This window comes from Scomber japonicus, chromosome 11 (genome assembly GCF_027409825.1).
Source record: "Scomber japonicus isolate fScoJap1 chromosome 11, fScoJap1.pri, whole genome shotgun sequence".
NCBI classification, from domain to species: domain Eukaryota; kingdom Metazoa; phylum Chordata; class Actinopteri; order Scombriformes; family Scombridae; genus Scomber; species Scomber japonicus.
The window spans coordinates 17937231-18078292 of NC_070588.1; the positions used below are offsets into that span (position 1 = coordinate 17937231).

The following is a 141062-nucleotide window of genomic DNA, read 5'->3' on the forward strand; positions in this document are numbered from 1 at the left end:
TACTAAAGCAAATTCATTTTCTTCTTTTACCACAAGTTTTCATATATGTGTATGTGTGTGTTACTTATTTTTGGTCAGCACTTCTCTCTTCTCTGTGCCCCCATCCACCCCCACCCCAGATGTCACATCCCCTTCAATTCCAGTTCATTCTCTCTATTTCGGAGTGGAAATCATTTTTGGTAAGTTGCCCGAGTTGTCAGCATGCTGGCCTAATTGGACGTAACATGTACAAGGAAGGATGTAAACAAACCCAGAGACTGTAACGTAGGCATTTTTCTTCTCTGGGTTTTAACCACTTTACAGAAGACAAAGCGGTAAAATATGACTGCAATTTGAGTACAATGGAAAGAAAGCTACTAACATTAAATGTCAAGGGTTGTAATATGAATCTATAGATAGATAATTACTTTATTGATCCTGAGGGAAATTTAGGCATGGTATTATGACTCTAATGTACATAATGTAATAGGTTCAGTGCCGTGAATTAGTTTTGTAATTCATGGGTCATTTTGTATGAACTCAGATCTGATTGAGTCTCAGCTGGCAGTGGAAAAGATCTGCAACAACTGTGTTAGCATGTCATCAAAAAAGTAACTAGCTGTTTTGTAAATAGGCCACAGCTTGGACATTCCTCTGTTCACGCTGACGTAAACAAGGAGAGGAATGGTCACTCCTGCTGCTGGCAGTCTCTCCACTACAGTAGGGTGGCAGTAATGTTCCAAGGCACAGGCCAGTCACATGTAGAAACACTCAAGTGGTGTAGGCAAAGGCTCCTCCCCTTGGTAACTAGTGTAGGTACAAGACAGACTACACATCCATGCATGAGCACTGCAGCCTCGCCATAACAAGCCCTTCCTTTATGTGTTCAGCTTTTGTTGTAATAAAAAAAAAGAAAAGCCCACCTCATTCACTGTCTAACACACCCACATGAACACACCTACACCGCCTGAAAAAAAAAATACAGATGCTATACTGTGTCTGTGGCCTGTCTGAGCTCAGACTAGCTGAGTGACACCGCACAGAGGGTGCTACTCCATGCACATACTGCTCTCATATTGTCAGCCTTTTTTTTTTTTAGTGTTTGCTCATTTTTTGCGTGTTGCAATTATATTCGCACTACCCGCAGGTTGAAACACAAGGTGAAAGTGGCACCTCCTATAATTACATTGCGTAAATAGGGCCTTAGCTGCAGATCTGTCTTCTACCCTCACGAGGTCCCTGATCAGGATGCAGGGGACCCCAAGGAAAATGAAGAATATTCATTTCCCCTTTTGCTTTGTACAAGGACAAAATGTACAAGGGTGTTGATTTTTAGGTTTCACTTTCCTTATTGTTTTAGCCTTTATTAGGATATTGTTTCCCTTATTTTTTTGCAAATGTAGCGAAATGGATTAATGATTAATATTATTGCAGAGATCTTGCCCACCCTCCAAAATTATAGGATAATATCTTTAACAATTTTCCGTACGTGGGTGCCCGGACCCCCTGCTCTGCACAGCTCCAATAATCCATGTTTCTGAGTGGCTCATAAATGAATGAAAGGCAAACTGTGCGGATCAGTGACACTGTTTGAATCGACAAGCACAGCGACAAACGACTCGATTTTCCACACAGTAGCCCTTTTTCACCCCCCCCACCCCCCCCGTATATCCAGCCTGGAGGGACCCAAAGGCACGGCCCTTATTATGATTTGATGAAATAAACCCCTCTGCCTTCTTTAGCCCATCCCTTTGCTGAATGTGATCATCATGCCACTTTCATACCCTAATGCACTTTCCACGCTGGGGGAAACCAGGAAGGCTCCCACATGCACCTCCAAACATTTTTGGTTTTAGGGGAGATTTTATTTAGAGGCGGCGCTTGTTGGCTCCAGAGTAGTGTCGTAACGACACTTTTTTTCCCTCCCAGAGTCCCTGTTAAAAGAGTTTGACCAGGACCAGAGTTGGTGCTGGGGGGTTGCCTATAGCTTAGTATTTCATAGGGGGGTAATTGCTACGTTTTTTCCCCATCAGCTTTTCCTTTTTTATTTTTTTATTATTATTTTTATTTTTTTTCTACTTATCTGAATATCGCCACTCTCTCTCTTTCTCTCTCTCTCTGTCTCTCTCTCTCTCTCACTCACTCTCACACACACACACATACACACACACACTTTAGGACCTGATACCCCTTCGAGATTTTTTTTTCCTCATTCAGATCATGAACAAACTATATGTTGGGAATTTAAGTCCTTCGGTCACTGTCGAGGACTTGCAGCAGCTCTTTGGGGAGAGGAAGCTGCCAGTGGCCGAGCAGGTCCTGCTGAAATCCGGCTATGCTTTTGTGGACTTCCCCGACCAGAACTCGGCCATAAAGGCTATAGAGACTCTTTCTGGTAAGTGTGGATTTGATAAGTAACACGGGTGATGCTGCGGTGACAGGGGGAGAAAAATTCACAGCGACTCAAACTGCAAGATTTGGGGCTTTTTTTCCATTTAAATAAAAGCACAATAGATCAGGAGAGTCCGAAATGTGAAATATTAATCATTGCTTGTATTGTCTTTCTTTTTTGTTTGCTCGGGACAGTGATTGCGATCACATCCGTGTGCCATCAGAGTTTTTTAGATGAACGCTCAGTCATGCACGCTCCAACACAAAAAAATGGATAAATGATCGATCACAGGACACTCGGGGCTTTATGGTACCCGTTTAAGAAAACACGAGCCGTCGTAACGCATTTACGCACAATAACCTATATTTTTGGGAGATTCCGATACTGTGGGGCGCTACTTTGTAATCACCCGCTGGAATGTATGGGATGGTCTGATGGTTCGGGTAGGCATAATTATTTTTCACTTATTTTTTATCTTGATTTTATTGAAGAGAGCAGAGCGAAGCGACCGCGGAAAACTTGTCAGATCCATGTTCCTCTGGTGTCTGGGTATGTTTTTACGAGGTGTCTTGGAGGTGGGTCATGGGGGTCCGGAGGAAAGAGCTAATAAACAGGTAGCTGAGGGGGGACGAGGTGAGACGCTAATTCCGTGCTGCGCCAGGCAGGCCACTCGTAATAGTAACGAAAAGCCCCGTGTTCAAGCTTCGCCGAGGAGCGCTTCAAATTCAACCACCCGGCTGGCTCAACACGTAGAATTAAGAAACACCTACCTACAATAGAAAGAGTCATTCTTCTTTCAAACCCTTCTTTGATGTTGCATTCTTTACTGAGAGCAGGAAAAAAAAAATACCCCTCATTGCACTGTGAGGGTTGTGGGAGTGGAAAGCATGGCTGCCCATTTCCCCCACACACTATATAAGCTTATCATGCTTCATTTTGGCGCCGACTCTGTCTATTGTGACCCACAAAATGTCACATTTGTGGACGTTTTTAATCCAAACATGCCCTGTTTATTCACCGCCGTGCGCACAAACGCGCCCGCGTAGGCTACTTTTTCATGGGTTGGCTTGTTTGAATGGAGACGCACCTACTTGGTGAAGTGATTCAAAGTGTTGCTGTGGCCCTACCAGTCTGCAATGTTACTTTCATGACACAGCTAATGTTACACTATCAATTTTCGTCCCTACAGGTAAAGTTGAATTACACGGAAAGGTGATAGAGGTAGACTACTCTGTTCCCAAAAAACTAAGGTAGGCCTACAATCTGGCACACACACACACACACACATACATACACACACACACACACACACACACTCTCTCTCTCTCTCTCTCTCTCTCTCTCTCTCTCTCTCTCTCTCTCTCTCTCCCTCTCTCTCTCTCTCTCACGCACACATACACATTGTGTCATACGCCTATACTGTGCCCCATGGCAGACCTGTAGGCTTCCGCTGTGAAATATAGCAAGCACATTCCCCCTCTTTTCTCGACTTGTCTGTGTGATTTGAATGTATGTGTTGGCGGTGTGTTGTTGTCTGGCGCTGGAAATGTAATTTCATGGTGATTTGACAAAAGGGAGAAAAGCGACAAAGAAAACAGTTTAGTGCTCAACATCCGCAGAAAACACGGTGGCTGCTGCGATATCGCGTGATCTGCAGCGAGGCCTTTTCCTACAGTAAATCATGAACGCATACAGTGCACACATGCAACCATTGCATCTGAATTTGATCCCACATGTGAGCTTTGATCAAACTTGCTGCACATATATTCCATTCCTGCCCCCTCAAAGACAATATGTGGCCTTAAAAGTAGGTTTTGTTACTGACTGTAACACCGCAATGCGCGATGAGTTGCATACCAATCAGCTGAGCCTCTTCCACATGCATGTGTGTGTATGTATGTGACAAACAGGTTTTAGTGTGTTGTGCGAGGAAAGCGAGAGTTTGAAGGTTTTTGTGTGAGCTAATCTATAGATAAACCCTGAACTCCACCACCACGACAACACTGCCATGTTTTGTGCTTTTGTATCAACTCGTCCACGCAGTTTACAAACAACAGACAACCATGAGATTTTAATTGCTATTGGATAATAGGGTTAATTAAAAAAAAACAACAACAGCATTTCCATGTGCGTAATGCGCAATTAAACTGCTTCGTTTGTGGCATATGACGGAGCATACACTCTCCCTGCACATATAGATTCACCTTTTTTCAATATATTGCCCTCAGCTGTAAGGAAAGACTACATTGCGTGACAAAAAGGTAAATATTCAAGCCCCGTGTGAAGGAACACGTGACCCATACTTTATGCGCTTCCAGCATAGTCCTCCCCCTCTGCAGGCTACACTTTCCTGCACCACAGCTCTCGCTTTTTGTGACACACCGTAGAGAAAAATATGTAAGTTTAAAATATCGTGTGATCGAGCTGCTGTGTTATGCACTCGCTTTAAAGCTCGATTTGAGTGTGTTTCTCAAACTGCAGGGAGCAACATGGTTGTAACAGCCTGCGCCACTCCCCACAGTTAATGTGCACGTAGGCCATGGCAATGTTGGAGAGCCTTATAATGGCTGCCATGATGGCCCGGCATACTGCACGGCTATAGGCGGAATCAGATGGAGCAAATGTCCATACATGTGCCTGCATGCGTCCAATCGGCTGTGTGTGGAGCTGCTGGAGCTGCTGGAGCTGCTGAATGAGCTGAACAGGCCTTTGTAGCGTAATGTTCGCCATATCCGTGAGGTCGACGTGGGTGCAGCGTATGATACGTACAGGTGTTCATTATGAAACACACAGGCAGTGAAAAACTGGGAGATATCACATGTTGGGGTGTAACCTCCTGTTATTTGTTCAAATCGTTTCAAAGCGAGGATGCTTTTACACTTTTCAGAATTTATTGTAAAAATCTTGTAGAAGTGTTATTAGTCATTGTTCAGCCTGCGCTCGTCATCTACAGCAAAAATATCCACATTGTTTTAAAAGTGACTGTTTGAATTACGCATTTTTATCCTATATTCAAGGATGTTGTAATTTATATCGTCGTCATTTGAGATTTAGGATTAGTTGCGATATTTAGATTGATCTTTTTATGATACAATTTAATTCATTCACGTGAAATTTATATTTTAGTAATACAGATATGGAATTATAAAATTATATAATTCATTGCTTTATGTTATTTGTTTTCAATCTTGCATTTAAATAATAGTATAAATAATTCTAGGTGTTTTTATGGATTCTGTTTTAAATATACATAGTTTCTGCAGTGAAGTCACATTTAAACAGTGAGCCAATCATACGTTTTTGTTTGTCCTTCAAGAAGCTGTGTGTGAGTCTCATCTTCAGGCCTACTGGTATTTCTTGGTTTTGTGAGGCTGCTGCTTTGCTGTGTGTTTGTTTTTTAAGTGGTGTGTATTGTTGTGTTATGTCTTCAGTGTGCTAACAGGCGTACTGGGATTAATAATTAAATTATCTCTATTTTTAGGGGCAGAAAATAATGATTGATGATTCTGTCTTTGTAATAACATTTAGTTTGTCAATGAGATTATTCTGTAAAGGCCTTTTTAAAAATGCAATTTTGTATAACCTAGAAAAGGCAAAAGGTATGAATTGTTGTGATTCCGAATTTCTGTTTATCAATTAAATGTTGTGTCAGTTAAATTCATTTTATATGTTGAAATTACAAATTAGTTCAGAAGCGCCAGTTTGTGCCTGATTTTGATATAAGTAATTTTAGCAAAGTAAACTACCATTTAGATTTTATTTTTTAAAAAAAGCTTTAAAACTTTTTGTCTCTGTAAATGTAGAATAATTAGTTTGACATTATCATTCATATTTCAAATAGACTTTTATTTAATTATTAGGATTATAACACTTAACCAGTGTTATAATCATGAAAGGGACTTCATATTGATTTGTTCTGGATTACATTTCTGAGACAGCTGCTATTTCAAATGAATTGAATATTTTTTTATTTTAATGAGTAAAACTTAAAATCATATTTTTGACAGAGGTAATATGATTGTTATAAACATCTAAGCTTGTTATATAATTATAGATCTTAAATATAAACAGTTTAACCATACCACAGAAGTCATAAAACACTGTAGAAAATAATTAGATTCAAGTAGCATGATTATTATTAATTTATTTAATTATATGGTCTAAATTTGATTGGAAGAACACAATTTAGTTTGATCAGAAAATGAAGTTGGTTTGCTCAGTCAAATATCTTGAATGCATTTTTGCGTATTTTCTTCATGGTGGATTATTGCTGAAATGTCCTCCCTGTTAAGTGTCTTTATTAAGCAAAGCACGCGGTAAAGTCTTTGGTGGTGAAACACACGAGGAAACAGTGTGTGACTTGGTGTTAATTGATATCGGTGCTACATGAATGATATGCAGTGTTGCTTGACTGTGGAATAGGTGTGGAAGGTGTGGACAAAGAGCTTGAGCATGAGCTGTGATCAGTGAGTAATATTAAACATGTGGAGGCACCAGTGTTGTTGTGGGTTAAACACATTTAAAGCTGTCTTCTTGACTTGTATACATGTTTGTTTACTGGTTTGTGTTGTTGTTAGAACCAGACATTTCTCCTCTTACCTATCTCTCTATACCCTTGAGTTCACATGGAGTAAAAATGTGCTAAAATAAACAAGCGATAAACTTGTGATTGTAGACTTTGCTTGGTTGCATCACAATAAAAACAGGTTGAATTGTCTTAACAGTATAGGTTAATGTTGTTTGATGAAGCTAAATTGATTAGAAGAGCAATTTCTCACAAAATAATACAAACCAAGACATGGGTGTAAACATCTGCATTGCACCACAGTGCACATGCAGATGTGTGTTGGGTTGTCAGTGTGCGCTGAGTCAAAACAGTGAAATACGATAGCCATCAGTTGATCCACTCTGAATCCATTAATACTCCCCAGTTGATCCTGGGTGCAGGGGAAGCTCTCCAATTCAGGCTCCGGTGATAGCAGGAGGTGCTGCACTATTCCCCTCTGCAGCCTCATCTGCTGCACCTTCCCCTTGACTCCTAATGTCTCCCCTCACCTGTGTGTGAGGAGGGGTTAACTCAAAGTGATCTGCTCTGTGGAACGAAAGGAGCAGATACCAAAGGTGTCTTTTTAACTCACTGCTGGTTTGTTGCGGGGTTTTAAGAAGATAGTATTTATATTTGAGTCTCTGTTGTATAAAATAATGCTTGTGTGAAGAATAATCATCAACACCCACAGAAATAAGGACTCACTCCTCTTCATGTATTAGATAAAGGCTATGTGTTTTGAGTGTGTTGCAGCCGTTGCATTTAAATTCCAGCTCTGCTAAATTTGTTTATCAATTATTAACTTTTTTTTCACGAAAGCAAGAGTGGTGTATTTTTCTCCTGAAGTGATAACAGACCATCTACTGAAACAGAGTACATAGCTTAGGGGAACAGTGAGATTAGATGTGAGAGAATTGTAAATTCATTGTAAATCTATCAGACCCCTGAGATTACTGTTTAAGCTCCCTGAGAGTTTGAATCTCCCTTTTTAACAGTAACTTGAATGTACATCACAGCAATGACCACTCAGATTCATTTCTCAGCAAGCTGTCATTCACATTCCTCTCCAACCTGTTGCATGACTAATATGTTACAACAGCATTGCACTCATTACAACCACGAGTTAAATAATCAGTGAGATGACTCTCCAGCTAGGAGCAGCAGTGAGGAGGTGTGGAAGGTGTGGCCGGGATGAGGAGGATTGTTCTGACTGGACATCCCAAGCCTTGCATTTTTCTGCTATTAGTACGTCACCCAAACATACTGTAGATGAGAGAAGTAAAATGAGACTTCACTACTCGTCTATGGCTGGTTGGAGATGGTTTCACGTGAAGGGAAGTGACAGAATTGGAGCAGCAGTTGCTGATGTGCTTGGTCAGTGACAGATAGCAGTTTTGGCTGTGAGACACCATTCATCCAACGGGGTGCTAAGATAAAGGGCGTGCTTCTTCTGCCGATGTTTCTATTTGTGACCTCAGTGTTATACATAAGCACTCACTAGTTCTTAGTATTGAATGATGGGAGTAACGCAGTGGTAGAAGGAAAATAAACCTTCATTGATTAGAGGTGAGAGGCATAAAACCCTCTTGAAGGCAGCTTCTGTTACTAAATTTTATTTTTTTTAAAACATTTTGGACCTTCAGTGCTGATGGAGCGCATAAATTCAACTTTTGTTTGATTTCATTTTCTTACAGACCTGTTTACCAGGTGTGCTTTAGATAGCACTTGTTGTTTCTATAAAATCCTAATCCTCTACAGGATGTTGTTTTGAGCAGATGTTTGAAGACGGTGATTTGAGTTCAATGAATTGCTGGAATCCTGCAATTGAATATTTAATGAATTATAAATTGTAATTATTGGAAGCGCAGTTTGTACACTAAGTTTTTTTTTTCGGGAAGTAATTTGAAGATGTAGCAGCTGCTCTGTCTGTTGCTCAGTCTGTTTGGCTCTCGTGTGTGTGTGTGTGTGTGTGCAGCATGTATATGAGGGTGGGTGTTCATGCACATATATGTTCACACGCAGCTTGAGGAAGACACCGGAGAGACAGAGAGGCTCTGGTGAATCCCAGCTGAACAGGATGTAAAGTTTAGTGTTTCTCACTCTTGAGTGTGCCAGTGCTCTCAGTGGACACCCAAGGGTGTGGTCTCCATGGACGGGTGGGCAGCTGAGGCGCACAGCAGGTGGCAATTCTCACACAGGCAGGCAGACCCTGTCCTTGTTCCATATCAACACCATATAACCCCACCACCCCTGTGGAACTTGGGTGCTCTGACGGGTCTTGAACAGGTGAAATGAATATGGCGAAAACTCCCAACGAGCCAATCAGAGGTTGACACAGAGTGGGCCAGGAGCCGTAATGCTCGCACGCAGCCAATCAAGTGGGTTGGGTGGTAGGGATCGAGACACTGGCTTAGAGCGTCAAGCTGGGAATGCTGTTGGCCCAAAGTTTCACCCAGGTCAAATGGCCTTCTTAATCTCTTCTGCCGGACCTTTACCCCCCGCTCCCCGGATATCTGTCAGCCACCTTGCTAGGCCACAGCAACATTTGTTGCTCTCAAGAAGCAACACACATAGATTGTTTTTACACACCATTTCTCCCATTTGGGTGTTTTTTGAGTTTTCTTTGAAGCAGCAAATGCAGCAAAACAAAACTGAGCAGAACTGCTGCCATTGTGCTCGTGCAAATGTGTGTTTGTGTGTCCATGTGTGTTTACAGGTCGCGCTGCATTCAGTCCCAACTGTTCCAGGTTAGGTTCTCCATGTTGCCATGGGAACCAGTTTTGAGTGTTTTGCTTAGTAATAGGAGGAGAGCTCGATTGATGAAGGCTTTCAGAGTATGAACCTGAAGTCCTCCCGTGTACAGGACAACACAAAAAAAAAGTTTGACCATATGAGATTCACCCGACAAGTAATGATTATGTAGATTTTGATATCACTATCAGTCCTTTGCTGTCAGTGTAGGGTCCTGTATTTTCTTCTTGTTCCCAGGAGAGTGGAGGCTGCTTACTGGTTATAGCTGCAAGACTCAGACTGCAGTCCAGCTGTGTGTTGGTGGCTCCCGCTATGGGCGGTGCAGTGGTCAGAGTGCTGATTTTATTTGACAGTGAATACATATCCCAGCAAGGTGCCTCAGTAAAAATGCCAGTGTAAAGCTATCTCTTTACTGAAACGTTCAAGTGCCCATTTACTTTCCACAAGTGCAGCATGGAAAAGTGCTGAGTGGGCTGCCCATCTATGTCACAGCCTCAGCCCTTCTGTGACCTTTCTTATTCATAAACCCACTCGGAGCCATCATTTCCATCCTTTTCCATATGTATGCAACGGAAGCTGGGACCCCCCACCCCCCCAACCCAACCCCATCCGCCCACCCCCCCCTGTCAGAACAAGTCATCTACAGTTAGGTCTGCACACAGCTGAGCCTTTCGAACACAACCTGGAGCACAGTCTGACCATTGTGTTTCCTTCTGTTTCATACTGTCTCTGATGGTAGAAGAAGACACGGAGAGGACTTCCGCGTCAAAGATGTGTGTATCTGACACGCGTACTTATCCCTTTTTCCCCTCAGTGTGTTAGTCTGCTCCTGCGTGGGGAGAAATAAGCACTGCTGATAGAGGGCAGCATTTCCTCCCCCTGTTAGTGAGGCTCCCTGGCAGGCTGTGTGAGGCTGTCGGTGGCTTGAAGTGGGTTAACCCTTCTTTAAGCAGGCTGTGACCAGTCTGCACACAAAGAGGAGGAATTCTGGCTGCTGGCTTCAGACCTACCATAAATTTAAAAAAAAGTCTCACATCAACTATATATCCTACCTTTTTGCCCTTCTGCCTTATTACCTGATTTCTGTCCCCTTAATGAGTTGGTACCCTCTATGAGTGCAAGAGAGTCACGCTGACTTGTTGTATATGTGTACTCCTGCTCCTGACTCGTGGTTTGATGTTAAAACAAACTTTTTAAAGAAATATATCAGCCCACTATTAGCAGGAAGAATTTCTAGAGTTGCAGATAATTTGATAGACAGTTTAAATAATCTAAAGCAGGGATCTCAAACTCAAATCACCTGGGTTGTACTGGACAGGTTGTAGATTATATTTCTAGAGAACAGAGCTGTGTCGTTGCAGATGAGACAGAAAACAGCACATGCTCAAGGTTTAGAAGATGACATATTTGTGTGTTTGCAGTAAATCTGTATAATTAAGTATGTGTGCTGACAAGTTTAGATGTTGCTTGCTAAAGGTTAAATGTGTAAAAAAAAAAAAAAAAGGTGCTTTATTTTTGCAGCATTGCTTGAAAATTAGATCATAATATCAAAACAAAAGACTGTGAGAAAATAACATGAAGAATTAATTTGTGGGCTGGATGTAACAAGTTTTAAACCTTTTGGGAATCTTATGAAATCGTCTTGGGGTCTTGATCTGGCACCTGAACCTGTAGTTTGGGAATCCCAATTCTAGACTTAATTAGATGAGGAAATTGATACCACTCTCCAGATCTGTGAGTGGTACTGTATCAGTGTTCTGTGAGGAAAGTGAATTTACCAAACTATCACTATATTAAACAAATCAAACTATTCCTGTAATGTTCATTCTTCTTGATTTCCTATTAAATATCACGGTTTTCCCATTAAAAAGACAATCTTGGATTAAATGTCCACAGTCTTTGTATTAGTGTTTTACGGGACTGAGCTGTGGCTGCGCTTTCAACAGGCTTTATTTGGCAGTTGTGATATGCATAAGCCTGTTGTTTTAAGCAGCTGTACGTGATCCTGTCTATGATTTGCTGAGCACAGAGATGAGTCGGTTAATGTGGGCCAGGCAGGTGCTAGAGAGTAGGACGGCTCCATCTGCCTCTCTGCCAGATGACCCAGCACATGCCAGTACGCAGCCAGTCATAGTGTGAGAGACGGACAGAGCATGTATGTGAAAGAGAGCGATAGTGAGAAAGGAGAGGAATTGGAGTTTCCATATCTCAGCGCTCAGAAAGAAGAAACCTGATGGTTGTCCTTTTGATGAGCTGCACACCCAGGGCCACGAGCAGAATGTAAAATAGTTTGTAAATAGTTGTTTTCTTGCTGACCCTTTGCTAATATTTCCCCGGAGGAAAAGAATGTTTTATCCTGAAGTTTTTAATCTGTGTGTGTCTTGCTAAACAGTGTGTGCTCAAGGGTTCCCATGGGTGCAGTAGCTGCTGCAGCAGCACTGTTCTACTGTACACAAGGAGCACTATCTCAGCCCTGAGGTTTTCAAGCTATTATGTTCCCATTTTTAAATGCTGTCTTTTTATGAGTGTTTCAAAATGTGTTGTTAAGTTGCTAGGTTACCAGTGTGTATTTGATTTACTGGTGTGTGTTTGGCATGGAGTTCTCAATACTTCAGTATCAGTTTAGTGATTGCCAACACGCAGGTTTCTAAGTCAGCAATGCAGCAGGTTACGCATGCAAACAACATTATGACAACGATTGATGAATTGCTTGTCCCCTATCAGATGAAGTGAAGCGCATACTGACACAAATCTAATTAAAATTGAAAAGAGCACAATCTTGGGAAACCTAAAGGCCAAAACACAGGCATATTCAGCTCACAACGTTAGTAAATATTTGATGCGGAAGCAGTCATGCATTTGTCTTGTAGGAGGGTTGTGGTCTGTTGGCCTTTTTAGAATAGTGAAACCAAAACTGCAGATTTTTTTTTTCAACATTTACTGAACAACAATTCACTCATTCTGCGCTCATTCAGGTGACTTTCATTTTCATTTATGGTGAATTCCACAAGATGCAGCTGCGGTTCATCTCCTCACGCAAGGCAACGTCACACTCTCTCTCCACTGCAGCATTTGGTTTCTGTCTACCCTCCATCACCCTCCTCCTCCTCCTCCATCCCCTCCTCATCCTCCACATTCTGCTTCTCCCTCTCCTCTTCCCATGTGCATATTTTGTGTCAACATACAATGTCATGTGTACACTCAAAAAAGTGAACAAGACAGATTGTTTGCTTTATATTAATTTCTTATTTTCAGTTTACTTAAAATAAATGTTAAAGGGGACCTATTATGCTCATCTACAGCTCTATATTTTTTTTATTTTGGGACTCCACTAAAGTAGCTTTGCAATAACAGGAGACTTTTATTATAAAGAAGTTACAGGAAATGAAACATGTCCCTCACCAAATTAGCATAGCTTCATTAGTGGTGTTAAAAACCAGTCCACACAACATGATGAGATATTGACCAGCACACCTCCAACAGATAATCTACTTATTTTACTTTGCTGAGCGTGCAGCTTGACTTGAGCCATTGCCCAGTGTGACTGCCCCCAAAACAATAGAACAATGTCATAATGTTTGCAGATAGGAGCAGAGAAGAGATGAGAAGTCTGTCATAAACTGATGTCAGCTTGGGCTGAAACTAGAAAAAAATGTCGGAAAACGAACATTCAGAGCAGTCTGAAGTTGGTGCTTTTTGCTCACAGGGATTACTTTAGTCCGACGCTTTGATGTCCACATTTAATATGAAAATCCAACATGTAACATTATATGACTGAAAATTTGGAAAAGCATAATATGTCCCTTTTTAAGTCAAAATATGTGTTTTAATGAAGTCCATGTAATTGTGTCTCTTTAGTTGTGCAACATGTTAATGTGTTGTTAAATCACAAACAATTGAAGAAGAAGATCGAGATGCTTCGGACTGCACATGTGCAAAGCCACGCGTTAATTTTTGGCGGATACGTTCTGTTGGTCTTCATTTTCCAAGTTGAAAGAGGTAGGAGGACATTTATTGTCATCTATACATATTTTTTAATAGTAATTTCATACTGAGCATGTTTGTATTTTGTGTTTGTGATATAAGATGTTCTGTATTTTTAGTGTGCCTGTGTAGTTTTAGAGAGCAGGTGGGTTTTGGACATATTAGCTAGCTATGTTAGCCACATGATGCAGGTATGTATGCTTTTATTCCACTGAGCCACGCCAGCCTCTGCATGATCATACGTGTTGTGCTCTTGTATTTATGAACTTGAGTGAACCGCTACTAGCCCAAACTTGTGTACGCTATATGCTAACATAAATGGAAAAAGAGCGGTATGGCACAGAAAAGACATGGGTTATATGTAAATTGAATGCTACAAATTAAGACATTTAGTTTGCCTGTTTTTCCCTTTTTTGAATTGGGCAATTGAAGTGACCACAACAAATAAAGTCTACAGATGTTTATCCCATTGCTGATTTCCTTTGTAGTGAATTTATGATGTGTATTTATGAGATATACAATCTTGTGAGAGCACCTCTATTTTGGTCTCTTAGGACTGAGGGGAAGTTACAGTGATAACTAAACTTAGAAAGACCTTATGAGGTGAAACAATAGTGTTGTATGTTTTAGTAGGTACCAATAATATGATGTATGATTATATTTTCAGGTGGAACCATGGTGAATTTGTGAGGATTACTACTGCTCCTCTTGTGTCAAAGTTTCTTGCACAACGTGACCGACACTCTGCTCAGCATATCAAAGAGTTCAAGAAGAAAGGATGATCTGCAGAGAGGAAAATCAGCATCACTCACTGGTCCCAGTCTCACAGGTATGTGTTATGTAACATTATGTGATCATAAGTAGATGTTGATTAGTCTGTTCTGACTAGTAAACAATCAGAAACACATCTATGAATGTGGCCTAATGAGTATAAAATTATCATCTGATTTGTTGCTCACAAAGCCTGAACAGCAACGCCAGTGACTATTTTGAACAAACTGCTATTTTTTAAATTACAGTCACCTGACACTTTAAACACAGGTCGGGGACTGTAGCTATGTTGGGGGATCAGATGTAAAGATATTCAGAATGAGTAACAGAAAGTTTGCTTCAATGTACAGCATGACAATATTTCCCTGATCCACACTAAGACTTAAGGCCTCTGTTTTCAGGTTTATGCATTTATGAAAAGTTCAGTGTTTGCTTTTCAAAGAGAGATTAAAACAAGGAAGGACGATGCTTTAATGGCTCTTCCCTGATTAATGTAAGATAAGATAAGTTATTCCTTTATTAGTCCCACAATGGGGAAATGTGTGTGTGTGTGGACATCTATAAAATGATGCTACCTTTGTTTGACATGGTAACCATTAATGTGATGATTAGTTGGTCGCTGTGTACATGTCTATCTCTATTTACATTTCCCCTGTGTATAGAAATATGAAGTGTAGTTTGTGTGCCGTGTCTATACGTTTGTGCAGTCTTAAAGTGTTTATTTATTGTTTTTTTCTCTCTTTACAGTGAAACTGTTGAAAAGGACGGAGTGCATCCTCCAGGCACTTTGGATCTATCTGAATGAAAACCTGAGCATCATCTTCAAAGAATAACTGTTGGTCATTTTAATATTTTATTTTACACCTGTGTTAAACCAATTCTTGTAACTTTGTTATAATTTGCATGGAATCAGTTTGTGTAAACTCTTTTGGAAATCTAATTCACTCGATGAGCACTTCATTAGGAACACCTGTGCAATCTAATTCAATCCAATACAACTGCTCTGTCGTAAAATTTACATATACAAAGCTTACACAATTTCAATTTTTGTGGACATTGTCAGAAAGATGATAACTCTGCTTTATGCATATTACTGAAGTTGTAGTGGGTGATGGTGATGTAATGGAGTGCACTATATTGAAAAGTGTTCCAAATGTTAGGGTGATTATGCCATTAACTGAAATGAAAATGCTGCACAATTTTAATGTTTTCAACATGTTAAATCATGGCTAAAAGAGAAACATTTTGCTCACACCTAATACACTTCTATAAATAGATACACCTGTTTTTTTATGCATTTGTGTACATTAATAAATAATAAATATAAATTATATATCTAAAGTTTGATAGACTCCCTCAGCACTACTTCATCTTCTTTTTGAACACATAACACTGTTTGAAGAATCATGCTATTTTCACATTGAATCATTATGGGAAACCTCAAATATAAAAAATACTCAATCTGTTTGTGATATTTATTGTTTGGTTTTGTCCTTTTTTTTCTCCGATACTACAGCTCTTCACACAGTTTTGAGGCAAGGATTGCCACCATTCCTCCAATGTTGGAATAGTGAGGGTGCTGAAGGTTTGCATGACCTGGAAGCAATGCCTCTGCATGTGCACTCCTAATGGGTACAATTAAGACTGCATATTAAGTAATATGCACTGAACCTTAGTTATCCTCAGGAACTGTACATCTTCTTTGAAGTGCTTCAGAAGCTCTTCCTTCAGCTGGATGCTTTCAGGCTCAAAAAAGGTACAAACATGTATGAATGAGCCAATGGATACTGATTGTTCTGTTGAATTGGCAAACATATATTTTGGGCCAAATAAAAAATTGTGTTTGAAAATAGCAGAACAAGGAAAAAAGTATACTTCAAAAACATAACCAATGATTTGGTAAACTTATGTAAAACTACCACTGTAAGTGAAAAGTGGTAGTCTAGTGGTACTACTAAGTGACTAATGAAAGGATGTTGAATTGAGAGACAGTGCTGCACCCAAATTGTTGATGACTGAATGGATATTTTGTGGACTTCTTTACACCAAGCTGCACCAAAAACTCTAACAGAATGCTGCCATGGGAGTTGACATGTTTATTAAAATGTTTATATGGAAGTTGACAGTGACAAGTGTGTTGTCAGATGGTTAGACCACTATGCTGTTATAAAAAAAATGAAAACTGTAAGTGTGTTGTACTGTTTGACCATAATATTGTCAAATAAAGAGAGATTTTGTTGGATTTTTATGCTTCATTAAGGCAGTTTTCAAGTATTAGTATTGGACCATTCAGCACTGCAATGATTGCAACTGAATGTTTGCTTTATTATGTGTAGTGCTGCAACTACTGATTAATATCAATCAATCTGTCGGTTACTTTTTAATAATTAATTGATTTAATTGTTTGGACTTTTGGAAATGTGATTGACATTTGTGACTATTTTCTGTCATTTTATACTCTAGGTGCAGTGTCTTATATTGCCCTGACCAACAATTCACAACGTAGACATATTCAGTTTACGGTCATAGAGGAAACCAGAAAATATTCACATTTAAGAAACTGAAACTGGAAGCATTTTTTTCTTTTAAAATGACTCAAAACGATTGATTAATCAAAATAGTTTGCCATACATTTTCTGTCAATTTAGTAATTGATTAATTTACTATTAGTCGCAGCGCTAATTATATGCTTTACTCATATGGTGCCAAAAAGAGTTAATGTATTGTTTTTTGGGGGTCAAGTGTCAGCAATATGTAAACTGCATCCATTTTATGAATAAAGTAAATAACAAAAACATGTTGTGTGTACCAAATTCATTTGTATGGATCATGTTGACAAACTAGAATTATGTCAAACTAATTAGTAAAAATTAAATTGGATGAAAGCCTGATGTTTTAATTAAATATATGTATTTATTTATTAACCTTTATTTTACCTCGCAAGGCCATTGAGGAGGCATCATCATTTACAATGGTGTCTAACATAACAAAACAAACAATATGAAGTACAAGAAAACAAAAGAAAGAAATAAAAGAAAATATTAGGTAAAATAAAACAGTGAATTTTACTTCTACAAATGAGATACATGTTAAAGGCCTGTAAATATATTCTTTAAGTCAATATAGGACATATCTGTATTGACTGTGGATGTAGCTGTTGTAACCAAGTAAATTCCTGTATTGGATCAATAAAGCATCTATATATAACTTAACTGACTTCATTTGTGTAAGCTTAAATATCTCTTAGTCATCAGAAGTTATTTAATCTTCACAATCAGTATGTTACTCTAATACAAGTTCATTTTTGCTTTTAATTAACCTAATCCTATTTTAAGGAACCTGTTGACGAATGAATTTCATTAAAGTCAATGTTTCACTTTTTTTTGAGTGTACTACTTAGATTGCCTGCATTGTCTCTCGCTCCCTCCACAGTGTCACTGCTCCCTGGCACAGCGTGGCAGTGCAGGATGAAGCCGGCAGTGTGTTGAGCGTGAGCGGGTGTGACTAGCGTACAACTGTATGTTATGTACTGTAAGCTGAATGTGAGCCATCCTATCAGATAGTGTAACGGAGACAGGCAGTTTATTCTTAGTAGACTTGTGGTTACTGCTATTGGAATTCTTTGACAACAGTAGATGTCTGTGTGTGTGTGTCTGTGTGTATGTGTGTATGTTGCTGCCATTCCCCAAGCGGGAGGCAGCAGTTCATTGCAGAGATGGTTCTGTTTAAAGTGATGTGAGGAGTGACTCCAAGCAGCATGGTTTCCGGTCGTTTGACGTTGCGGGAGAATAAATTACAGAGATATAGAATGACGAGCTTCAAAGGCGAGTTTGTTGTCAGAGAGAGACGATGGTGTAGATGTGGAGCTGCTGTATAGATGATACATCAAATATGCTGCACTTGAAGAAAAAGGCTAATGTAACAGGACTGGTGTTTGGTCTTCCTCATGTTGAGTGTAATTGTTGCTCACTGTGACGGATGCAAGACCACGCTCTGCACAACTCAGGCGCTCTCGGAGTATTTAGAGTATTGCTGCTTTTTCTTCCCCCCTCATACACAGCACATTATCAAAGCTGGTATATCCCTGCTCTCTCAACACATGATTCACAAGCCAGGTCCACACACACACACATACACAGATGGGCTCTGATTTGATCAAACGTCCTTGTAAATAACAGAAATGCCACCAGACACAACACAGCTCTGATTTGCCCTTCTTGACACAGGCCATGTTTTGTAGGCTCTTAGTGTCTCTGTAAAACACAATCCACCAGTGCACAGTAGAAGTTAACCTTATCAACGATGCTGTCCAAATTTGACAAATGATCCTATTACACACACACACTCACACACACAGACACACAAACACACACAAACACACACACACACACACACACACACAGACACACACGATCGCAGGTTTTCAAGACAGTTGTTGTGGTTTTCTCTAAGAATGAGCGGCCAGGATTTCAGGTCAGCCCTCGCTCCTAATCGCCCTTCAACATAGACAGGGTATTTGTTAAAGAGGGGAACCAGCCTCATATGTTTTCTGCCAGGAATGATGAAAGCAGCCGGCCTGTAAATGCTTGCAGATTTGTTTTGGTGTTTCTGTGCGGAGGAGAGTCGTAAGCCTGAGCAGGGCTGGAAATAGTTGTTAAATTAGTGGACTGCACCCTTGAATATCCTGTCTGAAAAATCAGAGACCTTCTCTCATTGTTATTAATGTTTTGATACCGAAGCTCAGGTGTTTCTGCGTCTTTTCTCAAGGAAAACATTTACATTGAAAGAAGTTTTTTTTTTTTTTTTAACTGCTGTTTGTCCTTCAGCAGTTTTTTTTATTTTTTTTTTATAAAAACATATATTTGGGTAAAGTTTTCTTTGAAGATGTTGGTGATGATAGGTATTTCAGATTTCAACTCTGATGTGTTATTTTTAGCTATTTTGTCTGCTGTTGCTCTCACACACTGTAGCATTTTGCCAGTGAATCAAACCAGGAGGACAAACAATAAACAAACATAAACCGTTACGGAGGCTGCAGCTTTTGCGAGTTGAAGAATGGCTGCGACTTGGCAGAGAGTTCAGCACTACTGAGTGTCTTGTAGTCACATATATAAGAGACACCAACAACAAAACTCTCCCTCAGGCTTTTCCACAATCACCAATAATTCTCTCTCGCCTTCTCTGTCTCACTTTAAATGCTGCCCACACAACAGCCATTCCCACCAGCTCTCCTCCTCTGTGGAGCTCAGGCTCCTCACTTGAGATATTGATGTCAACTCAGGGTATTTACTCAAGTATTTATCGTATATTGATTAGGGCTGACACCCTTGTCAGCGCCTCCAATAATTTAATTACATTCCCACACACCATACAGGCGTCCTCCAAACTCCAGCTACTACACCACCTTTCTTCTTCTGCTGCCTCCAGTTCCCACCTCTCACAGAGACAAACTCTCTCTCTCTCTCACACACATACACACACACACACACGCGCGCACACACACACACACCTCCAAACCATCTTCAGTCCACTTCCTCTTCAAGCCCCCTGCCTCATTTCACAGAGTAGGATTTGGAGCCATTTTAGCTGCAGGATTAAAGTGTGACAGGGATAATGCCACTTGAGCCACTTGGGAGTCACATGACACAAGATGATCTAAGGTTTTGGGAGGAGCACTATAATGTAATTAATGTATTGGAGGCTCTTATCCATTTGACTCCACCCATCGAAGAGCCAGGCACCTATAACCCTTAAAAACTGCTCTTTTACAGATGATGGTGAGGAAAACAGTGATACTGTTTAGTTGCCCCCACCCCCTCACTTTTTCTTCCCTTCTATGCTCATGCTCGGCAAACAGTCAATTTAATTTATTTTCTCTATACTGAGAAGTGGCCATTGACGTAATTTAACCTTAAACCCATTTGGACTGTCCCCCCCAACCTGCACAAGTGCGTCCTATATAGATAATCCCACCGCCTTGTTAATCTCTTGACGGCTTATCGAAGTTACCGCACTTTGTTTACTTTACTACACTTCAGTCATGCTTTTAAAACTGCTGTTAGTCTGCAGTTCTTTTAATCTCTTTATCTGTTCTTACCTTTTACCTGAACTTTTTCCTCCACGTGCATCTTTTATTTTAAAAGGGGTTCATTCTTTGTGTCCAAATGCAATAAAAATGATATGAAGAATGATATCGTAATTAATTAATTATTAGGAAGTCAAATAAATAAATGCTGATGCTAAATTAATGTAATTTGTGATTGCCTTTTAACAGTCGTTCACAGCAATAATTCTTTAAATTGCACTTAATACCAATTTAGGGTCATATTTTTATGAATAATATATAATTAATTTGATCTGTAAAATGTCAGAAAATAGTGAGAAATTAGTTTTAAACTCCTAGAGATTGCTTTTTTGACCAACAGTAAAAATCCAAAGATATTCAATTTGTAAGGACATAAGATGAAGAAAAGCAGAACATTCATGTTTAAAAACCTTGCACCAACAATAAATACTTGCTCCATTTAAAGCCCCCCCCTTCACTCAAAAATGACTTTTTATTTCTTGTTACTTCAGATTGATATTTGAGCTTCACTGTGCAGCATGTGCAGAGTTTGACACTAAAGATTGTTTTCACTTTTAATTTCCTAAAATCTGAGTATGAACATGATTTTTGACATCATAAGTGAGTTTGGAGCCAATCATGGTCCAGTATGAAACACAAATGTGTTGTGGAAACTTGAAGCCTCCAGTGCTCAAACACTGAGAACTTAGCAGTGAAGGACGCTTGTTGTGTCCAGCAAACTGTATACATAGACTCTGGACTTGTCAGTGAAGCAGAAGGAGTAGTTGTGCTTTTAACATGTTTTAAATAGTTAATTAACTTTTGTTAAAAAACGTCATCTTTGAATACATATATTGGAACTTAAACAAGTAATGAATTTAATTTTTCTATTTTTCGTTTTCTTTCACCAAGTAACAGTGTTACTGAGGTTAAAATATTTTTTTTTAAAGACAGCATTATTTAAAAAACCAACATAAACTCTCACACAATAAATATAAATAACATCCATTTAGATTGCATGAACAGGTATGAATTTCTGAAACTATACTGAATAAAATAAAAACAACACATTTATAGTAAAGGAAAATGGACTGACCAAGAATGCTATTTTTCAGATCCTTTAAATCCTTGAAGTAATAATCATGATTGATAGTGAACATACAGCTTTAATTACACAACACGTGTCAGGTGTGTCTGTTTCAGGGTCTCGCAGGCAGGTGCGAGTTCCCGACCTTGTGTTTTAGAAACGCAGTGTGCGCTTCTCTGTTTCCGAAAGCTTTGTTCAGCAGGCACTTGGAGAGCATGGACTCCTCAGTGACAGCAGCTGTGACTGGCAGGGGTGTTTTGGAATTCACTGCTTATTGACCAGGCTTGTCCGTGTTTCTGTTTGTCAGAGGATGAATCTTCACTCACCTCCTGCTAGTTACTGTACATGTTTTCTCTCTGTGTTAGGAACTTCCCTGCAGACAGGGGGAGGAGAAAAGGAGGAGGGAGTGTGTGTGTGTATGTGTGTGAACAAGTAAGGCTCTCTCTCCAGAGGGAAGTGGAGGGAGTAGTGAGACGGGTAGAGAGAGACGACGAGAGACAGAATGTAGGCTAGTCCAGCAGCAGACAGACAGAGAGGAAAGCAGGCGGGCAAACAGTTTGAGGGCTTGCGTAATGTTGAGCGGTGTGCGCGTGGTATTGATCCAGGTTAACCCTGCCTGGACCTACACCTATGGCAGGCGGGCTCAGCCCTCCAGCCGCAGTATAATACCTTATGGTTGACAGATTAAAGGATGAGACCTAAGGGACAAGCTGCACAACTCAACATAAAGCAACAGAACGCAGACATGAGGAGCAGCTAACAGCGGATCCACACTGCACCGCCGCAGTATGAGCTGGTATCCACCTGTCAGTAGCCTTTAGCACAGAGGTGTGTGTTTGAGAGAACAGGAAATATATCAGTGTGTGCATGTAGCAAAGAGTAGGCACACTAGTCTCTATACATTAGTGTGTCCATTTGTGTTAGATGTGTGTGTGTGTGTGTGTGTGTGTGTATGTGAGTTGGTGGTGTGAGCCTGTCAGTGTCAGTGCTGACTGTGTGCTTTGTGACGGAGACTCAGAGGAGTTTGTGAAGTAGCAGTGTGCAGGAGCAGGCAGACGTTTGATGTGCGCAGGACAGAGCAGAGCAGCGCAGCACATGACTCTGCAAGTCCTCTTGAATCAACACTCTATTTAGTTATTTCAGTTTTATGCTTGTGGCTCAGTGTCAAACGAAACTGGTTTCAGCACCAGTAAATTAAATAGTAAATGCTGTTATTGCAAGCTGATTGATCGCATATGTTTTGCATGATTAGCAGAAATTGCCTTTGCACTTGTCTTGTGCATAGTATCCATCACAATAATCATGTCAAGTTATATATTCGGGTTCAGGTGTTGGGTAAATAATGATTAGCTGATTAAGTCCTTCTGTTTGACAGGTGTTGACAGGTGTATTTGTTAGAACTCATTGGTTAGGTCGTTGGCATAGATCTATTTAAGCAGGATGTGCATTTTTGGTTTGGAGTTAGTGTGTCTTTTCATTAAAAGGTCTTTCTGAGGCTTCACCAGACATTTCATTGAGGTTTCAGTGACACTTCCAACTCTTCCTCTGGTAAACAGTTATTCATTGTCACAGTAGTATTATCACAGTTTATGTCAGTGTTGGTCCCTTGAGAAGACAGAAACAGTTGTGACTTACGAGCTCTCTGCTGCAGAGAAATCGACTGTTCCCTGCTGCTGTAGTCTCCTGCTGTACTGGATGTAAGAAAGTTCAGGATAACATACTGTATGGTTAGATTAATGTGTGAATGCATCTTCAGGGCCACACTTGAGACAGTTTTTATCCATCTACTAAAGGAAGGAATCTCTATCTTTATGTATGTATGTCCTTCTCTTGTCTCTTGAACTGTTCATCTGATTGACGGCAAACATGGCAGGTGTATGGCTGGAGACCCAACGGTGTGCAGTGTTGAATATGGTGCAATTTGGACACGCAATACCTTTTTAATATTGAAATTTGAATAAACCAGCAATCAGTGAGTTTCTGTGCAGGGGTAGGGCAGAGCTACAGGGGTCTGCAGACTGACTCCTGCATGTCAGGGAGAGAGACCAGAGACGAGGCGTGACACGAATCAGAGAGAAGTGCTCTAAAGAAAGAAAAATAACCAGTGAATACAGCTTTTAATCAAGAATGGACACTGTGACCCCTATAGACAGGAAGCATAGTGTTAGCACCACATTCAATAGATCTGCAGTGATTGACTACATAGAAGGCGTTCAGATACATGATTGAGTGTAGGTCACCTGCATTTTTGAAGTGCTCAGAGCCCAGTACACAATGAGTGTATTTAACAGTTAAATGTGTAAAACAGAGAAGATTTTTTAATTTTAGATGTGTGTGGACTCCTTGCTTTCTCAAGTGTGAGATGGCCCTTATTTTTGGCTGAAATGAGAAAACAACATGTATTTATTATTGGGGTACTTATTATTTATATCATCTGTGTCTAATATAATTTTAGTTTCTTTTATGTTGTTGGTGTATAAACTCATCCGAACCTGACATCAACTGCATTCATTTTTCTGTTTTGAATGAGCGGCTGTAGGCCCAGCAGTCAGGCCGTTCTGAAAAGGCATGACTTGAGCACTAGTTTAAATAGAAATGCATTATGCCGGAGCAATAAGCAAAGAGAACATTTAAAATGCTCATTTCATTGGCTTAGGTGGCATGACGGGAGAATGTTTGTTTTGTGTCAGCTGGGCACCCCACGGCATTTCAGTGCTGAATTAATTTGTAGTGATTACACCTGTGAGCTGAAAATCCTTTTATATCGGCAATAGTATGCAAACAGCATTCCAAGAGCTCTGTACACATTTTATCTCTATGTCAGCAGAAACACGGTTTGTTTCCTTTTTTTTCATGGTTGTTATATTATCTGCATATCTTTGAGCTGACGTGTAGTAAAAAACCCCCCTCTTCAGATGCTTCAGTAGATACTTTCGATTAACATTGCACTTCTGTGAGCCATCCCTCACATATGAATGACTTGCTTGGTGTGACTCATTCAGATTTATTGAATCTTTTGTAATGTATCACATCATAAAACATCATTCCCTGGTAGAGGATATTAATGTACTTCTAATTTCCCTGCGTACCAATAGTCCTCATTAGTACACTTTACTCAACCTGTAATGAATGAATAAACAACAGGCAGCGTTTCCTTATTTACATCTCTGTATTATCCTGACTGACTGAGTGTTGACAGTGAAGAGCAAACAAACGTCAACAGGAAGGTTGTGGCTTGCATTCGAGCCGCCTGCGTGTGTCTACCTACCTGCCTACGTTTCAGTCTGTGCTTCCCTGCTTCGGTGCCACAGCGAAAACTAATGCGTGAAGAGAAACAGTCAGGCAGGTAAGCCTGCTGAATTCTGATGAGTTCTCACCCGCCGAGGGCTGGGAGAGAAAACAGAGGCAGGCACCTGAGCGCTGCATGCTGAGATGAGATGGTTAGCAGCAGTGTGGAGCAGCAGCTTTGTTCACTCTGCATTATCAGTGTGAAAAATATGTGGTTAGGGAACAACGGGGGGAAAAAAAGCAGATACAATGCCGGTTTTCTTACTTCGTATGATACATTTTTGATGAATGCTTAGAGGAATTAAATGATTATTTAATGAAACTGTGAAGGAGACTGCCACCATCACCTATTATTACATTGGAATCTCAGTTTGTTCATTTCTTCTTGTTTTTGGCTCAGAAGTATCCGATTCAGGTATTATTCTACATTTCTTTCTGCTTTTTCTTTGAGGCTTTGAGGATATTTTTTGACTCAAATCATTGTAATGATTAGGGAGATTATTAATTTATTTAGTTAATTAAAATGGATTCATTTGGATACAACTTTAATGTCACTAACAACTTTGCCGATCTTGGAACTTCAAATTAATGCTCACCCTCGTTTGGTGGTTTCTGCTTTATTTCTTTTGAGATAATAATAATTTTCATAATTGTTTCATAATCTCCCGTTGTGTCTGCAAGTAACATATGTGCAATATTATACCCCCAACAATATGATAAGGTGAAAATTGTTGAGGGTTGAATAAAAAACTGTTAGTGTGCATTATTTGAAGCAGATGTATTATAAAATCAATCAAGATATTGCTCTATTTTATGGGTCTGAATCATTTCTTAGATGTTCCCTGGAACGAACTGTAATTTGGATTAGATTAGATTTAACTTTATTGTCATTGCTTATAGTACAAGCACAATGAAATGCAGTTTTGCATCTAACCCGACTGGCAACAAGAAAATAAGTTATACACAGGTGAAAATAATATGAATATACAAGGAAATAACTTATATATATAGGTGGAACTAGAGTCATATCTTTGATATACACAGGAGAAGTTATAAAGCTATGTTCATATGGGACTAAGCAGGATTAATATACCAGTGTACCAGTCAAAAGTTTGCATACGCCTTCCCATTCACTTCAATGAGAAAGTGTGTCCAAACTTTTGACTGGTACTGTATATAAGAATTGGTTATTCAGTGCAAATGAGGTGAATGTTATATATTAAAGTAAAGAGAATAGATTATATATAGGTGGAGTTGTAAGTTACATATACGGTAGTTTAGTATATAAGTAGAGAAAAATTTAGAAAAAAGAAAAACTCATTTTAAACCCTAATAAATATTAATTTATTGTTCATTTATTTCTATTAATTTAATTCCACATATATGTTGAATTGTGTGCAGGCAACGTTTGCATTTTGCATGCAGACCTGCTGTGCACTGACAAAAAGCGTCTCTACATTGACAGTTATTTGGAGTGAATTGGTTGGATGTATACACACTTATCACTGTCTTGGTTTCCCTGCTAATTAGTACCCAATTAAATAATTATTTCCAGGAAGCATCTTGGAAATTATGCAGAAATTGCGGACATTCAAAATGAAGCATTACTCTAATCTGTATTTACAAATATAAACATGTTTTTTTTGGCTTATATGTGATTAACTATATGTCTGCAGTGCACTCAGACCAATAAACTATCATGTACTCAGACGTGTAAATGAAAAAAAAATGTATCAAAGCCTAAAAAGACTGTAGTATATATCCTAAACATGCATATAATACATGAGCTGGGGAGCTGCCTCAGGGCTTGTTTGTCCTTCCGGAGAATAAATAGCAGCAATAAACCTTTTTGGCTGAAGGACAGTAACAATGCAGAGACACTTCATTCATACAAATCCTGTTATCTCTGCTCCGCAACATTCAGAAGGGCCTTAGAGAAGCACTCAGGAGCACTACAAGCTCCGTCTTAATCCAGCAGCAAAGAGCTGGACACAGTAGGAAAAACTGCCAGAGTTTGAAAAGAGGACAAGAGCGGCGTCTTCCACACAGTCGGGTCTCCTCAATATTGTTGACTTGTTGCTTCCTCTGTTGAGATTTCAGAGCATTTAGGTGCTTAACAGCTTAAGGGTCAGGGCTAGAAATTGGGTTAATTCAGATTAGACGAGTCCACGGTTGGTGTGTAAGGACCACCAGACTGCTTCACCAACCCGCTCAAACTGACCCATATCCTCTGTTTCACGTCTACATTGTCACTGCTATTTGCAGCAGATGTTAAGGAATAAAAATGGTGCAGTCTATACTGATGCACATAGACACATGTTGCTTATTGGGAGATGATCACATTACACCACACTAGGCACTGACTCATTGGAGTACAACGCAGAGAAAAAAAAAGCTGAGACATTAGTGTTACAGAGAAATGATGTGACTGGATTTGCAATATGTGTATGTAATAGTGTGATTTATGACTGCAGGGGCTTTCATTTCCTATTTATCTGAATGGTATAGAATGTGTAGAAAACCGGACCATCTTTCATTTTGAAAGTCATCAATTACTATCTGTGCAATATGAAGTTTCTGGACCGCTGTGGTCTTCCGGGAGTCTATTGTCTCATCAAGCGTGGCCTTTAGTGAGAACAAAGTGTTTTGTCAGGCAGATGCAGAGAGATGGAATTGGTAAAATAGAACGATTAGAATGTTATTATAATGCACGTACTTTTCAATTTTAAGAATATAATCATCTCTTTAAGCGTAAAGCAGCAAATATGTGCTTATATTAGTGTGAAATAATGGAGAGGCAGTTTATAATCATAGACTTTTGCATGCAGAGTCAGTGTGAGAACAGGTTGACAGCTAAATGGACACAAGAGGAAGAGAAATGACAGTTAAATGGAGAAACAAAGCCTTTATTAGTCGGGTGAATTTTGCATAAATAGAAAATTAGGTGTGAGGTTTCTTGTAGAGGTGACTGTGTGTGTAAAGGTGTCTGTGGGCGCTTTGTGAGACAGCGTGCCCCGGACAAGCTGAAAGGCTATTTGGGATGTCTTTTTATTCATCCGCAGAGAGCCTCCCCGCTGGGCACAGAGTGCCGTGCCTTGTGAGCTGTCGCTGACAGAACGGGTGTCCGCACAGAGCAGGGAAGGAAAAGATAAACAAGGCTGTTAAAGGCCTCATTAGACAAAATCCTTGAGCAGAAAAGGAAATGTTTAATCATTCACTCTGTAAAAAAAAGAAAGAAGGAACACAAATGATTTCCTGCAAAGGGATGTCTGTACACTAAATTTATGATAAATGTAATAATCTCCTGATCATACTGAGTGTGTAAGAGAGTTTGTGGTGGAAACACAGAAAGAAAAATCATACAATTTATACTTTACAGGTCATGTTCATCTGTACGAGCTTTTTAATTAAACCTAATCAACTGCAGTCTGCCTTTGGTGTTCTTCAGTCCAATTTGATTCAAGTTGGTGTCAAATGCAGACAAATCTAAATTCATTCTATTTTCAAATGGCAAAGAGTTAACATCTAATTTTCCTAAGACCTCAGCTGCTCTAGGGGTTGAAATTGAAGTATTGAGTTATTATTGATCAGAACTTGTCATTCAAATCACACAGTGAAACACACATTAGTTTCTTTTTTAGGAATACATCCAGTTTCTCCATCCAGGCAGGGAAACCTTTATTGGACTACAACAGTCTGCTCTTTATGAATACACCTGAACAGAAGAGGGTGAATACTGTATACGTCTGTGCTTTTACATTTTATCACAGGCTGTGGCAATCTTGTACACCTCTGTACTCTGTATGCTGCTGCAAAGTGGCCATCTCTGTTTATCCACTGACTTCCGCATTTATTGGCTTTTATATACAGTACCAGTCAAAAGTTTGGACACACTTTCTCATTGAAGTGAATGGGAAGGTGTGTCCAAACTTTTGACTGGTACCATAAATCTCTCCTCTGGATGATTCTTTCTTATCTGTATACATACACATATAAAAACCAACATCAACATGATATTCTACAGATGTTAGGGTTAGGGTTAGAAGAGAGAAAGGTTTTAAGTACACTGCTGTTTCTTCCTGGAATAATGAAAGACTGAAAGACCTGAAACTGCCAGAGCTGATTACTGTGGGTGTGTGGATCACTGGGGAACTGAAGTCCGTTTTAAAGGACTGAAAAAATACTACTCTTTGGTCATTGTGATTGCTCCTAAATTTTCACTGAAATCATTTTAGGAAATTGTATCTGTTTATGCATCATAACTGGATTTTTGTCCTTGACCTTGAATATTAACTAGATACTGTGTTCACTCTTTTGTAGTGTGTGGCAGTTGTATTGGTCTGTTTGTATTGTTTGTGTTTATACTGCTCTCTTGGGCCAAGTCAATCTTAAAAAAGACATTATAATCTCAATAAGACTTTTACCCGATTAACTAAATGATATGCGTATATAACTGAAATAAAACAATTAAACTATCTCTTAAAAAAACAACTTTTCACTCCACTACAATTATTTTTATTGTATTATGAGATGCATTGTTAAACTATCCAGCAATATTTCAATTAGTAAAAATTAGCTCTACATTAACTACAGTGAAATGCTGCTTACATGTCAATGCATCAGTAATAATAATCTAGAAGAAAGCTGAAGCGATTAGTTGATTAGTTGATGTGATAATAAGCCTACATTTTTATTCATACAGTACTTTTAAAGACACTTTATATAAACAAACAATAGCAAAAGTAAGTGACACACAGTAAAATAGCATAAAAAGCACTGTTTTAAAAGTATCAGCTAATCATTAGTTAGGATTTAAAAAGGTGAGTTTTTTTAACTGGGATAATGAACAGCTTTTTGGGGGGTTTAGATGGTTGTTTGGATAAATAAACAAAATATCAAGTTGGGCTCTGGGAAATTGTTTTAGGTGCTTTTCACTATTTTCAGGAATAATATACTAAAAGATTGATCAAGTCAGGTAATTCGTTAATAATCATTAGTTGCAGCCCAAATCTAATTTTATATGATAATACATCACTGAATGGGGCCATCTTGAGCAGCAGTGAAGACACTTTTACTTTTGATACTTGAAACCACATTTTGCTGCTCATGATTACACACTTTTACTTAAGATTGTGAAAGCAGGACTTCTAGTTGCTTTGAATATTTTTATAGTGTGGCATTGCTGCTTTTAGCAACACATCTGCTGCTGCTACACATAAATTAAGGTCACTATCTGCTCATATGCGGTAGTTAGTAGTCATATGTCCATATTATTAGATCTCCCTCCAAAAAACACTAGAACAACGTCACAGTATTTTTATAAGTGCAGCTTACTGTACATTTTAGATTATGTTAAGTTCTGTGTTCATCTCATGTCTGTCATTTGTGGTGGAATTTTTCCCGACCATCCTAGCTGTTGACATTTTGCCTCCCTCTTGTGCTGACAGACACATGCTCTTTATTCTATCAGCTCTGTCCACATTCAACCCTGTGACTCATATGGTAAGGTGGACTTCAGTTTGAGCTCTGAAAATTAGACGAAAATTAAAAGATGTATCCATAATTTTGACGCAGAAGTTGCTAATTCTGTTGGGTCATGTGCACATCACGAGGACATAGATAGTTATCGCCCTGCATCGTCCGTAAAGTTCTCTAAACTCTCAGCGTGTAGTCAGCTCATCCTCAGACACACAAGTGTTCAAATGTCCATGTGTTAAATGGATGAAATCATTACAGAAAACAAAAGCTTTTAAAGAAAATTCTATGTTTTTAATGTATAATTCCTCCACAGATATATTTACGTTGGCGAGAGGTGAATAGCCTCTTTCTCACCCCTCTGTCCGCCCGCCCTCTCAGAGGTTAAAATTCCTTAGACTGCTCCGCATGCATGTGCGTATTAGTATGCACGCGTGTGCGCAGACACTGTTTTTCACCTCGTGCAGGTGGGTGCAGTAAATATTAGCTTTTCAAATGAACATGGCCACCCTCAGATATTTAAAGGCCGAAATTGAGAGGCTTTCTTTTTTCTCTTGGCAGGCCACTCCAAACCAGCAGCAGACAGTTTGGTTACATTCAACAAACATTAAGTAACCATTGACTTCAGTCTGTATCTTCTACTGTAGTTCATTTTGGACTTAGGGAAAGGAGGAGCTGAGAAAGGGCGACGGGTTCAGCTTGAATGCAAACAAACTGGAGAAATTAGAAGATGCTTGCTGCTTCACATAATTCCGCTGAGTTATTCACTGATTGTAAAGCAGCATGTGCCAATATCTGTACCTAGACCTGAACACTGTAGAGAGACAGTATCTGTTGCAGAGTGGCGTGTGTCATGGGTCTCTCCTTACCCTGGAGACAGACAGACAGACAGAAAGCAGTGATCATATGGTTACCCTGCAGCCACAGGCATGCTGGAAATGAGACCTTGAAGAACTGTTGGGAGGCACTGTCACTTTTTCCAAAAGATGTCCATCCAGGAAGCTTCCTCTGCATATTTCAGAATGACAGACAAGCAATTGGCCTTTAAAACCTGTGCAAAGCAACAGAGGAGAAAATAAAGAAAAAGGGAGTGGAGCAAGGGATCAATGGCGTAGTCGTATTGAGACAAATGTTCACACCAAACTCTGCTCTGTTCTCCAGAAATAGTCTAACATCACACCAAGGTTACAGTTGGCAAATCAATTAGCAAAAACACAATAGAGACCAGGGCCCTCAGAATTCATGTGCTATCCAAGCAGACGGCGCTGAATGAAAGGAGCTTTTAGTTTCCATATTCGGCAGCTCAGGGGTGCCAGCGTTTGGGGCTGTTTTTGAGGCTTTGAGCTGGCCTTAAATGCTTTTCAGCTATTGGTTGCCTTTGGATGGCAGGAGGTTGTTTACTACATTGAGAAAGGTGAGGTGTTTTAGTGGCACTGACTGATTTTTTATCAGTTTAGCCTTGTTTGGATACCGGTTGCCAAGAGAGATCTTTCATCAAGCCACTCACTTCAAACTGCTGTCAGTGACTGAAGGCTTTCCGGCCACCGTGTGGTAGGATGCACCAGCAGTTATCAATTTTCTGTGTTTTTGTGTCCACTGTTTGTTTGGAAACACTTGGCAGAGGATATATCAGACATTAAGTCACTAATATAGACATACAGAGTTAACATAGTTCAGATTTGAATACAGACATATTGTACTCTAAAAATAATGTGTTTGGGTGCATGAGGAGAGGAGAGGGCTGTCCCAAATTCCGTGTGACGCTGTGTTTCTCCTCTTGGTTTTTTTTTTTCCTCGAGCTCCACAATCAGAAAGAGTCATTCATTCATGTCCAGCTGCCAGCTCGGTCCTCTCGTCCTCCCCTCGCTGCTGACAGGAAAGTCTGACCTGCTGTCTTTTGCACCCAAATGTGTTCAGAGAGAAAGAAGCGAAACCTAGACGGTGCGTTTTTCTAAGCGTGTCCTCCTGAACTAAGGTCCACCTCTACGTATCGCTCATTACCTTTCCCCCTCCACTTGACTTTGTTTACCTCCGTCCTTCAGTCTCGCTCCTATAATGCCTCCTAATTGTGTGCCAGAATGCTTCTTAAATGGGCTTTTAGGATACGGATGTTCAGCAGTGTGGCTTTTTTCTTTGCCAGCCTCTCTGCTTTTTATATCAGCAGCTCTCATTGCGGAGCTGGACGCTCTCACGTTAATGTAGTTGTTAACAGCTTGTGGTCACTGGGCGGTTTGTGTGGCTTTGCTGTTTGAGCTGACACGCTCACTGGAGGCAGAGAGGCTGTGTGGAAGCTCTGGATCCCAAAAACGACCAGGCAGAGAGGGACACTGTCTCCTCTGACTGACTTATTTAGATTTGAATATCTTTGTTGTTACTCACAATTCAAATTCACCAGGGTGTAAGCAGCCAACATTTACCAACACTTTTTGTTTAAAAAGCGACAAAAAAATTATCGAAAATTTAAAAAACAGTGATAAATTGTCAAAGAATAAATGAAATGTCTCTTCTGTGCTCTTCTCTAAACTTTAAACTAAAAACATGACCTTTTATGTGAAAGGATGCCATTCTGCTCATCATGACTAAATTTAAAACAAGACCATTACCAACACCACCTGCGACTTAACTTCACTTTGACTATTTGTCCAATTTTTCCAAATCAAATTCATTTTTTCTCTAACATTTCTTATTTGTAAATGGTATTACTTCCTTCACAGTTAAGTCACTTCCTTTCTTTCAGGGACCCATCTCAAATAAAAATAACATCTTTGCTGTTTAAGGTTGTCAGTTGTGATGGATCATACACATGTATTTTCATTCTCTTGTGTCACATCCGCCGCTCATAGTAAGAATAGCACTTGTAGAAAGGTGCTATTGAAAGTCAGTTGCCGCCGTGTAATAAACGTCATCATCTGCACATCTTTCTATCTGTCACTTCTTTGATTTGTGATACTGTTGATTTAACTGCAGCTGTTGTAGAAAGTAATATTACATTGGCAGTTAAATTACAGACAATAAAGCTCCGACTGTGTTTCTGTCCTCTTTATCAAAAATGTCTTTGCCTCTCAGCTGCTAATACTGCAAATGTGTGTATTGTATATATGTACTATATACAGTATATATGTGAAGTTTGGCTTAGCTGTAAACACAACAGATGACTGTAACTCTTAAGTGTCTGTGAGTTTGTGGTTCAGGTCTGTTAAATCCACTCCGTCTGTGTCTCTCATCTCTGCAGGAGTCGGAAGATCCAGATCCGGAACATTCCCCCTCATCTACAGTGGGAGGTCAGTTGTTTGTGTGTCTGTATGTGTGTGTGTCTGTGTCTGTGTGTGTGTGTGTGTGTGGACACTGAATAGCATCAGGTAGTATATAAAACATTTTCCCGAAAATGAGTCACAAGCCTTTATACTGTGTTTCTCTCTAGGCTTCAGTGTTTGTGTTCATGTGTGTGCTCTTATATCTGCGTCAGTGTTTGTTACTTTGCGGATGACAATGTGAGTGTGCGTCAACATCTGTAGCCTTGTTGGGGTCCAAGTTGTTTTTCTCAGTGTGAGCGTCTCTGTCTTCATGCCTGTCGACTCTTTTGTTGCTTTCCACCGTATCAGTTGGTTTTGTCTACACGCTCCCAGAGATCTCACAATACTTCCCAGACCATTAAATGCATTTTGAATATCAACATTAATGGGCAAATCAGCTTCTCTGCTTGTTTGTCAGATAGAAAATGTGCTAGATTTTTTTTTTTAACATTTCAATGCAACCTGGCAACCTGAAGGTGGCTCATTTCACAGAAAAAGAGAAATGGTGAGATGTAGTGTGAGTAGCACAATTCAGAGAGCAGCAGCTTCAGTTCTCCATCTGTGTGTTTGCACACGATGCATTCAGGCACAGTTAAAAAGTGTAGGTCTTCCATTTTTTGGCAGTGCTCTGCTGTCGCCCTGAGGTGCAAACACAATGACAAACCTGACAACACAACAACAATTTCGAAACAATGTGTTTAGGTTGTGGTTTCTTAAATGTTGTGTTTTCTGTTTTGTTGTTGTGTTTTGCTCCACTGGGCCACGGTACTCAGAGCCAAGTGTACAATCATTCTAGTTAAGTGTGTAACATGGAAAGATACTTGGCCGGTAAGCCTTATTGATTAAAATAAAAGTGTATCTGTTCCATTATATGAATGGCATCCAGTAGACTTTCCATTTTTGTCATATATCAACATTTACAACTCTATTCGTTTTTCTCCGATATTCAACACACCTATTTCTGCTACTCCAGTGCAGCCCACAAGACCAATGACAGATGAGTAAATGGACTCAACACTGTTAATTATAGATTCATATTTGGAATATAACAGAAAACTGAAACTGGCAGGAAAACCTTGATCTCTAGTTTGTAGTATATTAAAGAACAGCATTCATTTGATGAATATATTGCTGAGTATAAGTGACCCGTTTTACTTATAAATGATAAATCATTTTATAACTAAAACTATGACATTTCATGAACTGTGATTACTAACATTACTGATGAAACAGCACAAGAAAACACATCATTTAAATATAGTGCTATTTATTGTCCTGAATCATACTTTATTCAAAATTATTCTCTGTTCTCTGTTCAGAGAAGTTCTCTGTTCACAGTCACACCTTGTTTCAGACTTGTCATTTACTAAATCGGGTTGCACCAATCGAACTTCAGGAATGTCTGCATTACAATCTCTGTTTGTATAAATTGGTTGCTAGGAAACATCTGTAGTGTTGTCAACCAATCCAGCTTCAAAACAACACTTTCCTGACAGTCCTTTGAAGATGCAAGTATGATTTTGTTTTCTTCATATAGGCCTATGTTATGCATACAAAGAGAACCATTTCAGAATGAGTTCTGATCATACTGATCATGCTTTGTTAATGTAATAATTGTTCATTATTATTAATTAGTGAGGTTTAGAAGTGTTTGTAATTTTTTCCACTTCAGACAGAGCAGGTGGGCTTTCCCTCTACCTTCCCTCTAGTTCTCCCTCTACCTCATGTCTTTATGCTTTATTTCTTACTCCATACTACATGGACAGACGTGATTGATCTGTTCATCTAACTCTCAAAAAGAAAGCAAAAGTGGTGTTTCATAGTATAACTATTAAACTATTAATGTTAAGCAATAAACACATTCAATCAGTAATAGGTAGCTGCACTTAACAGTTAAAACAATACTAATGTTACAGACTTGAGTCTAATTTAAGAGCTCATTAATCACATACTTTTAGGTCTATATAAATATATGTCATAACTCATTTGTTAAAATGGTGATTTATTTGTTTTGCCTCATGACTTCAGCCAGTGTGTAAGCTAAGTTATCGCACAAATCGCCAGGAAAGCGAACAAAACCAATTTTGCTATTATTAGGTTTTATTTATTTATTTATTTTTTTGTATGTTTTTATTCTTCCAATTGTTACTATTAAATGTTTGTTTTATGTAAAGCACATTGAGTTGCTGGGTATGAAATGTGTTATATAAATAAAGCTGCCTTGCCTTGCAGGGTATAAATGCTATTTTAATATGTGCTAGTTAGGCTAAGTGTCAAACATGATGCCAATATAATATAAATTACTAATAAGATTTTAAAAGCTTAAAAAGTCGTCATGCTTCACTCATGCATCTGTGCTAATGGTGAGCCATACTACTTATATTCTGAGATAGACGACTATCTGCTACAGCACTTGCTATTAATTTGAGCTCTTCCTGATTAAATATTTTTAGTATACAAAAGATTTACTAGCTAGTAGCAAACGTACGTACACCATCGTAACCGTTTATTTCTCCCCTCTACTTTGTTCAGTCTGTAATTACAAACAGCTGAGGGTGAAAACTGTTAACGTCAGCCTCCTAGTTGTAATTTAGAATCAAAGATATCGCAAATTACTGACAGCAACGATACCCCCCACTTAGCGAAAAGAGCTACAGAGGTGTCAACAAACGTGGCAGTCACGCTGCCATCGAAACAGCTTTGAGCATGACAATAGATTCCCATATTCACTTTAATTTGTTTTTTTAATTTCTCTTGTGTCTCTTTCTAAAGAAATGATAAAAATACATAATAAAAAGAGCTGATGTATGCTAGCAGTTGACATAGGCCTATAGTGTACCATCTTTGTATCACACCTGAACAAACTGGAGGCTTTTCTTGTTTTTGCCTTCTGCTGGCATTGTGTGAATGCGGCATCCACCAACACTCTCCTAATGTTGTCTTTCCAACTTTTAAGCTGTCATCTCACATCTTGTTAAGCCTGTAAGTGTCCTTTCAGCCATGTCTGAACTAGCCATGACCTCTAAACTGACTTCTTTTGTCCATCTGCAGACATTTAATCCGCTTAAGTCTTGTTTATTGAAACAGAAATATTTCATTTTTAAATTTCTCATTGTGTTGTTAAGGTTTTCTTCCAAGTCTATTTTAACATTATTTTGCAGTATTGCAAATGTGCCAGAGTGATTTTTAAATTACGTTTTTGTACTTTCGGAGCATAACCCTGAATTTCCAGTTTCACTTCTGCTCTCTTTTACACTTCCACTTGTTACATTGTGTGTTGAACAATGACCTACATAAGCAGCGCCAGACCTGTGTGTTTATGTGTTTGTGTGTCTGACCATGTGCTTGTGTGTTGCACTCTTTTGTCTAACTCTCTTTCATTTTTTCCTCAGGTTTTGGATGGCCTTCTAGCTCAGTATGGTACTGTAGAAAACGTGGAACAAGGTACAGAACTCTTCTCTTCTATGTTTAAGCAGCACATCTCATCATCTGGCTCTAACAGTTCAATGCACATGTGTCTTGTTTAGCAACACACAGACCTCCCAGTGAGTCAAGTCTCCCTGTGTGACTTGACTTCCTCGTTACCATCAACCCACACACCCATTATCTAAACATAACCCATCTCTGTATATAAATCACTTTTTATCATCTTGTCTGCGTGTGTGCATGTGCATGTCATAAGTTTGACCCGGGGAGCGGAGCGTTTGAATTACACGGAGCCTCTATAATAAGCACTGTGAATTGCCTCGGATCCCCCTTGGCCTCAGCGTATGGATTGAAGTGGGCAGACGTGGCAGATGTCCAGTAGTAATGTGTCTGTGTCTGTGTGTGTGTGTATTCATGCCTGTACGTGTTTGTGCGTTCGTCAGTTTTTGGGAAGTGCGTCGTGGTAATTGGGGAGGACACTGTAGGCGCCTGTGGCGAGGCTTTTGCAGTGTCTGATGGAGTGTGTGTTTATGATGTGTGTGTGTGTGTGTGCAGGGTAGTCAGCAGTAGATCCATCCGTAGGAACTCCTCCTTGTATCCACACACACACACACACACACACACACACACATGCATGAGTTGTAGACGCATACAGCACACACACTTACTCAAATTCTCATACACACAGTGGCATCAAACCAGCCAAGACCAACTTCCACCCACTGTAGTCATGACAGGTGCTAAAAGAGAAGCCATTCGCTGCCGTAAAACAGCCTACTTCATTTTTACTGTACCAGACGGCAGCGCAGCATTTCCTCTTTTTTATCATACAGCTCAGCTCACCGAACGTCACAGTTGCACAGTTTCAGTTTACAATCAAAGCCTCAAAAGATATGCCCCTCTTGGTGGATTTCTATGTCCCTGTCCAATTCCCTGTTTGCGTACCTTGTCTGCCTGTCACTTTTTCTGTGCCTCGTGTCCGTGCACTCTGGTTGCAGGGTGAGGTTTTGGAGGAGTCCCATGTTCTTGTGTGGCATGGTGAAGGCTGCCGGTGGCGGGGCAGGGCGGGGCGGGGCAGAGCTGGCTGTGAGCGCCGGGGCCAGGCACCGTGCCAGGCTCTGCCCCCTCTCCCTCTCTAAGCCAGCTGGGCGCTCTCACTGGTTTTAACCCTTCCAAACCTACTGTCTGCCACACACCAGCAGATTTGGAAGTTTTCTTTTTTTCACTGAGGCAGCGAGTCGCTCCGATGATGCGTCACATGAAAAAAAAAAGTCCACTCTCAAACTTTTATTTTTCACTATTTCTGTGATATTGGCAACATACCTCGTATCTCTTGGCTCATTTGTTTTGGTGATTGTGTGTTCATGTGTTTAACTTGCCAATAGCTGAGATGGAGTTTATTAACCTGCTTTTGTTTAACTATCTAAAGCATCGGCAGTAAATGTCTTTTCTGCTGGCTTTGGCATCAATCCTCACAATCAAAGAGAGAGGGCTTCCTTTTAGGCTCATTAGTTTGACATTTAGCGGTTACGCAAATAGAGATCCATCCCTGAGAAAGCAGAGATATGTTTGTCTCTACTGACAGAGGCCATGGTAGATCAGAAAGCGTTACATCAATAAGACATGCTTAATTTCTAAAACCATTTTTCTCTTACCATCACTGTTGAGCTCTCCACCTCCAGGTACTGAAAATTATAATCTCCAGATGATGAAAAGATTCTTTAGATTATATGTATTGAGCAAATGTGTATCACAAAAGTTAATTACAAACTTGAATATAGCTCATACAAAACAATCCCAAAGATGCATTTTGTATAATAGACAAAGAAAATATATTTTTATGCTTGTTCTTAAAGACAACAGAGACAAAAGTGTCAGTTCAGCTTCATTATTCAAGGGCCACTACTTATTTTTTGTGTGATTTGTCTGTCACTTTGGGGCTCAACTTTTTTCCTGCCTTTAATCGCTTTAATTGTTTTGTCCAAACTAAAATATCCTGTTTATTAAATTACAAGAAATGATTAATTGATCGTAAAAATAGATACCAATTTATTTAAATCAAATTCACCTCACAGTTCAATCTTTTAGCATGTAAATCACGTCATTCTTTACTCGCTGAGCAGCCCAGGACCACAAATCTTCCCAAGGTGTGTCTGTGTTGTGCATTGCATTGCACTTTTGCACAGATTACTTGCTTTGTTTAGCCTGTCATGTCAAACTTTAATCTGTTATTGTGCAAGTGGCAGAGAGGCTATTGTGTTAAGCAGCTCCTATCTGTAGAGGCAGCAGTGGGGTCTGGAGGGAAGCCAGTGCAGCGATGACTATAATGGTTTCACACAGACAAGTGGCTCTCTAGGTCACCAGGGGAACCTGGACGCGTGTCTAACTCATCTACAAAGACCTGCTGTGTGGATGTGTAAATGTGGTCACACCTTTGTTTACTGTATCTCACGTTTTTTGTCTTTCTCTGTCTCTCTTCTCTCCACAGTTAACACTGATACAGAAACAGCAGTGGTGAATGTTACGTACGCAACCAAGGAGGAAGCTAAAGAGTAAGAAGCACAAATAATAACTCTGAGCATCCAAGTCGCAAGAGTATCTCGGGGTACACATGCTTTTTACCAATGCATATGCACAGACAAGCATCTGCAACACAGTCAGCATTGGTCATATTGTCTATGTTCTTTGTGTGTACCTGGAGGATTAAAAAGTATATCCACTTAGGTCAGATCAAGGTCAAATCCTCTATGGCCGACACTGGAAAGTCTTTCTTGATTTTGCAGAACGTAAGCATAATTAAACATGGTGACACCCAAGGAGGATATGATATTGTAATGTTGCAATTGCAGCAGAGACAAGCAGCAGCAGCAACAAGTTTTATTAGAGTACGTTCACATTAAGCCAACTATGTTTAAAAAAATGTCTCCAGAATGGATCAATTTCAAACCACCAGCCTTTTGGAAAACAATGATGTAATCCTGCCCAGTTGCTGTCGTTGTGCGTCTGGCAGTAAACGCAAGAAGACAAGCTTTTGTCGTCTCTAGCTTTCTGTGACTCATTTGAAATAGTAATATATCCAATTATACAGTGCAGGTGTTGTTACCTGTGTATGTGGGAATGACTGACGGGTCAACTGGTTTTATTCTTGATCTGCAATCAAAACTACTCTGACACCAAAAACTAGTAAAATATGTAAATGGCAACAACTGAACAGTGAGTTCAGCCAGATTAAAAGAGAGTAAACAGAACGTCTGTCCCGCCAGATGTTGGCTATGATGTGCAGTTTAATTGTTTGGCAAATTAAGCACTTTTCTTTTTATTCAGATGGTTTTTTAACTTTGTTTTCACACATAAACATAGTTTGAAAAATTAGCAGGCTTATTATGGACAAAGTCTTAGTTCCTCTTTAAAACTTTCTGCCATTGTTGCTGTTTCTTAGTGTGTTGCTGACTTTGCTTCAAATTCTATTAAACATCCACTGTTTATGTGCTTAAATGTGTTCCATCATGTGTGTATGTGTCGTTACAAGCGAGCATATCAGAGACTTAAGAAGCTGTATGAACTTTAATTTCAAAACTAACACAGAACATGTTTGCGAGGACAGTATTTATTTCTTGTATTCATATATCTATTTATGTGACTTGTATTGACAGTCTCATCATTGTTATGCCACATGCCTCTTATTGCTCCTTCTCTCTCCTCCTCCTCCTCATCTTCTTTCTCTTCATCCTTTGTTCTTCTTCCTTTCTCTCTCCTCATCACCTTCTGCTCCTCTTCCTCCTCCACCTCTTGTTCAACCCCTTCCAGAGCCATTGAGAAGTTGACAGGACAACAGTTTGACGACTACTCCTTCAACGTGTCATATATCATGGACATGGATGCTGCTCCGCCCGTCCAGGCTCCTCGCACACGGCGTGGGGGTCGATCGTCCCGGGACCAGGGCCCCCCTCAGCCTGGGCCCTCAGGAGGCTTCGGCACTCCACGCCCCAGGCAACATGACTTCCCCTTGCGCATGCTCGTGCCTACTCAGTTTGTGGGAGCCATCATCGGCAAGGAGGGCCTCACCATCAAGAATGTCACCAAACAGACGCAGTCCAAGTAAGACACTCTGATAAAGACTTACATTAAATCTTTGTTCTTCTCTGTCTTTGTTCTTATTAAGTTCTCAGACAGCTCTGCTACAATTTTGTTAAAGCTTGAATTCATGAAAAAAATCCAATTGAACATGGGACTGAAGATAGCACTCACGAAAAGTTATGTTAGGAGTTAATGGCTGCTTCATAGAGTACAGGGTGACATTTACTGTTGCCTTATATTTTCCACTTTATCTTGATAGTTTGTTCTCTTTTTGATTTTCTCTTTCGGTCTCTACAGCGACTTCCTCTCAAATTAATTTGCCATGCAAGCAGACTTTTCTTATTGCTTGCCAGACTTGCAGACTTGTTTTAATTATGATATTATTACCCGTAACACTCTTAATAAATTCTAGGGCAAATAAGACTTGGTAAAGGGCTACCTGCCTTAAGTGTTTCTAGATCTAGCCACACTGATTCAAGGTCATCATTAATCCAATCGGCTATGTAATGAAGCTGTGCAGCCGGCTGATAAAACCTGACATTAGAAAATGATAAAGGAGTCTCTGCAAAATATTCATTTTGAGCAAGGCGACCCTCTCCAACATAGACAATGGTAGAGATACCCACCTATCTAAGTCGTCCTTAATGCGTTTTAGAAGAGGCTCAAAATTAGCCTTTAAAGGGAGATGAAGTAGGGTGACGCGGGTTGCCCAGAGGCATAACCTCAGATTTTGAAAAATGTATTTTGTACCATGAGAATTCACTAAATTGGCATATTACTTCCAACACAGCTGGTACAGTTGTCTTTGGATTAGTTATAAAAAGCAAAATATCATCAGCGTATAAGGCTATTTTTTGATCTTTTCCACCAGCAGAGATTCCAGTAATATCTGTGCTGTTCCTTATAACTTCCGTGAGGTGCTCTATAATGCGAACAACAGTGGGGACAATGGGAGCCCTTGCCTGGTCCCCCTGCCCAGGGAAAAATAAGAAGAGGTTTGTCCATTAATCCGAACAGCTACGAGTGGTCTGTTATATAATAGTTTAACCCAACTGCAAAACGTGTCTCCTAGCCCGAAACTGTTCAAGAACAGTAAATAGAAAAGGCCATTTGACTCTGTCTCAATATATTTGTTAACCTCTTCCTCTAGAACCTGATCACATTTCATTTTGTGCTTGCACCTTTCTGATCGTTCAAACTCTCCATTCAGACACGCCAAACCCTCATTTAAATACTGCTGTCTCCACCCTGTTGCACCTGTTTTCATGTACGCAGTTATTCTTAGTAGATCACCTGCAAAACGCACGCACAAGACACCACGGAATTTCGGTTGAACTCTTCCGTGTGCCAGAGTGTGCCTGTAGACGTCCGGATGACAGACTCCAGGCCTGCACCTTCTAGCTTCATTGTTGATTTTCATTGTGCTTCTCTCTCCTATCCTTCCTTTCTCTCCTCTCAACCCCAACCGGTCAAGGCAGATGGCTGCCCACTCTGAGTCTGGTTCTGCCTGAGGTTTCTTCCTGTTAAAAGGGAGTTTTTTCTTGCCACTTGTGCCAAGTGCTTGCTCATGTGGGAATGTTGGGTCTCTTTAAAATTAAAACCTGAAGAGTTCGGTTTAGAACCTGCTCTATGTGTAAAGTGCCTTGAGATAACTTTGTTGTGATTTGGCGCTATACAAATAAAGATTGATTGATTGATTGATTGATTGATTGATTGATCTCTGACAAAGCGTGGCTACCCAGGTGCTTGCATCACCGGAAGTCCCCCAAGCACACTTTTCTTAATTCTCCCCCTATCTCTGTTGTGTCTATCTGTCTCTCTTGCTCGCTCAGGGTGGACATTCATCGGAAGGAGAATGCAGGTGCAGCAGAAAAGCCCATCACCATCCACTCAACTCCAGAGGGCTGCTCCTCCGCCTGCCGCATGATCCTGGACATCATGCAGAAGGAGGCCAACGAGACCAAGACGTGAGTTGGCACTTTAACATACGCAAACGTTCATAAACATACACATAAACACACTTGAATGTGCTTATGCAGAGCATGTATACACTTCCGCAGGGAGATTAGCCATAATGTGTGCAGGCTGTAATCTCATCCTTTAACCTGCCTGCACACTTTTTAATCTCACTGTGCATTCTCTGGCTGGGACCACTAACACAGTAAACACAGTGCGCACGACACACTCACATAGGCAAACATGTGATCGCAGCTTAGCATTTAAGAAATGAGGCCAACGTGTCTAATTGGGCTTGACACTTTTAACAAGACACTGCAGCTTTTAAACTCTTTGAGCATCAACAGAGTCTGAGCATCAGTGCCCACCTTTCACACATAATGCTGGTGTTTGTCTTTGTTTATTATTTTAAATGTCAGGGGTGCTGCACTCCTTTACATTACTCCTGGCAATGGGTGCACACTGTCAGCATTGTTTGAGATATTTGTAGATATCAGATTAATTAAAAATGTACTTAAAGCTGGAGTGCACAACTTTTGTCTCCCCTGTCTGGCACTGTGAGTAATTACAAAAACGCTGTCGACACATGTTTACGTCATAAGCTCCGCCATTGCCTGCTCTGCAGCTACTGTTGCCAATACTATCCAGCTGCAGCCCCGGAGCAGACGCCCCTGACGTGACACAAGCCTCTGGCTTGACGGAAGTGCCCCTGGCATGACGGAAGTGACGTAGAATACCGGAAATTACGTTTTTTTTGCACGCAGGAATTTGAGGATAGCATTGAGTATTCAATGGATGCTACTCGCTACTCCAATATTCAATAATAAAAACAAGGTAAGCTTTGCTATAGCCTTTAAGTAGCCTATTTGTGTGAAATACATTCCGACCTCTGTTTATGGTTAAACGTTACCCAGTGTTGGCTAGCGAGTTTTCTAACGAGCTAACTATCATTCTGCCAATGTGATGCTAATGTTAGTTCACAGTAACAGGTGGTTGTTTATTTGATAAAAGACAAGAGAAGTTTGACGATATTAAACATAGATGTTTTCATATATAATGAAGTGTGTAGTAATTGAATATACTATTTGTTTATTGACTCTATTTTCTTCCTTTTGACAGTGAGTGGGACCTGTTTCAAGCCTCCAAAGAAATCTGAGCGCGGAAGCCACCAAAAGGCTTCAGGAATTTGAAAGAAAAATGAGAAAACATTTCTGAATCTATTGTAAATGTTTGTTGTTGTTGCTAAATGCTTACTGTACCTTTAGGATAGATATTCAATAAAGATGAGCAGTTCTGGTCTCAAATAGTTTTATTTTTCTTCTGCAGTTCAATGTGGAGTTTTGTGAGAAATGACACATACGACTGAGTGAGCGAGGGTTTTACAGTAGACCAAACAATTGGTTTTTTCGTTATTTATATCATTTCTTTTTTTTAATAGAAATTATATACATGGGCACGGCAGTCCTTTTGTGACTTTTTTCACTATAAATCTGGATTTTCATGAGAAATTAGACTTACATTTTCTGATTAGTCAATGTCTTGTGGGTAAATTTATTTAACACAAAATTCCTTCATTTGAGTATCTGATGTGCAGTTCCCTTGAGGATCCTCTGGATCTTTAAAAAGTAGGCTAAACCTGATATAATGAACACACTTTTTTGTTTTGTTTGTTTTATTTTTTTTAAAGATCCAAAGACAGGAATAGTTTATGCACAATTGCACATGGTATGTTACAGTATATAGTTAAAGGAATTGACGTTAGTTCTTAATGACTTGCCTGATTAAATAAGGGTAAAATAAATATAAATGGACAATTCATACACGCTATGTTAAGCAATTTTGTTTTACTAAAAAACAAAACAAAGTTGACTTGAAGGATAAAGTAAAGGTAAAACAAATGAGATGCTACTGTATGTTAAGCATTTTTAATTTGAAAAAAGAGGCCACTTCCGTCAAGCCAGAGGCTTGTGTCACGTCAGGGGCTTCTGCTCCGGGGCTGCAGCTGGATGCTACTCACTGTTGCGGCTATAGAATGGTGGACAAATTATTTTGAGCGTCACATAATCCACATGAAATTACTTGTTTCACTTACAGAATTTGATCCATTTGGTCTGTTAACATTTCTAGAAGTCTAGAAGAGCTGGACAATTAAATAATTGATCCACATTCAAGAAGTTTCTGGTGCACAAATGACCAGTGGACAGCGTGGGAAAATCATTCTTTATACTGTGAAATACAGAGAGAGTTATCTAGTGATGATGGTATTAATAAGCATTGTGTCAACTTGTTTGGCAAGTTTTGCACTTGCAGGTTTAAGTTTGGCTTATTTTGTGCCTTTGTGTGTATTCAAGAGCTTGTCATTGCGCCAGAGTGTTTCAGGCTGTTTGATTTGATGAAAACGTTGAGCATTGCTTCTAAATTAAACTTGCTGTGATCAAATCACACATCAATATCCTGACATCCAGAGGAATATAGGTCTTAAAACTTTACTGCCACATTATGCAACATTGTGTTGAAAAAACAAAACAAAAACGAATGTAAACCAGATGGGTTTTTTAAACTTTTATTTAAATCTTTATTTAAACAGGTAGTCTCATTGAGATATCTTATTCAAGAGAGACCTGGGAACAAGAAACATTCAGATGAATACATAATCAGCAAATCCAAACAACACAACTAAGGCCTGTAGACCGCAATCAACAAAGAGTTAATGAACAGTAACAAGAGTTATAAGAAACATCAGATAGTAAAGCTTTCACATCTCCAAAGGGGAAAGAAATACTCTAGTTTGAAGGCACTTTGCAGTTCATTCCATGAAAAAGGTGCAAAGCGCCTGAAACCAGGTCTGCCGGCCTAAGTGCATATATATGAGATATCCACTGGTTTAGTAGTAATTGGATTGTGTATCACAGTTACACGATGTAAATGAGAGACGACATGTTTGGAAGCTTCAGCGGTAGCTTTATAGATGAATATCGTGAGATGATGATTTCTTCTTGTCTGTGAGGTTGTCAGAGAGTTGTCTGGGAGTTTTCCAACCTGTCATAAGTGATAAACAGATTTTACTGCTGAAGTGATGATGAGGCAACATGACAACACAGATGATCTCCATAATAAAGCACAGACAGTAAAGTTGACTGCACAGTAGTTTTACCATTTAAAAAAGACAAATAGCCTTTAATTCCATACAAGAAGCCCTGTTTGAGTTTTAATATCTGAGTCAAATGTTGAATATGAATCTTGAATGACAGCCATGTAAATGTCCCTAATGTCATAATGCCAGTGTAGATATTATTGGTCTGTAGCTCTAAATGCCACCAGTAGTTACCTTTAAATTGTCTCAATATGGGGGCCACACCTACGGAAATGAACCTGTAGCATCTGCTCTCCCTGCACCCTGTAATTTCACCACGTCTAAGGAGCCCAACACCCAGTGAAACCCGAACCACTTGGGTTGGCCTCTCAACTCTCAACACTGTCATCTCCCCTTACTTGCCCTGTAGCTCACCCCAAACTAATTTCACCCCAGCTCAGATCCATACTCTTAAGATTATAACATGCTTTGACTTGCCACCTCTTCCCCTACACACACACACACACACACACACACACACACACACACACACACACACACACACACACACACACACACAGCCACCACCCACCCAAGTCTGCGACCCAGCCCAAAAACAACTTCAGCATCTGGTTTCCCTACACCACAACTGAAACTCACAGTCACACCCAACAATTGTCCCACAGAGCAGAAATATAGATTATATAGAAATGATATTCCTCCTTGAGTGGCCCTTGAGGAATGAGGCTGAACTGAAAAAAGCCTGCATACATTCAGTCATTATTAGAAACTTTCTTAACAAACAGATAGAACTGTGCATTTGCCAGAAGACAGTTTTTACATCTTTGCATTTGCAGCTGACTTGCTTCACTTGCAATTAGTGCAGAATTACATTTTTATATTTCCAGGAGACTTTCAAGGAAACTATTAGCAAATTATGAAGAATCAATGCATGTTTTCTTTTCTTTCTTTTTAAAAAAATCTAATCTGTTTCTTTTGATGAACAATTGAGGTGAACTTTTTCTTTTCTTTCTTTCTTTTTTTGCTCATAGGGATATTTCACCCTGTTTTCTGTTTCATGTTTTGAGCTGCTCTCTCATTTATTGTAAACCACTGTTACATGCTGTGTGGTGTTTGATCAGTTTATTTTTTAGAAACAACTTTTGAAAGTATTACCTATATCCAAAAGGATGACCCTTTCATCATTTTTATACTACTAAACGAAAAGTTTGTGTCTTAACATTGAGCCCTGTGCTCCCAACAGCACTTCATGCTGGGCAGCTATCCACATTCCTGTTCATCCCCATCACACCATAACATTCCTCACACCACATCAGTGACATCCAGCGGAGCTTATGCCCAATCATCTTACCTCACGAATGTGTGTGTGCGTGTGTGTGTGCAGGACGGAGGACATCCCTCTGAAAATCCTCGCTCACAACAGCCTGGTGGGCCGGCTGATTGGGAAGGAGGGCCGCAACTTGAAGAAGATCGAGGAGGAGACAGGGACCAAGATTACCATCTCCTCGTAAGTTGCCTCATGGTATTTGCATACACACCTACAGCACTCCACAGCTGTAGGTGGTTGCACTTGCACCTTCAGGACACACACATGCACAAAGCACTCATATGATGGTGGCATTGTGCAATAACAGCAACTTTACTTTGATTAACTATTTAACAAAGTTTGTACTAAATTTTTTTACCAGTGCTCAAATAACAGGCAATTATTGCAACTTCTTGGCGCCACACCTCTCTCTCTCCGTGCCCATTAGCTCTCACAGCGTGTGGTTTCACTTAACTGAGTTGTTAGAGAACAAATGTTAAGAGTTGATTACAGCTCCTTCACTCCAGAACATGATATTAGAAAGGTAGTGATTACACCCCATTTAACGGACGGTGCTCGCCAACCCTCGTTCATTTAGGGCTAATGAATTGCTCTGTCTCTGTGAGACGTAATGAGCTTGGAGAAAGAGAGAGTGGAGGAGAAAGAAGAAGAGGGAAGGAGATGGTCCTTCTGAGAAGATCCAAACAAACTGGTTCTGCTACAAAGGCCTAACGGTGTTTGTTTGAACTTGTAGCCAAAGTAGTTCATGGAGCGATCATGTACTGTATATGATTCATGTAAAGTTGGACTGAACTCTTTTCAACTGTTGAGGTTTAGATGACTGATGTACTCTTCGCTCAGTAGTTCTGTTTTCAGCTCACCTGCTCTCTAAAACTTCTGTAAAGGTGAGGGGTGGGAGGGAGGATAAAGGTTAGCATCAAAGTTTGTGAATTGAAAGAATTGTGTTTTGCAAAACCAACTGTGGTTAAATCCAGACAGCAAGATGTAATTTAGGTGCTGCATAAGATTTTAAGATCAAGCTTAATGTCTTGCAATGATTTTATATTCTATTCTTATTCTATTTTTTTATTCAAGTAAAAATAAGCAAGGATGGATGACTCCTTGTAAATGGTCATCACTGACCTTGAAATAGACACTCTTAATTCATCATGGTACTACTCAGTCTGTGAAATAAATTCTCTGGAGGAGAATTTGTCAAGTCTGAGGAAATAATCCTGATGATGTCATCTGGTTTATCTAAATTTGGTCTTTGGGACTTTTTTTCTTCCAGACAGCTACAAATTGGAGATGTGGAGTTAAAAAGATGTGGGCGTTTAGCAGGAAGGGAGGGTCTAATGACAGATGTTTTTGAGTTGCATTATGGGAAGTGTAGGATTGAGGCTTTTTGGAACTTGACTAATATTAAGGATCTTTAAAGTCTATCTCAGTCTCTGACTTTGACCACTGTCTCTCTTTTTGTGTGAGTTGTTAAACTTTATGGAAGTGTAACGCTAAATTACCAGAGTTCCCTGATAAGCAGCTGGTTTTTATGGTTTCCTTAACAAAGAATTTTACTGTTTTTTAACAGTTCTGATGTTGATGATTCAACCTGCAGTAACACTTGAGTGAGATAAGCACAAACACAGGAAATCCAATTAAAATCTGCTGCCCTTCTCAGAAAGTATGTGAGCAGAATATGAGTGTGCCTGTTTTGTTCTCTATTTGTATTTGCATAATGCACACTCTTATTTGTGTGTGTGTGTGTGTGTGTGTGTGTGTGTGTGTGTGTGTGATCTCCTTTGCAGGTTACAAGACTTAACCATTTACAACCCTGAGAGGACCATCACGGTGAAGGGCAGCTTGGAGGCGTGTTGTAAAGCCGAGGCGGAGATCATGAAGAAACTGAGGGAAGCCTACGAGAATGACATTGCTGCTATAAATGTAAGCCAAACTATCTGCAGGCCTTTTAAAGTCTCATCTGTGTGTGTGGTGGGTTATGATCTCAGGTTGACTCACATAGACCGACAGGTGAATAACAGAGAGAAGTGATGACACACAGGAGGATGATATGGCCTTCCCATTCACACTTATCACCACCAGTGTTAGTAATACCCATTGTTGTCTTACTGGATGGATAGCGGTAAACAATCACTGAATAGATCATCAGTGACTCGAGTGTGTGAGCGCTGCATGTTTGTGTACGTGTTTGTGTGTGTGTGTTCCTGTTCCACGGAGCCTCTGACTCATGCCCCCTGCCCCCCCACTGCGTGTCTGCTGTAACACACTGCGCTTCCCAGCATCCATCTGATATCTGTAGGCTGCTCCCTCGCCCAGCTCCTCTTTCACACTGCCCCTGATGACATCACCACTGCCGCAGCCAGAGAGGTCAACCTCAGAAGAGGAGAGATAGTGACGATATCACACACTGCACGCTCTCCGTTGCAGCGATACACTCAGATGAACGCTGGTGGACTGACTTGTGGAGAGATTCAGTTTCACAATTGTTTCTCAAACTACAACCACTTATTCTGTTTTAATTGCATTCATGGCGCCAATCTTCTTCTAATTTTGACAATCCAAATATTGGCTTGGAAATGATCATCAAGAGTTATCTCACAGCATGCTTTCAAACTGTGCTGGCTGGTGTGAGCGGCCCTGGCACCTGTTGGGGCCGAGTATCTACACAGTAAGCGGTGAGGGCCATCTAGCGTGACACTGTGGACATTACACAAAACTTACAAAAGTAACAAGGAAGTGAAAGGAGACGGCGTGTTGTACTACGGCCATGAAACCAGAATAACTGACTGAAATATGTTTATCATGCTATTACAGTACAAACATAAACATATATGTAATGTGGTTAGATGTATAGCAGTAAAGGATCTACCCACCTAATAAGGACTGCAACCTACATTCATTATCTGTGGATTATTTTCTTGATAAATTGATCAATAATTCAGTCTAGAAAATATCAGAAAAAGGTGAAAAATGCCTGATCAAAAATTTCCAGACTCCATTGACGTATTCAAATGAGTTTTGTTTACATTCAGCAGGACAAGTTAATTTCTCTTCTTGATGTAAGAGGAAGAAAAAACAAAAACAAGATTTAGGTTTGTTTCTGTGACAGTGACAGATTATAACTATGGTAGTTTATGATTTATTGGTGTTATCTCTTGTTCAAAAAACAGGTTTAAAAAAATCTAGTCACCTAGAAGGAGTCTTTTTTTTTACCATAAAGAATAGTGGTCAGCATCCTCTCACAACAGGAAAAATAACAACGTAAGGATACATGTGGATATAAAATCCTGTTTAAAAATAATTTTAATCTGATCTACTGCTTCAAGAAAAAAACATCTATATTTTAATTAACTATCTAATTTATCTCTTTAGATTGTCAAGAAGTCCTCCCTCCCTTTTCTTGTACTTTTCAGCTCATAACTAAAATCTATCTCTCTTCAACAGCAACAGGCCAACCTTATCCCAGGCTTGAACCTGAATGCTCTGGGCATCTTCTCCTCTGGTCTGCCGGTGCTGCCCCCTGCTGCTGGACCACGTGGTGCAGTGACCCCCGTGGCACCAGCAGGATACAACCCGTTCTTAGTGAGTACACTCCTTTTCACATATGACCTCTGAACACAGCCATGAAAGAAAAGGGGAAAAAATAGATATGTTGGGTGTTGGTTTTACTCACAGAGCAAAGCAATGCACAACCCCTGCAGGATTTAGTTTTGACTTGATAAAGCAATTTGTATCCAACACATAACAATACTGTGTTGACTCAGGTCTTCATGCATGATGTTACACACAGTTTGAAGCAGCCAGAATTCCCCCATCGTCTCCAGAGATGAGTCAGTTTGTCTGTAAATCAAAGTCTCCATTCGTTGCCTGGGGCAAGCCAAAGTGGTGTGAGACACAGTGTGAGAATGTATTTGCGTGCTTCCTAGTCAAGAAAGTTAGAGCGTGATTCACCCAGAGTTTATGTCCTGAAATTCCCCTAATAAGAATTTGGGTTGTGTACATGCGTGTGTGCGTGTGTGTCTGTGTGTGTCTGTGTCTGTGTCTGTTGTGTGTGAGCACCATCTGATCGGTCTGCTTGTCACTTCACTTTCAGAGTCACTCTTCACATCTCAGTGGCCTGTACGGGGTTCCTCCAGCAAGTGCCATCCCCCACCAGCACTCAGTATGTTCCCTAAAATCTGCACTACACTCAGTATTGCCGTGGTGATTAGAGACTCTCCGGATCACTTCTTTTATTTTGTATTGCTAGATTTTGAATAGCAGAGGGCAATTTAAAAGCCATGTTTTTTCCACACAAGCTTAAGAAAAGTTATCTTCCCTGTGTGTGGCAAGGAGAACATCTACAGTACAGTATAGAGGAAAAGAGAGAGATATAAGGCTAATAGAGAGGGAGACATAAATAACAGACCATGACAACCTCTCAGTCAGCGTCTAACGTTGGACAGTGAGTCGAACATTCCTGCGTACCATCGCCCATTCACCAGAACACCACAAATATTTCTGGATGGGGACTTTTCAGCCCCGAGTTGTCCTGTGGCTCGTAAAAATTCACTTTATAAACCTCAAGTACATGAGTGTTACCATGCTAAGAAAAACAAAAACACAGGGCAACCATTGGCCCTAATAGGAAATATTCCATTCAGACGTAGCCAAAGTGGGATGTTTACCCAAAGCGCAAGCCCTCGAAGAAAGTTCAATTTAGTTTTGCTTGCATGTGGTGTCATCGTTCTTGGCTGCTCTTCAAGAATCTGACAAGTTAAATCAAGTGTTTTGCATGTTTGTCTCTGCTCTGTTTGCGGCACATTGCATGTTTGCCACCGTCAGCAGTAGAGTAAAAGTATAGTAAAACATCTTCTTTCTGTACTGTCATGCTGATTTTTTTTGATTTTTTTCAGCAACAGGCTCCAGAACAGGAGGTTGTCTACCTCTTTATTCCAACTCAGGCAGTCGGAGCTCTGATCGGCAAGAAGGGCCAGCACATCAAACAACTCGCCCACTTTGCTGGAGCTTCCATCAAGGTGGGTTTTGCCAGCGTTTGTCGACAGAATGCTCGCTTCAGTGAGGTGGGGAAAGAGACGGTCAAACCTTCTCTGATCAACGTGTAGGGTTGAATCCACAAATACATGCATTTTTCAAAGCCTCACATTGAGCGGTAAGGTGAAATTATTAAGCTGGCAACCTTCATGGACCAAAGCGGAGGTTATTCATGGACAGCTGCTTAGTGGTTTTTTGTAATGTAATTTTAGACGTTTTAAGAATTTGCTGGCTTCTCAGATGATGCAGTGGTTAAATGTATTATGACAAAACAAGACCAACAGCTTTCGGCCAAATTTCCTCCTTATTTGTCTCCATAACTCGTCTCTATGTGTATGTCAGATCGCCCCAGCCGACAACCCAGATGTTACTGAGAGGATGGTTATTATTACTGGAACGCCAGAGGCTCAATTTAAGGTAAAAATGCTATGAATGGACAAATGAATATTTGTTTAAACAAATAACAGGTTCATACTTAAATTGTATTTTGAGGATGAAATTGCTGCTTGAAATTGATAAATGTCTTTTCAAAAATCATCCGCCTTCTATTCTAGTAAACAGCAGTGGATCATTGTGTCCCCCCATTTTCCCCAGTCTCTCCTTGCCTCACACCCTCCTCTGTATTCCAGGCCCAAGGTCGGATATTTGGAAAGCTGAAAGAGGAGAACTTCTTCTCAGCGAAGGAAGAAGTCAAACTGGAGACGCACATCAAGGTTCCCTCCACTGCAGCTGGCAGGGTCATCGGTAAAGGCGGCAAGACGGTGAGTTGATGCATTAGAGAGAAAATTAACCAAATTACAGTAAAAGTTGAAAGTCATTTTTGAAAATCTGCTATTTTACTTACATCAAAAAGGGTAATTTTTCTCCATGATAATGAGACATGTTTGGCCAAAGGTAGAAAAGTTAGTCAGTGAAGAAGAGAAAGCTCTTTTTATTACTTATTTTCACATTTCCACTTCTCACCTAAAAGACTGTAGCCTGAACTCTGTTCTTTTGGAAAAAATCTGCTTTAATAACATTTCTTTAATAACATGTTATTTTCTAAACTAGAAACCTTTTACTAAGACGAGCTATTGAGGTATTTATATTTATATATGTAGATTTTAACACAGGCGCAATAAATATCAATATAATTATCTACACTGTACATCAAATAGTACGTTGTTTACCATAAATACCTTGTCTTTTACAAATTTAAAGCAGGCTGGAAGTGAGGCTGAAGGTGAAGTTCAGAACAACATAATGACCTCTGGACTGGTTTGTTTTCCAGGTGAACGAGTTGCAAAACCTTACAAGTGCTGAGGTCATCGTACCGCGGGACCAAACTCCAGACGAGAACGACGAGGTCTTTGTGAAAATCAGTGGGCATTTCTTTGCCAGCCAGGTATGCAAAATGAGTTTAGGGCCCTGAAAACACACGTGATGTTGGTTATTTTTGGATGATTCGTTTGTTGGTGGTGACACTGTTAATGTGAAAGTTTTGCTTAAACATTTCACAATAGTCCTTATTTGAGCAGGCGGTTATGTGCTGTATTTGTCATATTTCCTCATGGGTGACTGTTGCTCGCTTTGGTTTGGTTTGTGTATTTGTGTCAGTGCTCATTTTGGCTGCCAAAGTGATTCTGCACCCATTTTCAATTTAAGTTGACATTATAACTGATTTCAGTATATGTCACAGAAATAAGTTAGTTTCTAATTGTGTAACAACATCACGAGAGTCAGGGAGATATCAGTTATGCATCATCTGTATATACCCACAGGGTGGATCACTAAAATCTTCCTGTGAGAGGCCACAGCTATGTATAATGTATTTAAACTCAAACCAAAACTTACTGTTGCATACAGGATCCACCAACACTGAAAATGTATGAGACAACAATCGACTGAAAGATAAATAAAAAACTGAAAGAAAAGAGCAAACATAGGTAATTAAATGTACCAAGCTTCAACCTGAGCAGAGGCCTAATTAGCCAAAATAACCCCTGTCTGTCTGGAATCATATTGGAAAATATGTGAGTTCACTTGGCTCCGTGCACTAATAACAATAATGAAGGTGTAAAAATTATGGCTGCAACAATGACAATTATGCACTGTCTGAGCACACCCACACACAAGGTCTCATCTGGCACAATAAGTGAAATCACCTGCATCTGTGTGCCGTAGGTCTACATGGTCTAAAGACTCAACTATGATGTATTTATATGTTTAGATGTGTGTTTAATGGCAGCTATAAAGGTGACCTATACTTTACTATTTGCATAGTATACTGTGGCCACAGAATAACTTTATGTCATCAGTCATTGTCAAAAGCTGAACCATGAAACAGAAGTTTTCTTTTCTAATGGTGCATCTGCTTCTGTACTGTTATCAGCATGTCGTCAATTTAACAAAGATTATCTGATCTGATCATATCTTTTTTGTATTTTTTTCTTTGTTGAGCTTCAGCGCAGGGACTATAACGACAAGAGGCATTTTGTATCCACTTAATATGTGTAACTTGAACTGCCAAACTGTTATATTAGCTACAAATAAACTTTTGAACACATTTTTACACTGTTCATTTTGTTAGGGTTAGGGTTATGTACACTGACACTTTCAATATACAGTATTGTGCAAAAGGTTTAAAGTAAAGTGAGGAGGCTTTCAATAATAATTCCACAAATAGTTTTATTTAGCAGTTCACTTCACACAAAGTGCAGGAAAGAGAAGACCTAAATGTAATCAGCATTTGGTATGATCACACTTTGCCTTATTAACTGCAGCAGTTCTCCTCTGTACACCTGCACAGTTTTTCAGGGTACTTGACAGGTTGGTTGTTCAAAGCATTTTGGAGAACTAGTTTCAGTTTTTCTGTCTCTTCATGTAATCCCAGAGTGGCTCAATGATGTTAAAATCAGGGCTCTGTGGGGGCCATACCATCTATTGTAGGACTCCATGTTGTTGTTGCTGAAGATGGTTCTTTATGACTCTGGCTGTATGTTCGGGGTCATTGACACACACCTCCCTGATGACGTTTCAGGTGGCTGCATATATGACCACGTAACCATCGTTTTAAAATTGTGAAGATACACACAACAGTTACAACAGTTTTTTTGTTAGCATTCAAAAACTACAGATCCACATTAATCTTACGCAAAGTAGGCAATACTCACTTAATACAATACTCAAGGTATTCTTGGAAAAACCTTAAGAAATGATTGACAATTTAGACTCAGCTAGAACTCATTATAATAGTTTTTTATTCAGCATTGTGGGACTGCTTTGCCTATCATTGTACTGTACTTTATCAGTTTGATGGTAGACAGCTTGTCATGTCTCAGTTAACACCTCATTTTGCATGTGACATCTTTGAACAGACTGCACAGAGGAAGATCCGGGAGATCATTCAACAGGTCAAACAACAGGAACAGAAGCACCAGCAGGGCGCCGCCGTGTCACCGCACCACTCCAAGTGACCAGTGGGGTGGCTCCAGCAGGCGCCAGCCAATGAATGTAGCCCTCCCAAACGGACAGAGACCTACCCAGACAAAGGCCAAGGCCAAGGGGGACATGCAGGGCAGACCAGCAGCACCGGGATCAAAACCAAAGAACTTCACGAGGGGGGAAACAAGTGAGAGCCAAAGGCTGAGGGCATTGTGTGCACTGCCAGCCCTGTGAGAGCAGATAGAGTGGGAGAAACCGTACTGATATAACTGCAAAAACAGAAAAAAAGACCAAAACAAAACAACAACAAAAAACAACAAAAAAAATCAACAAAGAAGGTGGAAATGGCAGAGAATTTGGGAACTGTTGTCTTCACAGTTAAAAAGGTAAAACAGGAAGTAGTATGTCGCCCTGCATAACGTTATCTCTTTAGTTGGACTAACATAGGCCTAACAGATAAAGCAACTGTATTAACACGAGCGTAGGTGAGGCATTGTGATTCATATTTTGGGTTCGAGCAAGAGTGAGTTACAATGGACGCCTTCTCTCACAAGAGTTTGATTAAATATCCTTAGCAGTATTAATACAGGGTAGAAAAGTATATTGATACACACTGACAGTATGCACTGTTATTTGTCTATCAAAATGACAGCAAGTCTTGGTGTCATTTTAAATATTTTGCTTGTTCCAGAGATTGATCGGGCTGCAGCAGCCACATATAGCGGTTTTCCTCATTTGTTTCATTTTTTTAGGTTACTGAAATCAAAACGAGCACGGCCGCCACCACCCCCGCCCCCGTTAGTAACATAGTGAATGAGTTTTTTTGTAACAAGCCTGTGTGTGTGCCAATGCAAAAGATAACGTCCCTATGAAATGTTTCGCACCATTCATATCTGATGCTACACTTTTGTTTTCTCTCTCTTTTCTGGTCATTTCTGCTATCACGTTCTCATCACTCTCTCTCATCCATCATAATGTTATTTTTAATAGGATAAAAATATTTGTCGTCAAGAAACACTTTTTTTTTTCCTTTTTAGCCTTTTGATAACGTTGAACTGACTGCCACTTGTGCTCAACAGAAGTGAAATGCAACAGAGGGATTTTTTTTTTTTGATATCACTCTCCCATGCTGTAGACTAAACTGTACCTACATTCATGCTTGTTGTCCTGATGATAAAACAAATTTAAAGGATGTGTCTAAAGACATTCTCCTTAAATCAGAGCAAATTGAAAAGAATTAATTGGTGCACCTTTTTGCTTGTTAACAGCATATTTTGAATGTGCACCGCCACACGCTCAGCCTTATGAGGACGTCACGAGGGAGAACACAAAATGTCAGGGAAGGGCCCAGTTAGTGGGTGGGGGGGAGGGTGCATACTTATGAAGTGGCAGTGAGGAAAAAATTAGATATAGGGTGGGAGTTTATTGGGAGGCACTGTATGACCTGTGGTACACACACAACCACAAACGTGACCGCAGCCGCGTTTTGGCTTTAACCCTCTCTTGTCAGGGAGCTTTCTAAAACGGCATGACAGCTGTGAATGTACGATATGCAGCCTTTTAGAAATCTAAATGAATAAATGCCCCCACCCTGCCTTGTCCAGCAGGCCGGGCCAGCAGCACAGACACACACAGATTGTCATTCTCACTCTCGCTTTTTTATTTTCTTTTTACTTTAACGCTTTTGTTTGTTTATTTTTGGCGAGCTGGCTGACTGGCCGACTGCTGTGCGAGTGTGCTGGACATGCAGGCCCTGGTGTCCCTTTGTGCTTTACTTTGGAGACCGTGGAAGCTTGTTGCCTTATTTCGTCACCTATCAGACCATCACCCATCAGCTTCATCTTCCAAGACGCAAGGTTATTGCCAACACGCACAGCTTCCTCCGCGCGCGTGTGTGTATGTGTGTGTGCGTGTGTGTGTGTATATATATATATATATAAAAAGAGAGAGTAATATTTATGAATCTATTTTTTTCCTATTTTGTGATGAGAGCTATTGATAAGAAACAAAAAGAAAACAAAGTCCTTTTCTTTTTTTCCTCAGTGGGACACTGCCATATTGTTTTGAAGGGAAGTGTTTATTTTCTTGAAAACTAGACTATGAATAATAATATAAATAAAAACCTGAAAAAATGGGAGAACAGTAAAGTGAACCACCGAGTTAACTTTGGTCAGGATGTGAACAGTGCGCATGTCAGTATTGTGATCTACCTCAGGCTTCAGGGTACCTCAGTCCAATCTTTCATTTCCCCTTTTTCCACATTTTGTATGCCTTGTTAACTGATCATTTTGAGCGTTTTTAATTTTCTTTTTTAATGAAAATAAAAAAAAAGAACAAGAGAATCTACAGTAATCTCTAAACTCTTCAGGTCCAGCCGACAAGTGAAACTTTGTAAACCGTAGTCAGCTCTGTTGGGACTGTCTTCGCCTGGACGCCACACAACCTCTTAATGATACACGTCAAAGGATTTTTCCAAAATTGATTTTTTTTTTTGCTAGAAAGGAATGAAGAGCAGGATCTAAGGGGTACATACCTGCCCGAAGTGGTTCTGAATGAGGATGTTGTGTACTGATTTCACCAATCAAAGAAAGAAAAAACATATAAATCAGCTGATAGAAACAGAAACTAACCAACTGTACCTCCTGTTTTTTCCCGACTGTACCTCCAGGTTTTTTTGAGACTTAAAAAAAAAAAAAAAACAACAACAAAAAAAACGAAAGAAAAAAAACAATGAAGTTTATTCACTTGTGAAAAAGCAATTTTGTAACAATCCAACCCGATCTTACCAGCTCTATTTGATAACAGCATTACTCTGGGGTTGATTTGAAGAAAACACAAAGCTGCAAAAATACACTGACAGGACTCTTGAACATGGTGTAAAACCTTAGTCTTCTGTGTAGAATGTAGAACAACTCTAGTTGATGAAATGTCACTGTGTACGACAAGATAACTGTATATCTGTAAACATGTACAATATAGTCACACATAAATGCATCATTCTCTGTCTCGCTATATAACACTTACCAGTCTGCACCTGCATTGTGAGAGAGACGGTGGGAGAAGTTTAGAGTGGTCACAGCTTCCCTCAAAAACCGACTCTCTAAACCCTTTCTCATCGATTTACCGATTTTAGATTTTTTTTTTTCTCTTTGTTGTGCTGTACATTTCAGAATTACCTCTCAGAATCAAAGGCTGACTTTTAGTTACTAAAACTGATGTAGGGCAAAAGAATTAAATAAATGAATGATCTAGTGAAAGTTAGTTTGTCTTTGGAGTTCTTTAACTGTTGAGAGCTGATTTTTTTTTTTAACCTTTGGAGGGCAGACTCGTGTCATGAGATGAGGCAGATCAGTTTTGTCCCAGTGAACACAGACTAGCAGTGCTAAAATGAAATCCGTAAAGGTCTCTCGAACTCACACAATGCCTGAGGCTGTTTAAACAAGCCTCCCCACAGCCAGTACAGTACCTCATACTGATGATAGCTCACCAGACCTGATCAATACCCTGACCTTACCCACACGAATGCAGTATGGTGCTTCAACTCGAACGCATGACTCCTGTGGTGGTCTGCTTCGCCGTAGTAGGACATGTCTTGGAGAAAAACAGCTTTTCACTCATGGTTTGTTTGACTGTCAGCAGTAGTTTCTAGAGCAGTATTTTTGAAGTTGACGCTCTTTTCTTGCATTGCAGAGGACTTCTCAGATCTCTGTCTCTCTTGTGTTTTTGGCTCTTTAAAAGGTGCAGTGTGTAGAATTTAGTGGCATCTAACAGAACGGACTTGGTAGAAATGGAATATAATATTCATAAGTATGTTTTATGTTTTGAATTGTTGTGTTTTCGATACCTTAGAATGAGCCCCGAACATCTACAGAGGGAGCATGGGTGTATCATAAGAGCTGGAAATCGGACCGGACATGGCTCCTACTCAGTCCAATAAGAATTGGACACCAAAAATCTTTCTAGAAGCCCACTCAACATGCACATTAGTGTTTCGTCCAGTGGCCCCACCTGTGAGTTCCCGCTCAGCACGTAGACTTTACATTGTGGTGATGTTGCAGATTTTACACTTTTTTGACATCTCTTTTACAACAATGGTCTATGGGGAAAATGCTTTTTGGGCTGCAGAGGGATTTTTTTGCTGCAATATTGCAAGTGGCCACTGGAAAGAACTGACTACAAGGCTGATCAGTGGCCCCATATCTGGCTCTTATAATACATCAATGCAGCGGGTCTTCTTCCACAGAGCCCGCCATGTCACACCAGCATGTTTCATTAGTAGTCCACAGACAACCCGAAAACCTGCTTTGGAGAGGGCCTCTATGCGATTTTTGCGTTGATTCTCCTACATTCAAGGAGGAGGGGTATTCAGTTTGTTGCACTATGCAACCTTACCACTAGATGGCACTAAATCCTACACACTAGTCCTTTAAGTGCAGGTTTCCCTCGAGCTGGTTCAAGATGTTTGTCTCCATCGTGGTAGTGTTGTGAGTAGAGCATCCTGGTTGTTAAGACGTCTGTAAGTCTGAAACGGAACTTGTCAAGATGATAGTTTCTTTTTTAAAAATTAATTCCAAGGATTGGTGTTTCTAAGTTTTGTGGGGTGTTGCTAGGCGTTAATATTCAGTACCCAAAAACCACAATTACACACATCACTGAGGGTGTACGAGTGTTGTTAGTCATATCACATGGTGGTTGGATAGTTTAGGCTTTATTTTGTTTTCTGTTGATCTGGTTTTTCTCGTCATTTACACTGATTTAATAATGTAGTCTGGAGTCGTAGCTGGGATTCTTTGCTTTAATATTCATTCCTATTAGATCACTACCATAACTAGCTGTTAAATTGTGGTTTTAAAATATGCTAGCTAGGATTTTGAACAGATTCAGGAATCAGAATGGTGCAAAAAACAAACAAAAAAAAGAATTTGTGACATGCAAAGAAGGAGGGATGACAGAGTATCCAGGTCTGGAAAAAAAGCAGATTAAACTTGTTCTGCCTTTAGGACTGAACAGAAAAGAGGGCATTCAACAACCATCCAAAAAATATGGATTAGCTGAGGAAGGATTTAGTAAAGTCTGGTCAGATGTATGCAGAACCACAGCAGTGTTTTTGTCCCGTCTTGTTAAATGAGAAAACGCAAATCATTGCATGAGACTGTTGTAGGTGATCCAGTATGTACTACACTTCATATAGCACTAGACTTTCAGTAGTGGTTTAACATGGATCCTTTTATTGAAAACATTTCACCATTTGGGGGATTCCTTTTGTTTCCTCAGTAGGTCACAACCCTAAAGTTTCCCACATGGGCCAAAAGGTCCCAAGCACCTCAAGGTAATTGGTGACTGTGCGCTGGACAGACATACGATCCGTGTTCAATACATCTTGTGGATCCATGCCTTCTCTGGTTACAGCCATGCTGTTGTTTTGAGTTGTGAGTGAACTGTATTGCTGAGCAACCTGGATCTGAGCAATAAAGAAAATTTGAAAGAAAATGCGTTTTTCCATGTCTTCTGTTTTATTACTTCAAAGTTGTGGGAGTTTTTTCACCTCTGAAATAAAGGTGCCAAATCATCTGTGATCTGACATACCACAAATGCCACTGTGTATTAAAGTACACTTAAAATAATTTACATCTCTGATTAAACAGAATAATGAAATAACAATACATATCTTAATCCAAAAGAAAGCTAACATTTAATGCAGCTTAGATGCTCTCGGACCAGATTACTTTACAAAAAGCACATGAAAAGACATTAGGCTTGACTTAACAAAGCTTCACACTGCTCATAGACTCCTCATTCACTTTTAAGTATCCAGCTGATTAGATGGCATGAGACAATGAACAGGGCTGAAATCATGATATAATTGAATTGGTTACTCAAAATGACTCCTCAAACATGGCACTCTGGTTCTACGAGTGCACATTCTGCTCTCTAAATTTAACAGCTTGTCCAAACTGTTGAAAAACAGTAAAAAAGAAACACTGTCCTGAACACTATTACAATTTATACTGTGGCTGCAAAATGTGATTGTCAGTATCATACAGCAATATTGTTGTACCTTCATAAAGCATGAAAAAGACAACTTTTAAGTTGTTATTATATAGTGTATACACCAAAGTATTTCAGTTACAAATAATTAACACACAAACCCAATAAAACAATCATCTGAACATGTTTAACTTGTTCATGTTTGAGGTAGATATTTGTAAAACTGCTCAACAGGCACTTAAAACACTAGCTCTCTTATACTGAAGCACAGGAGCAAAGTTTCCTTAAAATCCTTTCCTCTTTCTCTCCATGATTAATGTACATTCATACATCTATATATTCTGGCAGTAAACATCTGGTAAAAAAAAAAAAGAATTCTCAGCTTCAAATCCCACCAACACATTGTTCCAAAAAAAAACTGCGATCCCTTTCCATCTTCATTTCAAATAAAAGTGACCTTGACGCATGTGTGTGCACAAAGATTTTCTGCAGGGCCACACTTAAAAAAAGACATTCACTTTCAGGTCGGAGTGCGTCAAAGCACCAGGAACCAAGCTCATTCCCAGAACCAATTACTGGACCTTCTTATTTGTGATGAGTCCATTCTGCGACTGCACATCCAGTTTCAGATGCCGCTGACTATAGCGGCGGATGAGGGCACCGGGCAGCAGAGCCATGCAGGCGATGGCCAGCAGCTGCAGCAGCCGCTCCCAGGAGAACAGGTCATCGAGCGAGGACACCTCTGAGAGCATGACGCCCGTTTGGACACAGATGAAGTTGTAGGGAAGAAGGCCTACGAGAACGGACAGAAAACAGCAGATCATGAACAAACTGCAGAGTTATTTGCAGTCCTGAGAGAAATGCTTTGGTATTTGGAACTGATGACTGATGTATGCGTATCTGCTTTCAGTGATTTTCTTTTTCGTGGTTCCTTATTCACAAAAGGGTGCCTGAGTTTTCTGTTATTTTCTGACAATTTGTGGAAAAATGACAATAATGAGTAATGAGCAATTAACAACTAACCAAGGTCCACAGTACAAATCATCTTTGTCCAAACTGCAGGTGCAAAATTATTGTCAAAAATATGTCAAAAATCATGTCAACAGATTACATACAGAGCACAGTCTGAATCAACAAATCTCACAGTCACACACTGAAACTAACAGGAATGGGGCAAATATATAAATAGTGTGGGTGGATGACGAATACTAGATGATTAGTAATTGTCAATGCAACCTATTATAACCAAACTTCAGTACGGATGTGATTCATTTATTCAAATGTGTTTATTGTTTATATTATTTGTCAGTGACTACATGATGCACAGTGTGAATGTGAAGAGCGTGTCTGCATGTGATTACCAATGAACACTGAGCAGAAGAAGAAGGTGATGGGGATGTTTACAATTGGAGCAGACATGTTCAGAAACCAGTTGGGAGTCATTGGAAAAAATCTCAAGAAGAGCAGAAAGAAGAACAAGCAGTCCTGGTTCTCCTCCACCTGGGAAAGATAGATGTTAGACGAGATGTTCACATAGGATTCTGATATTGAAATAAAAAAAGAAAAATCCAGTGTCAAATGGAAGCAACCACAATAATAACATGCTGTAGCATAGAATAACACTGCAAAAAAAAAGAAAAAAAACTGTTTTCACTACAGATTTACTTGCATATAATAATCATGTCATGTCAGGAAAAAAATACCTAGCATTGCACTGCATTGCCTCCTGAGTGTTTCCTCTCAGGGAGGGTGATAAAAACATGTAAGGCTTACACAACTCATCTAAGGGGATTTTAAAACACTGCAAAGAAAAATCCGTGGACAATTTTAAGTGGAAAATCCAATGATATTTTGCATGTTAAATAGTTTTCTATGTGACTGATGGTTGCAGCTGTTAAAGCAAAGGATTTTGTTTTGAATGTATTGTTTTAGAGCTCCAACCATCAATTTATCAAAAAGTCGATTAACACGAAATTATCCGGCAACAATTTTGATAATCGATTCACAGTTTGAGTCATTTCTTGAAAAAAATAATACAAAAATGATTTCATTGCAAATGGCTTAAAGTTCTTAAACATGTCTAATTTCATAATTTCATATAATCCTGAATTCAATACATTGTATAAACCAATCTTATGTTGCTTTAATCATTACAGTTTCTGTAATCAGGGATTAAATATTTACTGCTTTCTTTAGTCTTCTATGATAGTAAATGTAAGATCTTTGGGTCACATTGAGCTTTAGGAAATGGTGTTTGACATTTTTCACAATTTTCTGACATTTTACAGACTAACCACAAAGAAAACCAGAACACTGAGAGAACAGGCCAGTTATCTGAGTCATGACGTAATTGGAAAAACTTGAGATCAAAATGACCTGCTTATTGTAATTCTAGACTTTTATAAAACACCAGTGATGGTTGGATAATTAAAAGATTTGAGCATCATCTGCAATTTGGAATTATCATGTATTTAAATCAAGTAAAGTGAACATGTGTAGGCCTCTTGTATTTATATTCATATGTCAGCAGTGTTTCTAATTTTCCTTTCTATCATTTATTTACTTGCCCCTAAAGAACACTGCAACATCTCTCTACAGGTTTGCATGCTGTCAAATATAATCTCATTCAAACAGTTTCAATACTTGTTGCCTTGAATAAGTTCTCTTTACAGGAGAGCGTACCTTCTTCTGCAGCATGGAGACTTTACCAGGGAAGAGGTTCACGATGTAGTGTTTCCCAAAGGCCTGAGACAAAAGGTAGCACATAGTGGAGCCCACAGTGGTGAGCACACAGGCGAGCAGCAGTCCTTCATATGGTCCAAATATAGCTCCTGCGAGAATGTTCTGCAAAATGACAGGCCGGCATTACAAGACGTCATCAATGTGTTTGTAGTAATCATCTCTGACACACAGATCTTCTGCATCTGTCCTTGTGAAAATAGAGAAACACTGACAGTGGTTTAATGGGTGAAATTTTACCACTTTAACCTGCCTGTGGTCTGTGGTTGAGGTCTCTTCTCAGTGCTGCACACTCAGCTGTACAGATGGTAAAAAAACTAATGTAAGTGGAGTAGAAAACACTTACATGACTTCTTGAAAAAGTCCCACATGACTGACACACAAAGGCATGTCTGACATCCCTGTGATCTAGTTGAATATGTTCGTCCTCTGCACGGTATCTTTAAAGAAGAGTCCCCAGCCGCACACGACATGCAGCCCTATTCATGTTTTCCTGCAAGCAGTTTTGTTCTTGGAACATTTCAAACTGTGTCTCTTTTCTCTTTCACACATATTCATCATGTTCCAATGTCCATGTCCCAGCTCTTAACCACAAAAATCCAAAAATTTGCTTTAATCATATTTTAACACACATGCACTACTTGTTCACAATGTCTGCATTGTCAACCAGCATCAGTACAGAGGACATTTGAAGCTATTTTTAAACATACCAGGAACGAGGATCCAGGAATGGCAAAGGACTGCTTGTAGAGATAAGCACTACAGAAGAGCAGGAGGACATATCCAGTGTGCTCTGTCTTGTAAAACTGCAGCAGCTCAGCCAGTTCCCGCAGCTCCTCCAAGTCTGATGGGAACTTCAACCTGCCACAACATCACAACACAGTCTCATCATCCGCTTGTCCTTCATCTACAGACAGGGCTGGGAAATATGGACAAACATATCATGGTAATATTGACATACAAAACTATATGTCACATAATGAACTGCAAACTAAATTAAAGCAAGCTGATAGTTTAAAAGTATTAATCCCTATTTGTTTCACATAAGGGTGGCAACCATCAATTATTTTCCCTATGGATTGATCTGCCAATGGTTTCAATTGATCAGTTTGTCTATAAAATATCAGAAAGTAATGAAACATGGCAATCACAGTTTCAGAGCTAAAATGAGGCCTTCAAACTGCTTATATTTTCCGACCAGCAGTTCCAAACCCAAGATAACCCGTAGAGATCAAGAAATAAGTCCATTAATTGATTAGTCAGTCAACAGATAATTAATCTGTGACTATTTTAAAAATCAATTAATTGTTTGAGTCTTCTTTTCTTCATTTTTTAAGGAAACATACTTATATCCTCTCTTCCCTGGTTCTTAAAATGAGAATATTTTCTGGTTTCTTTAGTCTTCTATGGCAGTAAAATTAATGTTTGGCTTGTGGATAAAACAAGACATTTAAGGCTGCATTTTGGCCCCTTTACTGACATCTTAAAGATCTTTTTTTTTTAAATGTTGCTTTTGTCCACAACCAACAGATATTTAATTTACTGTCACAGAAGACTGAAGACACCAGAAAAGATGGAATTAGCCAGATTGAGCTTGCTTTCTGACTCAAAATGTTCATGATTCAAAATGATTGATCCGTTATCAAAATAGCTAGCAATTAATTTGACAGTTGGCAACTAATCGATTAATCGTCTGATCGTTGCAGCTCCAAAGTCACTGGAGTATTAATGGATCTTGGCCCTTATAGCAGCTATTACTATTCAGACATTGGTAAACCATGTCTGGTTGAGGTGAGTGTATCTGTGTATGAAAGAGTGGAGGAGATGAGGCATGCTAACATTAGTCAGCAGTCTTTAAGGAGAGTAACGTTACATAAGCTTACAATTTGAACACCACTGTAAGCGTTGTAGAGGGACTTATTTTGTATTATACTTTATGGAAATAGGTTGCCACCATGCTGCAGCTCATTCACCTGCGGGGCTCTTCGGAGCTGACAGTCGGTTGCTCGGACTCGGTCTCGGAAGTTGCATGAGAGCGTCTTGGCGGTGCCGGAGGGAGGTACAGGGACAGGGAGTACAGGTACAAGCTGGCTGCGACAACAACCGCGATTAGTCCGACAAGTGAGCGCATAGTCCTCACTTTGTTGACCACCAGCAGACGGCCGCTCGTCCTCCTTCCTTGAATTACAGCAACCTATGGAAAATAAATAATGTGCCAACCGCCGCCGTGACGTCACGTCCCCTTGGCAACACACTTTTTGAAATATTTTAAAAGATTTTTTACATTATTTGCCTGAAAAAAATAGCGTCACATAGCATTATAAGGTAGTACATTTAACTGTCTATTAAAAATAAATAGATTTTAGTTTTTCTGGACAACTCCAGGCCAGATGAGGGCGGTTAACGTGGTTAACGTCCACTATGTTAACGTCAGTCAAATATTTTCCTAGGATGGTGAAGCCATGAGCCGACCTACTCTGCCTCAGATTGGCTAGTACTCGTTGCTTTCGTTGGTTGGATCGGTTCATTTTACGCAGTGAGGCGCGAGATTGGTTATGTTAAGCCAATCAGAGGTAGCGGAGGGTGGGTCATGACTTCACCATACTAGGAGGGAAAATATCGCTTCCGTGAACTGCCATTTAAACACAAAATAAAACGGACGAAGAAGAAGACTGCTCTGGAAACACATTGGATTGCTTCATGGATATGAAAGTATGGTAAAGGTGATGTTGTCCTGCCAGCAACAACAGTGAAGTTACAAAGTTCAATTTGCAAGACACCACAAAAAGGGCGATCGCTTTTAATGTTTGTCGGACAGTATGGCTCAATATTCTCGTGTTTCAGGGTCTGTTGGATTGATTTCTCTCAAGAATCCTCCTGTCAATGCACTCAGGTGAGCTGGGGTCAAAAACAAGGCTGCAGAACAGCTTCTTTAATCCTGGGATCTCATTAACAGCTCGAACAAATATACTTCATGTTTTATCGCGTTGAAACCATAGACTGTATAAAAGAAACTTAACGACTTCTTCTAACTTATTTGTTCATAAACTTGATTTTTAAGCTGGTGAAATGTTCACGTTAAGCTCATGACTGGGGCGTCAAAGGCTCCACCTGTAAAACATGGTCAATAAATATTCATGTGGTCCATTAAACTGCTGATTACATATTGTTCATTTCTTTATCTGGGAATGTCCTTTTAGCGAACAACAGGGATATATTGCATAACCCAATGTCAAAAGGAAGGTTTGCCACCTTAATATAATGAAGTTGTAATGAGAATCAAGATGATTTTAATCAAATCAAGTTTATCCCATGTATAATGAGCACTTTTGAACATCTCTGTCTCAGCTGACTTATTTCAGAGTAGACCCTTTAAATTGATTTTTTTTTTTTTACTGTCCAACTGATTTTTTTTGTGACTACTACAGAATACAATCTACTCTGTGGATCACTTGTCCTATGTTCCCCTTTGAAAAAAAAAATCAGAAACCAAATGGTATAAATGCATACAGTGATATGACTGTTGAATAAAGCGATAATGTGGCATTCTATCATAGAGCAGAGCAGATGGTCACACTGAGCCTGATAGAGTACATCACCTTTCCTGCTACAGTCTCCTTATCTAACTCACAAACATGAACACACATCTTGCCCTGCACCTTAACTTGTTGAACAAGCCACCAAATAAATGTTCACAGGAGAAAAGTGAATAATTTATAAATCCAGGGACATACTGTCTGTCCATAACTGTAGCTACAGCAGTTTGTTTGCTTTGTATCTTGTTCCTTACATTTTAGCACCAGTTGCTCAGCTGCTGTCAATAAAAAAAACAGTAGTTGTGATGGTTCCCCAAATACATTTTTTTCATTGATTTTAAATAATACAAATATATTTACTATATGTATAAAAAACAACAACACATTGATTAATTGTGATTTCAGGTAGACTTGTTCACATTCACACCTAGGAGCTGCCCAGTATAAATAAAAAAGTCTGATGTTATTTTTGGGGTCAGAGAAAAAATGCAGGAACGTCTTGACTTTGAACTGCCCCCAAGACTTAACAACAGTCTAAAAGGGTAACACATGAAAGTGTTTTGATACCGTTAAAATGTGTCTGGAGAGAATTGCCCACAGCTTGGTGAATTAATGTGTGAACTTTAACAACACTGTGAGTCCAGTATCACACTGTATAGCAATATGTTGTGTCTTTGTTGTACAGTGCCGTGGTGAGGCAGGGCATTGTTGACACGGTCCAGAGAGCACTCAGTGACCCAAAGGTGAAGTCTGTTGTCATCTGTGGACAGAATGGAATATTCTGTGGGGGTATGGATGTTATAATTTCTTCTTTATTTCCTGCTACCTTACAGAAAAAACCAAACCAATTCAACATTTTTTTTTACAATATATCTTAGTGTTGTAGTTATTTCTGGGATATAATTAATTATGCAAGAAACGATGGAGATGAAGATATTACACCCTTGTTTCATATAAATTGGAACCGGATTGAATTAAAAATGTGTAGAAAGGATCCGGGCACAGCAGTCATAACAATACCTTACAGGGTGCTAATGAGAGCAGGAATCATGACAACAGAGTCACACCTGAAAGCTCTATAAATAGCCTTAAGTGCTTTATGTTAATAAAAAAACAAGGGCAACTGTGTGCTGTAAGATAAACATAAACTACTGAAGAATATTTATATGAGCCTTCAGGTGTGTGTTTGTTCACTTTTGATTTGGAGTCTCAAAAACAACACCCAAAAGCAAACATTTATGAGGAATCAGATGCACCTCATGTTGTGTTGTTTGAGCCTGCTGACTACATCATCGATTTTAATTTGTTTAACAGGAGCAGATATCAAGGAGTTTGGGACCACTATGTCTGGGCCTCCACTGGTACCGATGATCCACGCCATAGAGGCTGCTGACAAGCCAGTGGTGGCAGCCATAGAGGGACTTGCTTTAGGTGGAGGTCTCGAGTTGGCGCTTGGCTGTCATTATCGGATCGCACACTCCAAAGTTAGTTTATCATTCAGATCTGTCTACTTCTCTCTCAGTCAACGTCTCTCTGATGTTGCTGTTGAGCTGCATCAGTGTCTAACTGACAGTGTCGTGTTATGTGTGACAAAGTGACCTTTACATAACCCTCAATCAAATACCTATGTTTTTAAGTAATTGAAAACAGGAGCAGTCCATCTTTGTTAAGCTTAAAAAAGGAAATCTGTGTTTTCCTCTCAAAAATGTGCAGTACTTTCAGGAGGTAAGAGAGGCAGCCCTTGTTTGTCAATTTATCAGGGTTTTTTTTAATAACTCTATTATGAGACTTTTTTCACACTTTGATTCTGTAATAATCCATGCAATGTATTTACTTGCCAGAGGACACCAAGTCTTTAAAAGTCATGCAAACCCCCACTTTTTATTACCTTCCATTCATCAAACTTTGTACTTTTGTCTCCTCTCAGGCCAGGCTGGGGCTTCCAGAGGTGAGTCTGGGTCTGTTGCCAGCTGCAGGGGGAACCCAGCGTTTGCCAAGGCTCATCGGGGTCCCAGCTGCCTTAGACCTCATCACCACAGGTAGCAAAGACAGATTAACCTTGCCTTACTTTTACAAAGCTGATGATTATGAATTTAGACAGTATTTAGTGTGGTAAATAGCTTATCGTAAAGCATTAAAAATATGAAGAAGTCACCGCAAACCTTTTTTTTCTTACGAGGTTCTGTTTGTACACACACATTTTTAGAGTGTGTGTTATGAACACATATTGTTCGTCCATGCATGTTATATTTACGGAAATTAAATGACCGATTTTTACCTTGGCAGAGCTGTTGATTGTAAACAATAACGCTTTACACAAGAGTGCAGCTGCTGTCACCAATTGATTTGTAGTCTACTCAGATGACCAGCAGGGGTCAGCATGTATATACTTCTACTTTGTTCACTACCACTGAAGCCTTTTGTGTGATTCACTGCTGCTTTGAGATTGTTAGAAATCTTCTAAACAAATTACATTGAGGCAAAATGTTATTTTGCCTTTATCTGATAAAGGCCAGACAAACAGGGTACGTTGTGGTTACAACCATCAGGCAACCGAGATACTTGTTTTCCTAATCTAATCATTTCAAATGTCACATGTCGCCCATGTAGATCCTTTATGACTTTCATATCTCCCACAGGCCGACATGTCACTGCTGCTGAGGCTCTGAAACTTGGAATAGTGGATCAGGTTACTGATCATAACACTGTGGACGCAGCTGTGAAGTTTGCCCTGAGTGTTAAAGGTAAGACACACAAAAAAAACCCAAGAGAGAACAAGGTGACCACTACTATTAAAATCCACTCTTGACTGGTTTAAAAATTAACTCAGTGAAAGGTAGATAAATTCCTCCTAGAGAAGTTATTTTGGGAAAATTCAACATCAAGAAGTGTTGACATGTAGGTTGTGGAAGTCAAAGGAAGCAGAAAACACAGCAGGCAGATCCTCCACCACTGAAGCCATAAATGTTTCATGGCTCTGTCAGATGTGCTCTGATGTCTTCACTGCTTTTACTGTATTATTCAGAAGGGCGAAAAGGGACAAACTTTCCTAGAATATTAATGATAGGCCTTCACCAGTCATTTAGGTGGATGAGGATTGCCCTGCGCTTGTGAATCAGACTCATTTACACCTTGATGGATAGCTTAAGTGTGCCATGTCCCTGCAGTTTTAAAGGAATTGTTTCTCTGTCTGTTCTCAGTCAGATTTACTACACAGTGACAATGCTTAGAGACAATACTGTCAGGCTCAACTTAAATGAAAAATAAAATAACGTTTATGATTGATTTATTGTGCTATTTCCAAAAAAAAGTACAAACAATTCAGAGGAAGTCATATTTCTGTATATGTTGTGTGTATTTGCCATCTAGCTGGGAGTCAGATGAGAAACTTGAGAAGATAATGTCATTACAGTAAACATCAAGCAACAGCCAGCAGAAGATTAGCTTAGCTTAGCCGAAAAACTGGAAACAGCAGGAAGCGGCTAGGCCGGTGTCTTTGCTTAAATTAAAGAAACTGTCCACCAGCATCTCCAGCATCTCTCTATACATCTAATAAGTCTGTCTATCTTTAAGTTGTTAAAAGAAAAAAAAAGCCTTTGATTTTTTGGCATGAGATGAACATGAGCAGCAAGTAGAACTATACTTGTCCTACAGTCGTGATCTTTAACTGTCTGTTAACAATGATAGCTACTTTCTAATGTATTTAAGTTTGTTCAAAAATTGTGCGGGAGTGATGTTGTGCATTCTCTCAACCCACCTGTGCAAGATTTCAACTGATTCAACCGTATTTCTCAAGGATTTTATGTAACAACATTTTACAATCAACTGTGATTGCAGTCTAATACTCTTTACAAATGGTTTTTTCCCCCATACAAGCCTGCCAAGAAGACTTTGAGTGGGTGAGAAAGTGAGCGTTGTTAGTAAAGCTGAGGCTTAGAGTGAGTCAGACAGAGAAGCCAGCAGCATATGTGATGGAGATTTGAGTAGATAGAACTGAAACCTTGGGAGATTTTGACAGATACTCCACTCTTGAGTTGAGTTAATTAGCAGGTGTGTTAAATAATTGAGAAGATCTTTTTTAATAGGATTGATAACTTGCTGTCCTGACACAATTTACTGTATGATTTTTAATCTGGCTCCACTGACACCTGTTTATTGATACATAGCAGTGAATCTGTGGAAGAGATTGTCAGCAAATATTAAAATTATAACCATCTTGGGAGGTTTCAAGCTAGCGCTTAAGAATTGGCCCTGAGGTTAATCATAGTAGGATATTATATCTGATAATAGGGTGTCTTTCTTTTATTTTCTTGGTTTTATATTGATGTAGTATATTTAACTACACAAAACTCAATATGCAGTGATGGAGACGGAGTTGGTGTAGCAGGTCGAAAACCCTGCTCCGCCCTGTCTACGTGACAAGCTGCGCCCGTGCCTGGTTTATTATCCTGACTTTTTCTTTTATGTAAGCACTCAATGCCCAGGAAGAGCTTATGTTTTTAAATAAAATTGTCAAATAAAGTCAACAAATCAATCAATCCAACGGGGATGGGAAATATGTATCTAAATTTGTACTATCAAGATGCACAGCTGGTGAGTCAACCAGTGCAGGATAGATTCTTACACATCCACAGGTGCAAACAAAAAAACATTACACCACTCACTGTAAAGCCGGTACATTTAAACAGAAATCTGTTAAACTGATGCACGTGTGGCTCGTACGCACACACACACACACACACACACACACACACACAGACAGATTCAAGTCTCTCACTGGTGACGAGATTAACTTTTTTTTACCCTAGTAGTTGCAACATCTGCCCGCTACATCTGTCAGGACAACCAGGCTTCCCACTCACTGCACAACAAATCCATTGACACAGCTCAACCATTTACAGATTAACCGCTGCAATAATGCCCTCCTAAAGTACATTGGAATCACATTGCGCTGCAATCCATCATCTCATTGACATTTCAGTGTGGAAAGAATGTATATTTAACTTTTGCTTGAAATTACCTGCACCATCTATTCTTCAGTCTTGATGTATTGATACGCACTTATTAGACATAATTGTTTGTTGTTGGACAAAGTGGAGAAACCATGGATCAGATGTGGCTTCTGTCTCTTTAAGCTTTGCCATGGTGACCCAGTTTCTGGCCTAGACCCACAGCTGAGTGTAATTCAGTGGAGCTGTGAAGGATTCTGTCTACTGTCTCATGTAATCATGTCAGAGGAGACAGGAATGGGAATTAAGATGCTTTTAACAAGGTTTTAGCAGAGTGGCCGTCTTCTTTACTCTCACTGTTTCCAGGTTTAAATCACTGCCCACACAAAGTCTCATGCTGTAAAGTTTTCAAGGCTCTAATATTAAATCTTTTTATGTAGTGTCACCTGGAAATTTGCTCCGGTATTGTACTATTGCTCACAGGCTGTAGAATCACACAAATTCAATTACACCCCCCTTTGCTCTCAGAGTTGGAAATTTATCAACTATTTTGCCCAGAAACCAAATTGTTGCCTTGCATTCAGTTTCAGACTGGTGTTATTCAAGGTGAACTGTAACAGTGCACTAGCAGAGTGACTCCGATTATCTTGGAAATGGTCTGTCAAATCATTCTGCTCTTGAAGCTACTGGGGTATCGAGTGATTGAGTGGATGAGTATTTCTGAAAAACCAATTATAACCAGACTGAGTGCTGGCTGAGAAATTGAAGAATGTGAAAAAGCGCTACCAATTGAAACTAGGAGGCACTTTTCAGTTTTCACAAAAAAAATTATGTATGTACAAAAATTACATTGCACAGTAAATTTTGGATTAACTTTTTCACCTGGAAGCAAGAGTCACATAACTAGAAGTGAAAAGTTCATTCCTTTGGAGTTACTTTTCTTCCATGTTTCTATTTCAGAACATTCGCTGAATGCCCGTCGTATAAGCAACAACCTGTGCCCTCCCCCTTCTGATTTGGATGCTCTGTTTGACGGGGCAATGCAGAGAGTGCGTCAGACTGCCCATGGTGCCGTAGCACCAGTTGCGTGTGTCCAGGCGGTGCGGGCAGCTGCTACCATGCCCTACACACAGGGCATGGAGCGGGAGAAAGAGCTGATGGCCACTCTCTTCACCTCAGGCCAGGCGCGTGCTCTGCAGTACTGTTTCTTTGCTCAAAGAGCTGTTGGCAGGTGGAGCATGCCCAGTGGAGCCCGCTGGGACACAAGCAAACCCAGGCCCATCCATAAAGCAGCTGTCATTGGTAAGAGCTTTGGGCTTTTAACCTTTTTTGAACACAAGTACATTGATTCATCAGACTATCTGTGTAGCATCTCCATATTCACGTTGCCTGTGGAAACCAAGCCCTCATTTACAGTTCAGCCGAGTTTAAGTGGATGAACTCGCTCCTCCCTGCAGGGAGGATTGGATGTATGACAATCTGGATATGTGAAGCTCAGCAGCTTGTACATTAAAATTGCAAGCATTGGAGAAACCTTATGCTGCCAGGAAAAAAAACTATTTAGTGTCTAGCAGTGTGCATGTTGCACAAAGAAGTACTTTATTCTTAAATTTGAAGTAATTTTTGTTGGTCAGAAATGTCTTTGATCTTAGTTTGAACTTTGTTCTGTTTGTTTCCTCCAAGGTCTTGGCACAATGGGGAGAGGTATAACAGTAGCCCTTGCTCAGACAGGGTTGTCTGTGGTCGCCGTGGAAACTCAGGAGAAGCAGCTGATGGAGGCAAAGCAGGCAGTATCAGGGATGTTGGAGCGGGGGGCTAAGAGACGTGGGGTGGCTCCTGTGCTCGACCTTGTCTCTTACAACTGTAACCTCCAGGCTGTAGCAGATGCTGACCTGGTCATTGAGGCTGTGTTTGAGGACATGGCCCTGAAGAAGAAGCTCTTCCAGCAGCTGTCTGCTGTTTGTAAACCAGGCACTTTGCTGTGCACCAACACATCTGCACTAGACATAGACCACCTGGCTTCTCAAACCCGCAATCCAGAGCTGGTGGTTGGGATGCACTTCTTTGCCCCGGCCCATGTCATGAAGCTGCTGGAAGTGGTGTATGGATCATGCTCCTCTCCTCAAGCTGTAGCCACAGCCATGCAGCTGGGAAAGAAAATGGGCAAGGTCAGTGTGGCTGTTGGCAACTGCCGGGGGTTCGTGGGTAATCGCATGCTCAAGCCATACATGGAACACGCTTTCTTCCTGCTAGAGGATGGCGCCACACCTGAGTTGGTAGATCAAGTGCTAGAGGAGTTTGGTTTTGCCATGGGTATGTTCAGAATGTCTGATCTCTCTGGGCTTGACGTGGGCTGGAGAATCAGGAAAGAAGATGGTCTTGCTCAGCCTGGCATGGCATTAGGGCAGGCAGCCAGAGTCCGACAAGGCCGTCGATACAGCCCCCTGGCAGACCTGCTCTGTGAGCAGGGACGGTTTGGCCAGAAAACAGGCATGGGATGGTACCAGTATGACAAACCCGGCGGTCGGGCATCCAGGCCTGACCCATGGCTGCACAGCTTTCTGGAGGAGTACAGAGCCAGGCATGGCCTGGTGGCTCGGCGCATAGACCACCAGGAGGTGCTGGAGCGCTGCCTTTACACCCTGATCAACGAAGGCTTCCGCATCCTGGAGGACGGAATAGCTGCAGGACCTGAAGACATCGATATCATCTATGTCTTCGGCTATGGCTGGCCCAGGCACAGGGGAGGTCCCATGTTCTACGCTGGCATGGTTGGGCTGGAGAGGGTCCTGGAGAGGCTGGAGCACTACCACCAGGCTCATCCTGACGTGCCCTATCTGCAGCCCTGCAACCTGCTCAGGAGGCTGGTGGCCAGTGGGAGCCCACCTATCCACAGGTGGAGGGAAGTCATCAAGAAAGTCCACAGCCAGCTTTAAAACATTTCAGCTTTAATCTCTTAATACACTTCGATAACGATGATCTCATTCTGGGATAAACAGTAAATAGATGGCACTTAAATTGAGCTTTTCAACCTATTTATTGTGATTATTGGTGATACTAAAGAAGGCTGCTGTGCTCCTGTGATTAACAATCCTAATATCTTGCCATATGCCACATGTGCCTACACTGAGTTGTCTGTTTATCAGGTGCAGCTGAACAATCTTGTGTAATCCAAAACAGCAGCCCTGCAATAAATCACATGTTTGTGAAGCTTATAAAGTTGATTCCCTTGTATATGTGAACATGGTGAAGAAAATGCTGGAAACACATATTAATAAACTGCAGTTCAGTATAACACAAACCACTAAAAACTCTGTCCTCAAAAATGACCAAGCCAAATAAACAATAAACACCTCTCTGACTGTCTCAATAAAACTAAACATATACACTACCGGTCAAAAGTATTAGAACACCCCAATTTTTCCAGTTTTTTATTGAAAAAATGTTTTCAAGCATAACAACTTGGTATTCTACAGCATTATCTTGCTGTAGGATGAACCCCTGACCAACTACGTGCATACCAGAGGGTACTGCATGGCGCTGCAGAATGCTGTGGTAGCCGACCCTGGATCCAGAAAAACAGCCCCAGACCATCATGCTTCCTCCTCCATATTTGACAGTTAATGTCACACACTGAGGAACCATCCTTTCACCTGCTCGACGGGAAACAAAACTCCTGCGTGATGAACAGAATATTTTAAATTTTGATTAATTGGTCCATAACACCTTCCAGTCTTCAGTAGTCCATTGGTGGTGTTTCATGGCCCAGGCAAGCCTCTTCTTATTCTGACGTTTAGAAATGGCTTTCTTGCTGCAACTCGAAGTCTTCTCTTCACAGTTGAAACTGAGACTTGCTTACTACGACCACTATTAAGCTGTGCAGAGTTTCCTCCAGTTTCTGAGTGCTTTTCGATGGTGAAGGAAACTGTACTCACTGACACCTTGACTTTCTTCGCAATGTCTCTGTAGGAAAGACCTACATTTTTTATGTTTTTGTATAATTTTCGGTTTTGGGTAACCTTACCTTTTTTTTAACCTCTGGCAGTTCACCACTTACCTTTGTACCATTTCAAGCTATTCATTGGACTTGAACTGCTTGAATTTCAATAAAAACATTGACAAATTGGGGTGTTCTAAAACTTTTGCCCAGTAGTGTATGATCCACAAAAAAAAACCCAAAAAACATTCTAGCAAAAATGATGACCGTTCATCAATTCCAGCTCTTTCTGCTTTTCTGTGTTTTATATAATTGTAAATGAAATGTTTTTGGGTTTTGGTTTGTTGATTGGACAAAACAAGGCATTCGAAGATGTCATCTTGCACTTTGGAAAAGTGTAACAAATATTCTTCACAGTTTTCTGATTTATAGACCAAACAAGAAATTGATTGACTTGTTAGTTGCAGCCCTAATTGCAGAGCTGTTATATTGGATTGCATTCAAAGGTAAAGATGTACCTCATACATATTAACACTTTGTAAAATAGAAAAAATAAAATCTGTTTGGGTGTATGACTGAAAAACACTGATGGGGCGAATTTAATCTCGTGTAGTAGACTTCTATAAACATGTCTGACCACAATTGCCTGCATGTCGAAGACGTCTGATCCCCTAATAAGCTCATTAAAGTTGAAATAAATACTTCATAATGAATTTGAATATACTTTTGTATATCATGTAATATCATATCTTTCATTCACTGCTTCAATAAAGCTGTTATATACTCATTTCCTTTTTTTGTGATTTATTTGTGTGAAGCTCATAACAGTGTTGAGTTGGACTATTTTTTGGGCTTGTTATTTTTAAACCTCAGTACATTGAAGTAGCTGGCAGCTGCATTTTGATTTGCTCCATCAGGGAAATGTGCTTCTCTGAAAGACAAAAAAGAAAAGAAAAAGAAAACTGCTTCAAGCAATGCCTATCTCGGGTTTCTGTGTGTTTTGCTGCGTCAGCTGCAGCGGTGACGGAGGAGAGCTGAGGGAGACACAGCTCAAAACTGCTTTTATATCAGCTGCTCATTCCCAAGTAAATCTCACACCCACCAATGAGCAGATGTTGGGGCTGCCACCTAGCGGCTGAAGGCTCCAGACCGAGCATCTGGATTATGACTACATTATATTAAACTCCATTTTGTCTGCAACTAAGATTTTTCCAAAACATTTATTGACTAACCGTATATAACTGCATGGTAATAATGGAAAAACATGTTTTAAAGAATCTGACTAAAGTATAACCAATATAATTAGCAGATATTCAGATTAAAGCCCTGGCGTGATTATTTTTAGGTGTAATGGAGAATGTGTTCATTTCTGATGCAGACCCTGGTGTTTTGAAGTTTTTAGAGAGGCTGATGAAAGCCTGGGTGTGTGATTGAAGTGCGCAGAGCAGCTGGCTTTGTGTTTTGTGGACTCCTCCCGTGCTGTGATGAAGTTCAGATGCGCGCCGTTGTTCCGTACGCGCGTCACCAGCGGACAGAGGAGCTTCCCGACGCCAGGGGAGAGGATGGAGAGATGCGTGGATCACGATCACGGGAGGCTTTGAATATGACATTACACCTTGCTTAATTGATACTCTCCTACTTTTACAGGATATTCTGCTACAATATATAGGAGCTGCTTTGAGTTCAGCACCGTCGTACGCGTCTGTCTCCCAGTTGAACAGCTTCTTGGGCTTCGTGGACCGTAAACCTCGCCTCGGTCCTTCGCTGTCATATTATAGTTTTACACGGACGAATTTTATTTATTTATTGAATCCAGGAAATGTTGGAATGGCCGCCTCAGGAGCACATAGGTGTCCGAAGAGTGAGAAGTTGGACGAGGCACAGGCTTTGGCCAAGAGCTGCGCGGGGAGACCAGACTTCCTGCCTTGTGATGGACTCTCCATCTGCGCTACGCACAGCCATGGGAAGTGCTTTAAGCTGCACTGGTGCTGCCACTTGGGCTGGTGTCACTGTAAGTTTGTTTTACATGATTTAACCTCTCTCTATGCTACTAGAAGTAGATCTCACTGTCAGTATAATGACAAGATGTCATGGGTAGGCTATTTGTAAGTCATGACCATGAATGCAGAAACACCATGTAAGATAAGAGACAAAACGTGACAAAATGTGGCAGGTTCTCGACATTGATATGATTTTTAAATGAGGTATGATGTGTCACACTGGTAGAGATTAAAAGCCATCAAACTGACTTCAGACGCTCAGATGGATCAGATATGCTCAGATTTCATTTTTGATCAAACTTCCACATTGATTTCAGAGTCTTGTCAAGGTCAAAGCTGGAATCACATTTATCCTTAATCAAACCTTCCAATGGGCGCCCAAGTATGAATAGTTTATGTTGTCTAAATAGGGGAGGCTGAAACATTCAGAAGCAGAGAGATGAATGTCTCAGAGTCATCACTTCCGTTTTACCAGTAATCTACTTTGGTTTGGTTCTTGATTTTGTATACTGTTTAATGTTAATATCCAGCCCACACTGACACTACAGTGTGCTGTAGTTGAGGCCTTGAAAATCTGAACAGATACTCTAAACAATCCTCCAGTGTCCATATTTTCCACATCATTGTCTGTCAGTCTTACTGTTATGTTTAAAAGCATTGATTACTATTATTTTAATCATGTAAAATTAGTTTTACTGTAAATCAATTGGCCAACATGTCAACTAATGTAAGATGAGCACTATGTGAGACATTAGGATAGTGAAAATGATCTTGTTTTGTTTTTTTGTTACAGCAGTGTCCAAGTCACTTTGTATTCAGACCCAACTAGACCTGGGATTAATTGCTGATGTATGCATGTATGGTTGTGAACCATTTGTGTTACATCTTACAGAGAATATAAAAGTCTGCTATTGAAACCAACCTGAGTTTACCATCAAACTTTCCTATACTGAACTATAAACAGCATGTTAATGTCGCACATGTGAGTCATTGCTTTCATTTCTGCTTTAAAGGAGATCTTGTGATTGGGGCTGCGACTAACAGTTATTTTCATACTGGTTAACGGTAAATGGGCTGCATTCATATAGTGCCTTTCTAGCCTTCCAACCATTCAAAGCGCTTTACGCTACAAGCCAACCTTCACCCATTGATAGACTGATGGCAGAGGCTGCCATGCAAGGTGCCAACCTGCTCATCAGGAGGAGTTTCTAATGCACATTCACAGACTCACATTCACACACTGATGGCACAGTCTTCTGGAGCAATTTGGGGTTCGGTGTCTTTCCCAAGGACACTTCGACATGCAAACTGGAGGAGCTGAGGGCAGACCCACCGGCCTTTTGATTATTGTATGACCTGCTCTATATCCTGCCACAGCTGCACTAATCTGTCGACTATTTTCTGGATTTTTAATCAATGAATTGTTAAAAAAAATAGCCCACAATGAAACCTTAGATTTGTTTGTTTTGTCTGAGTATCAGTCCAAAACCTTAACTCATTAAATTACCATCACAATTCAGAAGGTAGAACCATCAAATATTTGGCATTTTCACTTGAAAATTGACAGAAATGATTACTTGATTATAAAAACCGTTGCCTATTCATTTTCATTCAATTGATTAATCAATAATCGTTGCAGCTGTACTTGAGATAGTCTTTATTTCAGAAATCAGACACAGGTTTATTGCCAATTAGGCTTATAAAATAAATATTTAAATATACATTTTTCTTTGATGTTGTGGTGCACAACAATCAAAATAGAAACAGAAATCAATTAATCATAAATAATATAAAGTAGAAAAGTTTTTTTGTTTGTTTTTTTATGATTGTCAACAAATCACACGAAAAGACCAAAACCAAAAATGAATTTAACCAACCTAGTTGGATGCAGCTTATTCCTCCGTACCATAGACCTCCATCTTTGTCTGAATTATTTAAATACATGTATAAGCTGCTCTGGGTGACATGTCTCGGCATTAGCATGAACATGGGCACTGTAGTCTGAGTCAATCACCGCCCTGCTTCTGTAAACACTCACCACAGCAACAAATCTATGTTATTACGCAACTGAAAATAGTCCTTGACAAATACAGTAATTACTTCTGTTTTATTGTAAATCTGCCAAAAACGACCAGATGTTTTAGGACATTCAAGAGCCTTTTAAAATTATACAACTATATACTTGTGACCTTTAAAAAAAAGAAAAAGCTTAACACCTTTAAATCTTTAAAAACATTTCTGGCTGAGTGCCCAAACAGGGTAGGGAAGTTGGAAAGTACTGCGAGACAAACACATTGTTTCTATCTTTGGCCTCAGTATCATCACATTTTTAGACTATTGCAACAAGAAATTGTCTTTCTCGACAAGCAGTCATTCACAGTCCATTTTGTTAATTGAGTTCACTCAATATTATCTTACCTACTATATTTACTATTGAAGTGTTCATGGTGATAGACGTCAGCTCCATTTAAACATAGGCGTTTTTCTCTTCACTTTGAGAAGTGTCACAGGCATTTTCACCACCCATGTCCCAGACACTTTCTCTCCGTTTGATCTTTTATCGACTTGACACTTCGACACCACCACAGAATCACAATAGCTGTGCCAGAATCTGACAGGATGTCCGTCTCTTTGTGCTGCCCTAATTTATCCCATCTCTGGCTGCCCTGAAAATCCTCAGATCAGTGTAGAACACAATCACCATCCACTCTGCACCAGTCAGTCGGGGCTTATAGTGTGCAACTGCAGAAGTCACATTGTAATCTTTGCCATGTAATCATTGGATTTAGATGCCGGCCTTGGTCCAGAATGAGCCAAGTGATTTGAAATATCTGATGTGGCAGAAAAATGAAGGATTCTTTCCAGTGTTTATTATGAGCCACCTCTAAGATTTATTTTTCTCACTGAAGCCTGCTCAGTGTTACATCATTTGTAAACATTTAGACTTCCTCCTTTCTACGTTGAAATATTCATCACAGTAGCTGAATATGTGCTGCTCAATCTGCACAGTGAACTTGGGTGTGTCCATCATTTCATTTGGGCTTATTACGCTATAGAAGAAAGAGACAGCCACATCATAATGGATCTTCTCACCTTCACATTTCTCTCCACTGTAATTCACAGGTTCCTCTCGCAGGACAGTCATGCACCACAGTGAGAATAAACCAGTTTAGACTGCAGAATCAGGCAGAACCAGGACACCCAGTGAGAAAAAGTGCCTCTGCATGCGATGCCTTCCTGCTCTGCTACGCTCTCGCCCTTGTTTCTAGTGATGCATAATAACACTGAATAGAAATAAGTGAAATGTAGTGTAGTGTTATCTCCTCAGGTTTTCATTAGGAACGTACCTATGACTGTATCCTGGAGTATAAATTTGTTCTGTTGCTGATAATTGTGTATTCACCACAGGGAGCCTTGCTAGGCTGCTTTGTTAATTACATTTTTAATAGGTTTCCAGGCAAACAAACACAAAAGGTCAATGTGCATTCAAGACTTGGCTCAGCATTCAAATGATCTAACACTTATTATTTCCATTTTCTTACCTATGGAGCAGTGGGAGGTTAAATAGAATCAAAACAAATGTATTTTCCACCTTTGTTGGGCAAAAGTTTAAGTTCATCTTCAGCTTGCACAACATCAATATCACATTATTCACTTCATAGGTTACAAAAACAGAAAATCAATAAACATTTTACATTTTATTAGATGCAACTTCATAAAAAAAGAAAGGAATAAATTACCAGATTTAAAATAATTTAGGACCAATTCAAGAAGTAAAGTGTCAGGTACATTGTATTCAAAACAATATGGGCATGTCTATTATTTACTGGTTGAAATTATTATTATTTTTTATAGGTTTTTCTTTGCACAGGGGACTCCATCTCTTTGAAGGCAGGAGCTGAATGTAATGATTCAGGGTATGGCATGAATCCTCCAAGATTTTGTATGTAATTTGTTCCACTTTGTCATAGCGATCAGCAAACGAGTGTTGTTTAAAGCCTGTTGTTGCAATGCCAAGGTTGACTATTCTGCAGAGTTTGGCTTTGTTTTTGACAGTCAGGTTTGATAGACAGGTCTTCAAAGAAGGACACAATGCTGAATGCAAGAACAAGAATGTAAGATATGTGTTGGCTAACCTCAAAACTCCTCAGGTTGTGCAAAAGAAAGAGTTTTTGTTGTGATGTTTTTGTAAATGTAATCATGCTCAGAAAAAGTGAAGGCTTGACAAAACAGTCCCAAGATATTTAAAGGAGCTCCCTTGCTCCACGTCCTCTGCTGTCACAGGTTTAAGTAAAGGGTTTGGCGAGGTGTTGATGTTTATGCACAGCTTTGGTTATTTCCTGTTTGGAGTCTTCTTTTTCCCATTTGTACCATCCTCAAAATGTCTCTGCAAAGATCTTCTGCTCTTTGACCACCACAATCACGTTTCTACTTGGTTGTAGTTTTTTTTTAATCTCTGGCTGAGAAAATGGGGGAAATTGGAATTGTGTGTAGGTAGAGGCAGCGTTCCCAGCTGGTGACAACATCAGTCCAAGCTTCTCATTAGTGATAATTAGCTGTGTTTAGTGTCACTGCCAATATGTCATGTCTGATGAGAGCTTTTGCTCACAGCAGCACTGGAACCACCTGGTCTGAATGTTTTTTTTCTCTCTTTATGCTCTGCTAACAGATTACAATTACCAGGCAGAGCAATGAATTACTGATTAAGAACAAAATCTAGCAATGTTTAATGAATCCTGAATAGTCTTGTCAGTCACTTCTCTCTGTCATCTCCAATTCTTCTACTTTAGCACTACTTATATGTTTGTTGTAGACACAAGAAAGTGGAATCGTTTCTGTCAGACTTTCTCAACAGTGTCATCTGTCACAGCACTGCTTTGTTGCAGCTATTTCTAAAGGGAAATATAGAGGCTTATTGGATAAAGCTCTGTCCTGTGCTGATTGATCTGGTGACCAATTCAAAATTTACCACAGTGCTGAATCATAGAAAAGCTTTACCTATTATTAAAGGATCAATATGTTGTCAGCACTGGCCAGAGGGGAAGTTTTTTGGATTGATTGCACATGTTGGGAAACACAGCGCTTTCGATCTCTTTAACTGCAGGTCTCTCAGTGTGGGAATCAGGGCAGCATTAACATTAAAGTTTGACAAGTTTGCTATTATATTTCAAAGGAAGTGACTGACAAGACTATTCAGGATTCATTAAACATTGCTAGATTTTGTTCCAAGTCTGTCTTAATATGATACCAAATTCCTTTTATGTATCTTTTGATCAAAATTCAGCAAGCAGACACTGTCCGGTAACAAACAAGAACAGCATTTTCTTCTGTGCTTTTTAAGATGCCCACTTTTTGCATTTCATGGAGCGTGATAGGATTATTGCTTTTAAAAAAAAAAAAAGGTTAGGACAAGTGAGAACAATGTAATTTGTTCAGATGGATTGGATTGTAAAATACATTGGAGTGGTGTTGTTTATTCACTGTGCCTCTGTTGCCTTACTGAGCAACAAGCTAACAAGTTAAGTTGTTGCAGTAATTTGCTTTCAGACGGCAGCAGAGAGACTCTATCCACAGTTTTTTCATGTATAGTTCTAAAAGCAAAATGCTTCTACTTCTCAGATGGTTCGGTGTCATGATTATATGTTCATCATGCCTCACTAATTTCCTCAGTTTTGCATTAACAAAGAACAATTAGCTTTTTTCACAGAAGACATGTTGACGCGGATAAACAGTTGGACAATTAATTTGAATGATTGCTGAATTCTATTTAGCTGCTTCAGTTTCAGGGTCTTGCTATTGTGCAAGCTGGCTCACTGTCATGGCTTACTGGGACAATTTATTAGAACGGAGCCATCGTTAATGACTCCCTACGGTGAAAATCAAGTTTTTAATCTTGTTAACATGTCCATGTGGTGTTTTTCTATTGTTACAAGACACATTAGGAGCAAAATAAGCAAGCAATGCCACAACTGAGCATTTCCACATTGACACTGCAGTGTATCAAGGACAGTCTCAAAAAACGGATCCAGTCAGGCAGGATTTCCTATGTCACAAATCTAAGGAGCCAATCATTTATAATTAAAGATAATTATATGCAGGTTTTCCCACACAGCTGATTCTGTTCACAGAATGGTAGCAACCTGTCGAGTTGAAAAGCTGAGTCCAGCATATTGCTGTTTAGCCAAGTTTCCATCAGGAGAAAATCATAACAGTTCCTCATCTCCCAATGAACGGTCAGTCTCACTTGGATTCATTTCGTTATCAAATGAGCAAACATTGACCAGAAAGAGCGACATAATAGCTCTCCAGGTCGTGTTTTTTAGCATGGCTAACAGACCTGCCCGCTTATCCCGTTTCTGCTTCCGTGGACAGTGCTTCCTGTCACCTCTGAGCTGCAGTAGTCTATTACACCAGTCAGCTGCTGCAGGGCATTGTGTCCTCAGGAGCTTCAGTGCCGCTCTAAGCTTTGTTGGAAGTGAGGCGGGTGAGTTGTTGATAATATTCACAAGTTCAGTTGGCTGTACCTTCTTGGCATAGTTGCACTGATTGTGCTATCTGCACACTTATTCACGTTAAGGGACCAGCATGTAGGATTTAGTGGCATCTATCAGTGGTGTTGCAGATTGCAACCAACTAAATACCTCACCCTAAGAAAAATCCACTGCCTATGTAAATATATAAGGCTCATTCTAAGGAAACATAGCAATTCTCATTTTCAGGTGATTATGTACTAATGAAAGCAAACATATGAATATTATATTCTATTTCTGCCAAATCAATTTCTCCTCGATGCCACTAAATTCTACACATTGCACCTTTAAGTCCCCAACACTATTTACACAATAACCGGGAGCCAGAGAAGCCACTGCACTGCTGCCAGCCACTATGAATGCATTTGCATATTCATAGATTCTGGATTTTTAATGAGAAAGAAAGAGTAGATGACATTTTAAGGATTTTAGTGATAATCATATTTTTTTGCAGAAAACCAATATCAGACACACATTATTGTTCCAAGCAGCAGCTTAAAGCTTCTGGAGATTTGGGCTGAAAATGCAAAAATGCATATGTTATCACATTTTAGTATATCATTAAGCATTCACACACAAAAAATACCTACTAGAAAACCTAGTTAAAAAAACAGCTAATTTGGCTGTTTAGACCATTTTCTCAACACTGCGTAGACATGGCAGATCACATTTTGATTGACACCTGCACTGGGCCCCTGGGAGCTGGCTAATTAATTACTGGGTTTCAACAGTGCGGAGCCATGCTTCTCACTTACTGAAACTCACCTCCAACACTGTAAATATTCTAACTACATTTATTACATGTACCGTTATCACTAAAGGAGGCAGGGGAATAGTTAGCAGGAGAGTGAGAGGAACTGCTAAGCTAAACCAACTAGCAGATCTGAAGGCATGTAAATAACTGTGCGGCCTGTGAGAATGTCGCTAAAAGGAGAAAGCTAAGAGCTTGAGCAGAACTAATGTAAGTCTACATGCACAGGTTATTTGCAGCAGTAATGAAGAATATAGCAAAATTAACTGGGTTGAGATGAAGAAACGCTACAATATGCTTATTACAACACATCACGTCGTTTATGATTGGTTTGTGGAATTTGTTGCAGAACTTTCATAATTAATGTCCGAACATAAATACGCCCAATTCAAACCCAATATCAGGAACGTTTACAAAAATCTAAATAAAAATGTTTCGAATTTTGATTGAAACCAATTTCTAATACTAATAAGATGCTTGCTATTATGTACATAAGACCCTAAAATAGAAGGCTGTTGTGGATTTTGGTTTCCAGGGGCTTTAATACATGTTTGGAGAGCATCTTTAATGTGATTAGTGACAGTTGTGCTTTATCTTCAACCATCAGTCAAAATTTCTGCTGTGAAAAAGCTTTTTTATTTTGTTTACTGAGAGATGAATGGAGCTTCAATAGATAACTGTGACAATGCATTTTATAAAAATATAACTCTAATGGAGTACTCAGCACTGCCTGGTGTGTTTATTTTGAATTTGTTATGATAACTACTGATTGAATTTTTCAGTATTCAATCAGTTCTGAATAAAAAATGACAACCCTAGAACAAGTCAGTGTAATTGTTTTAAGATAGACTCGAAGGCCATGACAAGAGTTGTGATCATCGACTCTGGTTAAAAATAGCTACAGAGGACTGTATTTTTTCACTTTTTGGATAGACTAAACAGTGTATTTCAAACTGGCTGTAAATCAGGAACAGCTTTTGCCTCTGGAGGCATTAAACAGGAAACAGGAAAGGAGTTTCACATGATGCCGGGTCAGTCCGTCCCCTCTGCTGAAACCTGAAACTTATGTTGTTGCCACGGCTGCAGCCTCTTTGTCGGACAGATTTAAACACAAAGAGCAGCGGATGTGTGAGCGGACCGTATCCACTGGCCAAAAGGGTGTAGCAGCTGTCATGAAACATGATAACAATCTGCTAAAATAATTGTTTTTGCTCAGCGGGTTGTGCCAACATGATGCTTTGAACAGTTGTGTTGTATTTAGAGTATCTGCTGCTCAGTCTGCACATAAAGACTACTGGCTTTGACTCAAACATACAAAAAAAATCAAATCGAGGGGGTTGTTGATGAGTCATTCTCCACCGAGGCTTTGACATGTGCCAAAATTAAAGTAACATAATCTATATGAGACTGTCGTGCTCATTCATCTTCACTACAGTACATGTTGAACTTGTGGACTTCTGTAAAGTATTTTCCTCCAGCTACAGTCTGTAGGGTGATGGTAGAGCTGAAATATGGACAGAGTTATGCAGAAGCTATGTGAAGAGAGATGCATGGGCTTCATGATGCATTATTTAGATCTCCTGGATTAGACCAGACTGTGTAGCTGTCGGCCAGGCAGTGCCCAGGAGAGAGCAGAGGAGGCATTCAAGATGGAGATGGGTGGGAGTAGAGGAGTTGGAGCTCCTCCTCATTCCTCCTCCACTCTACTCCCCCCTTTGAAGAGCTAACTTGCCAAGAATGTGCTGCTTGTTCTTCCACTTTCCCATTAACCTCTTGAACTCTTGAATTTTATCATAAATGTCTATTAACAAGACTATAGCTGCAGTCTGCCACAATTTACTCATGAGGCATGAAAAAAGGTCAATCCCACCACCTCTCTTAAACTGAGTGGACATTGGAGAGCCTTGCGATTTAGCATGTCAAAGTTAATCTTGTTAAATTAATTAAGTTAAATAAATTTGCACTCAAAAGTGTCTGACATAAAGGGGACATGAATATGTCTATTATTTTGTATGGGAATCTATCCAATAGTTCTTGAGAGATGTCAGCAAGTTTTACAAAAATGAACTTCATGATGGTGTTAGAGAAAAAGTTAAGGGATCACCAAAGTCAGTGGGATTCATTCTCCAGAAACCATGAATGTCTATAGAGTTTCATGACAATCCATCAAATAATCTGTTGAGACATTTCATTAAAACCCACAAATATCAACCTCAGTGGCACTAATGAGAAGTCACAGGATCACCTAAGTCAGTAGTTTTCACCCTCTGGGAACCATTAATGAAACAATAATTTAAGTATTGCAGTCTGGAACCTATGTGACAGACAGACTGACTGACAAACCTAACATTAGACATGATCAGCTTCTACTAGTATGGCTAAAAACGTTTTAATTCAACATTCTCTATGTGCTAAATTAAGGTGAATTGGATTTCACACCTACACTTTTTAGTCTGATTAAATGTAACTAATTTGTGTCAACATAGTAATTGCACTCAGGTGTAGACCAAAACAATTGTACCGATACCCTTAATAGGAGGTGGTCTTGGTCCCACATGAACTCTGGAGCGATTTGTTTGTGTTGGGAATTTGATCAAACCAGATCCAACCTGTATGCAAGCTTTGCGTACTTGGATATGGATGAGCAAATTTACCAGTTGCTAACAACTAACTGGAGTTTGAATCGTGGCTGGTCTGGATTAGCGTAGCCAAATAGTAGCACGTTGTATTTGGCCAATGGACCTCCTTCTGGACCTTCTTCTTGTGTTTATGTTCTTGATCCAGTCCCAGACACATCTGACCAATGATAACTTTCTTACCTGGCTTGTAGTGATGCAATTTGGTTCACTTGGATTTTTCTCTGTGTGAAAAGAAACCACAAACTCATCAACTGATTCAGAGCAGAGTACACAAGCCAAGATGTGAAAATGCTCTAAATTTATTCATATACTGACTAAAAAAAGTTCATTCTCAGGAGTGTAAGGGTTAGTTAGAATCACCTCCACTGCTTTTAAACTTCAGACGTCATGCATTCACAGGCACATAATTGTAATGAAGAGCTGTAATTTCCTTTTTTGATGTGCCCAACTGCCTCGTTTACATCCTACATGTCCAACAATGCCTTTCATCAGTTCCTTGTGAATTTGTTGCCCTCAGCGACATTTAATGATAACTTGATGAAAGGCTTTTCAGTCAAAGAAAAGTCACTCTCCTTTAACTCAAAGTGCAACATGTCCTATAGCTACATATTATTCTGGTCTATTGAGGTTGCTGACGGTGGAAAACGTGTCTGGGTTTCCTCTGCAGTTTATTTTTCAAGGTATGATAGTAGGGTTATGTCTGCAGAGAAACTAATAATATTCGATTCTCCAGCAGTGTCAAAAGCTTGAAATTTACTGATGTTTCTACTAATGCTTCTTTGATTCTTTCAGCCTTGGAAAACAGGGCTTGTAATGTCTTGTGTTATCCTATGGAAGAGTAACAATATCACAGATTTGTAAGATATGTAACCAGAAGCATTTTTTTAAACCACTTATTCAATACCATTTTAAATATATCTGTCAAAATCACAATTTCTTCATCAAGATGAATATTGCAATTCATTTTGACTCTATCCAACAAACTGTATACCATCTTGCTACCTGCTACGATAAATACTCAAACCAAACCAAATGTGTATTCACCCACAGCTGAAAATAGTTCCTATCAAAACACATTTTAAAATAAAAAACTGCAGTAAACACCTGTTTTAGGGAAATATTTCACCCTTAGGAAAAAACAAACAAACAAACAAACCAACAGCTATATATTCTGAATCGGGTGCCACAGGCAGGATAGCCAGTACAGAAAATATTGAGAGATGTTATGTTAACAATCACATTTAATGTTAACAAAGATGAGACGGAGGACAAGCCAGTACGTTGCAAGCATGTTTACTTCCGAAACAGGAAGTGTGTTACATACAATCAGGTCGGGAGGAAACCCACAATAGTGCTTGGCTATATTACATTTTATAGAACAAGAGATAAACTAGCACATTGCGGGTTTTAGTCTTTTTGCAATTTGTTGACTGTAATAAAAATATAGTGGTGAGGTGAAGGCTGGAAAGATATACTCATTAAGGAGCATTTAGCTATTTTTGCTGTCTTTGTGAGGACATCTTGTCTTTATTGGTATGGAAACACACACACAGACACATGATCAGAGGGTGAGGGAGTTGAGGCCGCCACCGCTGACATTGTCATGCAAGGCTTCAGCCCTGGGCGACACAGAAGGTTAGAGTACAACTGAATATCAATATAGTTGCAAAGGCAGCGTTCACTGGCTGTCAGTTACAGTTTGTGCGTTTCTCAGTGCACAGTGTAGGTACATGGAAATCACACCCATACATTGTTATTCATTGTTGAGAAACACATTGTGTGTATATCTGAGGCCTGACACATCTGTTTGGTGTATTTCCTTCCTCATAAAACAGTTGCAGATGTTAAATATTTTAAATGGTGCATTGTTTACATCCCTGTTTGCTAGCTTGCATTCTTCTTCTTCCTTTTGTCGATGCATTTCTGATGTCCTTTGTACATTACTGGCACCCACTGTTTATCAGTGCAATAACAAACGCTCCAATACAAACACTGCTCCATAACACTACTATTGGTCAAAAACTCCATAGGGTACCTCTAAATAATCATTGGCAAAATATGTGAAAGCAAATCATGCTATTGAAAAAGTTGATGCAACAAAACAGTCCAAACCTTTCAAGAAGCGGTAATCCATATTTTTTGTAACAAAAATGTATCAAATGAAAATGTCAGAGGTGTGCATTGATGATCCTTCAGAAATGTATTATCCAACACTGCAGCTTGTCATGACTTTACAGAGCTTTGTAGCGAGCTTTAACTCATTGTCTATGTGTCCAGCTGCATTTTCAGCTAGCAGAAAACAGGCTTAAAACCATTCAAATATAATGTATTCAAATGAAAACTGAACTTTCAACACTAGAGGGTATTTAAGTACGACCAAACACTAAACAAGACTTGTTAAGCAACCAACAATTTTTGTGATTCGAAAACACAGTGACATAGTGACAGCTATGGCTATACCTATACGTTATAAATTTGGGGTTACGTTACCTAACCAACAAAACCTAACCTCAAAATGGCCACACTTTTAATTAGAACTTTAAGCCTTCATAAAATTTTAACAGGTGAGTTCTATATAACTTCATCGTGATGAATGGGGAAAATAAGCTATAGAGATCAAAACTGTTTGATCATGGGGGTCTGTGGGGACTGCCTTGCTTTTATGGCCAGCCTCAAGTATCCATTCAAAGAACTGCAGTTTTTAACACTTGCACGTTGGCTTTATTTTTGAGCCCTAGAGGTTGCCCCTTAGTTATGACATGTCTTAAATTTACAAATTGTCTCCATTGCCCCAAAATGGCCAAAAAAATCTGTTAATGCAGGTTTAAGGAATTACCACCACCTACAGAAATTGTAATAATCTAAGTAGAGCGGGTCTAAGTATTAGAAAACAGAGTGATGTTTTGCTAATGTGAAGATTTTCTACTCTTCCTTTTTGCCAGACTAAGTGAGATTAATCTCACATATAACCTGCTGTCCTCAGGGGCTGACGGAGACAGAGATATTTCTAACTTCATGCATTCTGCAGCATTCCCTGTAGATCTACAACCAGACAGCCTGTGTTCCTTCTACAAAACTGTTGAGGATGACTAGTGTTGGTATAGCATTGGCTCCATACAGTATGTCTGCTTTGTTATGTGCCCATGCATCCCCCATACTGCTTTTGGTATCAAAAGCTCCAGATGGATGAATACAATTAGATGTAAAATGTTAAATAAAAACTAAATGTCAAAACATTGCACACCGCTTTAGCTCTCATTTGTTGCTGCTATCTTGTCTGCCTGAATAGGCACATCTCACTTTGACCATGGACCATTGGGTTTCTCTCATTAAACAGAGGACAGCTACTATTCCTCCTTTTTGTCTGTATCAAAATTAGCTTCTGTGTTTTGTGTTAACAATGCTCATAAAGTATGCAGACATCAAGCTTCAGTTGCTACCTCTTTTAATCACTTCACATGGGTGCATAATGCAGCTTTGCGGCTTTAATAATGAGGCAGTCATGCAAATTTAGTTAAAACTGTTCTTGGGGGTAGAAAATTAATTCAAACACGACTGCTCAGCTGATTTAGTTAAACTAAATGTCTTGTGTGTTGCAAAAATGAGTTTTCAGAGTTACAATCTCACTTTGTCCATTCAGCAATGAAAAACAAAGCCACTTTTGTACTTTGAAGTAGTTTGATGTTTCATTGTAACCTGGGAAAAGATTTTGATTGAATGGATCCCCCAGCCAGTAAAACAATAGACAAGGACACAGAGTAAGAGGAAGTGATGCGTAGGCTTGTCAGCTTCTGTAGTTTTTCTCTCTCCGGGGAGCCAGTTAAACACACAACTGAGCCACACTCTTCAGGCAGCATGGCTCAGAGTTGGAGGCAGTGGGCTGCAAACTATGAGTAACATTTGAAAGAAGTCATTTTGCACAATCACCACCTCTTCACGAGTTGCTGAAATGGGAGGCATAACTCACACAGAAGGCATCAGAAAATGTATATATGAAGACGGTCACTTTCCACAACATATTTATGATTTACTGTATCACATTGAAGATTTATATGACACCATCCTGAATAATTTTAGTGCTGTAAATGTTGCTTGGCCTTAATCCCATCTGCCATTTCATCATTCCTGCACTAAATCTTGCATCAGCTTCTAAGGGTCAAAAATGAATGTTGCACTGCTCAGTGGGCTGAAATTTTAAACTATATTACACTCAGGCTCCAGCTCCACCTCAGATGGTGGTGTCAAAGCAGGTGTTTTTGCCTCTGGCATCATCAGAAGCTTTGTGATGTGAAAATTGTTACTGTTCCCAAGACAGGACACATTATTTACTTAAAACATGCTCCCTGCCCACTTTTTGGCATTTTCAAAAATTGTGTCCCTGGCTTAGGTTAACTGGAAATACATGTTTGTACACTCCGACTATTACTAATACAGTATTTCACTTCAAATCAGTGTTGAAAGGATACATTTATTTATATGTCCTGGGATGTGTCATCAAAAACATTTTACTGGAGGGGAGAAGAAAGGGATTTTAATATGTGAGTTTTCCAAAATGCTTGTCTTTGATATGCTGTGTATTTTGGCACATAACACAACAATTAACACAGGATTAGGACTTAAAAAATTAAGTATTTTTATTTCATTGTGCCTTTAAAGTCAGCACTTATTAATGCATTTTATTTAAAGGCACCTTTCAAAGCACTCAGGGTCACCTTACAAGGCACATATAACACAACAACAGTACATAAAACAATATAAATCAGGTGACATTTAGTGCAAAGATAAAGAATAAATATTAATGTGACTACAAAGTGCATTAGTACAATAAATAAACAAGAATGAAGATTGCATAGTTAGTGAGAGACAGAGTATGCCATGAATAACATATTTCAGATTGTATAGAGGCTGTATGTTGCTACACGTGAACTATGTATTTATTTACCATTTCAAAAATATTTTTCCTAATTCTTTACATTTTCTCATGAAGTTATGTCTGAAAAGGAGTATGTTTTTTTTCTTGACTATTCCAAAAAAATGACTGATCTTTGGTTTGTTTGTTTGTTTGTTGTTTGCTCCCTATAGGCAAGTACGTGTACCAACCCATGACTAATGTGTGCCACCTGCCTAGCACAGCCGTGCCGCCTGTCGGGTCAGAGTACAGTAACACCATTGACCTGTCTGTCTCTCTGGCTGAGCGCTTCCTCAAGCTCGCCCCCTGTTTTAAGTCCCCGCCTCACCTGGAGTCGCCCAAATACTGCGTCATCGCAGACCTGTTTGTGGACGACTACATCGTCAAACGCATCAACGGAAAGATGTGCTATGTGCAGCGTCCCCTTCCTGCATTGCCCGAACCACCTCATGCACCCACCCCTCCCCCATCTGCTCCCACTACACCTCAGATGCCCCAGAATCCCCCTCAGCCTCGGCAAACAGTCAAGCCCACACCACCAAACCAACACACACCTGCGCCACCACCAGTCCAGCAGGTGTACATTGAGCACAAACACCCATCTCCTGTGGACAAGATAAAGGGCACCAAAATGGACCACTGCTCCTCTCCGTCCAGCTCCGAGGACTCCGGCATCAACGCGCTGGGTCTGCACTACCTGGAATCCTGTGAGGAGGAGAGCGAGGAGGAGGAGGAGGACGAGTTGAGCACAGATGGAAACTCTAGCCCCGGCAGCCTCTGGGACCAGGACGACTGTTCTCTGCTCTCCCCATCCAAGTCAATGATAGAAATCATCGAAAAGATTGAAACAACTGTGTAGCTGACATGGTGTTGTCATTGACAGTGACTATGTGGGCGTGTGATACACGGAGCAACATCATATTTTTGAGAACAACCCTCCAAGATGTATTTTAGATGGACCAATACAAAACAAACCCCCTTCAAACACTTCGGCAGGGCTTTGTCGGGTTGTCGAATTTGTTTTCCTGCAGGTGACCAAGGACTGTACACCTGCACTCACACACAGCCTTTCCTCTGTTCACATCCCCTGCATGCAGTGAATTTCTGCAACTTTTTACAACAAAGGAGAAAAGGAGGAAGCACAAGAATATCAAGCACATGCACAATGGACCAAATGATACATGCTAAATATATCATGAAGAATTTAAAATACTCAATCAATAGTAGGTGCACTTCTGCAGGAGGAAGGTGAGAGAAAACATGAGACATTTTGTGTGAGGTGTGGTTTATATTACTGGAGCTAAATAACATGTGAACAAAGGTGATATAAGTAGGTTTCCTGATGATAATAAGCAGTTAGATATTTCTCAGTGTTCTCCAGTTGTCGATCTGGCAGCAAGACTTTACTCTAATTCGACATTCAAGTGGCAGATAAGCACGCCATTTCTTGTTCTCTGGTCAGTGGCTCCACCCACACATATAACTAATTCTGACATTTCAGTATAATAACTACGAGGCCAGCTACCTCTCATGGCTCTAAAGCACAGCAACCTTTAAACCTGTTAATTACTCAGCTCTGAGCTGTTGAACACATGCATTTATCACGTTAAAAAGATGTTTGGCTGTACTTGTCTGCACTTTATTGACACTGACACAAAGGGTAGGTAGGTATGTTGGTAGGTCAGTTTTTGACAATCAAGGATTACACAGAAGCACATTCCTATGCTGAACCTGCCACTGAGGACCAAGGATACTCTTAATAAAAACATTAATCAGACATAAACACATAGTGCGAAACACCTTTTCTGGGGAAGCTGAACTGAATCACAGTGCTGTTCAGGGTTGAATGAGGCATTAAGCAAAACATGACTTGCATTTGCCTCTATTAGCAACCAAGAAATGAAATAGCATTGATTTGTCTCTGGCACAGCTACAGTGGCCTGAAACTTACATAAGTTAGAGTCGCAATGTCACAACTGAGACTAGTAAGACACCCGGTGAAGGGGGACTATATCTAATATTTACGTATAAACCTATATTATAATAAAACTGCATTATTATTTGCTTTTTGGGCTTCAGAGTGAAACGTCTTGTGATGCCAGCTGAAAGTGGAGTATTGGAAAGGTGTGCAGGCTAGGCTAGACTTGTGTGTCACAGTTATTTTGTGCCACAAAGGGAGTCAAATTTTCCATAAATACACCTTTAAAGAGCGATTACAGTACGTGTTGTGATGTTATGATGGACATAATGTTATAAGAAATGCACTGAAATGAATAGGACAGCCCCTTATTAGTCAGTTAGTAAAATGAAACTGGGCTAGGTAAAATATCTTTTTAATTTTAATTTTCCTTTTCAATGTTTAAAGAGTTATTTCCTGGAGAGTTATGAGCAAAATTCACTCAATTGTTCACAAATGTGTATTGCTACAATGCTACAAACACTAGGTGTAGAAAAGGGGAAAAAAAGAAGAAAAAGTAATTTTGCATGAAGTCCCTCATGTCAAAATAATGATTTAGTAACTAATTTATGATTCCGAGTGTTCAAAGAGCAGATAAATCCTGTATCTGTTATTCAGTAAAATGTTTTTATTCAGGGATAGCCCTTGAAGTTACACTGAACACAGTCCCTCTTAATAAAGGTTAAACCATGTCTTATGTTCTTATTATTGTTATATTATTTTCATATGAATAAATCTTAATGAAACTCACTTTTCCCCCCTCATTGTTGTCTTTTGTAGGCAGTGCTTTATAACATTTGGATGATTTCTGTACAAAGAAAGTTAAATCTTCTTTTAATGTACTCTTTCATCTGACACACAGATGACTAATGTTCTCCAGAGTTGGGGGAGGGTGGGGGTGGGTAGTAAAGCAAAGCGACAGATACAGTAGAATTGAGTCATTACCTTATCTGTTTGTCTCTGAAATGTCTTAAGGGATATTTTTGTTTACATCACTTACTTTGTAACCTTTACCTCCTGTCACTGCACTGGCATAGAAAAACTACATTGAAGATCAAAATAAAACTGGAGTGAGTGGAGTGGAAGAGTTTTGACAGGACACCATTAAAAGATTACCCCTGCCTCGGTTTTAAATTCATACAATTATGACCTAAGACATACAATACAGGTCAGAATGAAGCCCCTGCAACCTCAGCTCTCTACATCTACCTTTATTGATCCACACTAACTATAAAGACAATGTCCTGCCATGTCCTCTGGGTGTCTGTCCCAGACAGTCTTCTCTGCACTTCATCTAGCAGCTGATTTTATGAGAGACATGCGAGAACCTTTCTCACCTTGACTTGGAGCCCAGATTGATTTCTCCATGCTTCTCTTTTCCCTGCATTGTGTCTATCGATTCTTTGTTCTCCACTAGTGCGGAGAGAAAACCACAGCTAGAATGAAATGCTAGTCAGTTTATATAAATGTACATTCTCTATTCTGCTCTGTGATGAAGAGCAGGACTATGTAACTGGATGACTGCGAGATGAGGAGAGGAGAGGCGAGGAGAGGCGAGGCAAGGAGAGGAGAGGAGAGGAGAGGAGAGGAGAGGAGAGGAGAGGAGAGGAGAGGAGAGGAGAGGAGAGGAGAGGAGAAAGTGGGAGAGATGGTGGGAGTGCAGCAGCAGGCAGATGAGAGGAACTTCAATTAGAAGCATGATGATGCAAGCTAATGTAAAGTCTTAGGATGGACTGTATGTGTGTGTGTATGTGTGTGTGTGTGTGTGTGTGTGGGGCGGTATTTCTCATGTTGTGGGGACATAAATCTGTTTACACAGTCATGTTGTGGGCATTTGCCTTACTTATGGGGACAAAAAGCCATAAGTCCATAAATGATTCATTTTGGGGTGAAGACTTCAGTAAGTAAAGATAAAGTAAGGCAGTAAGGTTAAGGTTAGGGTTCGGATAAGTGTCCAGGAAATGAATGAGAGTCAGTGTAATGTAAAGTGATGGAAACACAAATGTGTTTGTGTGTGTGTGTGTGTGTGTGTGTGTGTGTGTGTGTGTGTGTGTGTGTGTGTGTGTGTGTGTGTGTGTGTGTGTGTGTGTGTGTGGGCTCATGTGTCCATGCAGTGCAGGCTGGTTAGTTGTAGAACATTTTGAAATCATTTCAATTTTCAAAAGCTACTGACTGATCTACTGATGCGATAGATTGCTGTTATCGTTAATCCCTCGTAGCAAAGTCATTCAATTGGCAGGCACCTTGAGCATCTGAGAGCTCACGAACACACAAAGGATGATACACACCAAATCAAAAAATGCCCTTGTTCAAGGACTGCTACGGGAGCAGGCTTGCCACAGATGTTGTCAGCTCCACCTTTATTTTTCCTTTTAATGTGCATTTACCCTCCTAGAGAGGTTTGCTTTTAATTTCATACAATTGCACTTTCTATCCAGAGGTCAGTTATTAGAGGAAAAAAACCCAAATACTCACATTTTATGTGACAAAATAAAATAAAATGGAGAACTGACAATGCCTCGCCTTTGAGAGGAGAAGCATTAGGAGGAATCACTTTTACATGCATTTGCTCTGATGGGGAATTGTTATGAATTTGATGAAAATGCATTACAGGTAGAAGTTAAATGGCGGGTTTTACCATTTTTCATTTTTTCTTTCTTAAAACAACAATCAGGTGCCCAAATGAACACTGAAACAGTTTTTTCTTTCTTTTATGGGTCCTTCATAATGCACTTACAGTACACTGTGGGTGATGGGGGACACAATCCACAGTCCTCCTTCTGTGCAAAAATGTGTTTAAAAGATCATCTGAAACTAATATGAAGCTTCAGTTGTCCAAATGAGTCAAATCAAGCAGATATTTTTACAGTCTTTTTAGTGTCAAGTATAGTAACAAAAAGCTCAACAGGAAACACTGTCTAAGGAATTTGATGCTAAAAAGACATGAAATGTGGCAGATATCTACTTGATATACTACTCTAGCCTTATATAAGCTTTAGCTTTAAATACATTTTTGCACAAAATGACTGTGTGGACACGCTATAGATTTTGGCCCCCTCACTAACATTGAAAGCACATTTGAAGGGGATCTTTTAATAGCCAGTATGAACAGGAGGAATGATTACAGGGAGAAAAACCTCTCAGCACTGGGATTAGGGTCATTTACAGACTGACAGCCCAAATACACTTTATGTCCTCGACCCTTAAACCCTTAAAAGGGGCATATTGCTTATATATGTAGCATACATGCTTTTCTGTTATTTATATACTGTTACGATGTCATACATATATATGTTAAACATGGTCAAAGGTCCAAAACTTGAGGTGAGGAGAAATTCTACCTGCAAGTCAAAAGTCGAGCAGCTTCAACCTGCTCTGAGTGCTTCCTTTGCAACATTTTTTTTCTTCCTTTTCAACAAGCTGAAGTTGGCTGTTCGATAGCCTTTGTTGCTAAGGTTACTGTTTAGGTTTTTCCATGTGTTGTTTGAATTTCCCATTCTCATATCTTGGCTCAAACATGTACAGATGTAATTGAGAAGTTGACATTTCGAGTAAAGAGTGAGAAAAAGTACACTTACGTAAGCCCATATGTCTCTTAAGTCTCCTGTTCCTAAATCAACAACAAACATATTATATGTGCAACAGTTTAATGGGATCCCTCAATGATTTACCACTCGGCCTTGTGGCTGTACCAGCTACTAACAGCCCACAATGTGCACTGCAGTGTCCCCCCCAGTGTTGATTGATTGACTAGGTGCTACTGTATATGAGCTGGGCCCAGTTCCTTCGTGCACTGCCAAACATGCACTGAGCTTGGTGCTGGTTTCAGTTAATTTAGGTTGACACAGACAGAAACTAATCCAAAAAATGAGGGTTATTTTTCATTGTCCATCATGGGCTTAACAAGAGTCCCTCGCAATTTGCAGCACGTGAGATTTCATACATTCATATGTCCTTCATCCTCCTTCCCTTCTCTGTTTTTGGCATCCAACCCCTGACAGGCTCACATATTTGGCATCCAAACAAGTCATAATTTTTCTTGTAAATTCTAATGAAGATCCAAATATTTTGGAGGAATGTGTATAAAGTAATACACCATGCATCTAGAATATTTTCATTTGATGGAATTATGCAGCCATTAAAATAAGGGAAACGTGACACAGTAGTAATTTACAATCTGCATTCATCCATGAAAATTGGTAGCAACAAATAAAGAATGCAAAGCACAGTATGTAAGGGGAAATTAAAGGGCAATGCTGGAAGTTAAGGAGTTAATACAATTTATACAATTTGACACACATTGTAGAAAACCATATCAGTTCCCCACAGGGAGCCAGAACAATATTGCAAACATACAGCTTCCTCATATAGTCCATCTCTAATCTGACACATTCAGAGTTAAACTTCAACTACAGCACTCCATTTCAAAAGGGCCATTTATACGTCCAATTCACAGCATAATGTCCTTGTGATAGGCCTGAGGTAACAGGGGAACCCACCCTGCAGGTAACAGGGGAACACACCAGCAAGCAGCTGATAAACAATCAGACACATGGATTTACCGTGGCCGTGCTTGATGGGTGATGGGTCTCTGATAAGCTCTATAAACGCAAGAGTGTCACCTGGAGTGCAGCTCAGCGCTCACCGCCTCTAAAATATTCATTACTTTTTCCCGTCAGTGTCTGCTCTCGACTTTGAAATGGTTTTAGAGGACTTTTTCCTTTTAGACACAGAGCATGACTTTCTCCCTGCAAACTCCAGACACCAGCTTCAAACATAAGCGTTCAATAGTCGGGGCTGTGTTTGAAAGTATTCTCTCTTTGTTGCTGGAAGCTACATGGTGATTCATCCTGTCACTACATCTGGTGGGTGAATACCCTATGAATATTTTTTTGTTTTGTTTTGGCTTTTTGCGATGGCCGAATGGCTCACAGTGGTATATCTTAATGTGATTAGTTGCCTTTGTTGCTGTGGATTACTCTGTATTAGCTGGTGATTCTGTTGTCGGAAAGTGCACTGGACATTTGCATATTACATATAATTCGTAATACATTCTGGTATGTTTAAAAGATTGGACTTTCCCTTCCTCAATAAAGAAAGGTTTCTTCACTGAGTAGCAATATTGTTCATAATTAATCTGAATTGAATTAGTCAATGATTACACTATATCTCTACTTTGAAACAAAGATACTGTTTTGTACTCTAAAGTTTCTAGTGATTTGAAAGTGACCATTAGCTAAGTAGTGAGTCATTCAGACCAACACAGTTATACTGGTCAAGAGGGTCTATCTGAACAGGTCAACATGCATCAGCCAACACTTCTTCACCAAATACCTCCTTATCAGTAATTGCATCCAGTAGGTGATTTGAAGGGGGATGACAGGGTTGCCATAGACCATAGATATTAAGCAAAATGCATAATGCCCAACTACTGTATGAGTCTGAAATATCAGTAGTTTTACCATGGATCTATGATATTCTCAAAACATATACAATAAATAGACAATTCTATACTACATTGTAGCTTATATACTCAATGGAGCAGTGTCACCTTCGTGATCAAAGTGACAAATAACAACATGTATTTATAGAAGAACGACAGGATCATAGAGACACACTGCTGCCTGCACTATTCCTAAAATATTCCTATAATATCTCTCTGATCATTCAGTGTCTGTGCTGCTGAAAATTTCCGCCCAGATCAAGCCACCACTTTACAACATAATTTAGGGGAGATATGACTACAGGTGTAATTTTTACCACAGATGTTTGGTGTAACCTGGGAGTCGGGCAGATAATGAGACTGAGGAAATTAACCTACACCAACTGCACTGTGCTCAGTTGTTACAATTATATAATTTTGAGGTAAAGTTTATAGTATCAAAACAATTGTGTGTTTTGGAAATAAGTATTGTTAAAATGCTTAATGCCCACATCTAGTAAAAGAATATAGTGTATGTAGTGTAGCTCAAGTGACAAAGAAGGTGGTAGGCAGGCAGATTAAGGCTGTTGTTTGAATGAGTAAAAACTGATTTATTCAGTCCGGTGTAACAACAAAAAGAATACAAACAATGGCTTAACGCAAGATACTAAGTGCACACGGCTACATCCTCATCCTCAGACCCCCTCTAAACCTACATCTCTCCCCTTAAATAGGCCCTCCACTCAATTAAGCAGAACCATTACTGCAAGGATGTTCTCTCCCCCTTACCAATTGGCGCTCAACAATGCTACTTGTATCAGTCAACACTGTTTACCACCCATCATTCCCATAAGCCAAAACAAGAATAAATCAAAGATATGAAGTCAGCCCTTTAACTGAGTAAAATAAATCCCCCATGCTTTGTCCAACCCACTGACATCACCGGTGTATAAATACAGGAAGTAGTTGGGCAGTTCTTCCTTTGGTTTGGTAAGCACATGGTGGGTATGATAAATAACAAACAAAGACAATGCATAACTTATGAACTCAGAACTAAACCCAATAAAGATTAACCTTAATACATGTCTGTGTTTTACTTTGACCAAACGTTTAATGAATGTAAATTTTAACTAAATATAATGCAAAACAGACAAACCCGGGATAGTATGCATCTGCATATGATGACTGGTAAACTAATGGTTGAAACTGGTGTTGATGGTGAAAGGGAAAGGTGACAAATAATGATTTCTGCAGTAGTAGTAAAGTGGGGTGACTTTAGCTGTGGCCACTGCTATAGCTCTGCGTGGTTAAGGCTTTGTTTGTTATAATGGCAGCTGTGACACATAGTTTTTAATGAGTGTAACTAACTACATGTTGGGGTTGTGTGTGAGCGCAGTGAAGTGACAGGCAGTGCTTGCTGAGCTGAAGTTATTCTTGCACTCCTTTGATAAAACATCATATCTGATAGAAGCACCGGATTTAAATCCTAATGTTGGGTATCATGATGAGGCTTATGTTAATAGAAACAGTAAAGAATTTAGTCAACACAATTGCAGCTGAAGCTCCAGCAATAATCATGCCAATAGTTCATAGTGACAGCTACAGCAGTCACAGCCAGTGGTTGTTTAAGTCTGAGCTTGCCCTTTCAAACAGAGTAATAAGCAATAAATGCATATTTCTAGGTGTCAGATTATCTACCTTTCTGTATTATGTGCAGCATGTTACCCTAAACTGGCAGTGTAACTTTCTAAAGGACTGGACTGAAACACAGATACAGTTTGATATAATAACTGACACAAAAATAGTCAAGAAAAATTAATCCTACCCTGACCTTTCAGGGTAGGATTAATTTGCCCATAACTGTTATTCTTTTCTCATTTTTTATTTTTTGTAACAGGACACATACTGTACAACTGTTAAAAGTGGGCAAATGATTTATGGAAAAACAAGATGAATTTGTGCTCTCTTTTACCTGAAATTATTTCTGGAGATTTGTTTTTTCAGGAGCTGGGCTGGGAGATGTCAGGACATGTGTGTTGACACAGAAACCAAAAGCACTTTCTAATAGGGAACTCTTTATAAGGGTTTTTAGGTTGTAACTAATGACTTAATGGATGACAAACTATTCAGTAATACGTAATGATCAGTTATAAGCCACAATGAGGACAACTTTTGGGTTTCCAGGTTGTGGCTGGTGTTTCAAGAAAGTTCCTCCAATGGATTATCTGAAAAATGCTACTGCTACACTGACTTACTTGACATTTATAATTACGGATGACTTACTAACTTTTTTCTTTTGGCTTATTAGAAGTGATAAACCTTCTAATCTCATCCCTTTATTAATGACTTATTGACATTTTCAGCTGCAGACTTGTTGTTTATTACCTCTTATTAATCACTCATTAATATATAATTGCATACCTAATTGTATATTGACATTCATTAATGACTATTAAGAACTTTGTTAACATTGTTTGTAACGTTGTAACCCAAAAGTTGTTCTTCCTGATCACTGTCACTTACTAAAAAATGGTACCGAAACTTTTATTAGAATTTTAAATATGATCAAATTTTTGCTCTTTTCATCCTCACATGGCTCTGAAATAAACCACAAAGTACCTGTGGGCAGACCGTGTCCCCAATTCAAAGGTCAAACACTTGAGGAATTCATCAAAAGCAGGTGACCTGAGTGTGCAATGGGTATTCACAACCTGTGAGGACACACACAGACACACACAAGATGCAGTTCTACAACACATTTTAAGATACCCAATCTCCACAAACACACGCACACAAATTTACAAGCAGGAAATTATGTTATTGAATAGAAATTACAAATGTGATATTAAAAGCCTGCAACCAACTCTATTTCCTGTCTGTCTGCACCAGTTGAGGGCTGATTAGTGTCACAGTCTACAGTCACGTGACCAATGTCTGCCCAACACTTTTTTGGACAGATGTGGCTCTCATCTGCGAGAGTATTTCATGTTATTCAAACATTGCATTGTTCTCTTCTGTTTAATACTTTCTAAAGGGTTGCCCGAAATAGATGGACATAACTAGGCCAGTGCTGGACTCAGATTGCTTCCAGCAGATATGACTGAAAATATATGGGGCGCAAGCTTTCTAAATCTTGCCTGTCAACCATGAAAAACATTGGTTTCAGGGCAATCATTGCATTATGGGATCTAAACTATAATGGCCCCCCCGGATGAGCTTTGTGATTCCATTAACGTGTGTGGAGATCTTAAAGGAAAATGTTGCCCTCAAAACCACGTCATGCTTTAATTCAAGTATGACAAGCAATAGTAAAACTTTCAGAAACCTACTGGACTTCTTCTTATTTTTCTCTGGTGGACTAAAGTTGTTTTACACCCACACCAACCTTTGAATTGCATCCAAACAGAGGACATAACACCTACACCACAGTAAGAGTGGAGGGAGAAAAATACAGGTATGTTTTGGTCTTGAATTCTGCTCTTAGGAACACAACATGTTAATAAAGACCAAAATACATTGTAATCTGCCCGCACAACACAGAATACATGAACATTTCAACTCAAAACACACATAGATGTCCACAAACAATAGCTGCAAAAATGCTCAATCTAATTCTGACAATGGAAAGAGAGAAGCAGAACCTCCAAATGGTCAAACATTTAATGGCACCCAAAGCCAGGTGCACAACAACACCAGCTCAGCAGTTGGAAATAAGACAGACTCATTTGTGTTTGAAAAGAGGTCTGGCAATGTGTATGTGTGTGTGTGTGTGTGTGTGTGTGCCACAGAGGAGGCGTCCAACAGACACGTCTGATTAAGCAATGTGTAGCTAAATGGACCTGCTGGCTGGACCAGATGAGGACCAGCAAATGGTTTTCCACACTGCAGGGCTATATGTGCAGCACTGTGTTGCGGCGTCCTGTGGCCCCCAAAACCTCCTCCATTCGCCCCCCTGCCCCGGCCCCTTTCGCAACGCCTCCACTAACACCATTAGCATGTAAATGACAGTTGAGCCCCTTTTGCCTGTGGGTGCTGATAGGCTGCATGAGACCTGCAGCTTCTCGGTGCATTAATATCATTTTCTTCATTGTTGTGGGATTATGTGGGGGCGTGTGCTGGCTATGAAGAGGTTGGCTTGGCTTGATTCTTGGTGTGAATAACAAAGGTTGTCGTGTTGTTGAGATTCACCTCTAATGGATGTAGGGGCTGCAGTGAGGAGGAGCTGCCACCTCATTTAGTGGACAATGTTTCTGTGTTGTGGAGGCTATTTCTGCAAAGAGTGCTACAGAGGAACATATGGCAGCATGTGTGATTAGGAAGAACAAGAGATACCATTATTGCATGACACTGAAATACACAGTTAATATAGATCCATATACTGTATAAGCCATATGTACAGTCCCTATTATGCTTCCTTTGGAGCTAATCTTTCTTTTTCCATACTTAGTCAAGGTCTTCGATGACTGTGGTGCACATTTCATACATCTACAGGAAATTGAGAGGCCTTAGCCCATATGTGCGTTTACTGTGGAAAGATATTCTCATGGTGACAGGAACAACACGTTCATATGGTAAAATAATCACAAACCCCAGGGCCCATTTTTATCTTGTACTTTTATGAAGTATACAAAAACCCACAACCAATAAATAGCAACCAGACTTCTCAACCTGCTGACATAGTTGGACAAGCAGTAATGTAAACGTCCAAAAAGACTGAAATTGTTTGTCCCTGAAAAGAAAAGGGAATTGAGACAATAGTGGCGAGAGTTAGATGAACAGATTGACATCACCCTCATGTCTGTCTATTAGATATGAAGCTGCAACCAGCAGCTAGTTAGCCTTGCTTAGCACATAACTGGATAATAACTGGAAGCGGGGGAAATAGCTAGCCTGGCTCCATCCAAAGTCAGGTAACAAAATCCACCCACCAGCATCTATAAAGCTCACTAATTAACACTTCATGTCTTGTTTGTTTAATCCGTACACAAACAACAATTCAAATTAACAGTACATTGAGCTCAGCTCGGGGGGAGGGGAGCATAAATCAACATGCACTGATGCAGCTAAGCCCATTGCTCCCTGATACAATCTGTTAAGGGACACAAAATTGTTATCGATTTGTTTTATATAAACATTGTACATGTGAGCCTCATTAAGAAGTATCCTGTGAACACACCTCATATCCATCTGTATTCAAACATCTTCACCTGCAAAAACAGCATGCTGTTCTGCATGCAGCTATTTTTGATTTGTCCATGTTCAATGCTGCTAGTTTGTCTTTATTTCCTACTCCATTTGCTGGCTCTGTTTCTCTTTGTTCACTCCTCATTTTTTTGCAGCATATTAAGCCTTGTGACCACAATAGAATAGAATTTGATTTATTACTAACTGTTAGGCCGGCAATTTTTAGACACAGGCTGCTCTCTTAAACAAAATAACAGGCATGGGGCCACTGAGGCATATGCAAATACAAATAGATGGCACACAGAAAAATTTGATGAATATCACATTATGCACCCAAAACAAACAATCACAAACAAGCATTCAGAGCTGCTGGAGACAAGGTAAAATAGTGTATTAGCTATTTTTGGTATAAAAGCCAAACATTTTCTGGCTTTTTTTCACAGTTTACATCTTAGTTCAGCTTCCTTTGATCAAGCTCCTCTTTTATTCACTCGTCCTGTCGGTTGCAGCAGATGCTCTGTGACTGTGTCCACCCAGCTGCCTGCCTTCATTTAAATTTCCTGCATGTGAAATAGTCAAATACTCAAAGACCAGTTTTGTACAATTCAGATCATGCAAAAGAAAGATTTCAAAATGTTATTTTCTGTGATTGTGACTTATTTGGTCTGTGTTTACATCAAGTCAATTCAAACCAGTGTTTGTTGTTTTTTTTTAATAATCAATCGAAACAAACACTTCTTCTTTGCAATAATCACACAGAAACAAAAGGTCAGTAGGTTTAGACAGCTAGTAGATACAGTACTGTGTTTTGCTAAGTAAGTGCCTCTGTCCTTCACTATTCTGAGCTTTCTGTGGATTCACTAAATTATTTAAGAGAGTCATCGCTGAGGAAACCTAGCAGACTTTCTTCTGTGTCCCATGAGGCCCAGCTGGGGCACTGCCACCAGAAATCACATGGCAGGGAAATCTGTCGGTCGTGGCTTGAGCACAAGACTGATATCTAGTTCAGAGACCCCTTCTGCAGTTGAAGAAAGGTTTCCAACAGGTGTGCTTGATGCCAAGCAGGAATACTCAGATAACCTCTTCTCTGACACGGTGCAGGATCACAGTGGAGAGAAGGTGTTGCAAGAGCATTTCAGAATGGTGGATGTTGCTATAGACAAACCAAAGAGGCGCAGTCCTCATCTCAACCTCCTCTGCCTTATGGCTCATGGCCACCTTTCTGCACAGAGACAACTCTTCATCAACAGTTCATCTTGCTTAATTCGCAGGCATGACCAATCAACCCTGAGAAGAGTGATGGATGGTCACTGAGTCCTTTCATTCCTGCTCCCAGCATGTCGACATTTCAATCTTTTTTTATTGGCCAAAATAAAACATGTGGGCAGAGCTTTACAGTCTGTTTTTATCTCCTGCACTTACCTGAGGAAACATCACAGCACATACAGTACATTTGCACATTATTACTGCTCAATAGTTAGAATATTTTCCACTTGCTAAAACTAATTACATTTCAGTCTGGGCACTTTGTTGAATTTCCATTCATGCTTCAACTAGCAAACGCCAGCTTCTAGCTTCAGTGGAAAAAGGTCTAGAGAGGTAGATCTTGTCCAAGTGCAAAATCTGCATGGTGCTCTGTATTTATCAGCATGTCTGACACACACACACACACACACACACACACACACACACACACACACACACACACACACACACACACACACACACACACACAGGAGTTGGCACAACGTGTCCTTTCAAACTGACAAAACACCAAGTCATGAGATGACCGTGTGGGACCTGTCGTCATCCTTTTCACTCCAGATAATCATCACCCATCATCTCTCTCTCTGTTGAATCCATCTTGTCAAACCATCCATCTGTTTTTATCCCTACTAATGTAGCAGATATCATCTTTGGATTTTCTCTGGCTAATAAAAGGCCACATTTGTTGACAACTAAAAAGTTTAAAGTGTGTATTGGATGTTTTCAGGATGTAGAGAGAGTTGTCTTATCCCTCTCTGCTTCCTCACACATGATACAGCTCCACTGAGAACAAAACCTGTCAAATAAGAAAAAAACCTGCCTCCTGTCAGTCTGCTTAATTTGACTACTTTAATTAAAACCACAGTGAATTATTGTAGTGCAGTCTGGTGCATTACGTAATTTCTTGATTAGGGTCTGGAGATTTGCTCCAAGTGATCCCATCTCCTAGCAGTAAGGCTATTCTTTCTTCTGGGATGTCAGGCTCATGTTGTTATGTGAATGACATCTTACATTGCCTGCCTGCCTGCCTGCCTGCCTGCCTGCCTGCCCCCCTTCCTTCCCTCCCCTCTCTCGTGTGTCTGGAGAACAAACACATGGTAGTATTGTTAGGGTGTCTCATTTTGTCTCTGAATCCTGCAATAAATAAAACAAGCAGGAGGCCATGAGTGTTAAAGGGGGCATTTCATGAAAATTTCCAGGTCTATATTTTTTTTTATTATGGGGCTCTACTAGAATATATTTGCATGACTTACAGTTCAGAACTTATTTATCTTATACTGGCTCTTTACATAGCCCCTCAGTTCAGGCTATTTAGCTCCTGTCTCTTTAAAGCCCCCCTACATAAACAAATAATAGCTTCTCAAATACATGTGCATGTTCAATCCTGAGTCATATTCGAAATAAACAAATGGACAACCCACGAAACCTTAGCAACAAAGAGTACAGAGTGGGCACGTGCAAGCAATGTGACATCATCACGAAGAGGAAGTAGAGGTAACTTTGCAAAGGAAAAAATAAGAGCAGGCTGAAGTCTGAGTTTTTGAATGATTTTTTTTCTTTTGAACATGGAGCATTTTTACATACTGTATGTTACACCTCAAGTTTGACCATGTTTAATATAGACATGGCATTATAATATAAAAATGACAAAATCATAAAAAGCAGGTTATGTCTCCTTTAAATGTGTAACACAGAGATATAAAATATAAGCATCTTCATCTTATTTGACAAGTAAGACATTTTTCTCGTGACGGAATATTTGAAGAGAAAGCAAGTCACAAATCTCTTGAACTCGTGATACTATAATCAGACAAAGTGATTCATATTATAGCCTTTAAACTGATGCCCATCCCTTTTTAATCAAAAGATGAGGAAGAATACTTAGAGTGGAACATTTAAGCCCCACAGCATGACTTCTGTTGTTATTGTCAATAGTTTTGCCTGCACGGTGAAATTTAATGCAAGCTTTCCTCAGTTTGCTCCCACACTCCATTACCCAATTTAATTTCCCATTGTCTATAACTGCATGTCTCTTTGATTTATGCTCCATTCTGCACTATCATGGATCATTACAGATGTTGTAATAGACCTCCCAGCATCTCTCTGGCTTTCATTTACTTTCTCACCCGTAGCTTGTAAAAATAGGTGTTCTTTTGGGCAACACTAGACACATTACTTTAAAAAAAAAAAAAAAAAAAAAACTGATTAGGCTCCAGCTGTTTTTTTCCACTCTCATCTGCCATCAAAAACATGCAAAAAGTGCTCTCTAATGAGAAAAAAAAAGAGTCAGATGTCAGCAGATGAGGAGAGATTTTGGAGAGTGTGTCTGGGTTACTTTGTTTTTCAGCCTCTATAATCTACAATATTGACATTTGTTCATGTGTCCTACATCGCCTTCACTGTATGATCCAACAATGAAAGACATGTGCCTATGATTATGTTATTGTATATCGTGCTATGTGACAAGATTAAAGGATAATACCAGTTACCACCACTTAATGTTTTTTTCCCCATTTCAGCCATCAGTTATGATAATATTGTACTTATAAAGTTAATTGAGTTGTAGACATACTGTCATATCACCACAACCAAGTCTGATGGAGCAAGATACAATTGAGATGATCAGACAGCTACTCACCAGGCCAACAATTTGTCCAGATTATGTAAGAGTTATTTTACCAGTGGACCCAAGAGCAGAAAGGAGACCTAGAGGTGGATGACGTTTAACAGATTTATTGTACTTCAAAAGATGATGAGATGACTGGGGATGTCTGAAGGAGATAAAAGGAATGGTGACAGCAAGGCGGCTTGTCTGAAGGAGGTAGCGAGGGAGAATGAACATGCAGACAGTCTGGCAGGGATCCTGAAGCACAGGAGATAAACAGGCTTTAATCCAGTTGCAAAACACGAGGAACTTAACTCAGAAAATATTAAAATGTCGAGAGAGCTGTGTGTAGCTACCACATTGGCACAAACAACAATCTGGTGATGAATGGGAGAAACACTAGCATAGATATCCTGGAGAGGTGATTAGCTGATGCATGACAGGTGTGTTGGCCAAGGAAGTGATGAGCTGATTGCAGGCAGGTGTGTGGAAACCAGGTCTGCAGCAGGAATACACACAAACAGACACATATACTGAGAGAGAAAGACAAAAAGGAGAAACAGGGGCACAGCTGTGACAGATTATCTAAACCATTGTATTTGGAGGCAAAAATAAAAGTGAGCAGACCTGAAATATCATTACTAATCCATCATTGCACGGGAAAACTATGTCAGCACCAGTGTTGGGCAGTGTGAGTTACAGTCATGTGTAAGGGGATTACAATGTGAAATTCAGTGATTACATTAAAATGACTAATCCCAGTTATGCTTTGTTTTTTGACACTTTCAGGGTCAACATGTTTGCCCTCTGACTGGTAGTTTGGTGGCAGTTTGATTTGATATCAGTGTGACATCAGTGGACAGTCTGGTCCGGTTTGAAATATTTTTTTCCCAGGATGGCAAAATCATGAGCCGCCCTACTGTGCCTCTGATTGGCTTACCCTGATATTCTTACCCTAACCCTAACCAGGCTCACTCCTCATGCCTTAACCTAACCAAACCAACCAACAAAGGCAACAAGCAGGGTGCAAGCTACATGAGAGCTAGCGCATGGGGGTGATTCATCATGAATTCACTTTAATAAAGATACTGTTGTGCATGCTATTCTTGCCATCACAAATTAAACATGGAGATGCAGTAGGACAAACTCAATTCATGTTATCACAAAAAAATCAGAAAACCCCCAGCACAAAGAAAGTGGGCTCCCTTGAAAGCCATAGCATAGTTAGCAACCTGGCAACAAGTACTAGCCAGTCAGAGGCAGAACAGGGTAGCTAGCCTGGCAAAAAAGATAATTGGTATGCGGTATGTGCTAGTTTTGCTTGGAGCTGGAGGTGTGGGGACGTGGTTAGCCACCACCAAAAGAAGAGAAATCTAACATTAGCTACTGGTGAGGCCTGAGTGCAGCTAACAAAATTCTTATTGTATGAATCAATCAGCAAGTGGTTGGTCAAGAATTAAAATGTTTGTTTTCTGGTGTTAACAGAGGACTCTCTCCTCACAGGGACTTGACTCTTCTTTTGATACTCAGAGGGCTCATTAACTCTCCCTTCACACACAAACAGCTCTGTTGATGAGCATGGTGCTACCTATAAGAAAGGTATTCTCAACAGACACTAACTCCATGGTGCTTCAGAAATTTGTTGCATGAACTTGTTTTGGTTATCCTCATGGAGAAACTGTAATTTAATAACTTTAAATGTCAACAGAAATGGGAAGAATCTCTGGGTCATTTTTTGCAATATGTGGACTCGATTTTTCAACGCAGATCTTACTATTGATGGGAACATGTAATTGATATGTACTGTTAAAGTTTAAGTTGAGTTTTGAACATTAGTTTTTGTATGGTTTATTTGTCTGTATGAAAAGCTGCAATAACACACACAAAAAAGAAATGTCTATCATCATAAACACACTTGAGGAGGAGTGTTGCTACCAAGACATCTGTTGATTTAATTCAATCCAACATGTGACACATGTGAATCAATTGAGTTGATTCTACATTTAAAATGTATTTCAAAGATAAGCTGTCAGCGTGTACGCTGTCAACTGTCAACTTTTAATGAATTGCAATGTGGCAAGTGGGTTGAGTTGTGTGGGTGTTTGAAGGAATTTTCTTTTCTTTTTTTTCTTGTATTTCTATGTATTTTTTCTTCTGCAACTATGTCAATCCATTGTATTTAAGTATGTTTGTTTCATTCTGTATGAACAGTGCAAAACAAACAAAATAAAAATAATAAAAATTTGGTCATAGAAATAAGGAATGATAATTACAGAGATCATACAAAATAAATAAAAATGTTAATAAATTATAATTATCATTTAATAAATAGTCATTGGTTTATATTCAATGGTACACTCAGATATATTCTGATGCTGTTATGTCCAAAATGGATGCATAAGTTTAAAGGGATATGACACTCTATCTATCACTCTATCTTCTAACTATAGATTTCAAGCATTATTTCAAATCCAGTTGGAGTTCATCCAAAATGCTTTTGAGCTCTTACTGTAAATTGACAATAAGTCAAATGAGGTTTCTTAACCTGAGTGTTTTAGTCACATAACCCTAAATGCACCTTAAACATAGTTGTTTTCCCCCCATAACCACAGTCTCACTATAGCCTCAGCTGTTCAGCAGTGGATGTTAAAATAAAAAAAACTATGACTGAATGTAATCCGGGGTTTTGCTGAATCCTCAAATATCCAGCCATTAGGGTTTAACAAAGTTATGCTACTGTAAAAAAGTTTTCAACCTTTCATGTATCCATATCCCTGCTTTAAAGATGCTCAGCACTGTCACAGTTACAGTTTGCATGCTGTAACCCTCCTAATTCCTCTCTTGGGGAGTTGTAAATTGGCGTGTCATTATAGCTTAGGTGTCAGGACTGGAGTTTCTCTCTCTTGCTATAGGGGATCCAGGTGTAAAAGGTTATACACAAAGGTAAAGTGAGCTGTCCTTGGGCAAAGGAATTACTTTTTTTTTATTTTGCTGAGGCTCTGCACCCCTGCCTCTTTTAAAAGTTGCAAGTGACTAATCTTCACGTGTCAAACAGACAGGCTGTCTTTTTTCTTCGTCTTCTCAAAAGTGGCGCTTTGAAGGTTTCAACTGATTCCCCCTGACTTTTTCTCCTGTAGAGTTCAGATGTTGCTGATTCATCCTGTCCCTTAGTAGAGAAAATAACAGTATGATATTTCTGCTTGCAAAGCAGCACTGTACCTTCAGCACTGCCTGAAGGTACAGTGTCTGAGTCATGGCTGGGTTGAAGCCTTTGAAGGAAATCATTAGCTGCTGCTGCAAATGCCAGGTGAAAAATGACGTTGCAAGAAAAGACAGGGGAGGTAGTTGCATCACTTATATATACCATCATGCTCTGTAAATACTAATTAGAGTATAAATGACTGTATGTTACTGAATAACTGAATTCTTATCAGTGAACCTTCTGGTAGCTCACTTCAGCTCAAGTTACTTAAACCACATTAAAATCATGCCCTCACTACCCCACTACCCCACTAACCTCCTCACCTTCTCACCTTTCCTTTATCCTTCATTATAACAGCAAGCAGTACAAACACACAGCTGACACTTTGGGGTGAAAGAGGAAGGAGTGCAGGGAAGAGAACTGAGGAATGCAGATGATTTGGCAACAGAACTAAAGGCACAGAGGAACAGCAGGTCCCACGCGCCCCGCCCCCCTCAGCTGGCTTTCTTCCTGCATCTTCTTTGCAACAATTCAAAAGCAGCTTGCACAAATTAGACCCATGGGGAGCGAGAACAGACCAACACACAGCAAACTACTGTCACTCAGCTGCTGAGGAAAGAGAGGACGGGGATGGGATACTGGATACGCAAGGTGCTCAAGCAGACGAATTGGCCACGAGGGACCAGATGTTCCTCTGCCTCCTCTCACTGATAAATGCTCTTGGCATTGCATTGCAGCATATACTCTCTCCTCTTTGCCTGCATCTTTATTAATTTCAGGGCTTGGTGCTATTTTTTAATGTGGAACAGAGGAAGGATTTATTTGTATAGAAGAGGCACATTGTTTTGAGCTCCCTACAGCCATTTAAGACACGTGATAGTTGCTCTGTGTATGACACTGGGTACAAATGGTGATGAGAGGCGACTAATAAAAAGAGCCAGAATGAAAGAGAGAGAGAGGGAGAGAGGGTTGCATCATGGGAGGAACTTGGCAGCTTCCTCAACTTTGTAGATCACAGGTGTTGTGTCCTTGATTGTGAGTTAGTAATGCCACACATCAGTGCAAGCAGGCAGGCAGGAAAAGCTGGCAGGTGTTGTCTATGGAGACGCGCTGGCAAGCATGAGGTGTCATATGCGAAGTGGATTGGAGAAACAGAACAAACCCTTATTCTGTCACAGTCCCCACCCTTGTGATATTCAACTGCTTAACTCTGCATGTACAGTAGCTGTGCAGCGCAGCGCCTCAGCATGTCACTGCTTAAACTGGATTCTCCACACTTATTAGTTCCACATTGTATTTTATCCAATAGAGGGAATTAAACATACTTAATACTTGAGCAGTAATGCTCAACATTATGTGAATCATCAAAATTAAAAAAACAAAACAATTCAGCTGCCAATATTTTAAATGAACTTGTTTCCAGCACAGCAAAGCTCGATGAAGGTTATTACAGACTAACATAGATGTTGCATTCGTTGCAAAATGTACACGTGTGTCTCAATCAGACAACAATTAATTTGTTCTTTTGCTCTTTGACAGACAATAGATTTTCAAAAGATGGAGCCAAGAATATTCTTTCTTTTCAGTACCATTGTTAAGGATGGGGAACAGTTTGTAATGGCAGCCAATTACAGAGGTTTTTTATCCAGGAGACAGCATCAAACGGGTCGACTGTCAGCTTTTGTTGCTGGGGGCAGACAGGCAGACCAGTCTGTTAAGAGACCGATGCACACTGCAACACTTCACTCTTCCCTGAATGCTCTTCTCTATGTGATAAACGGCCCTCAGAGTGATCGTCAAAGGCCGCTGCTACACAGCAATGACCTCGCGCAGGTGAACGAGACAAGGCCACTGTGCTAAATAAGACAAATAAGCACACGCTGCGTGTAAACCATGCAGGCATGAGTGTTTGTCGATTCGAGAGGACCTTACTTAACCTAACCTGTTTGTTGGTCTGCTGTATCACCCGGTTGCCACCTGGGGGGTTTTCTGAGCACTATAGCTGGCCTTCCCCTGGGATTTAACAGATGTAACAAATGCAGCATCAAAGGAATGAAAAAGCCCTCAGCTCATGCACACACACACACACACACACACACACACACACACACACACACACACACACACACACACACACACACACACAGTACAGACGTAAAGGCAGCGAGGGACAAATGGTTCCTGCATGGGAGGGGGTATATTTAGAGTCTTGCGTAATGTGCTTTTAACACAACACAGAGTGGATGAATTTTTAATGCCAGGCAGGAGAGAGGGTGGGAGAGAGAGAAAAAAATTGAATAAAGTTAAGTATTTAATCTGTGCTGTTGCTTAGGGGAGAGACAGAGATCTGAAAGCAGCCTATGAGCATCAGGCAGGGCGCACAGGATAGCCACCAGTGTACCAGCTACGGATGAATGGTTGGCAAGAGTGGGTATGGAAAGAAGGAGAGAGACAGAGTAAGGGAAGGAAGCAGAGACAGGAATATTGGGAGATATGTAAGGCAAGAGAGTGAGGAGGGAGAGGAGGGAGAGGAGGAGAAGGAGGGGTTTGCATGAATGAGTGAGCAGGAATAACTACGAGCCATGTCAACGCTGTGCTGGGTAACCCGGGGGAAACAAAGAAGCACACATTACCACAGTTTCTCTGGCAAACCGTTACACTCTGATGTGAATGTTTACAATGCAGAGACATATACAGACATGTCTACCACACTGTTTGGCTAGGACGAATACACCTCAGCATGATCAAAAATTAGAAAAAACAAAGCTAATTTAGCATTGATAGCACAAACCGTATTTCCTCTGCTCTTTTGTGCTTTATATAATAATAACAAAGCAGCTTCCACTGTAGGAAAGGCTGTATAGATAGCAGTGGTGAAATAAAAAGGAAACAGAATGAGAGACTGGAGGTGACATTTTTTGGCTTTTTACTATTTGGCATCTGTTAAAGGGCAGTGATAAGGTGATCTGCACAATGCAATTCACTCCTCCACTGAGAAAAGGTTTCACATCCTGTGTGCAAAATAATTGAAATCAGATTTATTGCTTGTGGATTTTTATGTGCATATTTAGTTGTTTTCACTCCAACAGTGTAAGAGTGTTTCCCAAAGCACATGCAATATTCAGGAGACATAAGCCCAGGACACACAAGTATCAGATCTACCACCAAACCTTTAAAAATGTCACACACAAGTTAAGTTTTATTCATGGGTTTCACAAATAAAGAATAATCCTCAGTAGTGAAACATAGTTTTCATTTCTACCATTGTCAGCCAGACAACACATTTTCTCAAACAGGGTTTTGCAATCAGTCTTTCTTTAAGTAAAGGCTGATGTTATTCTGCCTTGTCAAAAAATCATTGTGGCCTTTTTTATGCTTGTTTTGTTCTGATGTCGTTATGATGTTAACTGTGGGGTGCATCTCAAGGGGTTTATCCAAATAAATACATTTCAAAAAATCAACCCCAAGCCTGTTTGTTCCTACTGATAAAACATTTTAAATGGCTGACAAATAGATTTTTATTTTTTATTTTTTTTAAGTAATGTCCTAAAACAGCAGGGTACTCATTTAACAACCATTACACAGACAGTAAAGTGTGTTTGTGGGGGTCTATTTTCAGCCATGGATCAATACATATGGTGCTTTAGTGATATTTTACAGCAGCAGGATGGTGGATGTCACTCAAGGTAACAGCTCCCATGTTCACGAAGGAATGTCATCTGATGCACTGTGCGGCTCATTGTTGTGTTTCTAGTCATGGCTGTATTTTTATAACATTTTTCATACAAATACAACATAATGCAAAGTACTTAACACAACAAAAACAACCCCCTCGCACCACACCTCAACCCCGACCCCCATCCACGCACAACACAATAAATCACTAGGTTATAAATAAAACACTCAATAAATACAGTGGAACAAAGGAAAACAAAAAACAAGCAAAAAAAAAACAACAAAAAAACAGGAGGAAACTCTATCATAACTCATGAATTTGCAATGAGAAACACCAGAGGTATATAACAGTTAAAAAAATTCAGAATAGAAAAATATAACAATAATATAGAAGTGAAGTGTGAAGAAAGATAATAAAATACTAAAAATGAGGAGATGTATTAAAGTGAGTATAACCAGAAATGAAAGGTAAGTTATTAAAAGAGAAACAAAGATAAAGATAAAATAAGAAAATATTAACACAGGTGGTTGAGTCAACATTTTGGTCCAAACTAAAATATCTCTACAACTATCAGGTGGATGTTCATGAAATTTCGAAGAAATGTTCATGATCTCCAGAGGATTATTCATACTAACTCTGGTTTTCCTCAGATTTTTTCTTTTAACACCACAGTGAAGTTCACATTTGTGGGTTTCAGTGGAATGTCTCAACCATCCAGTTTGGTAAACTCATTCAGCACTTTTCATAGACATTAATCGCAAAGTGGTTTACAAGCGCATGATGCAACATACAAAAAAGAAAGAAATCATAATGGATGAGGTGGCCTGAATTAAGAATACACAAATAAAAACATAACATTTCGCCCCAGGATGATGTTGTATTAATGCTGGTGATGCCTTTAAACGAGCTCCATCATCTTGTCAAAATTTCAGGTCGAATACTTTGGTTTGAAAATTTTGAAAAATAAATGAACAATCCCATCCATCTCAGCTGTATTTTGTGTTTTGTACTAATGAGCAAATATTAGCATGCTAGCATGTTGAGCTAAGACGATAATCATGCTAAAAATGACACCAAAATAATCAAGTCTTACTTACAGTAATAGAGTAGATTACATTTAATTTTTATGGACAGAAAGTAAGATTAAAATGAATTGATACATTTTACTTTCTGTTTGAAAATAGGCCTACATGAAAATCAAAAGTGGAACACAACCCAGAAACAGGACGTGATGTTATCTGTTTTTAGTGCAGTTTGTAATGTTTTTTTTTTGTTGTTTTTTTTGCCAAAGTAAACCAATACACAGTCTTGACCTACAATGACAGGCTTTTAAAAATGTGTCAAAAAACTTGTGCAACCAGCTCCAAGGAAAACCACTGGAGAGTTCTATCACATGATGGTATGCCAGCCAAGAGTGTAGGCAACAACACTTTATCAGGGTTATAAAATGGACTCACTGACTCACAGACATACAACATTTCGCTCCCTGATACTTGTGCCAAGATCAAAATAGACCAAAATATAACATGTAAATAGGCAACACATCTCCCGGCTGCTGACTAGAAAAGAAAAACATAAAAGTAAATAAAGCTTACATGAAACGTCTTAAGATGTCTCAGAAACACCTGGCTTGAAAACCAGCTGCCCGGGTAAATCCCAGTGGGTGTTTTCTGTGCCTACTGTGTGACTCACTACATGGTTTTCCTCTCAGCCGTTTGCTGCTTTCTTCACCAGAACAATATGTGAGAAAGTACAAGATGACAGAAAATATAGCGCAAAGGCTGTTTGACCTTTCTTAGTGTTTGCCTAAAACATTATGGCTCTCAGTGTCAGAGAAATTCATGTGAAACAGCTTCCTAGTCACTGTAAGTCCAGATTGTTTAGTGCTGATGACAGCCGGAAGTGACAGATGGACGATCAGGAACTGACTATCTATCTTCTTACATGGCTTTATTGTTACAGGGGAACCTTGTGGGATAGAGGATTGAAAAACAACTAGGATCACTGATCAGCAGATGTATAGGCTCACTGCTGCTAATCCTACACATATGCTCAAATCTCCCAGAAGAGGAACAACAGTGACATGACAGTGAGTGATGGATTTAGCTGGTTGTGGGTGACAATGAAATAAACTATAATTCATCTATGTAATGAATTGCTTCCGTTAGACAAGAAGTTTGTAGTGCTACGAAACATTGCAAATTTGAATACAAAATCCATGACAACTGAACAAATTCTATTGACAGATGAAACTAATGTGATATGATCGAAAGCCCAAAAAAAAGCTACTCAATGGACCTTCTGGTAAAACTCTTTTCTCAGCTGATGTTCCTAAGGTCGAGAATAAACTTAGGAACTCAGCCTTCAGGCCACAATAGATGAGAGGTCTTCAAAGTGCCCCCTGCCTCCAGGAAAAAAAAAACAATTGAATGACAACTGGGCGAATTTGATCTGTTGATGAAGACGATGTGATATGATCGAAGGCTCCCAAACAGCAACTGGATACTGAGAAATTGTTTTCTTCACTATATCTCTCCCTTATAAGAACCACGTGTGATTTCATCATATTTTGTGATTAATTTACAAACACTTCATTTCACATTTGACAGGCAAACGTGATTCTCTTATTTTCACTTTTCCAGATATAAAATCACATGAAAGTGTGATAAATGCAAATAACCATCTAAATTGAATCTACTTTTAATTAATTTGTGTTCATTTTCATTATCAATTAATCTTAATGGTTCAGTCTATAAAAGAAAATTATTAAATTGTGGCAGTCACAACTACGATGACTCTCCAAGAGTCTTGTAGTCAAAACTCAAATATACAGTGATTTAAAAGAGCAGAAATTAATTTTCACATCTGTAAAAACACATCAATAAACAACTGAAAAGATTAATCAGTTATCAAAATTGTTGATGACTTTTAATTAATAATTTTGTTGATCAGCTTATCAGTCTTAGAGCATTTAAGCCCTAGTCTTTAAAAATGTCTACACTACTGTCTTATTGTTTTATTGCTTGTCACTTGTCTCCTGCCCTCATATTCAGCTGAAGAGTGTCAGCGTTATCCTGGAGCTTTAAACATGTTTGTATATTCACTCAGGGGACATCTCCTTCCGTGCTGACTTTGCTGATAGCAGAAATAAACTCAGAGGCCCATCAGTCAGAAATCGGAGTGATCGCTCCTCCTCTACAGTTTCACACTGAGGCTATAAACTTATCTGTCACAGTGGGGACAAAGCAGTCTTAGCAGACAGTACACATGCAGCTGCAGCACACAGGAGCAGGATTATTACCATAGTGGAGCTTGCTATTTGAGTATTATACTGTCTGTACTTGAAGCTGAAGCACCAGATGTGCTGGTATGATTTCCTGTTGGGTTTTGAATCCATGTGATGCTACATAAGACAGAGAAGGAGAGAAGAAAGGGGCTTTTGATGTGAGCGCTCTATTTTTCTGTCACATTTAAACTGACCTACCACACTGATAAGAAAAAAATGAAAAACATCCACAAATACCGGCAACACCTTAACTTTGCACCCTTTCTCTCTCTAGTAGATATGCTGTGACTGATGGAGCCCAGAGGTGTGGGAGCTGCCGTCCAGGGCTCATCTGGCCCATGACGGCCCGAGGCGGTGGCTGTCACCAGCAGAGCACACCTCCTGCTCCCGGCTGTGGTTTCCGTTAGGCTGAGGTCGGATAATGAGGACATTATCAGATCAGTGTCTTCTACCCGACACAAACCTAGCCGCCAGCACAACTGATTCAACCTTTCAACACCTGCTCTCAAGATGAACGACCAGCAGATTCACACAATATAGTCTCAGAAAAAAGGAGGTCATGGATATTGTATATTATTTCCAGGAAGTGAATAACTTCAGGGATGAATAAGAGATGGGAATATGATTTATGTGATACCTTCCAGCGTTAGTTGACTTAAATGCTGAGTTTTGAATGATTGTAAGAGAGAACTGGGACGAAGGTAACACTTTTCAGGTCATTTTAAAAGATAATATTACAGACTACTTACTTTTTCATTGTGATCGACAACTCACATGTATGTTTTGTATAAATTCATGTGGAATGACTTTGGTATAATTCAACTTTGAATGGAAGTTGTGCATTGTTACATTTGACCTTTTGTCAGTCGGGACAAAAGTAAAACACGAGTTGGTCAAAAGTAACCTACAGTACAAACTTTAATCATTTACATTATTCTTGTTTTTATTAAACATGTTTTGACAATGTCCTTTTTAATATGTAATTGTAAACATATTATGTCCTTTATCTTAATTTTAAAAATATCACAATTCAGTTTTTAGAATACAATCAATGATGCACATTTGGCTTTTCTTTTTGAGACCTATGTACTTTATGTTGATCAGTCCATCAACACACTGAATTTCCTTAAAATCCTGCTTTGAATCATATTGATGAAATTCTAGTTAAATATACTTTATTTTGAGATGAGGGCAAATGAAATGCTTGCTGTTACCATAGAGTGACGAAAGAAATTGCTGTTACAATCATCCTGACTGCTGACAGCTAAACTCTGACATGGCAAACTTCAAGATGTGTTAAAGTACTAAATAATCAGTCAATGATCATAACTATGATACATGAAACAATAAACACAACTCCTCATTAAAGAACATTTACTGCTTGAGTGACTTTACTAGCTATGATTGAAAACAGCCTTTCAGTTAAAACTCTGAAGGTATGACGTATCTACACCCTTAACCACAGTTCTGGTGTTGCATGCCATACGTGGTGATGGAGTTAGATGTATCAGACTTCTATGGGCTCTGAGAAAATCAGCACTTACTTTCATCCCATGTTACCTTCAACCTGTTCTCTCCTTTTTAAAAGCTAAGTTTGCCTTTATTGATACAGTTTTATTTTCATATTACATTTAAGTATTTCATGAGAAAGCAGGCACAGTTTTCTAAATATTTAAACAATCTTTAAAATTTGAACATTTACATTTGCTACTCCATTTGTTAATGAATACCATGATCTAAAGCTCTAGGCTATAGCTAGTAAATGGACCTTGTGGTGAGATAGTTTTGTTAATCACTGTTTCCAAGGTCAAGGATGAACTTTGAAACTCACATTTTTTAAACAAGACACAGCCAAGCACAGTGTGTTTTGAGATTAATCCTAACATTAGCATGCTAACATGCTCATGATGAAAATGCTGACATACTGATGTTTAGCAGGTATAATGGTTACCTTGTTTACCATTTCAGTGTAACATTTTGGCATGTTAACCCTTGCTAATAATTATATTTTTATTGTAATTCATCCAATAGTTGTTGCACTTTTGGACTTGGTTCGAAAAAATATTTAAACATATATATATATATATATATATATATATTGTGCTTGTGGTGAAGGTTTTAACATGTATGAACACTTTTTAAATTCGAAAATGCTAATATCATATGACAAAGATTGTGAAGTGATTTAACAAGTGCTGTTTTTTTTTTAAATAAAAAAGGCTTTCAATCAGTGACAGAGCCACTTCCCACTGCCCTCAGCATGCCTCCTTAGTGATGGGTAATTGGTGTGTTTACTATGTGCGTGGCTCCATCACAGCTGAATGGTGTCATTAGCAAAAGCATGCACCAGCTGCAGAGAAAAAGGCAACTTTCACACTGTACTACACTCATTTTCACTCAGTACTTTAAAACAGAAAACTGTGCTGGTGCTGCCTTTCAGAAGTCTGTGAACTTCAGTGGGGGCACAAACCAAGTGTGAAACCTAGCTGTGATTGCTGTGCATGCACTACTGAACATTTGCTTAACAGGGCAAAGTTACAACAGACGACGGCTGAGCAACAGCAGAGAGCCATCTGTTTTACCTTTAGTCCTGACACGAAGGTAAACATCTCAGTGCCACTCACTGTGATTCACATTACGAGGAATGAAATGAAATGGCAGCATTTTTTTCCCCAGCTGTTTCAAATCAAAACCTTTGCGGTTAAACATAAACAAGCCAAAAATAACAGCTCTGCAGCCAGAAAAGCTTCATTCTCTCACACCGTTGAGACCTGAGAGAAAATGAGCTTTGTTTACTGTTTTGCACTAATAGATCAACATAATTATCACCACCATGATGGAAGAGAGGTGTCTATAAGCTGAAACCAATTTTAATTTCCAATTGTCATCTCCAAAACACGGCCGCTCTATCATTCTGAAAGACTTATGTGAGCCATTAGTATGCACAATGAGGTGCACTTCATCTTCACACACAGCGAGCAAATTAACGTCAAGCACTGGCACTGTACTGTAGTGGTATTGTGTAATGGTTGTTTTTTCGTTTTGATTGCACAGTCAGCTATGGGGACAGTAGACCTGCAAACATCATATGACATGTTATTTATGGATGCAAATAGTTCTTTGGCCAGAGAGGTTCCATATTATCCTTTGTACATTTATTCACAAAATGGCAACCTGGGCAGCGACATTCACCGAGCATCTATATGCTGGAAACATGTTTGAGAGGAACCTCAGAAGATGACAGCTTAATGTCCTCAGTGACAGCTAATTTGGCTGTGTGGGAGTGAGAGGGATCTGCCAGAGTGTTTATTTCCCTCAGAAAAATCAACATATCTGATCTCGTGTGGGAGGGAGAGTCATTTTCCAGAGTGAATTTTCTTCCTCTGTGAGAGTAACGGCTGTTAGAGGCTGCACAAGATCACTGCCTCCTATTTTCAGAGGATGCCTTTCTAAATTGAGATTAGTCACAGGGGTCTGGCTGTCACTAAATGCATGCATTCCACAGATTTTTGCAGGCAACTTAATGAATATATCCGCTGTAGGATGAATATGTATTCAAGACACACAGTCAGTATGAAATACACAGGAACACGCAGAGCAGGGGCAGAATAGGTCCACCAACAATGAAGCTGCCAGCTTCCACTGTGTGACCTGTCATTTAAAGTTGATAACAGTAATTATTACTCCTCATTTGTGTGTCAAATATAATGTTCACACATTATTAAACTTGCAACTTAACAGCTTTAGGTGCACAAATGGCAGTACAAAACCACATTTTTGCCTCTGTAATTTTACAAGACAACTTTCTCTATTATTCAGCTAAATTATTCAGTCAGTTGAGGTTAGATTTATTCAAGAGAACATTATAGCTTGCTGCTCCAGTAAAATGAACACTTGCATTGGTGAATTTTATAATAAAGGCTGGTTTAAGGATGTAATAATTGCATTTTTGTCTGAAGAGTTCATTCAAAACGTCAAAGATATTTTGTTATATATGATATCTTTTTCTTTTTCTATCACAGGAAAAAATGTATATCTGAAAGGGCGTTTAAATTGTTCTATACTAAACAAACCATTGTGTCTTAGTTTTAGTAAAACATATTTTATGGTATCATTTAGAGCAGACTTAGTGAGATCAAGTAAATTAAGAGAAGCTGAGAGCATATGTTTGCAAAATGTGAAGGTGTTTAAATACAAGGGTGTACAGCGCAGTGCTTTATGAGACTGATTCTCTCAAAACTAAGACAGCTGGGCCCACCTTAAATGTTTTTTTTCCTCTTGATTCTAAATTTACATTTCCTGTGTATGTTTGATAAGCTGAACAGCTCAACAGATTTCAATTAAAGTCCAATAATATTAAAATATAACAGCATCACAGCATCTTTCGACATGAGCCTGTCCCTTTGCCCAGAGGTAATAAAAAGGTGAACAGCCACAATATTGTACATGTTTGAATCACTGTATGTCCCTGTACAGTTTGAATGGCTGTCATATTTATCAACAACTCACACAAAGCCCGGTGTCGTCAGTGTTTCAGGTTGGAGTGACTGGCCATATAAAATATAATGAAAGCTTGAGGGACAATCTGAAATATGACCAGACATGAAGGTGACAGACAGAGCCAAGAAAAGACATTTCTCATCTCTGTCCAAGATTGACGTTCCAGTTTAATATCGTCTTCTGTGAAAGAAGTGATTGATCAATTTCTTTGTTAGATGTGAGAAAGCATGCATCACATACTAGACGTAATACCAGGTATGTTTAAAGCAGCGCTAATCAATATTTCTGTTTTATTAATGGGTCAAAGCAGAGGAGTTGATCACATATTGTTGGTTATTGTCACCCGATCCTGCAGCTCTACAGAGTTTCTAGCTTAAGTGTCTTTCTTATTATTGTTTTGGTTTTACAACCTGCAATTTCACTGTTTTGATTCACTCTGACAGCTCTCATCAGGGTCTTTTTCCAGCTGCTTTCAGTGAAAAAGCTCTAAAAACTTTATATAACACCACCTACCCAGCACCAAACAGACAGACAATAGGCCGAAAATAGTGCAGGATCAGGAGAGCAGCAGGTTAACGAACTGTCAGTCAACATCTACACAGCAGACATCAAAGCTATATGTTTTCAAATGGAGCAATAATTTCCAAAGTGACCACCTGCACACTTCTTTTGCACTTGGTGCCAGTCCTACTAAGGTATTTAAAAATGACTAAAATATTGTTATGTATGTTCAAATATTTAGCATAATAAATTTATACGGTCATAATTTGTCAGCGTTGTGGCCAAAAATATAATATACAGTTAACAGAAAAAAAGATATATGAAGAGAGCTGGTAAGTTCCTCCCATCACTACTGACACCTCTTAATTCACTATCATCGACTAAAACTGATGAAAGTCAAAGATAACCACCTCTGCTGCAGCACTGACCATCACAGCTGACACGCCACACCTCTTCACCTGCAGACAGGAAGAGGGGAAGGACATTGTGAAGGTGATGAGACAAGAGCGTCTGATTCACCAGGCAGACCTTTCCTTTTCGTCTCTGTGAGCAGATGGTGAGTTGGATCACTGCCTTTAGACTGGCTGCTATCTTCTCATCTGTGGCCCCATCTCTGCCCATCAACAGCTGCCCCAGGAGCTGTAAAAGTATTGATTACAGGTGGCACTGATCTCTAAACGGCAAAGCTGAGGCATCTGGGGCTCAATAGTAGAAAGCAAGAACAGAAGGAGGAGCACACTTTTGTTCAGGATATCAAGATTTATCACACATAATGTGATTCTTTAGCAACACTAACAAAGTTAATTACAGTAAAACTTCTGCCTTTGCCTTTATTGAAGTCAACGCATGAGGGTGATATCAAGGCTTGCTAAATACAGAATACTAATTGTGTTGAAACCAGGTAACAAGTTTAATTAATGTCAGCGTACACACATGCTCCCTCATCCACCCACCAACACACACACACGCTAATTAGACACAGTGTATTTCCTGATGGATAAATGATTCTGGGAGTTGAGTCAGTCCTCTCTATATGAGAGATTGAATCTACAGGTATTCTGTTTCCAACTGTCTTGAGCCACACGTTGGAGGCTTTCCTCTTTAACTCTCATTAAAACTCTGATGTCGGTGGGTGGCCTCATTAGTTTGTCTCATAGTGTCGACCAAGATTTACATTACCTTTCATTCTGGGGAATAATTAACAGAGGTGTGGTCCACAGTGCTTCTTTTATTTTTTTTTATAATTACATCTAGAATATGCATTTGGCGAGGTTGACTAATCAATCGAAAAATCAAAGCATTCAAGTTGATCAGATTGTACCCTAATTTTAAAAAAAAGCACTGACTACTGAAAATGCTCCACATACATACAGAACATGCAGGCCTCACATATCTGAACTGATATCTGACTTACAAAATATATAGAATTGCACCATATATATAGTTTTGTACATTACGAAAGACATTTTTACTAGAAATTGTAGAAAATCTTACTGTTTCAGAAACCATGAGATTTTTGTTGAACCGTCAGATATCTTCATTGGAGAAAGTCTATCAGTGATTAAAATCAAGGCAGCAGGAAACTACCCAGGATGCATCTTTTATTTAATCTTTATCAATACCAATTCCTAAACTTGTCACATTTGTAATCTGTGGCTCTTGAGCACCAATCTGATAACTGACACACAAATAATCATTCATCTGTGTTCAGGAATGTCACTGACATTTGTAATGGCGTTGAAGCAGAAACTGCATAACTGTGTTTATAACTGTGTTAAATGCGGATCAATCACATTTGACCGAAATCTGATCCAATTAAAGGAAGTAGTTTGGTATTTAGGGAAATTCATTTGCTTTCTTACCTTAAAGAATGCTGTTATTGTGGCAGACTATTTCTTGACTCGATGCAATGATTTTCCCGGGTACTCCTCTGGTTGCCTGGCAACCTCACAGAGACAACAACTGAAAGATGCTCCTGCACCCGACACATAACCCCCTTTACACCACAGTGTGTTATTTTTACACTTTGGTTTTAGTATTGATTAAACAAACAAGATACAACATGTTAACTAATGAGCTTTGCTGGTAAGTGGGTTTCCTTATGTTTGGAAAGAGACAGGCAAGCTTTTTTTTCTGACCTCTGTGCTAAGATAAGCTAAAATCTCCTTTGACCCTTAGATTTTATCTAGCAAGTAATGCTATGATGAAATCATAGCATTACTAGGCACTATAACATCCACATCTCCAACACTGAGTCTTGACTGAGGATAACAAATACAGCTCTGTATAATTTACATATTAATCATCCCTGATTGAAAAAAAAACCTTTTAGTGTGGGTGTGACAGGGCAAACCACTAGCCACCTTCTTTATTCCACAAATATGTGATGCATTGTGTCCATGTTGCAGTGTATTAATGATTTCTTAATCATAAAAGGAAAGTCTTTCCATCTCATGAATTTCATTGATAATTTCAAGACGATTATCTGCTGTAGGTGGGTCAAGTCTGTAATCATTTATGTATGATTGCCTTTTTTACTGCTGTAATGATTATTTTAAAAAAGAAGGTATCCTCTTCTGGTAGATCACCTGAGCAGAGTAACATGCATGTCAGTCAGATCTGCAGCCCAAGAATATCCTGCATGATTCTCCGGATATTTTCCCAAAATATTGACTTTAGACAGGATCAAAAACTGTGGTACTGATTTGCCTCCCCATCTCCACAGTTTTCCCTGCATGTTCTGTCCATAGCTTCATATTAGACAGATTAAGATGGTACAGATCTCCTCATCTAAGTGTCGGCAAGAAAGCAAATATGTGTATTTCCTAAAATGTCAAGCTATTGTAAAGTCAGTTTAGCTGTTGATAATAATTCAGTGGATCTCTAAACACTACAAAACCTACATTGCCCTTTTTCAGGAACAGATGATGCTACATTCATCTTGATACAAACATGAAGATGATTTAAGACCACCTGATGGTTAAGAGACTAGTGGAAATTACCGCTAAGTTCGTTTAATGAGTCACAATGCACTTCAAACCTTGAGAAATAAGGCTTCAGAGTGTACTAATCTGTGAATATGCTGATATATTAATGTTGAAACCCAGGACTACAGTGCATGGGTTTGCTGTAGCCTCATCCCTGGATAGCACAGCCAACATGTTAAGTATAATAATTATAACAGCATCACTGAGTGCAGGTCAACATGAACACATACTGCCTCTTGGAGCTCAAGCTGCCGTAGACGATGCAAAGCAAAGCTACTCCTAATAAGAATGACATTTAGTTTTCCTTTGAAAATTAGCTTTCTTACCAAAGGCCCATCGAGGAGTGCTTAGGAACATCTGAAGTTACTTCTCCAAGGCTGTAATAATAAGGTTAGGGCCTGGTGGAGCACTTTTTAATTACTTAGTCATGGCCAGAGTCCTGCGAGAAGCGTGTTACCTTGCTCCCAAACTTCCCTGCAGAAGCAGCAAGGTCGAACACTTAAAGAAATGAACAGACTTAAAACACCCAAATCAAAGAGTCCCTCCAGGTACTTGTCTTAATTAGCAAAGTTTCACCTAATGTGTTCCACTTTGAAATTGTTGTGGAGGATGCAGAGCACAGGTAAATATGAATATCTAAATAAGAATAACACTGTGTAATCCTCTGCAGCACCTTAAACTCATTAAAACAGCGTGTTACAGCATCCTCATGAGGTCAGTATTGTTGTTAAATGTCATGGTAACAACCTTGCCAATCAGGGTGCAATCTCCCTCCTTCCTGACTTTCATCATTAAACTGCACACATGGGCAAGAGGCTTTGAAAAGCCTGCCACTATTGAGCACTCTTGAAAGGAAGGCTCTTTTCATTTAGTGGTCTGCTGAAGATGATTTGCATTCATGGGTTTTAATTGTGCTGTGTGATGTTCAACAGGCTAAGCTGCTCAGAGAGCTTGCTCTTCTCATCTGCATTACTGATTGATGGTGGTTGATTTTCCCTTGAATTTTCAGCACTGCAGAGTTCAGAGCGCTGGGGGCGGCTGTGATGGGAGCGGAGGAGGAGAGGAGGGAGGGCAGGAAACAGGGTAGGCTGAAGGAGGACAAGCTCTTTCGTCAGTCCATATTCATAGATAATCAGACAATCAGTCAGAGATATCTTTTGAAAAAGGCCTGATTGTGGTTCTCCATTATAGTAAATACTAATCATGCAGCAAATCACTCTGAGTGCACAAAACAGATAAATTAACATTAAATCCACAGTTAAGCTGTCGTTTTAGCGTATCTCGCTTATATAATTTGACATTTTTTGTTGAAGGATGTGAAGTGACACACAGAGATCACTCTTGTATGAGGGTATATTGCTTGAAGGAGAAAGGCGATATTAAAAAGAGAGGCAACCCTGTGTCCTAGAAATTACATTTGTATACTACAAATTTGCAGCAGCCAATATATTTTGAATCAAGATGTTTTCTATCAACATAATGTTACTCAAGGCACCCTGTGCAGTTTTTACTACTAGCAGTGCTATGGACCAATGTTTACAGTATATCACAAGAAAAATAAACATGGCACCTTTAATTAAATGTTGCAAAATTCTACATACTGAATGCATCAGCAAAATGTTCACATGGCAACTTATTTCCTTTTTCTTCTTATTGTCATGTTTAAGCTTTTGGTGTGGTTAAATCTTTTTAATGTCAAGAAAATTATTATAGCCTTGATGAACGAGACACTAAATGTTTACTTCATTAACATTTAACTGAAACCACAGTCTTCTCGTACATAAGGCTTTCAATGTTCTATATTTCTTTGTCATTGTCAACAAATCTCATGTGCAGAGCCAAACCAGCAATGAACTCGTCCTACTCAAAAGTATTGTGTGTATCCAAAGCCTGACATATCTTATCCCTCTGTGCTGTCAACCTTAAGTATTGTACTAAAACATGTCTCCCACTGCTACGGTGCAGCTCATTGGCATGTTTTTAATCATTTTTTGACAACAATGGAGGTCTGCAACATAGAGGAATACAATAGGCTTTGATAAGGAGCCACATCTGAGAAATGTAGAGGCTTTGGATACACACACAATACTTGTAAGTGGGATGAGTTCATTATTGGTTTGGCTCTGCACATGAAATTTGTTGACAATAAGAAAGATATGCAAAATCACCAGCCTCATCCTTCAACCAAAGTGCTTTGCTTTGTTGCCTAAACCTAACCAGAGCTGCAGCGGTACATAAATGTAGCACTTCCTACTCTACAAAATATGTTGTCATGGAACATTATCATGGCAGCTGTTACATTTCCTCTCAAAATGTACTTGAAACCAAATAGGAAGAGTAGAATATGATCATAATTTCAAGGAGACAGGGTTGAACACACTACAGAACAGAAAACCCTGTCAAACAATATGCTTTTAACTGTCAGAAGGACAACTATTTTTGTTCATTTCTTAGAACACAGTTTTTGGATTCATTAGATAAAAAATGTTGTCAGATATATATAATATTTGAATACATCAGTTTATTTTGTGGTTTTGAGTTGAGTTGTGTACAGCTTTCTGTCCACTGAAATCTGTCCACTCTTTAATCTCTGTTTTAACGTTACATCCCATTTTGTGACTTTTGTGAACAGCACACTGCTCTTTAATTTTAACAGTTTAATAGAATTGTTGTAGAATAAATTAACTCTACATTTTATTGTCATTCTAACCTGAGGAATCCTAAATTGTCCATTAGATGGTACAAAGGCAGGTAATGTAAAAGTCCTTCCTTAATGTCCAGCTTGATTCAGATTTGTGTAGTGTCTGCTCTACTCTACTCTACTCTACTCTAATACTCCAAAACTGGTGGACTACTGTGCAACCTTAAAGATCGTGTAAAGTGAATTCAGACATTTTCTTCTAAACACATTAAATAGGTCATAAATATATTTCTAAAAAAGGTGTAAAAAACATTTCAGCCATTTAGATTTGAATTGTGGAGCTAGGCTTCACAAACTGTGTTTCAAGATTTCTGTGTTCAGGGGATTTAGTGGGCGGTGATTAGCATAAACCCGCCCCTGCTGCTGTAAAGGTATAAATACATTCAGCGCACACTACTACTACTACAGTCTACAGTTAGCTGAGTTAGCCGTCGAGCTAGCCACCGAGTTAGCCAACGAGCTAGCCACTGAGCATAGACGCCGAGTTAGCAGCAGAAAGCTCTTAGATGTAGCGTCCATGTTTCTGGTAGAGGTGGTGACTTTGATTGACAGGTGAAACTTGGTAGCGGGCGGGGTTTCAGCAGACTCAGCGGGCACTCTCGCAGCGTCTGGGAGCAGAGAAAGTGGCTGCTTTTTACACAACTTTGAAGCCTAATTTCATACATTTGGCGATTTTTCAAATTTGGCAGGGTGGTTAACAACACACTTTTCTGTGGTATGTCAAACTCAGAACACATATTTATTCTGACTTTACACTGACTTTAAAGCTGCTCTGTTCAATAATTTAGATTAATGACAGACCTGCAAAGAATTATCTCCTGACTCCACAGTTCACCTCAGCGCTACAGTATAGAAATGTATGGCTTGCAACTTTTCTGTTTTCTATGTTTTTCTGTGTAATTTCCCTTTACACCTCCTGTCCAACAAAATGCAAGCAACTGGCTGGTGAAGAAAATGTGATGACCCCTTTTGTCATCTGGGAGTATGTATTTGTTTTTAATTGTCTGTGTCTCTCCCTTGCATGTGACTAATTGCAACTCAGTGCACCTGGGCCCGTTGTCGTGACGTTACCATAGCTGCAGTCTCTCTCACTCTCTCTGGCTGCTAGCTGCTGTTGTTGCTCCCTGTACCTCCCTGCAGGCACCCGTTAGTTTATGTTTTAATTTCTTGCACCAACAAACACACACACACATCTTATACTCATGCACACCATACACCACTGATGCTACTGAGTCAGGTCGTAACATGTACTTAAATTCACCAGGAGGACAGAAGCATGACTCTGACAAATGCAAATGTTGCCTTGTGCCTGCTTCATATCAACTAAATACGGAAAATGAACGGGGAAATAAGTCATAGTCGTGTTTATTCTGCTCCCCCCAAGGTTGCCAAAAAAAATCAATGAATGCAAATATTGAATCAATACGTGAATTATATCAAGTATTGTCACTATGTCACTAAAATTCACACACAGCTTTTCTAAGGTCACATTTAGGGCATGGCCATTATATTAAATTGTATTATATTATTTAAGCATGTGCTGTTTCATCCCCATCTTGCATTTGATGAGACAGGCTGGGGTATCCCAAAGCCACAGTGACAGAAAAAAATCAGTGCAGTGATAGTGGCAGCACAGTGGAACATCTGATGCAGTGCACATTTTAACACAGAACCCAAAAGGCCATCTAAACTATTTATTATTTACAATCAATGATGAATGAACGATCGCATGAATGATGGATGATGGATGTTTTCGTTTTTTTTTCTATACAAAGGAAATATTACAAATCAGAACACTGTGGGTAAATAAAGAAATGGATAAATAAGGTTGTCATTCAAACTTACATCATCAAAGGAAACATATTATGCCTTTATGGTTATTTGTTATACATGTTATGTTGTGATGTTTGATATCTATAATAAATATGTCTCCAAAAGTTCCCAAACCTGAGTTTAACATATATAGAAATGCACCCTGGAAGTAGCCGTCTGCTATGTGGTCTTGGTAACTAAGGCTTTAAAGAGACAGGAGCTAAAACGTCTTTCAGACAGAGGCTGAACGGAGCAGCTGCATAAACAAACAGTAAAAGATAAACAAATATTTTTTCAGCTCTAAATGATGTAAAGATATTCCAGCAGAGCCCTAGAAATTAAATATAGACCTGGAAATGTGCATGATATCTCTCCTTTAATGCTTCCACAATCCTGACATATCAGTTATCCTCAGGCTTTACTATACAGAGGAATCTAATATAATGCAAAACAATACAATTAGCAAAACATTTAAAACATATCCATGGATTATTTACCGCATAGAAAAACATCATAAGGGGGGGGGGGGGAATCTATATTTAAAGGAAAGAGACTCACTGGCTTAGAGGACAGAGTTTTTAACCTCTGGGAGCAGCAGTCCATGCATTGATGTAGGAGGTTTGAGGTTAAACTAGGCCTGGGCTTGTGTTTTAATAGTGACCATTTTCTCATTTAGAGCTCTTAATGGAAGTACATATGACTGCTGATAGGTGGCTTTGACAGTATATCAGTTTCCCGTTTCCATGCCAACTGTATGCAAGGATATTTCAGACCAAATAGTACCCAGCAAACATCAGATTAGTGATTTGGAGGTAAAATTACATCAGGGTATCCAAGTTAAAACTGGGTTAAATCAGGTTTAAAAGTGAAAGCACCTTAAATGTCCACTTCGACGTGTAGTCAGGACCTGCTTCACAATCAGATATAGTCATTTAAATCCTGTTAATGTGATTATATGTTACTGAGACTGTGATGTTCAACCACATATACCTCAGTTTTCACATCAAATCATCTGACTTACAAATCATTAATCGCTGTTTACTGATTGCTACGTTTCATCTCTCCATCAGCAGGTACAGAATATGAAGCAACTTTCAGGCAGCCTTGCAGACACTTGATACATTTTGTTTTTACGATTAGCAGCACCTGTCAGGCAGCTTGTTTATGTTAAGCATGAATGGCTTCAAAGTATCAAGCATATGAATCACTTTAGATTAATTCTGCAGTTAGTCGGTCTCCAACAGAAGCTGTTTGTAGCCAGTTTCTTTAAAGGCGAATCAGAGAGCAATGAGGGGCCTTAAATGGATCCAGACATTTTTTATATGGCAAGCCAATTCCTCAATTTTGGGCTGTCACCATTTAAATGAGCACACATTGTGAGTGTAATACTACAGAATAGAGCATACCTGACAGTGCAGAAGCAAAGAAGATTAGCGCAGCCTAAAGACGCTCGGTGTGCTTCTAACACTATTTGGTGATGAAAGCACACCCAGCAGAATGAAAGTGAATGCAGCAATCAATTCCAATTCACTTTTCAGACTAGGCTAATTCAATCAGCCTTCATTTTCCACATATACACCCTATAGTAAATGGTACCTGACATCTCCTGCTGACAGTGTGAAAAGATCCTCTCTGTTCTATTATCCATAGCAGGAAATTATAGTTCACAAAGTTTTGTTGCATGCTTGTGGGCCTGAAAGCCCTTTGTTGATAAAATTATGAATATTATATTTTGGCAGAGAATAGGATGTTAAAGGTGTGACTTAGTTAGATTAACATTACTAATGCCTCAAGTGGAAGCTTTCCTTTTGCTGATAAGGGGAAGAGAAATGTTGAGGGGAAACAGCTGACTATAAGAGCTTGTGGTTGCAGTCCATCCTTAAGTGTGAGTCAGGCACATCATCTTTACTGCATTCAGGCTTTGAATAATGCATGCTAGCTAGCCGCATGCATCAGCAGCTGATGCACAAGCCTCTATGACATTTCTTCTCCTCACAGCCAGACTGCAGGCACCCCACCTGCACCTGTCATCACTGGAAAAAAAGCAACCACCAGCAGCATGAGCATGCCCCAAAAAAAGTTGAGACTTGAATAGCCCACTTCCATAAAGTGAACCTACCAAAAATTTCTGCTTTTGAAGGATGTCAGAAATGGATGTCATGGCAGGACAAAGATTTAATTTCTTCTGCCACTGTACTCCCTCACTGTTACAGCATGAGCAGATATGTGTTTATGTGAGAGATAAAAGACTAAGAGAGAGCTGGCAGTTGAGCACCTCGGCTCTCTCTGCATTTGGATCATAAAGATCACAGCTCCATGCTCCATTTTCGCAGCTCATTTTGTGCCATCTGCAGTTCTCTGTGGACACACAGCTCATACCATGAGGTAACCCGACCTCTGAAAAATCCCTCAGGCTCTCTTTACGTGTCTCCAGCAGAGTGCCGTCAGTCATTATCAAAAGGTTCAGGGAGCTGTGGTTTGACAATGTGAGATGTAGTCAGAGAAACTATGATGGCTCCAGATGTTTTGTTTGTTTCACAACTAGCAATTGCTTTGTTTTTTTGGGTTTTAGAAAAAGGCATTTTTCATCTTTTATTCTTTTGCTCTACTCATGGCCAAATAGGTCTGGCAGTTGTAAATCAGCTGCTGCCATGCAAAACCTGTGTGCCAAAAATCAAAGGACTTGGCAGCCATATTACAGTGTCTGGTTTTTCCAAACCATATAGTTGTGTTGAGACACCTTTCAGAAATAGAACAAGTGAAATGAAGATTTTTTGCTTTCAAAAATCCCCACAAAGTAGACTAGAAACACTGCAGCGTTTGCTTGTTTTGCTTCATGACTCACAGTGGCCTCAGACAGATTGCTTTTGTCAAGTACATAAGAACGGCACTATAGTGAGAGCCCTGCAGGGCAATAAAAAATACTGAAGAGTACGATACTACAAATAAAATCTTTACTTCAGAATGAAACACATTATTACCACCACACTGATTTCTATTCTCATAAGACTTGCAGGCAAAGGAGAATGATATCAGCAGAAAAAAGTGGCAGGGGAACCACATCTGAGAGCACTGTAAGCTTTAGTTGAAGCTGTCCATAATCTATAATCATTTGGGAGGCTATCCGAAACAAGACCTTTGAACCACAACCCAACCCTCCACAGACAGTCTACCCACTAACAAACTGTCTTTTCAATTAGTACCTATCTGACATTACAACGATAACACAAAACCAATTACACGCTGTGCTGAAGATAACTCGTAATCCACTTAATAGGTCTGATTTGACTTCTTTTTTTCTTCTCCCCTTCCACCGTTGCTGCCCCCAGGCTTTTTGTTCTCAGACCATGATAAGGTATCACTTTGAATTATCAGTATTGATGGCACGTCTGCAATAGCGGGAGCTGGAGGTCCTGATACTGTTTTAATGTCTGTGTACGGCAGGGGGTGTTGATGACAGCTTTGGAGGTGAGATGTGCAAGCAAAGTTTTCCTCTGTGGCCTCAGGTGATAACGCTTGGATTCACAGTTCAGCATCAAGCAGTCAGTAGTTAATGTTGTTAATTAGTTGTAACTTTTAGTCTACATTAATAACACTCTGTTCACTTCTATATCTTGCAATCAATATTCTCTTCTATGTTTTGGGCAGAGGGAGGTGACCCTTACAAAACACAGATGGATGTAAAGGATTGTTGTTTCTGCTTGATACCTAAGCTGGAGGAGAGTAAGTGAGCTTCAGATCTGGGAAATGAGGAAGTAGCAGAGCTGAATAAGTAGACTGACTGAGTAACTGCAGCAATTAACTCGGAGCTGTTTCACAGTTGACAGATAACAGAAAACTGCCTCTAATGATGCCACACGACAGTCTAGTGCCTTAATTGAAGAAAAACCCCCAGCAAAAATAAGCTGCCTCGTTTAAATGAGACCAACAGTCAAACTACAGTGTGGAGCGATCAACTGTAACTTTACTGCTTGTGCAAACTAACAAACAAACAAACAAACAATTAAATGAATTAATAATAGTCTTTTTTGTGTCCATGCTAAAGTAAACATGAATTTCCACATTTTTAATCAAAACAGCCCAGAGTGTTTTTCCTTCATTGTACACCTGACATGAGGCAACCCATTTCACTGCATACTACAATGCACAAATCAATCAAGATTTGCATCAAAATGATATTTCAATGGAATCTTTTTTCACGTCTGACTGCATGCTTCTTCCTGTTTAGGAAAGCGAACAAAAGCCATTTTTGCTTCAGGCTGATTTCTACGAATGGGTGGGGAAAAAAAGATACAGTAGGTGCATTTATCAAATATGGCAATTTGCTTAATGGACTCTGACAAAGCCATTGGCGGTCTTTATTTAGATGCAGATGACTTCCTGCATGCTGCCTTCCTCTGTCACTGGTGCAGCTGCCTGTCAGGGAAAAGAGAAGAAAGCTCCCTCCTGTTCCTACAGACTGACAGTCAATCACTATCGCAGTCTGTCTGTATATAGGACTAACTGCCTGTCTACACTCACACTCAACCCCCTCTGGCTCACTCTATTTCTCCTTCACCCTGTATAAATTCTCCATTAATGCAGCAAAAAGGGAACAAACCATCTCTCTACTCTGTTAGTATAAATGCAGAGAGTCTCACATGGTCATGCTTGTCATCATTATGGCAAAGAAAAATGTGAAGTTGGGTGCGAGAAACAGTGACAGGTCTACAACTGTGTCTGTCTTTCACTACGTCCAGCAGCATATTACTCAAAAGCATAACTGCCACTCCTATACATGGCCTGTCGAATAGTAAAATGAAATAGTGTTTCTAATTCTTTCACTTTGACAGTATTCGACATTATACGCCATGACTTTTAACAAATACACCAGCAAAAATTAAGCTATTCTGTATTCAATTGCTGTATTGCTTACGGGATAAGTTTTAGGCCTGCGAGAGCTGATAAGCATGCAACCAGCATACTGAAAGCACAGGGATCTCCTGCTATTAGAAAAGCTCATAGAGCAGTGTGTGTGTATATGTGTGTGTGTTTTTGTGTGCGTTGGGAGTGAAGTGAGGAGGGGAGTTTGGTTCAATGTTGAGGCAACAGTGCCCTCTTAAAAAGAAGGATCACTGTCTGCTATCATATTAAACGCAATTCTGTTGTTTGATTCATTGAAAATATTTACAAAGGATCAATGTGTAGAATTTAGTGGTATTAAGTGCTGAGGTTATAGTTTGCATCTGAATGAATATCCCTTCCATCATGTAGGAGAACCTTTGGTGGCCTATAGTGGCTGTGAAACTTATAAATGACATGAAAGGCCCTTTCTAGAGCCAGCATTATAAAGATATAAAGGGCTCATTCTAAGGACGGGATACACCCTGTAGCTATACAGTAGGTTGCCAGTTCATCACAGGGCTAGCATATCGTACACAAACAACCATTCACATTCACATCTACATGGGCAATTTAAAGCAACCAATTAACCTAACCAGCTTGTTTTTAGTCTGTGGGAGGAAGCTGGAGAACCCATGCAGGCACAGGTTCAACATGCAAACTCCACACAGAAAGACTTCAGTTAGCTGGTGGGTTCAAATCAATGGCGGCTAGTGACAAAAGTGTTTGGGGGGGGGGGGCGCAGTTTGATGGTTTGTGGTCCTAGGATTAGTGTCAAACAAACTATAGCACCACTTCATACAAGAAAGGAAAACCAATCTAAAAACAACACTATAATGTTCCCTGTTTTGTCCCAGTATAGTATCCCAGACCCACAGAGAGAGGAATAAAAGATTAACATTTCAAATTAACAAATCAAACATTTTCAGTGTTATTAACACAACTGTATTTTCTTAACTCTTGCTTTCAGTGTGGCACTATTTAACATGGCACAATAACAGTTAAGTTTCAACAGTCCTGTAAACGTGTAAATAAACTGTACTAACATTAATCAGTTTCCCACATCTCCCTAAGTCATATGAAAACATTATAACTGAACATATTTGACTTAATGCACACTTCTTCTATTTACTATGTTTACGTAGATTTTCTCTAGATATTTGGAGGGAGCTGTGCCCCAGCGCCCAACATTAACCAACCACCACTGGTTCAAATCCAGAACCCATTTGCTGTGAGGCGACATTGCTAACCACTACACCAGCCTGCCACCCCCAATTTCACACCAGCCTTGTTTAATTTGATTAAATCAAACTCTGGTACACTTCGTTTTTAATATGAATGTAATCCAACTTTGATCCAACCCAACTGCAGGAAACATTGTGCATTTTAGACTAGACCAGCTCCCATAGCCAGCTATGCTGTGCATTGTGTCGGGCTGAGGAAGAGCTTTGTGTGATAAACATGCCTTGAAGGTTGACCTGTAGCGGTGAAATACTCATCAGTGTCTTTGCATAACGTGAAGTAGCTCATTGTTTGCAAGATGTCGCCTTGAAGCAAATGTGTAATTTTGTTCACATATTGTGGCTTTATAGCCCAAATGATGACTGCAATGACACAAAGATGGCAATTCTGCCAATCCATTTGGGAACAACAATTGTATGGGTTAAAACATTCCAAGGAGACTATTCTTAATGACACTAATGAAAACATACTTATGAATATTATACTCGATTTCTGCCAATGAATCCCACTAAATCTTACATACTGGTCCTTTAATATACCAGTTTTACAAGACAATATCAGTGTTTGTAATTGTGCTAATTTTCACTCATATTTAATATTTTCTGTAAATATATGTAATACATAAAAAAATTAGCATCACTGGTGTCATCAGTGAAAGGATATATCTTTCTATTTTTTATGGCATCACAAATATGTGGACAACCAGCCAATTTCCTCTTCAGTTAAAAAAACATGTAATCAAGTTACATTTAATACATTTAGACATCCCTTATTAGTATTTTGCTTCACACTGTAGCTTTGCCTTTAATCCATCGTTTGTAAAATACTGTACAGTATCTCACTGTAGAATAGAAAAAGAGAGTCAATGAGAAGAGAGCAAATTGAGATATGTTGTTTGTTTTGAACAATTCATTAAAGGCACAAAGCTTCAGACCAACTGGGGTTTCTACAAGATTTGTTTCTGAACAATTAAACTGAAGTCCTTTGGGCTTTAGCTATGAGGGTGATGGGATGAAGCCTCTTATAAAAATAAACACAACAAATGGAGTTGCTCTTTAATGAGGCTTAAATATGACTTCTGTGCTTAAGATGCGCTAATGGAGACTAATCTTCGGCACTGCTGTAGCCTCAAATCCTCCGCATCTCCCACCACGGAGGAGAGATTAACAACGATCCATGGGGAAAGATGATAAGTGGTGTCTTCAAGTCCACATAGGGACTGAAGGCCTACTGAGAAACTGGAGGATGACCTGCATTGTACCAAAAAAACGTGTATGGTAACCAGCTTCATGCAAAGAACTTCAAAGTGTGTCCAATAAAAGGCCCGTAGCAAAAAAAAAAACCCTCTGACATCCTGCAGAATGAGTTTCTCTGGATTCAGTTGAGGGTCAGCGCTGAAGCACTTTTGGATTTACATGTCTTTTCTTTTGAAGCACTTTGATGTTTATGAAATACATTGTTTTGAGGCCAAAAATAAAAAGACAACTTTGCTTTGAGATATAATTTAAACTGACAAGTACACAGAAGTTTGTCAGTAACTGCACAAGGGACCTAAATGAGTCAGATGATATTCTGCAAGCCCAATTTTCTTCGCAATTCGCTTGATGCATCCAGATTTAGAATAATATTTGAAACATAAAAGCAGACTCTCAGAGCACGATTACTCACCACCTACAACGTGTTAATTTGCGTACATCCATTCCTCGCAGGAACATATGCTGTATTGACTTCATGATCAATTCAGCTTCACAATTTTGAATGAGATCTCGTCTAAAGACCCTCCAGCGATCTTCTTCTCCCAGTGCATTCCTGTGGGACAGAACAATCACGTCTCAGTTTGCAGGAGCCTGCATGTTCAGCATACAGTCAAGCAGCAGTCATTACTGATGGTATTCAAT

General features: G+C 39.6%; 4 protein-coding genes across 4 annotated transcripts; 3 read left to right on the forward strand and 1 right to left on the reverse strand.

Annotated features, from left to right (window-relative positions):
* Positions 1-1943: 1943 nt before the first annotated feature.
* On the forward strand, positions 1944-56234 carry igf2bp2a (insulin-like growth factor 2 mRNA binding protein 2a). Its single transcript, XM_053328753.1, has 16 exons — positions 1944-2374; positions 3561-3621; positions 33570-33618; positions 37023-37074; positions 39545-39608; positions 40864-41154; positions 42966-43100; positions 47568-47690; positions 49295-49430; positions 50952-51089; positions 51601-51669; positions 52403-52525; positions 52884-52958; positions 53171-53302; positions 53812-53925; positions 55898-56234. The coding sequence occupies exons 1-16, from the start codon at positions 2200-2202 to the stop codon at positions 55994-55996; spliced, it is 1836 nt and encodes a 611-aa protein (XP_053184728.1). The 5' UTR covers positions 1944-2199; the 3' UTR covers positions 55997-56234.
* Positions 56235-62216: 5982 nt separating this feature from the next.
* On the reverse strand, positions 62217-66928 carry tmem41aa (transmembrane protein 41aa). The gene is made up of 5 exons (XM_053328767.1): positions 66665-66928; positions 65402-65552; positions 64635-64796; positions 63314-63452; positions 62217-62745 (listed from the first exon to the last, which is right to left on the reverse strand). The coding sequence occupies exons 1-5, from the start codon at positions 66820-66822 to the stop codon at positions 62525-62527; spliced, it is 831 nt and encodes a 276-aa protein (XP_053184742.1). The 5' UTR covers positions 66823-66928; the 3' UTR covers positions 62217-62524.
* Positions 66929-67391: 463 nt separating this feature from the next.
* Positions 67392-77900, forward strand: ehhadh (enoyl-CoA, hydratase/3-hydroxyacyl CoA dehydrogenase). The gene is made up of 7 exons (XM_053328542.1): positions 67392-67584; positions 68913-69016; positions 69542-69711; positions 70155-70266; positions 70867-70971; positions 74137-74478; positions 74860-77900. Exons 1-7 carry the CDS (start codon positions 67511-67513, stop codon positions 76110-76112), a joined length of 2160 nt encoding a protein of 719 aa, XP_053184517.1. The 5' UTR covers positions 67392-67510; the 3' UTR covers positions 76113-77900.
* A 767-nt stretch (positions 77901-78667) lies between these two features.
* On the forward strand, positions 78668-95603 carry zgc:162707 (UPF0524 protein C3orf70 homolog B). The gene is made up of 2 exons (XM_053328728.1): positions 78668-79124; positions 94116-95603. Exons 1-2 carry the CDS (start codon positions 78941-78943, stop codon positions 94799-94801), a joined length of 870 nt encoding a protein of 289 aa, XP_053184703.1. The 5' UTR covers positions 78668-78940; the 3' UTR covers positions 94802-95603.
* Positions 95604-141062: the final 45459 nt, after the last annotated feature.

What these genes read in the sequence shown, in the direction of transcription:
- igf2bp2a (XM_053328753.1), top strand. Translation starts at nt 2,200, where the DNA reads ATGAACAAACTATATGTTGGGAATTTAAGTCCTTCGGTCACTGTCGAG. An exon ending in GGCTATAGAGACTCTTTCTG is followed by an intron (nt 2,375 to 3,560) that starts GTAAGTGTGGAT and finishes TCGTCCCTACAG; the next exon opens with GTAAAGTTGAATTACACGGA. An exon ending in TCGGTAAAGGCGGCAAGACG is followed by an intron (nt 53,303 to 53,811) that starts GTGAGTTGATGC and finishes TTTGTTTTCCAG; the next exon opens with GTGAACGAGTTGCAAAACCT.
- tmem41aa (XM_053328767.1), bottom strand. Translation starts at nt 66,822, where the DNA reads ATGCGCTCACTTGTCGGACTAATCGCGGTTGTTGTCGCAGCCAGCTTG. An exon ending in AGCTCCGAAGAGCCCCGCAG is followed by an intron (nt 65,553 to 66,664) that starts GTGAATGAGCTG and finishes ATGTTGTGGCAG; the next exon opens with GTTGAAGTTCCCATCAGACT. An exon ending in CTTCTGCTCAGTGTTCATTG is followed by an intron (nt 62,746 to 63,313) that starts GTAATCACATGC and finishes CCGTTCTCGTAG; the next exon opens with GCCTTCTTCCCTACAACTTC.
- ehhadh (XM_053328542.1), top strand. Translation starts at nt 67,511, where the DNA reads ATGGCTCAATATTCTCGTGTTTCAGGGTCTGTTGGATTGATTTCTCTC. An exon ending in CTTAGACCTCATCACCACAG is followed by an intron (nt 70,267 to 70,866) that starts GTAGCAAAGACA and finishes TATCTCCCACAG; the next exon opens with GCCGACATGTCACTGCTGCT. An exon ending in GTTTGCCCTGAGTGTTAAAG is followed by an intron (nt 70,972 to 74,136) that starts GTAAGACACACA and finishes TTTCTATTTCAG; the next exon opens with AACATTCGCTGAATGCCCGT.
- zgc:162707 (XM_053328728.1), top strand. Translation starts at nt 78,941, where the DNA reads ATGGCCGCCTCAGGAGCACATAGGTGTCCGAAGAGTGAGAAGTTGGAC. An exon ending in CCACTTGGGCTGGTGTCACT is followed by an intron (nt 79,125 to 94,115) that starts GTAAGTTTGTTT and finishes TGCTCCCTATAG; the next exon opens with GCAAGTACGTGTACCAACCC.